The sequence below is a fragment of the Eriocheir sinensis genome, chromosome 47 (genome assembly GCF_024679095.1).
Source record: "Eriocheir sinensis breed Jianghai 21 chromosome 47, ASM2467909v1, whole genome shotgun sequence".
In the NCBI taxonomy this organism is placed as follows: domain Eukaryota; kingdom Metazoa; phylum Arthropoda; class Malacostraca; order Decapoda; family Varunidae; genus Eriocheir; species Eriocheir sinensis.
The window spans coordinates 6,759,025-6,870,529 of record NC_066555.1 but is presented as its reverse complement, the minus strand read 5'-3'; the positions used below and the strand labels follow the sequence as shown (position 1 = coordinate 6,870,529).

The 111,505-nt window shown below is 39.5% G+C and overlaps 7 protein-coding genes across 12 annotated transcripts in view; 4 read left to right on the top strand and 3 right to left on the bottom strand.

Annotated features, from left to right (window-relative positions):
* The window catches only part of LOC126981313 (uncharacterized), a 34,688-nt gene extending 33,819 nt beyond the window's left edge, over positions 1 to 869 (bottom strand). Inside the window, exon 1 of the mRNA XM_050832249.1 lies at positions 425 to 869. Within this exon, the coding sequence (XP_050688206.1) occupies positions 425 to 775 (351 nt within the window). The 5' untranslated portion in view covers positions 776 to 869. The remainder of the gene's footprint in view (positions 1 to 424) is intronic.
* Positions 870 to 6,992: 6,123 nt separating this feature from the next.
* Positions 6,993 to 19,329, bottom strand: LOC126981312 (uncharacterized). The gene is made up of 9 exons (XM_050832247.1): positions 18,602 to 19,329; positions 16,948 to 17,020; positions 16,337 to 16,584; positions 15,636 to 15,797; positions 15,200 to 15,390; positions 12,726 to 12,866; positions 11,628 to 11,793; positions 10,880 to 10,972; positions 6,993 to 10,635 (listed from the first exon to the last, which is right to left on the bottom strand). Exons 1-9 carry the CDS (start codon positions 18,683 to 18,685, stop codon positions 9,499 to 9,501), a joined length of 2,295 nt encoding a protein of 764 aa, XP_050688204.1. The 5' UTR covers positions 18,686 to 19,329; the 3' UTR covers positions 6,993 to 9,498.
* A 1,664-nt stretch (positions 19,330 to 20,993) lies between these two features.
* Positions 20,994 to 25,415, bottom strand: LOC126981311 (isobutyryl-CoA dehydrogenase, mitochondrial-like). Its single transcript, XM_050832246.1, has 9 exons — positions 24,979 to 25,415; positions 24,210 to 24,310; positions 23,721 to 23,890; positions 23,085 to 23,271; positions 22,810 to 22,918; positions 22,536 to 22,700; positions 21,931 to 22,028; positions 21,632 to 21,784; positions 20,994 to 21,419 (listed from the first exon to the last, which is right to left on the bottom strand). Exons 1-9 carry the CDS (start codon positions 25,118 to 25,120, stop codon positions 21,258 to 21,260), a joined length of 1,287 nt encoding a protein of 428 aa, XP_050688203.1. The 5' UTR covers positions 25,121 to 25,415; the 3' UTR covers positions 20,994 to 21,257.
* Positions 25,416 to 28,855: 3,440 nt separating this feature from the next.
* On the top strand, positions 28,856 to 32,235 carry LOC126981310 (40S ribosomal protein S12-like). Its single transcript, XM_050832245.1, has 5 exons — positions 28,856 to 28,900; positions 29,133 to 29,261; positions 30,097 to 30,301; positions 31,824 to 31,911; positions 32,137 to 32,235. The coding sequence occupies exons 1-4, from the start codon at positions 28,884 to 28,886 to the stop codon at positions 31,887 to 31,889; spliced, it is 417 nt and encodes a 138-aa protein (XP_050688202.1). The 5' UTR covers positions 28,856 to 28,883; the 3' UTR covers positions 31,890 to 31,911; positions 32,137 to 32,235.
* A 3,324-nt stretch (positions 32,236 to 35,559) lies between these two features.
* On the top strand, positions 35,560 to 50,206 carry LOC126981309 (adenylosuccinate synthetase isozyme 1 A-like). Of its 2 annotated transcripts, none has more exons than XM_050832244.1 (11): positions 35,560 to 36,065; positions 39,040 to 39,142; positions 41,375 to 41,505; positions 42,647 to 42,851; positions 44,841 to 45,005; positions 45,573 to 45,727; positions 46,410 to 46,575; positions 46,719 to 46,807; positions 47,919 to 48,039; positions 48,886 to 48,982; positions 49,540 to 50,206. In XM_050832244.1, the coding sequence occupies exons 1-10, from the start codon at positions 35,901 to 35,903 to the stop codon at positions 48,936 to 48,938; spliced, it is 1,353 nt and encodes a 450-aa protein (XP_050688201.1). In that variant the 5' UTR covers positions 35,560 to 35,900; the 3' UTR covers positions 48,939 to 48,982; positions 49,540 to 50,206. The 2 variants fall into 2 exon arrangements, with proteins under 2 accessions (XP_050688201.1, XP_050688200.1); XM_050832243.1 differs by having other exon boundaries at positions 35,561 to 36,065; positions 49,537 to 50,206.
* Positions 50,207 to 52,591: 2,385 nt separating this feature from the next.
* LOC126981308 (acylphosphatase-2-like) lies at positions 52,592 to 63,870 on the top strand. Of its 3 annotated transcripts, XR_007733884.1 has the most exons (5): positions 52,604 to 52,692; positions 53,989 to 54,005; positions 55,706 to 55,815; positions 59,255 to 59,364; positions 61,333 to 61,370. XR_007733884.1 is itself a non-coding variant. In XM_050832242.1 (4 exons), exons 1-4 carry the CDS (start codon positions 52,638 to 52,640, stop codon positions 61,445 to 61,447), a joined length of 297 nt encoding a protein of 98 aa, XP_050688199.1. In that variant the 5' UTR covers positions 52,592 to 52,637; the 3' UTR covers positions 61,448 to 63,870. The 3 variants fall into 3 exon arrangements, 2 of the variants coding, with proteins under 2 accessions (XP_050688199.1, XP_050688198.1); XM_050832242.1 differs by lacking the exon at positions 55,706 to 55,815 and having other exon boundaries at positions 52,592 to 52,692; positions 61,333 to 63,870; XM_050832241.1 differs by lacking the exon at positions 59,255 to 59,364 and having other exon boundaries at positions 52,606 to 52,692; positions 61,333 to 63,870.
* Positions 63,871 to 64,585: 715 nt separating this feature from the next.
* LOC126981307 (proteasome activator complex subunit 4-like) lies at positions 64,586 to 110,322 on the top strand. Of its 3 annotated transcripts, XM_050832237.1 has the most exons (34): positions 64,586 to 65,099; positions 66,532 to 66,672; positions 68,696 to 68,812; positions 73,317 to 73,370; positions 77,695 to 77,912; positions 80,354 to 80,487; positions 81,383 to 81,487; positions 81,720 to 81,868; positions 82,119 to 82,325; positions 83,165 to 83,351; positions 83,656 to 83,745; positions 85,471 to 85,689; positions 86,037 to 86,135; positions 87,014 to 87,151; positions 87,833 to 88,048; positions 88,226 to 88,383; positions 89,437 to 89,529; positions 90,758 to 90,947; positions 91,236 to 91,493; positions 92,259 to 92,388; positions 93,470 to 93,660; positions 94,788 to 94,978; positions 95,960 to 96,089; positions 97,243 to 97,382; positions 98,793 to 98,894; positions 99,959 to 100,154; positions 101,606 to 101,720; positions 101,935 to 102,169; positions 103,005 to 103,136; positions 104,322 to 105,011; positions 105,874 to 106,029; positions 107,025 to 107,241; positions 108,462 to 108,668; positions 109,444 to 110,322. In XM_050832237.1, the coding sequence occupies exons 1-34, from the start codon at positions 64,909 to 64,911 to the stop codon at positions 109,576 to 109,578; spliced, it is 5,931 nt and encodes a 1,976-aa protein (XP_050688194.1). In that variant the 5' UTR covers positions 64,586 to 64,908; the 3' UTR covers positions 109,579 to 110,322. The 3 variants fall into 3 exon arrangements, with proteins under 3 accessions (XP_050688194.1, XP_050688195.1, XP_050688196.1); XM_050832238.1 differs by lacking the exon at positions 73,317 to 73,370; XM_050832239.1 differs by lacking the exons at positions 64,586 to 65,099; positions 66,532 to 66,672; positions 68,696 to 68,812; positions 73,317 to 73,370; positions 80,354 to 80,487 and having other exon boundaries at positions 77,754 to 77,912.
* The last annotated feature ends 1,183 nt before the right edge of the window (positions 110,323 to 111,505 follow it).

Sequence of the window (111,505 nt, the reverse complement as noted above, 5' to 3'; positions counted from 1 at the left end):
CAAATTTGTGGCTTTACCGTGTAGCAGCGACGGGCCAAATTTGTGGCTTTACCGTGTAGCAGCGACGGGCCAAATTTGTGGCTTTACCGTGTAGCAGCGACGGGCCAAATTTGGGGCTTTACCGTGTAGCAGCGACGGGCCAAATTTGTGGCTTTACCGTGTAGCAGCGACGGGCCAAATTTGTGGCTTTACCGTGTAGCAGCGACGGGCCAAATTAGTGCCATGATATAAACCCCCCAAAATAGATGATACATAAACTGATCACAAATGCTTCGCTATATATTATGAACTGGTTTGTGTGAGGGGTGATTTTTTTCTCATTTTTCTCGCTTAGAGGGACCATTAAGAAACATGATCCCCGCTGCTACCGGGTTTAGAAATACCAAATAAAAGTTGAACAAAACATCACATCAGCCATACTCACCGCCACCAGGGAGGACGGGATGTGATGGAAGTAGAAGGTGACGTTGAAGGCGCCGCGGAAGGAGACTAGGCAGGTGAAGGGGGCGTGGTGCAAAGCCTCGCCCTTCAAGCAGACGAACCCCACGTAGGGCAGCGTGAGGTTGTCCACTTCCACCGTGCTGTTACAGGGAGTGCACGCCGCCCCCCCTGCTCCTCCTCCGCCCCCTCCATCACCACCACCAGCCCACGCCCCCACCACACACACGCACAGCACGACACATGCCAGCACCCACGCCCTGCAGTAGTGGTGGGGGTTTGTAGCATTTTCGGTCACATGGTTTTGTTTCATATACGTAAACTTGCCGCCGTCCATCTTTCTTGGCACAACAGAGGGAAGAAAAATATTGCATTGGTGTTTAGTGTTGAATATCGCACCTTCAGAGTGATGTTATACGTAAAAAACACATTTTCTGCGTCACTGATTGTCTTTTGTTTATTTGTTTTTTTTTCCAGTCACTACCTATAGCCTACTCTTTCTCCCCCACAGTTGTACACTCAAAAAAATCTACTTTGTCTCTTTTATTGTGTCACTATTTAGGTTATTCCTTTTTTTCCATTGTCGTACACTCAAAAATCACTATCGCACTTCACATTTCAACCAGTAATCTTCTATACCAATTCAATTCAATTCTCTTGCAGCGAGTCACATTGCTTTTTTTTTCATCCTTCCCACCATAACCACAGGTCTTCCCTTTCCCCTACACAGGTTTTCAATACACACACACACACACACACACACACACACACACACACACACACACACACACCATCCAAGGTTCACTAGGCGGAGGTAACAACATACATAATATATCTTGGCCACACTTATTCCACCCCAGACGGATCAGAGCAACGCCCCGTGTTCAGACTAAAGGGGCTTTTACACTGGGCAAATTTTCCGTGTATCTTCAATCAAACCACGATTTCCGCTGGCGTGGTTCTCCTATTTCCGTGGTTTTCTGACGTGTCCACGATCTTCCAAAGCTACGGTAGCACAAAATACTACGAAAATGACTTATATACTATTTGGCGTTTATATAAACAGAAGGAAACTATAGAAAACCAACACAGGAAATATATTTAGTATCTGGTATTGAGTAGACATAACAGATCATTGTGGAAAATATACTCTGATTTAGGCGTTTACAATGACTGGGTTGGACTGTCGAGCTGACCCAGAATCTCGCCTATTGGCAAAAAGTTTCGCCGTCTCTACTTAACCCGGTAGCAGCGACGGGCCAAATTTGCGGCTTTACCGTGTACCAGCGATGGGCCAAATTTCTGCCATGATATAAACCTCCCAAAATAGATGATGCATAAACTGATCACACATGCGTTGATATATATTATGAAATGGTTTGCGTGAGTGATGATTCTTTCTCATTATTTTACTTAGAGGGGCCTTTAACCTAACCTAACCTAACCTAACCTAAGAAACATGACCCCCGCAGCTACCGGGTTAATATCTCCTTCATTGTGCATTCTTCACCGTACATGAAGCAAAGAGATGTATGCGTGGTTCATCACAACAAAGCCAAACAGTAAAACAATACGGTTACTGTGTATCAATCTAAGCCCAGCGAGTGCCCATGCAACCGAGGTCCGAGGGTGTCCTATTCTGCCCCGTCAACAAACCACATCCCAGCCAGCCACTCACCCACCCACGCCACCCACCCACACCCAAACGCAGAGCAGGGGGAAAAAAAGTGTTCACATGTGTTCGGTGTCCTCTCAACAACAAGTCCACACACAAGAAAAGATCAACACACACAAACTACCACCATGATCACACAATTATCCCTGGAAATGCCCATAACCTCTACGAAAGCGTTGTCACATGTGTGTACTGAGATGCCGAGATTAAGAATATAGCCCCAAGTAGGCACTCCTCAAACTCTTTACACTGCGACCAATTACCATCTTAAGTATTTTACATTGACGACCTGTTACGAAGCCCCTTGATGTTACCGAAAGAGTTAGTCTAGTGTCTTTTTTACAGTAAAGGAGGCAGCTCAATGACAAATAATAATAGAATAAATTAAAATGAAGAAGCCCGATAAGCACTCCTTCTATAAAAGAAAGTACAGATTAGTGGCCGAAAGGGATGTTAATTTATTCACATATTTATGCAGTGTCGAGGCAATAAGTCTAATCTATCGCGAACTAGTGCCGGAGTGTGGTTCGTGCGCTGAAGAACACTGTGAACTCGTATTCTCAAACGTATCGGCGCCTCTGTTCGCCTGTTTGAAAAGCCTCTCGCCGAAGTTGTTGAGATATCCATGGACTAGTTTGTGATGCCTCTGATAGTTTTACACGACTTACACTGCACCTTAAACGGCAAAAAACATCCATAAAAACACTGTTGATCTTTTCTGTGGCCTTGAGAAGTAATCGTAATGGAACCCCGATACGTTTAAGAACTTGAACCCTGACCCACACCACCAACAACAACTTTTTTTTATAGTTCCAACTCCCTAATTATCAGACGCTACCCCCCTCTTCCCCCTTCATCCCCTCCCCTCCTTAACCCCTGACTAAACTGTAATGCCTCCACCACCATCCTCGGCGCCACCACCAATAACAACAACCACTACCACCTTCTCCGGCACTACCAACACTAGTTCCAGCACCCTAACTATCAGACGCTTCCCACCCTCTCCCCTTCCCCTCCTCAACCTTTGAATATACTGTAATACCTCCGCCATCATCATCATCGACACACACACACACACACAGGTCACGTAATCAGACATATGAATGGCGGTGACAAACAAAGCAGAGATCACGATAAAAAAACAATAAAAAAAAAGGGGAGAAAACTCGTAGGTCAAGGATGCAGGAGAGACAAAGACAGACAAAAATGTACGTGTGTGTGTGTGTGTGTGTGTGTGTGTGTGTGTGTGTGTGTGCTTACCTACTCGTTTCGCCACCTGCTTGAAAACCTCTGAGTCAGTCAAATCACTAATTAAAGACAAACTAAGGACACGGACACAGACACACGGACACTAGACATAAAGACTTGGAGCTGGGTGACATGATTTGGGTAACACGAACTGGGTAACAAACTGGGTAACATGGGTAACATGAACTGGGTAACACGAACTGGGTAACACACATTGACAATACTAGAAAAAAAATAAAGGAACGGAGATAACAAAGGAAAGACAAGTTAATAAAGTGAAAGGAAAGGAGAGGAAGGAGAGGAAGGGAAACGAAATGGAGAGGAAGGGAGAGGAGAGGAAAGGAAAGGAATGGAAAAGAAGAGGAGGGGAGAGTAAAGCGAGGAAAAATAAAGGTAAGAAAAAAAAAGTAAACAGGGGAGGAGAGGAAAGTAAAGCGAGGAAATAGGAAATGAAAGGGAAAGAAATAAAAGGAGAGGAGAGGAAAGCGAGCAAAGCAGAAAGGAAGGGAAAAGGAAAGGAAAGGAAAGGAAAAAGGGAAGGGAAAAGAGAGAAGAGGAAAGGATAGAAAAGTAAAAGAGGAAATGGTAAGAAGATAAAGCGCTCAGGAAAGGAAAGGAAAGGAAAGCGAAGATGAAAGGAAATAAACCAGAAAAAAATGACAAGACAAGGACGAGGCTGGACGGGACAAAGACCTAAGGAAAAAAAATACACCAACTGGCGATTAGAAAAGAAGTCGAGTCGAGATGAAATACAAGATGATTGAAAATATAAAAAAAAGCATTCAGAAAGTAGTGAGTATAGAGTAGCAGTGAAGGATGAACTGTTTGTATTTTATTTATTTATTTATTTATATTTTTTGCCGCCAGATGAGATAGGAATGCTTAACTGTTTTATTACTGCTGGATGGTTGTTGTTGTTGATGATGATGATGATGATAGTGGTCGTTGTTATTGTTGTTGTTGTTGTTGTTGTTGTATTGCTGCCGTTGTTGTTGCTCTTGTTATGTAGGGAAAGTTACAAATCACATGTGCGTCTTTAGTGCTTGTTAACCTTGCTATTGAAACGTAAACGAGAACAAAAGACGCTCATTTGATTCGTATACGTAACTTACAATGCGACGATCGGAGATGAACGCCGAGGCCATGCGCAGCTTTAGCCTACCTTGACCGAACATACAAAACTAGGCTATTGCGAAGAAACTAACCTTTCTTACGGCCATATCAATTATTTTTATTTTATTTATTTATTTATGTATTTATCAATTCATTTCTTTTTCTTTTTTGTGTCTTTCGGAGCAGCAAGTAGATAATCATTTATATTTTCAACTTCTAGATATGTTTTTTTTTCTGGGAGCAACAATCTTAACCAATATTTCTAACACATTTTTCATTTACTTTTATCAACTCATTTCTTTTTATTTTTTGTGTCTTTCGGAGCATCAAGTAGATAATCATTTATATTTTCAACTTCTAGACTTTACTTTTTAAATATCTGCTTTTTTTCTGGGAGCAACAAGTTGATAGATATTTCAAACACTTTTTACATTTACTTTTATCAACTCATTTATTTTTTGTGTCTTTCGGAGCAGCAAGTAGATAATCATTTATATTTTGAACTTCTAGACTACTTTTTAAATATCTGCTTTTTTTCTGAGAGCAACAAGTTGATATTTCTTACACTTTTTTCTCCTTATACCATGGGGGAAAAAAATCGCAAAACAAGGCACTTAAGGAGTGAGATTGATCGTTTCAGTATGACTATGTAATTAAGCTTTTAACGATGGTAGAAATATGGTCGTTAAAGAAGAAATTACTTTTAATACTCACTGATCTTTCCAAGCAGCAGTAGTAGTAGTAGTAGCAGTAGTAGTAGTAGTAATAGTAGTAACACGTATCCGTTATTAGCTACTTATAAATCACAACACAACATTATTTAGCTAGCATATCAACAGAAGTAGTAGTAGTAGTAGTAGTAGTAGTTATACATATGTTATTAATTATTATATATCACAACACAACATCCAGCTAGCAAACGCAATAAGTCAACAATTAAACATATACAAAAATACATCAATAAATAACTAAACACTGAACTAGCAAACAGTTTGATACACAAATACATAAATAAAATATAACTAACATAACCAGCACTTAAAAAATGAGTGTGTGTGTGTGTGTGTGTGTGTGTGTACGCCAGCCAGCAGCGCCACGCCCCCACCTCCTCGCCACACCCAGCCACGCGCGTGACTAACACACTCCCTCTTCCAGACCTCTCACACGCCTTGTCTCACACTCACTCACTCCAGCGCACCCTTACCAAATTATCGTACTCAGAGCATCACCTGTATCAGTTCCAGACTCAAAAATCTCGTACCCACACAAATAATGATACTGAATTAAAGTTATTGCCAGAAACGTTATATATTGATGTTGTTTTGTAATAGTTATGGATCAGAAACCGGAAAATATAGTATGCTGAGTACAACAACCTGATGACTGGGTTCAATGTTCCCAAATTATCGTACTCATTACATTGCCATCATCAGTTTTTGCCTAATTGCTGTCACTCTCCCACAAATTACGGTCTTCAATGAAACTCGTCAGGCAAAACTTATCAATATATTCTACTAGGGTGGAAAGTATACACCAATGTGAGTTTTAAGCCAATTTGACTGTCGTGTTTAGGAATCATTGTCGTACATTTGGGAACACAGCCCCTCACACCCCGCTCTCCCCTTCCCCACCCTCCCTTCCCACCCCACCCCTTCCACCCCGCCCACATCTTCGCCCCTCCCTTTCACTCCTATCCTCCCATCCCTTCCATTAGCCTACCAATCCTCTCCCTCCCCTCCCCTCCCCTTCCACCCCACCCCTTCCATTACCAATCCTCTCCCTCCCCTCCACATCCCCCCCCTCCCCAGCCCTTTCACTCCCACCCCACCCATTCCCTTCCACCCCGCCCCTTCCCTTACCAAAAGTCTCCCTCCCGCCCACAACTTCGCCCCGCCCACATAACCAGACCTGCGCCCTTCCACTCATTTATAATCTGCTCCACCCATATTTCTTCTCCCTATCCACCCACTGTTCCACCCATTTCTATCTATCCTTCCACTCTTAATATTGTTTCATTATTCTTTATTCTCTTTTCCATTCTTCCTTCCCACCTTTCAAACCCGCCCTTCCATATTTTTGTCCGTTTTCCACATTTTTAATTTTCCAATTCCCTCTTTTATCTTCTCCTTCTCCCCTTTCTTCTCTTCTTTCCTTCCCTTTTCTGTTTCCCGGTTTCCCCGTACGTTTTATTCCTTTCTGAACCCTTTTTCATCCTTGTTCTCTTTCCCCATGGAGTCGAAAGAGAGAGAGAGAGAGAGAGAGAGAGAGAGAGAGGCAACATTTGGTAAAGTTGTGAGGCATGTGTTGTGTTGCTGTGTGATTTGGTGACAAGCCTTGGAAACGAGCAGCCGGGGCGAGGAGAGTCGAACCACAGTGATGTCAGGAAGAGCACCCAGTCTTATACCCCGAGCCACAACTTCTAAACAGTGACCCCTCGTGAACTTACGTTAAGACTGTCCAGAAAAGGGGGCTCAGTAGAGGCACACAAGGAGGGTTCCACACCACCAGACAGGATACAATGCGATATTTATTATATATGTGTACACTGATGCAAGTAATAAAAACTAAGTCATTCAAACAAAAAGTAAACAACATCCATCCCACAATCACACGTGTACGTACAGGGTAATAATCAATAATTAACTAATCTTATGAGGTACGGCGAGTTACTCTCTCTCTCTCTCTCTCTCTCTCTCTCTCTCTCTCTCTCTCTCTCTCTCTCTCTCTCTCTCTCTCTCTCTCTCTCTTAAAAAATACATAACTTACAAATTATAGATAAAACATAACATGGAATTAGACATAAATAAAGTTAAATAAAAAAATAAATATAGATAGATAAGTATAGTAATAATAATAGTAATAATAATAATAATAATAATAATAATAATAATAATAATAATAATAATAATAATAATAATAATAATAATTACAATGTTTTCATGCACAAACAACAAGAACACCACCACCAAAAACAACAACAACTCTAACCAACGTTTGTGTGGAGTGACTTGCAAAACGTTACTTCCGGAATGAGGGGAACGTATGCAGGCCGTGACGTCACCCTGACCTAAAGGATGTCCTCTCTCTCTCTCTCTCTCTCTCTCTCTCTCTCTCTCTCTCTCTCTCTCTCTCTCGTCTAAACAATGGAGAAGTAGGCTATATTATGCTACTTTGATTATTTCCACACAGACTTCCCTTACCACACTCTACATCCCTGTATTTAAACTGAACATTAAAGTAGTGTACAACTTCATATCCTATTGCCTTACTTCAGAAACATTAATTACACCAAGCAGGGCAGAGTCTGGGAATTGGTAGTGGTGGGAGATTCAAGACGTTGCTAGTTCATTGTATGTATATTGGAACGAGATTCATGTCGGCATTATATCAGACGCTTTCGACTCTATACGTCAACTACTTTCAAAAGCCAAAAAGGAGGTTAATCGGGTTCTAATGAGTGTTATTTTAGGCTTATGGTACAGAAGAATGATTGAACTACAACCAGTGGCTTAAAACTACTCATGGAAATCCCACAAACTCCTTTTAAAGTCTTGTTTGGTGGTAGTTTGGTGTTTTGAAGAGGTTCAGACTTCGTTAGTTTAGTACTGTGGTGGCAGGTTCAGACTTCCTTGGTTTAATGTACTTTAGAGGGAGCTGCAATATATTTTAGAGAGGGAGGTTCAGACTTTGGTAGTTCGGTGTGCTTTCGACAGTGGATTGACTGATTGGTTAGGGTATGCGGTCATGGCGCCGCATAGACTGCCCTCAATGACTGATAACACAAATGAAATGCAATTATTAGAGACCACTATCAAATTGTACCAAAATCTCTTTCAGAACAAGTATTGCAGGGAGGAGGCAAGGGGTTCAACATCCTACATGCCGATCTCCCCCCGACCTCCCTTCAATAATCCTACGGCCCCGAAACCATGGAACTTAGACGATACATTTTACTTATACGACTCAAATGAAAACGATGAAAACGTCTAAAAAATGAACAGTTAAAATTGTCACTCCGCCTTAAATACCATCTTGAAACCGTATACAATTTATCCTACCCTAATTAAAAACGCTAAAAATGCCGCTTACCTTCAATACGACCCTAGAGACAGCCTACCATTCAACCTGCTCTCATGAAAGTTGGAAAGTTTCGTTTAGCCGGCGCAACATCTGTGGTTATATGCCGGAGAGAGACAGGAGGGGGAAGGAATTATAGGAGAAGGGAACGGACCCCAGGAGACTGGACACAACCCCCGATTAATACCTCGTACCCATTCACTGCTGGGTGGACAGGGGCGTAGGGTATCGGAAAAGCCGCCCAAATTTTTCCACTCCGCCCGGGACCTGCTCTCATGAAAACGTCTCGAAATTGAAATGTTAAAAATGTCACCCAACATTAAATACGACTCTGAAATCATGTCATTTATCTTACTAATATAGTTAAAAGCATGTCTCAGAATCCGTAGACAATGAACAAGTAAATAGACAAATCAACAATGCCGGAGCGTGCTGGTAACAAGCGGACACGAACTGACGAGACAATATGTAACAGTTATCCTTGACCTGTCGTGTATGGCGTGTGTGTGACTGTGTGTGTGTGTGTGTGTGTGTGTGTGTGTGTCGCTGTTTTGTACTTTCACCGGCGGCCGCAGAATGAATTAATATATTACATCACAGCACAAGATAGAGTTGGAATGACCTAAATCCTGACACTCACTTAGGAATGCGCTAAATTCTGTAGAGCTAATTTCTGAGTTGGAATAAGCGAAGTTATATAGAGCAAAGTAATGTGTTATTATTAGTGAGTGAAATTTAAGCAGCTGATGATGGAGAGAGAGGTAGAGAAATTAAATGAATGTCATGTTAGTATTAGTAGGTCACACACACACACACACATACACATCTTAAACAGACAAACATAATTATGGACACACACGTACAGACAGACGGACGGACAGAATCAGAACGGACATCAAAATCAGAAATAGCCTATCATCTCTTCTTGTCATCCACCTCATTATATTTTACTCGATGACGGGCTCTGTTGTCGCATTACTTGGTCTCAGGCAGTCACTGGATACCTTAACTAACCATCCTTTTCCCGTGGTGTATTTAATCCTACGCGGCCGACAAGGATCTTCAGCTAATGTTCCTTCACTCCTGATTATCGTTGGGGTGTGACGGTCCTCTTGTAAGGCATCGAGTGTCTTTGTTTTCTTCGCGGGTTTCCGATTCGAGTTTTTAATATTGATTCTTCTGTTTTGTATTTTCTTACCTTTTCGAGACTTTGCCTTTGGGCCCAACATTCGTACTTTATTCTTCGTTTGTCTCTTCGCTATTCTGCAGTTTGATCGGTTCTCGTCGCATTTGACCGTGTACTTTTTCACGTTGACTCTTCTATTCGACAATTTCTTGGTTTTCTGTATCTTGAGAATGTGCATCTTCCATCCCTTGCCCTTGACGTAATTCATCCTTTCCTTAATAATGAGGTGGGTCGGGGATTCGAACTTGCTTACGTTGGGCAGAGGGTTTCGCCATCCGGACCTCCCCAATACCCTGCGAGGTCTCTTCAAGTCCTTTTTGCTTCCTTTTACTTGTTTCCGTCTTTCCTTTTTATCCCTCTTATCGTCGTTTTCTCTTGCGTCTCTGGATAAGTTGTTTCTCCTATCTTCATCTCCTTCCATGGGTTGCTTTTGTGTTTTCGTCTTTATTTCTTTCTCTCGTTTTCCTTTTCCTCCCATCCACCACAAGGGATCCATTTTGTTCTCCCTTTCGCTGCTCTTCTTCCAGTTCGTCTTCCCTTCGGTCTCCTGCACTGACTTCTGCATCTCCTCCAACAATGCTCTAAGTAAGTCCATGTACTCATTTACGCCCTGCTTATTTTCAGCCTTTTCCACTTCCTTATCCTCCATTCCCTTCTCTCTTCCTGCAGTTCCAATTGTATCCTCGTTCTCTTCCGAAGTCTGTTTTGTCAGCTCTGTCTCTGATCCATTTTTCACTTCTTCCTTTTCGTCCCCTTCCCCAGAGCGGCTCTTTGTTAGTTTCTTCACGATCTTCTTCAGCTTCTTCATCATATTTTCCTTCCTCCCCTTCGGCTGCTCTTTTCTGCTCGCGATCTTGAGGGCGGTTCTAAACGATTTGCAGCGTCCTTTCAAGCACATCTGAGGAGCATATGAATTGGCTAGCATAGCAAATATTTTCAATGCCACGAATAACTAGAGACACACATTCATAGATGGGTAGGTAGATAGATAGATATAGATAGACAGAAAAAAAGAAAGAAAGAGCAATAAGACAGAAAATAAAAGTTGCATGTGTTGATATGAAGTAAGAGCAAGGGGAGGTGGCATACACGGAGCTGGGTGACGTGACAATATTATAAGCAAATCCGCGAAGGGGACTCACCCTGTTACTCCCGCAGCTGGTGCCGTCCAGAGCCGACACCCCGGGACTCCGCAGCCTCAGCCCGTTGACGCACCAGATCTCCGCGCACACGTCCTGGGGGTCAAAGGTCAAAGGTCAAACAAGGTCACATGGGTAAAACGTATTATATGGTGACTAGGTGTTTACTTCGATGCGCATTTGTTTTTTTTTCCTCATTTTAATGTTTACATATTTTTTTTTTTATGTCCAATTGTTCCTCGATCTGTTTTTGTTTTTTTTGTTATCAGTTATTTTATAGATGATTTATTTTCTAATTTTCTCTATCTGTCTATCTATCAATCTATCTATCTACCTACCTACCTTTCTGTCCATCGATCTGTCTGTCTATCTATCAATCAATCTATCTGTCTATCAATCAATCAGTCATTCAACCTATCTATCAATCTATCTATCTAATTCCCTATGTCTATCAATCAATCAATCAATCAGTTAGTCTATCTATCTATCTATCTATCTATTTAACTCCCTATTTGTCTATCAAGCTAACGTTTACCTATCAAGCAATCAATCGACCGATCAATCTATCTATCCATCTATCTATCTATAAGTCAATCTGTCTATCTACATAACTATCTAACTAACTATCTACATATCAATCTCTACCGGCCTCTTGCAGACTCCTTACGTTCTTATGTTCTTATGTTCTATCTCTCACTCTCATCTACAATCTACATATCTATCTCTCTATCTCTCACTCTCATCTACTCACGGGGTACTGGTCGGCGGCGTACATCCAGCCCTCGCCGTACATATAGTGGCATTGCTGGTCCGCGCCGTATGTCCTGCCGGGGAGGTCGGCGTGCAGGAAGGCATTGTTGGCGTCGATGTTCCCTCCACCACCACCACCAGAACTCATCTCCGTCAGACACGTGCCGCTATGTAAAGAAAGGGAGATGGGGGGCTTCTGGTCTCTCTTTCTCTCTTTATATGGTTAGTTAGTACGTTAGTTCGGCCATTGGTAAGTTAGTTCGTTAGGCATTAAGTTGGACAGTTACTAGAATAGCTTGTTAGTTAGTTAGTTAGTTGGGTAGGTAGTTAAGTAGTTAGGCAGTTAGTGAGTGAGTGAGTGAGTGAGTTGGGCAGGCAGTTAGGCAGTTAGTTAATTAGTTAAGCAATTAGATAGACATTCAGTAAGTTAGATATCTTGTTAGGCAGTTAGTTAGACAATTAGATAGACAGCTATTTGGTTAGTTAGTTAGGCAGTAAGTTAGTCATCCAGTTAGACAGATAGGGAGGTTATTAAGATGTACAGTTATGTAATCAATGAGTTGGTCTACTATTTAGTTAAGTAATAGGTTTGTTAGTTTGTTAATTAGTCAGTTTTGTTTATCTCGACTCGTTCCTTTATTCCCTGAAGTCCTTCGGGGGCTTCGTGGTGCAGTGGTTAGCACACTCGACTCACAACCGAGAGAGCCCGGGTTCGATTTCCGGGCAGAGTGGAAAAATTGGGGCGGCTTTTCCGATACCCTACGCCCCTGTCCACCCAGCAGTGAATGAGTACCAGGTATTAATCGGGGATTGTGTCCCGTCTCCTGGGGTCTGTTCCCTTCTCCTATAATTCCTTCCCCCTCCTGTCTCTCTCCGGCATATGACCACAGATGTTGCGCCGACTAAACGAAACTTTTTTCCCTCAAGTCCTTGGCTAGGCAGAGTTGACTCCTTCGGAAACTGACCCCTCTTTCGGCCATCTCTTTGGATTCTTTTTGTGAGCAGCGAGTAGCGGGCTTTTTTTTTATTAGCGTTTACTTTTTATTGTGCCCTTGAGCTGTCTCCTTTGTTCTAAAAAGAATGATGCAAACCGACTCACTGCGTGTCGAGGAAGGCCTTGAGCTGCTCCCTGGAACACGAGGACCACGTGTGACCGCCGTCGTTGAGGGACTCGGCCATGAGGTGTCCCGTGGCGCTGCATGCCTCGGCCGGCGGGTCCCCGTCATGCACCACGTTCAAGCTAGGCGGAAGACAGGAAGGGTACTCGTCACAGATTTACACTGGCGAATGGCAAGGTGGAAGGTGTACTTGTTACCATGGCGATGCAAACACCATGATCATGTTCTAAGGGCCGCTTTCACAGTCACATCGTTTGTTTTGATCGTTACCAATGGCGGCGATCGACGCTATAGTTTTCCACGTGAAACTGGGTTATGGGGTAGTGGCGGCTGCAGAGGAAGCGAGAGGTGTTGAGAGTGTGTGGCAAGGTGCGGTGCTAGGCTAACCCCGCAGCCGCCACTACCCCATCGGCCAGTTTTATGTGGAAATACTATAGCAGCGATAACAGCCATTGGTAACGATCAAAACAAACAAAACGACTGTGAAAACGTCCCTAAGTCTTCACAGGTAAAAGTGTGTGTAGGGCTCGTTTCTCTGACCATTAAGTGCAATGTGTCTTTTCAAATCTTAGCTCTAGTGGAAAGTGACGTAGGATTCGTTTAATTAATGTGACAACGTGGACAAAACACTCAGTTAAACAAAGATGATCAAACTGTAATAATAATGTCTTACAAGTTCTTACTATGACTTAATTTCGATAACACCTGTGGCCCAGTGTTACATTCTCACCTGTGGCCCAGTGTTACATTCTCCCCTGTGGCCCAGTGTTACATTCTCACCTGTGGCCCAGTGTTACATTCTCACCTGTGGCCCAGTGTTACATTCTCACCTGTGGCCCAGTGTTACATTCTCCCCTGTGGCCCAGTATTACATTCTCCCCTGTGGCCCAGTATTACATTCTCACCTGTGGGCCAGTATTACATTCTCCCCTGTGGCCCAGTATTACATTCTCCCCTGTGGCCCAGTATTACATTCTCCCCTGTGGCCCAGTATTACATTCTCCCCTGTGGCCCAGTATTACATTCTCCCCTGTGGCCCAGTATTACATTCTCCCCTGTGGCCCAGTATTACATTCTCACCTGTGGCCCAGTATTACATTCTCACCTGTGGCCCAGTATTACATTCTCACCTGTGGCCCAGTATTACATTCTCCCCTGTGGCCCAGTATTACATTCTCACCTGTGGCCCAGTATTACATTCTCACCTGTGGCCCAGTATAACATTCTCACCTGTGGCCCAGTGTTACATTCTCACCTGTGGCCCAGTATTACATTCTCACCTGTGGCCCAGTATTACATTCTCCCCTGTGGCCCAGTATAACATTCTCACCTGTGGCCCAGTATTACATTCTCACCTGTGGCCCAGTATTACATTCTCACCTGTGGCCCAGTATTACATTCTCACCTGTGGCCCAGTATTACATTCTCACCTGTGGCCCAGTATTACATTCTCACCTGTGGCCCAGTATAACATTCTCACCTGTGGCCCAGTATAACATTCTTACCTGTGGCCCAGTATAACATTCTCACCTGTGGCCCAGTATTACATTCTCACCTGTGGCCCAGTATTACATTCTCACCTGTGGCCCAGTATTACATTCTCACCTGTGGCCCAGTATTACATTCTCACCTGTGGCCCAGTATAACATTCTCACCTGTGGCCCAGTATTACATTCTCACCTGTGGCCCAGTATTACATTCTCACCTGTGGCCCAGTATTACATTCTCACCTGTGGCCCAGTATTACATTCTCACCTGTGGCCCAGTATTACATTCTCACCTGTGGCCCAGTATTACATTCTCACCTGTGGCCCAGTATTACATTCTCACCTGTGGCCCAGTATTACATTCTCACCTGTGGCCCAGTATTACATTCTCACCTGTGGCCCAGTATTACATTCTCACCTGTGGCCCAGTATTACATTCTCCCCTGTGGCCCAGTATTACATTCTCACCTGTGGCCCAGTATTACATTCTCACCTGTGGCCCAGTATTACATTCTCACCTGTGGCCCAGTATTACATTCTCACCTGTGGCCCAGTATTACATTCTCACCTGTGGCCCAGTATAACATTCTCACCTGTGGCCCAGTATTACATTCTCACCTGTGGCCCAGTATTACATTCTCACCTGTGGCCCAGTATTACATTCTCACCTGTGGCCCAGTATAACATTCTCACCTGTGGCCCAGTATTACATTCTCACCTGTGGCCCAGTATTACATTCTCACCTGTGGCCCAGTATTACATTCTCACCTGTGGCCCAGTATTACATTCTCACCTGTGGCCCAGTATTACATTCTCACCTGTGGCCCAGTATAACATTCTCACCTGTGGCCCAGTATCACATTCTCACCTGTGGCCCAGTATTACATTCTCACCTGTGGCCCAGTATCACATTCTCACCTGTGGCCCAGTATTACATTCTCACCTGTGGCCCAGTATTACATTCTTACCTGTGGCCCAGTTCGTGCGCGATTGTGTAGGCGCAGGTGAACTTGGTGGCCTCGATGAGAGAGCAGGAGTGGTCGGCGGTGCACATGCCCCCCACGAAGGCCATGCCCATGGTCTTGTTTGCGTAGGGCTGCTCGGAGTAGAGGTCCAGCCCCGTTAGCAGCAAGGAGTGGTCCCAGCGCCTCGCACCCCGCTGTGAGGAGGAGGGGGCGAGGTGTGAGGTGCGTGACTATGGAAATGTTTACGAACGAACTAACATCTCTTTTTTCTTCTTCTTTTTTTTACGTTTACACCTATATCGCCGGCAGGCTTTCTTGAGGGGCCTGGATGGTAGTTGGCCCCAGCCCGTCATGGCGCAGGCAAGTGTTTATAGTGGCGCCATCTTCTCTTCTCTCTATATAGTACCTATGATTTTAACCCTCGACTCCCCGTGCTTACCTTGGTGCTCTTAGGGGTTTGCCAGGCGCAGAAGTTGTTGAGGTAAAGGCCGGCCTCCCCGCCCCCATTGCTGACCGCGCTGCGACCCAGGAACTTGAGGCGTACCACACGGAGACTCAGAGCCGCGTCCTTCAGGCTGGGATCCGACAACACCTGGTTCGCCTGGGGAGGTTGAGAACGAGGAGGAGGAGGAGGAGGAGGAGGAGGAGGAGGAAAAGAAGGAGGAGAAGGAGAAAGACGAGGAGGAAGATGAGGAGGAGAAGGAGAAAAAACGAGAAGGAGAAAAAACGAGAAGGAGGAGGAGGAGGAAGAGGAGGAGGAGGAGGATGAGGATGAGGAGAAGGAGGAGAAGGAGGAAGAGGAGAAAAAGAAGAAAGAGAAGGTGAAGAAGAAGAAGAAGAAGAAGAAAAAGAAGAAGAAGAAGAAGAAGAAACATTAAGGCGTTAGTTAAAGTAATAATCATAACGACAAATAAGATAGTTTTACACGTAACTATGTGTAAGAAAAAAATTGTAAGCCTTCATTCCTTTCCTTTCTTTGTTATTTTATTATTTTTTCAACGGAAGGGTTTCAACGTGAACATTCACCTGCAGAAGATGGAGAAGAAACTCGTATATATAAGTTGCTTTTACGGAAGATTTTATGAAGGAAAAATTTATGAGTTCGAGTGTCGCATGTCTGCCACTTATCCCGAGACTTACTACGGCGAGGAGAGTCATAACGATCTCTTTGGTCTTCTTCCTGGCGTTGGCGGACGGGTATCGCTTCCTGACGTAGGACACAAGGGAGTCATCAAGGAACACCGCCAGCTCAATAGTGTAGCGCGTCTTCATTGCCGCCCTGGTCGTGATGTGGTGACCCCCGACGCCTTTCCCCCCCTGTAGCTCTCCTGGACCCACGGCCTCCTCGGTGGGTGAGTCGGCCCCCACATGAGTAAGATTTCTGGCGTCTAAGTAAAGAGGAAAGAGATGAAGCAAGGTGATTGGGAGCCGAATTTTATCTGTTCACAGGTCTTTAACGGTAATGGCAATAGCTCAAGGGCAATTAACAACGATAAAAAGAAAACTATTAATAGCTATTCCTACAAGGGCAATCAGGGGTGACCAGAAGAGAGGTCATAAAGTTTCGGAGGGTATAGCTTCGCATGCATTTTTATTTTTATTTTTATTTTTTATCCATGGTATAGGAGGCAGGTCAAATACTTAACTACAAATGCCCATAACACCAGCAAAACCCTTGTCAATTGTGTGTGCCTGGGCGTCGATAAGTTTAGGAACATGACCCACTATAGATGTCGAGCCGCGGAACTCACCTTCAGGATGGCGGGACAGGAGAGCGGCTTCCTCTTGCGGTGACAACTCGACCCCTGCGTCAGCCAGCCGGACCTGCAACGAGAGGCGAGGATACATATTAACAAAATCTTCGAAGGCTTACCCCATCTGTTTCAAAAGGCTAGAAGTTGTCGGGGTTTCCGTGTGTGGTTTCATTACCCCGGCAGTAGTTTTGCAAGACTTCTGCGCCGTGAACGGGAAAAACACTCAAGACACCTCGATGCAGCTTCTCTCTGGCCTTGTAAAACGTTCGTGTCAACAGCCCCAAACGTTTGATAATATGAGTGAAGGCATCGATCGCTCAAGCCCTGTCAATACAGAAGGGTAACAGCTGAGCACCGAGGAGACCGACACTTGCCCGATAATTATTAATCTTGATACTAATAACGCCTGATTTTGTAAGCGTCGCATTTTAAAAGTCTTCATCGACAATAATGTGGTTCATTTGTCTTGTTTGACCCGTTTTCCAAGGCACATTTTATAGCCTCAGCCCTACCTTACGACAAAGCCTCATCATCAAATCACTGGTAACTCATAACTGTTACTCAAACGCTTCTCAATGTGACGTAGTGTGTAGCCTCTTGGAAGCAGCTCAAGGGGACAAAAAATGCCCCACTTGGCGCCTCCTGTGAAGACAACAGAACGAAAGCCCAAAAAAGAGAGGATCAGTTTTGGATGAAGAAGTGTTTTGATGCAACTATAGAGAGTGAGTGACGGTGTATTGTTAGAGTTACACAACAAAGGAGAAGGGAGGAACCTGCCATCCCAACCCCCAGGCAGTAGGCTACATAGTGTGAGTGTACAACTATTGACTAAAGAGCGTGGCATGCACCGCCTTCCTCCCTTGGGGTATATCCCCAACGAAACAATAAAAAAAGAGATAGGCCTACGTGTATAATGCCGTTTTTTTTAACAACAAAGGAGGCAGCTCAAGGGCACAAAAAAAGGAAACAATAATAAAAAAAGCCCGCTACTCGCTGCTCCTAAAAAAGAATCATAAGAGGTGCCCGAAAGAGAGGTCAATTTCGGGATATCTTGACATTTGACATTTAATTATTTACTTGTGAAGTGGCGACCCAGTGTACGTGTAATTTCGAGACACAGTATAATGAACCCAGACCTAAAAGAGAGTTCCCGGAGTCACAGAGGCCACGGGACAAGGACGCTCATCCCTCACACAACGCTTTCACCCGTGTAAACAATGCGGCCCATAATTATTACACAATAGCCTGCTCGCTCCTCCCCACCCCCACCCCATGCACACACTCAGTTCCATACACGATCGCTCTCGTAAGCTGCCGTGCTATTAAAAACCCAACCCCCTCAGCTGTTTTATCTCTAAATAATAAACAATAATGAAAGTTTTTTTTCCATTAAGACTAAAGATATGCTGTACCTTCTAGTGACAGCCAGGGCCTTTACGAACACGGAGAATGGTGCGAAAACGAAAAAAGCTTGATTCATTGTTTGATAAATTTATATACCAGTCTTTCGAACACTCTAGTGATGGTATGATAATATGGTACTCAAAATTATGTGTTTCTTGAAAACAAGTGTGTGGACTGACCTGCAGCGGCGAGGCCTGCGTCAGAATCACGTTTCTCATGAGAACAAGTGTGTGGAGTGTGGACTGACCTGCAGCGACGAGGCCTGCGTGAAAGGGAGCAGCGTCAGCAGCCACAGCAGCGGGCAGCAGGGGGACAGGCCGAGGACGCGCATCACAGCGGCCGGCGGCGGGGCGGCAGTGGACACGTGCAAACAGAAGGGATATCCTGCACCATGCACCTGACCACCGGACTGTGGACCACCTACACGAGCTTGACTGAAATAATTGCCAGTTGCCACCGGCTTTGTCGGGGACAAATGTGTGTCAGTGGTGAGTGGTTTTATTTACTATTCAGCAGGTGAAGGCGTGAGTCATCCGCCCTTTCATATTTTTTCCTTTATTTATCTATAGCTACCCAGGGGAGGAGGACGGTTCATATTGTCAAAAAGATATAGCAGCGCGGAGAGACAACCCAGAGAGGAGGAGGCAGGAGACATCCCATAAAGCTATGGGCTTTAGCAAGTCGATGAATACCTACTGGTTGACTACATTAAAGGCGCCTGAATGGAAGCCCGCTCGGAGGAACCTCCGGGGATGGCGCCATTGTAGAGTGAGCGAGGCAACGACCCCCAGCGTGTAGTACCCCCATTAATTCATTGACTGACTGAAAAAAGTCAGCCCATTCACTCAAGCCCTGTATAAGTAGGTACTTGTCAGGATTTGAAAGCAACCATCAATGTCCCCTCGACTGACAGTTCTTTCGATTGTGGAAACATCGCGGCCTCCTATTGCTCCTAAATGTTTGTTTTTTTTTTTGTTTTTTTTACACTATCAGCAGGGGTGAGCAAATGAAATTTTCCTCAACAACATTGGATAACCTCACAGACAGCAGCACCAAGCGTGTCCCGAAAAACAAAATGAAGCTCTCAGCTGAAGAACGGCTCCCGTCTATAGCTTGCCTCCTTGGTCACATCTTCGTTGTAATGGGTATTGCCCATTGACCCCTTAAATATTTAAGGGGTCTATAGTATTGCCAATCATCTTAATGGTATATGTGCTTCGCATTACTACTCAGCCACATACCTCGATGCCCCAAGTCCCGCCTCTCATTCCTCAGCTGACTGTCTGCGCCACACGTGTAAGTCTTGTTACCACCTGTTTGATTTCAGGTATTTGAGTTGGGAAAAATGTCAGGTGATCTTTTGTAACTATAGCTGATGAACACAAGAGGCTCACCGCGTCTCCACCCTTCTATGCGTATAAATGCGTAAGCTTCCATTAGTTCCTTATATAATTGTTATACATTAACGGCTCGATTCTTTACACGCCCTGTGACCTACAACTGGAAGATAGCAGGAAACTGAGAGCCGATTTCACAGTCCAACACAGTCTTCGTAACAGCCCGAACCAAACTATAGAATCCCATACAATCCAAAATGGGGAGGGCTTCGATGCCACACTAAATACACAAGACTTTTCCTGTATAGTTTCATCAAATTTGTGAACTTAAATATAAACACCAGACACTATACAAGGGAATTTCGAAGGCTCTGGTATTGGTTTGGGAGCTTACTAACCCATCATGGGGAACTGTGAAACTGGCCCCCCGAGTCCTGTTATCGGAATATCTCACCGTCACCAAAATCCGGGAGGTTATGATTGTGTGACCGATTGACCCTATTACTACTTGCCGCGAATCCGTTGTAACCTTCATCCTCCCTCGTCCCTCTCCCTCCCTGCCTTCGCCCCTCCCAACAGCAGCAGCACCACAGCTATAGGGGTCACGAAAGGCCTCATACAGATAAACGTTGGAGGCGACACCACAAGGAAATTTATGTGGCGGAAGCTGTGGGGACTGAGGAGGTTGTGGGGTTTAAGGAAGAGGTTATGGGGATTGAGGAAGAGGTTAAGGGGGTTTAAGAGGTTATGAGGGATGAGGAGGAGGTTGTGGGGGTTGAGGAGAAGGTTGTGGGGGTTAAGGTTATGGAGGTTGAGGAAGAGGTTGTGGGGGATGAAAAGGAGGTTGTGGGGGTTGAGGAGAAGGTTGTGGGGGTTGAGGAGAAGGTTGTGGGGGTTGAGGAGGAGGTTGTGGGGGTTGAGGGAGAGGTTATGGAGGTTGTGGGGGTTGAGGAGGAGGTTGTGGGGGTTGAGGAGGTTGCGGGGGTTGAGGAGGTTGAGGAGGAGGTTGTGGGAGTCGAGGAGAAGATTGTGGGATTGAGGAGGGGGTTGTTGGTGTTGAGATTGTGGGGGTTGAGATTGTGGGGGTTGAGGAGGTTGTGGGGGTTGAGATGGAGGTTGTGTTGGTTGAGGAGGAGGTTGAAGCTGAAGTAATGGTTAATCATGTTTGTTTTCCCCTCATTTTATTTATTATTTCATTTCAGACTCTGTATCACCCTTTCCCATAGGCATGTTTTCATAACACTCGGAGAAGGTTTTTCATTTGGACAGACCAGATGTACACCTTGGAAAAAAACAAAGCTCTCCTAATCAGTGTATATTGAAGAGTCAGTAATACACAGAACCAGCTTGTTGCTTGTTGCATCAGGTAACAATCATGGGAAGGCCTCACATAATGTACAGGGGTGATTCTCCAATACTAAACATGGAATCTGGGCAATGCTATAATTAAATTGCTTGTTATTAAATGTGTGCTCGGTACATTGTATTTCTGTAGACAATGGATAAATTAACTTTACAATACAATCACAACACGACTATGTCACAGCTACAAAAATAAAAATATATTCACTTCCATTCTGAGAGGATGTGTCTAGCGATGAGCAGCCGCATGACTTCATTGGTCCCCTCAAGGATCATGTGGACGCGGGAGTCCCTCAGGTACTGCTGCACCGGGTAGTCTTTGAGGTAACCGTAGCCACCATGCAGCTGCAGCGCCTCGTTGATCACCTTCGTGAGGAGTGAAGGAAGGCACAAATTCAGGGGCAGCCATTGCAGGCTTTCTCTCTAGGCTTTAAATGTCTGCAGCAATATTTCCCTTCATGATTACAAGTTTACACAGAGGTTTCTCAACACAAACTCAAATGGAGGAAACAAAACTTAAATGTCAGATATGCAACGAAAGATTTTTACTTTCAAATATATATGAAAATTACTCTCACCTGAAAGCATTTTTCAGTGACAAAATATTTTGCCATAGAGCATAGAGGAACAGTGTCGGGATGGTTGTCCTGCAGCGCACGGGCAGCATTACGCACCAGCAGCCGCGAAGCCACCACCTCAGTGGCCATCTCAGCCAGACGAAACTGAGTGTTCTGAAGTAAAGAACATTACAACACATTTAGGTAGAACATTCGAGAGGCAAGTACTGGATAATCAGAGAATTTACAAGAAATTTCCAGAATACATCAAAGCAGCATCACATAACAATATAAATCATAGGTGAAGCATTATACAGTACCTGGAAACTTGCTAGTGGCTTTGAGAACTGCTTTCGAACCTTGACATGATCAACAGCTGCCTCTATGCTAGCCTGTGCAGCGCCTAGTGAGCAAGAAGCTGAAAAATAAAAGTTATATAACTAAAAACATTTAAGTAGCGCTTCTCTCGAATTACTGATAACATTATGCTGATCATGGGGAAAAAAGGCTCTTAATTTAATTGAATACTATTTAATGTGATTACGTCATCAAGTGAAGATAAAGGCAGAGTAGAGAGGAACAGGGCACCCTATATTCTACATGTCTTAAGTCCTGCACATAGGATTCAATATTCATTTATGCCTTACATTAATGTAAGTATAAGACCCCACCTGTACCAAAACAGAATAATGTATTGATGTGATGAGGCCATGTCATAAAGACAAGTTGAGGCTACATCAGTCATGGCAGCAGGACAACAACTGGTAAGTAAACCGAGACAAGTTTGATACAGTAGATAACTATCTCTTCTATATGTGTCATGCTTCAACTGTCAAAGATCAGACGGCAAAATCTGAAAAGGTACAAAATGTAAGCCCTAACACCCTATGATAGCACACACTCATATCATTAAGTTTGGACTCACCTATATTAATACGTCCCCCGTTGAGTCCCTTCATTGCTATGGTAAACCCCTGGCCCTCACTTCCAAGAATGTTTGAAGCAGGAATTCGGCAGTCTTCAAATATCACCATTCGCGTAGGCTGAGAATTCCAACCAACTTTCTTTTCCTTTTTGCCAAAATTTAGTCCTGCAAAACTGATTATTATCACTCATCATTAAAAACATGTAGAAAAGTTTAACATCTTAAAACTGACATTAAATAAGCACTGATTACAAATACAAGAAAACAGTCACACCTGGAGTTCCTTTCTCAACAAGAACGCATGTTATGCCCTTTGGTCCCTTGTCTCCTGTCCGACACATGACAAGGTAAAGGTCTGTGTCGCCTCCACCACTGATGAAAGCCTGTTAGGACACAAGGCTCTTGTTTTATACAATATTTTAATGTAATACACTTTCTCAGTTTTGGTTTTAGTATGCTCATAAGTAGTACAGTAACTAATTTCTATGGTCATGAAGTTAAGTGAGAAAAGTATATTTTTACATCAACGAGAGCTAACAAATATCTCACCTTTGACCCATTAAGGATCAGATCAGATCCGTCCCTTTTTGCCGATGTGGAGAGGGAGGCTGCGTCTGAGCCGGCCCCAGGCTCTGTCAAACAGTAGGAAGCAAACTTTTCCATAGAAGCAAGTTGAGGGATCCATTGGTCTTTTTGTGATGAGTTTCCAAATTGGTCAATCATCCATGCACACATGCTGAAAGTTATTATCAAGAAAGCCAAGTGAATGCAAACATAGGGGATAATTATATGAGTAGGGAAAATTCACAATAAGGTGAAGTGAAACTAGGCATCTGTGTAATAAGGTTCAGTCCCTGGAGGGGGTTCTGATTTAACTGAGATGTTTTGACAAATCACACGCAGAGGTATAGGAGGCAACCTACCCTTACAGTGAGAAGATGAAGTAAAGAATACACACACACACAGAGAGAGAGAGAGAGAGAGAGAGAGAGAGAGAGAGAGAGAGAGAGAGAGAGAGAGAGAGAGAGAGAGAGAGAGAGAGAGAGAGAGAGAGAGAGAGAGAGAAGAGAGAGAGAGAGAGAGAGAGAGAGAGAGAGAGAGAGAGAGAGAGAGAGAGAGAGAGAGAGAGAGAGAGAGAGAGAGAGAGAGAGAGAGAGAGAGAGAAACACAAACCCACTCTCTTACTTGTGAATACTGATGTAGGCTGTGGTTGAGGTGCAGCCTTTTGATAGTGCTTCAAATATAATAGAAGCATCAAGTCTGGTCAGTCCTGTTCCTCCAAACTCCTCGCTGGCATATATTGCACCAAACCCTAAAGCTGCTGCAGCTCTCATGGTATCTACTGGAAACAATTCCTGAAAGTATAATGACTTTTAATATCAACATACAGCAAAATTTCACAAAAACTTCTAAGCCATTAATTGCATTAATGTTTTTTTAATGTAAGAGTAGTTGACCACTTTTAACAGCACTTCAGAAATCTGATTTACTTATTTGAAAACAACCTATAAATATATACATAAGAAGTGATATATTTTACATGAATATAGAGCAAAGCAGACATAGAAGATAATCTGGATCCTTGAAATGCTTTTCAACTTAGATCAACTTCATTCCTTTTTCAGAATAACACAAAAGAGTATCACCACAGTACTAAAAGTCAATGATTCACACCTTCTCATCCCACAGAGCCATGTTGGGCAGCATCTCCTTTACTGCAAAGTCTGTGGCCAACTCATATATGGCCGTCTGTTCTTCTGTCAGCCCATGTGAAGCTGAAAACAAAGGTAACAACATAAGCACATGCTACTCCATAGGTTCTAGACAGCAACAAAATAGTCATGCATAGAAAAGCTTTTCTCTAAAACATTATATACTGCACTAGGACAATAACAACATGCTGATATGTGTGGTTTGGGCTTATCCTCAAAGTATCTGAGGCAATATCAGTCACTTCTTGGTCAATACTGCTGATACTTTTTTCAGCTCAATTCAATATTTCCATCATAATTAGTTCTTCATCAGATTTTATTAGTATCATGTTTTTAAGCATCAGTATGAGAATTTCCAACTATCAGTCTGATATGAAACATAGAAATCTCGAAAGAATTTCTTTATAGAATTTCATTTTGTAAATACTGAACTTGAAATCCCACACTAAATACATCTTACTAGTTTTCTGGGACTGTGGGCAGTAAATATGTGCATTAGTTTCAGTAATTTGATACGCAGTACAGGTGAATTGCATGATTATTTCAAGGTCAATCCAATCGTGTTGAATAGTTTGTCCGTGCACCGATTTCACCTGATACCGTGTTGAATAACCACTTCAGTTGAGAGTAAATTTACTTCATTTGGTAATGCAGGCTACCCCTGAAAACAGATAGACCTTATCACAGTTGTACCCTAAACCTTACCAAGATCAATATCAATAACTACTTACGGTTAATGGATGTGACATAACGCCTCCTTGATGACGTATTAAGCCCCGTAACACCGAGTTTTGTAACATTGTGCTCATATTTGCGAGCTACTTTTGATACTCCACGGAAACATCTAATTACTCCACGTGATAACGGCAACATTGCTATAGTGTTAGCAGGAGACTTTACTTTCCTAAATGTTAAGGCCGATATTCGTATGCTTATGTCCGGTGTCTTTGCTGTTGCCGTGCCTTTTTTTTCTATGTTTAAAGAGGCTAGTGGGTTTCAGGTCTCCTTCTTCTTCTTCTTCTTCTTCTTTTTTAGTGTTTTTGAGGGTTGGGTGAGTGTTAGGTCTGCTCGTCCTCTCTAGTGGCTCAGGGGACCGAGAGCCTCCAGGGGTTGGGCCAGCAGCTCCTTGGGGCTTGGGCCAGCTGGGAACCGCGCCAGGTAATGGTCGCCGAGCCTAAGTTTATTATTGTTTTAATCATTATTAAGATTATCATTCTTGTTATCACCAATAATACTCTCTCGATATAAATTTATGAGGACTTGTTTTTACTGGATTTTTTTTAAATATTACTACGGAACTTGAGTAATGAGCGATGCACATCACGACTTCTGCAACAGCGCTGCCTCACAAACACGCCCTGGATGACCTTATAATGCAGTGGACAACGAGTGTTCTGTAGAATTCAATGCGGGCTTGTAATAACAGGAATAGGGGGTACACACACACACACACACACACACACACACACCAGCGAAGGATTGATTGATTGATTGTTTATTAAGGATATCTAGAGAAGGGAACATGTCATATCCCGACCCCCAAGCCATATATTATACTGTGATAGAGGACCTTGTATTTCAACGGCCTTGGTTCATGCAGTCTATATAGAGATATACACTTAAATATTGGATTAATGGAGCTTATATTTCGCCTGAGCATCGGCATCAGTTATTAGGCTACATGGGTGACTTCTCTGTGATCTCTAATAGCAGTGACATCTCAAGTAATGGACGGCTTTTACTCTTTTGATTTTGCGGCGCCCTTGTCATTAAAAAGATACATTTACATTGTCTAATATCACCAATAATATGCTGAGTACGACAATGAAGGTTTAGGAGAAGATTTATCAACAGATTACTGTACTCAGAACATTGTATTTTCTCCTCTCTGGCCCATAAATATCACAAAAAACATCAATAAATAAAGTTATCGTCAAAATCGTCAATTATTGGTGCCTGTTTGCCGTAGTTGAGGGTCAGTAACCGGAAAATACGATGTTCTGGGTGGCTGAGTACGATAATCTGGTAACACTGTCGCTACCCCGCTCTCTCTCTCTCTCTCTCTCTCTCTCTCTCTCTCTCTCTCTCTCTCTCTCTCTCTCTCTCTCTCTCTCTCTCTCTCTCTCTCTCCATGTGTTAACGTTGACGAGTGAACGCTTATTGGTGTCTGTTTTCCGTAGCTATGGGTCAGTAACCGGAAAATACGATATTCTGGGTGGCTGTGTACGATAATCTGGTAACGCAGCCGCTGCCCCGCTCTCCCTCTCCCTCTCTCTCTCTCTCTCTCTCTCTCTCTCTCTCTCTCTCTCTCTCTCTCTCTCTCTCTCTCTCTCTCTCTCTCTCTCTCTCTCTCTCTCTCTCTCCTTCCTCGGATCATGACTGCAGGAAGGGGGCGGAGGCACTGGCGAAGGCGCTGGCGAGGGTGGAGGGCCTGAATATTGTGTACTTAAGGAGAAAATAGGTGATGAGTAATGGTGTTGTGATGTGTTCGGCCTGCACCTCCTCCAGCATGTCTCGGGGGTCTTGTTATTATTCCTATTTATGCTCTGACGAAGGCGCTGACGGTGGTGGAGGGCCTGAATATTGTGTACTTTAGGAGGAAATAGATAATGAGTAATGAAAAAAAATTAAAAATGCCCCTCCAGCATGTCTCAGGGGTCTTTTTTTTATTGTGATTTGTATTCTTATTTATATACACTGGCGAAGGCGCTGACGGTGGTGGAGGTTCTGAATATCGTGTACTTAATTAAGGGGAAGTATGATGATTGGAGATAGTGGTGTGATGTGTTCGGCCTGCACCTCCTCCAGCATGCCTCGGGGGTCTTGTTATTATTCCTATTTATGCTCTGACGAAGGCGCTGACGGTGGTGGAGGTTCTGAATATCGTGTACTTAATTAAGGGGAAGTATGGTGATAGGAGATAGTGGTGTGATGTGTTCGGCCTGCACCTCCTCCAGCATGTCTCGGGGAGGTCTTGTTATTATTCTTATTTATGCTCTGACGAAGGCGCTGACGGTGGTGGAGGTTCTGAATATCGTGTACTTAATTAAGGGGAAGTATGGTGATAGGAGATAGTGGTGTGATGTGTTCGGCCTGCACCTCCTCCAGCATGTCTCGGGGAGGTCTTGTTATTCTTATTTATGCTCTGACGAAGGCGCTGACGGTGGTGGAGGGCCTGAATATCATGCACTTTAGGAGAAATGTGGTGATAGATTATGATGTGTAGCATGTCTCCACATTATACCAGCATTGGCAGTTTTTTTATCATTATTAATTACTCACTAACGAAGGCGCTGGCGGGGGTGGCGGTCCTGAATATTGTATACTTTTGGAGAAATTATGATAGATGATGGTGTTGTGTTTATCATGTCTCTGGGATCAACCTTATACCAGCATTGGCATTTTTATTATCATTATTATTTATACACTGACGAAGGCGCTGGTGGGGGCAGTGGTCCTGAATGTCGTGTATCGTAGGAGAAATTTTGACATCCTGTTCATCATATACACATAGATCACTCTTCTTTACGTCCTCCATCTTGAACAAACACAGACAAACTGACAAGTATTCTGTGCACTGCTGTAGACGAACCGCGTGGGAAAAACCGCTTGTGTGAAGACATGCCTCTTAAGACACCCACCCATGCGGGAATAAACCTCTCGTGTGAAGGCAGCCTTAGCACTGCATTTCCGTGTAAAATATGCTTTTTGTTTGGTTAAATTTGAGTTTACCTTTAAGTGGCTATGTTGTGATGAGCAATAAATTTTCTCTAGCACATTTATAACTTGTTAATGAAATTATCATTTGTAAAAGCATCGTTTTACCCAGAAATATTTGGTATCTGAAATAGACTGCTCAGTTATAGAACCCCCAAAAATCAACCTCTATTGCTGATGTCTTTCTTCCTGCACAATCGAGTCTTACCATAGGGAGGCTCAAACCCTTGTGGCTTGTGTTTCCCAAAGGTGGTGTAGGCAGTGCTCAAGGAAGTAGATAAATGGTCGTCCCAAACTGCTCCCACAGGACCTCTTTCCTAATGTCCAGTTGTGGTTGAGCAAAAAGGGATGATACATATTAGTTTTATAGTGACCAATTTTAGCTTTCAGTTGAATGATAGTAATGTGATGAGTTTAAGCTATCAGTAAAATATATTTACCTTCTTATGGCATACAGGTTTTGAGCTACTCATGTTTTGCTGCTGTTTATTTGATTCAGGAGGGAGAGTGTAAAAAAAATGGTGGTTGGTGTACAAAATATTCATGGTACCCCGGTAGTAAGGGAAGATTGGAGAGCAAGAGGTTTGAAGAGGGGATATCACAGGCATAGTTCAAATACTGTTTGCTGCAAGGTACATGGGTAATCAAAGCCTTGGATTCCATAGTAAGGTGCCCATCCCATGTCTTTTTATCTTGGTCACAATAACTTACAGAAAGTGTCCTCTGATAAATTAAGCTTGGGATTGATTAGATGTTGACTAATATTACAATTCAAGTAGTATATCTTTGATACAACATGGTGCTTCAGAAGTATATTATCTGACTATATTTCTTTGCTTGATATAACTTGGTATGAAATGTTACTGTTGGTGGTAAAAATGATTTTCCTTGTTTCAGGAGGACGTCCCAATAATTCAGCATGTCTGATGTGGAAGGGTAAGTTAAATTCACTAAGTTTGAGACCTTGTTCTGTATATGTAACCTTAAATCACTCTTCATTGCTAATCTGTACTTTTGTTATGGGCTTGCTGTCTTGAATGCCCATATTGTGTGATAATGGCTGTTACATTACTAACTTTCCTCTTCTTGATATGAACCATTTCAAGAAACAGGAACTTGTATTATGGTTTTAAAGTAATAAAGCTAATCCCAACCTTGTAATTGACAGAGACGTTAGCGTTCCGGTGGCCGGAGGCCCCATGGACTTGAACACCGCTGTCCAGGAAGTACTCAAGCAGGCCCTCATGGCAGGTGGTCTGGCTCGGGGACTCCACGAGGCTGTTAAGGCTCTTGACAAGTAAGTGTTTGGCTGTGGCTGTGACTTCTTTGTTGAGGATGGTGTTATCCAACTGTGGATAGGCAAGTCTCTTCTTATGAACATATTTTGGTTAGAAAGTTGGTTAAAATTTGCTCTTAACTGGTTTGAGACTAAAAAGTAAGGCATATTTCCGTATTTTGCAATGTATAACGGTAATCCTTTACTAGTTTTGAAAGCCTTCATGTGCACTAAGTTTTAAGAGAGTGCCACACATCCTCTATTCATTTCACATCCCATGATCTTTGAGGGCTCTTTAGTATACTTAAACTTAAAGTAAGAAAAGTGGATAAATAAGTTCAGTATTTGAATACTTATCAAGCAAGATACTGGTAGACTTCCCATGGATATGTTGATAAACAAATTTAAATAAAGGGTCATGGGATGATCTTGACAGCTATTGAATATGGTACCAGTTTTCACAAGCAGGTAGCAGAGCCTATTATACACAAGTGTCTTCACTGGCAGCTCATTAAAGTTTAAATTTACAAAATTAAATCTTGTGAAGGATATTATAGTGACATACTGACCCGTATACCTTCAGAGGAATAAGTCTAACTAAAGATGTCTTTCTTCCTGCACAACCGAGCCTTACCATAGGGAGGCTCAAACCCTTGTGGCTTGTGTTTCCCAAAGGTGGTGTAGGCAGTGCTCAAAGAAGTAGATAAATGATCGTCCCAAACTGCTCCCACAGGACCTCTTTCCTAATGTCCAATTGTGGTTGAGCAAAAAGGGATGATACAGAATCTTATGACTGCACAAAGATATTTTAATTGTAGCATCAGTGATCTTACTTGATAACCTTATGAATCCTCAGGCGCCAGGCATACCTGTGCCTTCTGGCCAACAACTGCGATGAGCCAGGATACTCCAAGCTTGTGGAGGCCCTTTGCCAGGAGCACCAGATCAAGCTCCTCAAGCTGGACTCAAACAAGAAGCTGGGTGAATGGGCTGGCCTCTGCAAGATTGACAGGGAAGGGAAGGCCCGCAAGGTTGTTGGCTGCTCCTGTGTTGTTGTCACAGTAAGTATCTTTGTAAAAAAAATATGCCTTGGGTGTTGTCAAATGTTCCATTGAGTGTGACGACTAGTTTTGTGAGAATATGTGTTTTACAGAATTAAGTCATGTTTGTATTCTCCCTCCTTTTGAGATTATTTAAACAGTTTTCTGTAAATCATTGTTTTTGCCCCAAGCAATTTCTTATGGCAGTATGTTTCATCAATCTTTTGCTTTGTCTGAAAAGGTGATTATTCTCACATCTTCAATTTTTTTCATATGATTTTCTGCTGTGCTTTAGAAAATGGGAACCTACTATCCATATCAGACCCTATGACATACCGTTTTTCGCAAATATCTTTCAAACGAAGACTTGGATCAGCATGGGACTTTGGCACAGATTGCTTCACACACTCCGCTAATTTTTGACACTATTGTGCAATGCCAGATGCGGTTAATTATGGCGTTTACTCTTGACTGTGATGGCAAAACCTGCGTGAGCCACTTACACATTCGAACAGGTGAGGCGTGACGTGTATCCACCACCTACCTCCACCCCAAATACATCATGCCTCACCTGTTTGAATGTGTAAGTGGCTCACGCAGGTTTTGCCATAATTAACCGCATCTGGCAATGCACAATAGCGTCAAAAATTAGCGGAGTGTGTGAAACAATCTGTGCCAAAGTCCCATGCTGATCCGAGTCTTCGTTTGAAAGATATTTGCGAAAAACGGTATGTCATAGGGTCTGATATGGATAGTAGGTATAATATATTCATTAGTAACTTTCTCTTTGATGTATGTATATAACATGATGTAGCTCCTCTCTTTCTCCTCATTACATGCAATTTTTTCCAATGGATTCCATCTGCCCTTTATGACTTCATTTACGTGGTCTGGTATTTCCCTTCATGGTTCATCACATGAATCCTCATTTTCTATTGCTACTCATTTTTTTATCATATACAAAATTATCTAACTTTTACCAATGTTATTAAGTATATACTGTCCCCCTATCTCTCAGTCCTGCATTATTTTTTGCTACTATCATAGAAACAAATTTATTACGAATGATTTTCCTTTTCTAAACTCAAATGGCCATTTTGATGAAATTTATACTTTTCTTAGTCTTCTGCCCGTCTTTTTAACTATTCTATTTTGTTTACTACACCAGTAAGTGAAGCTGGTCTGTAATGCATTGGGCATGCATACTGCCCTTATTTACATTACCTATTAGTAAAAAGGGACTGTGTTAGCCTTTTTCAGTGTTTCTGGTACCTAATCTTTGTTCAATGACTACATTGCAGTGACTCAGTTATCCTACATATTCATTTACCATCAAATTGGATGTTTCATCTGGCCTGTTTGCTTTCCATTTGTCTTTTTTATTCCAGTATTATCAAGATAATGTATGTAATTATCAAGTTGTGTATAGCATTTGAGTTAACTAGCATTGTACTCTATTAATGCTTTTATTCATCCTTACTTCATATTCTTGAATGTGTGAATTTCAGATGCTTCTATTAATTTTCTGCTTCAAAACTTTCAGGATTATGGCAAGGAGACCCAGGCTCATGATGTTGTGAATGATTACTTCAAGAGCAAGGGGCAATAATGAAAGGCTACACAACTTTCAGGTATTGGATGAAGCATTCGTTTAAGAGCTTTGAGTTGTTTCCCAAGCAAATGTGCCTTTGTTCTGATTCTAAAGTATGAATATGAGCCAATTTAGCATGATGATTCTTATTTACCAGATTACCCGTGGTGGTAAAATTTGCTGATTTAATGAGTCTGACGTTCTCATGCTTGATGCACCACCACTTCCTTCACTTCTGTCACTGAGGAAAGCATTGTTTTGACAGATGCACAGCTGAGGAATCACCCAGTGCTCAAGACCAGCCATGAGGTCCTGCTGTGCTTCAAAGGCCCCAAATAAATAAAAAGTACAAAAAAACTGACAAGTTGTTTCCATTACCTGATTACTTTTAGGGAGCACTGACCCAAGGTAACATGTATTTGTGGAAACAATGAACCCTCAATACCATATGTTTCAGGAATAAGTTTAGCTCCTTGGTAGTAGTACTAGTAATATTAACCTGGTTGCAGCAGCGGGCCAAATTTGTTGCTTTGCCATGTAGCAGCGACAGGCCAAATTTTTGCCTTGATATAAACCGCCCAAAATAGAGGATGCATAAACTGATCACAAATGCGTTGGTATTTATTATAAAATGGATTGTGTGAAAGATGATTTTTTTTCTCATTATTTCGCTAGAGGAGCCTTTAGGAAACATGATCCTGCAGCTACTGGGAGAGTGCTATCCATGGAAAAAGTGACCCTTAACCATTCTTTTAAGTTATAAAAAGTTGCATGAATTTAACTCGCTAGTATGATCATAAGTAGTATTTTGTCATGAAACTGGGTGATTGAATTTTAAATAAACTTTTTTAAAGCAATTTTACCTCCTCCTTTGTTGTTTTACTTGCAACAATAAACTATCAATCAATCGATCCTTTATATAAACAACGTTATTTCTCATAGGTATGAAAAGTAATTTAGCAAGCTTTAAATTTTTATGTATTTGAGGAAAAAGTGAAATGTACACCCTAGATGTTTCAAGTGTTAATAAGTTGAAATTATTGAATATTTAATTATGTACATAGAGAGCTGATGAGGGGCAGGCCGCGGTCATTAACTTGATTGATTGATTGATAGTTTATTGTTGCAGGTAAACAACAAGGGAGAAGGGAGGAACATGCCATCCCAACCCCCAGGCAGGACAGAGTGTGATTATAACCTTTCCTCATTCTACCAGCACAATACAAACTAATGGAAGAGGCTGTTACTCTGCACTTATTGACTGGCATCTCCAAGGAGTAAAATGCTGTAAACTCTAGGCGGGCATATCTTCTATTGCTGCAAGCAATAAAATAAATAAATATAAAAATAATGTTTTGCATATACAAGTCCCTTACATTACTGGAAATGGTGTTGAAAAAAATGCATTTCAGTATTTAATTACTGCTACAAAAGCATATTCTTTCGGGTAATTTTGTTGACTGCCAAAAGAAAAGTCAGTTTTCTGAGTAGCTTCAATAAGCTCAACCTGTTTGGTTTGCTCGTCGGTGATTGGATAGTGGCCTTGAGGCAACTTGTCTCCCACTCATCTGTGGCCACTACACAACTTCTATTGTTTGTAATTTCACTATCACAAAATAGTTGAAAATACTTTGTTTCTTCATCACTACTGTAGAATGATAAAAAATTACTATTGTTACAAACTGTTTAAAAAATAATATATATAAATAAATATACGAGAATAAGAGTTGCTGTGAACATTGGGACTTTAGATGATTGTACCGCATTTCATCATACTAATTTTTCATGAAATTATGAATACTGTGAACACTAATAGTTCCATGCAATAGAGAAAGTTCTCTTAAAGAAAAGTTGAAAAGGAAGCGAAGCTGTATAGGCGCTGTTCGAAGTGCAGAGAAAATTGCGGGTTGAGTCAGGCCGGGGTCATTAGGGGTTTATACAATAATTATACAGTGTCCCACATAGCTGGACCATGATCAGACTATGAATGGAGGAGGAGTCAGAATAGTATGAATAACTTGCAAAAGACCCTCCTAAATATTAACTTACTTTTTATTCTTGACACCTTTATATAATTTTTTTTTGGGGGGGGATATACCCCAAGGAAGGAAGGTGGTGCACGCCGCCAACCACCCAGACGTTTATAATTACATCATATAGGTATAAACGCCTCTGGTTTAGTGGTACAAATTTAAGATGTTAAGATCTGTTGTTTCGGAGTCCGTGGCGTGAATCTTTAATGAATGACTCACCCGATCACAATTTTGTCTCGTGATTTCGTGAGACTTACACCTACCACTGAAGTCTTCTTTCTTTAATAATAAAAAAAACCCGGCTTATATTAGAAAGTTATGCTACACATAGAGATTAATTCACTCGATCAGTGACCTCTTTGAAGATTAACTGTCACTGTTTTATTATTATATTAGTGCTATAGTCGCATATCTCTCTGAATTCTCGTACATGCCATAGAACAATTTCTTCCGGAGCAAAGGATATAATATTAGCTCTCATGTACGGTGAGGATCGATGAGCTACGATTGATTGATAGTTTATTGTTGCAAGTAAAACAACAAAGGAGAAGAGATCCAGGAGCATGCCGTCCCAAGCTACGTAGAAAGTATAACATACCCTCTTCATGGATTTTTAGATGGAAAGGTTTTACGATCATCAGTGTGTCACAACACTTAAAGAAGCTTTATGAGTAGAGATGCTAATTAAAACTGGAAAAAAAAGTCTTATTTCTTTTCTTACGTTTAAACCCAAGGTCAATGGTGTTCTTTTAGAGGTGACCGTTTCATACGTGTAGAAGATATGAGCGCCGCGCACCCAAGGATCGAGCTCGGCCACATCTAATAGGAATTAAAATGTCGTAAAGGAGATAAATAACCGAGATGCTCCATGTGACGCATGTCGCTGAAGGTACGCCTAAAAAGTAGTCAGGTGGGTTCATAATTAGCATTCTCTGTACGGGACGCGAATGGTTATGCAACGAGTATGTAGCGTAACCGATGAAGTGCAAGGCAGCTTTCGGCAACAGCTCGTGTAGCAGCGTCCTCCAATAGCAAGGAAGGAGGTCACAGCGTTATATTCATGTGTTATAATCTCATATTCACTTGGTGACTAGGTAGAGCAAAATGAATAAAATATCAGTTGCATTTTAACGTGAGCATTGCATTTTAGTCTTTCATTTCAGGTTGCCTACACAATGCGGTCTCCAACAATATCGCCGTGACTGATACAGGCTTTGTTAGTTTAGGTGAGAATGTCAAAGAAGAAGAAAAAAAGCCAACAAAAGGTGAAATAAGGTGTGCTCGGGTGGACGCCAGGAGAGTTGCCAAGCACTGAATAGAAGAGCCGCGCGCCCAGCCAATATCGCCGTGACTGATACAGGCTTTGTTAGTTTATATGAGAATGTCAAAGAAGAAGAAGAAGAAAAAAATTAACAATAGGCGAAAAAAGGTGTGCTCGGGTGGGCGCGAGGAGAGTTGCCAAGCACTGAATAGAAGAGCCGCGCGCCCAGGCAATGTCGCCGTGACTGATACACGCTTTGTTAGTTTATATGAGAATGTCAAAGAAGAAGAAAAAAAATTAACAAAAGGCGAAAAAAGGTGTGCTCGGGTGGGCGCGAGGAGAGTTGCCAAGCACTGAATAGAAGAGCCGCGCGCCCAGCCAATGTCGCCGTGACTGATGCACGCTTTGTTAGTTTATATGAGAATGTCAAAGAAGAAGAAGAAGAAAAAAAATAACAAAAGGCGAAAAAAGGTATGCTCGGGCGGCCGCGAGGAGAGTTGCCAAGCACTGAATAGAAGCCCGCGCCCAGCACACGCCCGCCAACCCAGGATGAAAGTGATGTAATACTGAAAAGTGTGTATAAGTGAAAAAGAAGAAAAGAGGAACGAAAGGAGGAGGACTTAAGAAGCGATACACAGCGTCACAGGTCAAGAGAAGAAGAAGAAGAAGAAGAGCAGCCGCCGCTTAGCCCGCCACCAGTGTGCCGCGCCGGGAGCCGGAGAGTGAGTGGTCACCATGTCCGAGCAGAACGGTGTGCAGCATGGCTCGCCCAGTAAACGGCCGAGGAACGACGTCAAGAACAAAGTGACAGTGGTGCTCGGGGCCCAGTGGGGGGATGAAGGCAAGGGCAAGGTGGTGGACATGCTGGCGGGCTCGTCGGACGTGGTGTGCAGGTGCCAGGTGAGTGCCGCAATCTTGACCTGGGTGCCACGGCCAGGTCACGGGCCCACAGGTGTCATGGCACACCGAGCCTGGCCAGGACAGACACACCCACCCTCCCACGTAGCCCTGGCGTGAGGTGTCAGGGTGTAGCTCAGGTGATATTTACCTCGCCGTGCGTGCCAAGGCCTCTGGGGGCCCTCAACGGTACCCGGGCACTGGTGTGTGCTGCCTGGCCTGGGCTGCTTCCTGTGGCCTGGCTGTGTTAGAACCTGTATTCAGAATTACACACAATGCATTCATATTGTTGACACTCCTACTTTATCTAACATGCTAGGTAATCATCATTACAAAAATTTACATTGCAAACTGTTAATATCTGATATTTGAAAAAGCAGTGATAGAGTGAAACTGTAAATTGTCCGAAAAAGGTGTTGTCCTATTACAAATTAAGGGTTTTAGAGTACAGTATTTATAATATTGTTATAGGTAGGTACTTTCAGTTTCTTATTAGCTATTTACGGAGGTGACTCAAATGACATTTAGCCGGAGAATTGAAAACACTTGTGTCAGTCACTAGAATTTTATCTTTCTTGAGAATCAGGCTAACGATGGAACAATTCATGTATGAACAGGGGATGCTTGTCATCTTTTCACCTCGCTCTACTTTATTGTGTCCACTTTTGACCCCATAGAGATGAACCGGTGCTTCTTAGCACCAGCACTGCATGTGTTCAACTCAAATCTAGACAAGCTCATTCAGATTGCACAAAATTCTTCTTTACTAATGCTGTCGTTCGAAATTGGAACAGATTACCACCATCAGTGGTGCAGTGTAACTCAATTGCATCGTTTAAGAATAATCTTGACCGCTATCTCCTCCATCCAAATGTTCACTAGGTCATTTTCAATGCCACGGTGGCTGCATAACAACTGTCACTTGGGTTTAGGACAGACCACCTAGTTTGGGCCTTATAGGGCCTGTGTGATCTGGTTATCTATGTAATTCTCTCTCTCTCTCTCTCTCTCTCTCTCTCTCTCTCTCTCTCTCTCTCTCTCTCTCGTGAAGGCAGTCAGTATATGTGAAAGAACATAAGAACATAAGAGTCTGCAAGAGGCTGGCTGGCCTGTACAAGGCAGCTCCTCTGAACCTAAGCTCCCGTGTAGCTCCCGTGTATCTAACCCCACCTAATATCGCTGTCCATGAATTTATCTAATCTATTTTTGAATGTGACAATTGTATTGGTACTCACCACATGACTGCTAAGCCTATTCCACTCATCCACCACCCTGTTTGTAAACCAATTTTTAACTATGTCCCTGTTGAATCTGAATTTATCCAGTTTAAACCCATTACTTTTGTCCTACCCGGTTCTCTTACATTTCCCCTTCATCACATTATTGCTAGTGTTCACATTTTATGTGAGTCTGGGTTCCATCATGATGCATAAGGAGTGACAAAGGTGGTGGTGGTGGTGGTGGTGGTGGTGATGATGATAGTGACCCCTACTGTCAGCAGTCACGCCATGAAACAGTGTTGTCCAAGGTTATTTAGAGGGAGGGCATGATGCAGAAGATTAGTCAGCATTTAGTCTAATTGGTCTGATGGAGGTACCAGGCAATCAGTGTGTGGGTCATGCAAGAATATTGATTAGGACTGCTCTGTTGTTGCCCTGTGTGGAGGTTTCCTTTGATGTGTGTGAATGGCTTGCCTTTGACATGACCTTATTTTCTTTGAAACTGGGCCAATCACAGTGCCTTATGTGAGTGATTTATGGGCCCCCATCTCAGCTTCATACCTTCATCAGCTATGTTGTTTTGTCACTGACCAAGACAATTGTTTGGAATCAAGGTCAGAGCAGGGTTGGAGGTTAGTTATTAAAGTATTTCAGCAAGATGGCAGTTGCTGTGAAGTAATATGGAGCTGACAAATAGGTTTTATTTAGAAATAATTAAACTATAGATCCTTCTGAACTTGATTATCCTGGACTAGGCAAAGTTTAAAGAACTTATGGAGCATGTGAGGCTTGTTCATGGAACTGAGAGTTTTGAGGCTTGCCAAAACCAGTGTTGAGTGATACCATAAGACTGTCAGTCTCAGTATTCATGTTAATATAGCATGATACCCATAGCAATTTTATATTTTATTTTGGGAGTGAACCATTTAACTATCATTGATTGAATTCACCTAGGTGTGAAGTTAGTGAACAAAGCAAAAAATAGAAAAAAATGTTACACTTGTGAGATGAAGTTCTTGGTAAACAAAGTGCATAGTAACATGTGTAGGAGTTAAATAAACTTGCCCCTTTCATCCATGAGGATATGATAAGCCTGTACTAATAGTCTTAACAGTTGAATCAGAAGTCTCAGAATTGCTTATTGAAAGGAAACAAGAAAGAACTTGTTGGGGAATGGGAAATATATAGCTTAATAAAAGTATGTAAGATATTTTTATCATCTCTTTAAGAAAATGAGTAAGGTGTACATAATTATGTGTAGAGCAGATTGACAACCAGTAGAGACTGGGAGAACTAAACCATCAGGGAGGCAACCTGTAGGTAGGAAATCAACCAGGACAGACAGGGAATGAAACCAAAACGAGATAGTGAAAGTCATTGAATGAATTGGCTTTTCTTTTTGTTTCTGTAGTTATCGTTAAATCATCTGGTGACCTGAGAATTCCATTTAGATCTTTTTCCTACTGCCCTTCAAATCCTATATTGTCATGCAGAGTAATTTATTTTCTTAATTTTTAACTTTTACTTCATAGGGGAGGTTTGGATATATTTTTTCTGCTATTTATGATGTATTATATTTCATTATAAATATTTATTGTATTTTTTCATTTCTTACAATGCCTTTGCTCTGTACTTGCTGTGCGTGTGTGTGGGCGTGCTTGTGTGTATGCGTTGGTGCTTGCGTGCATGCGTGTGGGTCTCTGTATGTATATATTATTTATTTATATATATTTAAATGTATATTCGTTGTGTTGCAGGGAGGAAACAATGCTGGGCATACTGTTGTTGTGGACGAGGCTGAATATGACTTCCACATCCTCCCCTCAGGAATCATCAACTCCACAGCCGTTTCTGTGATTGGTAAGTGTTTATATGTTGTATCCAAGCATCATAGTAAGCCCAGGTTTTTAGTTATGCTATCCCATTAATGATTGGTACTCCTACTGCATTGTCAAAACCCTTCTGAACCACAGGTCACTCAGAACAAAGAAACGGACAATATGCTTAAGCAAAACATCTGAATACCCAAGAGTGGATGCAGTGAGAAAGTAATTATAGAAAGAAGGGTGTTGAAAGATATGGGGTGCCTTTGCAAAGGCAGTACTCTGTAGCATCACTTGGTCTGGGGGCAACACTGTGCCACTTAGCCTCTCAGCCTGAAGGAGACGGAAATGCAGCGCTTCTCATTTACTTCTTTAAAAGGACTGTGAGAGGAGTACTATAATATTTCATTTTATTATTCTGTATGAAAATATAGAAAATATAGCAGAAAATAAACTATTGCTCACTTTTCCTTATTTCTTGCAAACCAGTAATTTTGCTGCAAACCTTAGTCCCAATTACATCTTGCCCTCCTCTTGTAAATATGATGCAGAGTGGAGTGAAATCAGGGCTCCACTGATATGTGATCATTCTATAGTTGCAGTGCACGAGTCTGGGTTATGCATTATTCTGCTCTAGCAACCTGCTGTCACATTTATGTTGGGTTATGCAAGTCAGATATTTGCATTTTTTTGTCAACTCTTTTGGATTTTCTTATTTTATAATTTTTTCCAAACAGCTTTATGCCAGATGCTGAGAGTTTTCAGAAAACGTGGGGGCTTCATAGTTGAGGTTTATTGTGATGATAATGATAATGATAATAATAACAAGTAGGAGTAGGTAGGAAGACACCTACCGAAACGGGTGTAAGCCACTCCCACTGAGGAATATATGGGAAGCGAGGAGGGTGCTGAAGCCCTCCAAAGACCCTTCCCATGTCCTCACTTTCCGTTTCCCTATTGTCTCTTCAACATCAAAGAGTAGTTCGGCATGCTCTCTAAAGATAGATCCTCTCTCTTTCCACACCACGCTACATTCACACAACACACAAGTGTATGCCCCCATTGATTGATTGATATTTTCCTCTTATGTGAGCCCATGTAGTGCCGATTGAGAGGCAGTGTGCTGAACTGTTGAGCGTGCTGATTAATTTCAGTTATGGGTTGTAAAACGTACACATTTTTTTAAGTTAACAAATGGGTAAAAAGGTGGATTGGTAGGTAGACAAATTATGATTTTTTTTTAATTCCTCTTTTTCTTCTTCCTCTCATTATTATTATTATTATTATTATTATTATTATTATTATTTTGATAATTATTATCATTATTATTATTATTATGATAATTATTATCATTATTATCATTATTATTCTTATCATCATCATAATTAAATGCAGCCAGTTGAGCAGAAAGAGGGAGTGCTATATGCTGTTGAGGCAGTCCCTACCTACCTGAAGCATCGAAAAGAAGGAAACGAAGAGATGTGGAAGGCGAGGAGAGGGATAAACAAACACTTAAATAGTTTGAGAAAATCAAACTTTACTAAAGTAATGACTGGATGAAAGGTGCATGCTCTGAAGCCTGGTCATATAATGTCATGTGAGCTATCAACACTTAAAGCTTGATAAACATGCATCAGCAGTAACAATATAAAAGAGCTCTCTGCAACAGCTAACAATGAAAAGTAGTGCTACAGATGATAAAACTTTAGCATTTAAATTAATTGTAACATTTTGAGCCATGAAAGCAATCACTGCCTTGAAGGCTCTAAACCAACCATCCACTTCTCATGCATACTAGTCAAACTGGTTGATTGGTCATTTAACATAATTTCAAAGTGAACCTGATGAGAGCACCATTCTGAGAACGCAAGGAATAGAACATTTATTTTACATGGTTGTCACCTGGTCTATCATACTCAACTTTGACTTGTTCTGTGCTGCCAGCAACTAAGGCAACAATGCATTGTGCATGACGGAAAGGCCTTAAATGCACTGGCTTCAGATCAAAAGAACCCCCAAAATGCTACTTTGCAAGCCCTATCTTTTTTTCAAATATCTCTTGAAAACCGCCTATATTGGTGAAAAGACAGGTTAATTTTTTTCTTTTCATACTTTGTACATTATATGCATGATAGCCTTCTTTTGAATATGAAGTAAATTCTGTAAGATGAATTATCATGAACAGTTCAGGAAGTATTGATAAAATTAATATAGTATGGAGGAGTTATCAAACTTAACATTAAACAAATCATTATGTATATCTTTTCAGGAAATGGCGTGATAGTCCATCTTGGGCAGATGTTTGAAGAGATTGAAAAAAATGAAGCAAAGGGTCTTAAGGACTGGGCAAAGAGACTTATGATTTCTGATAGGTCTCATATTGTCTTTGACTTCCATCAGGTAAGAAATATCAGAGAAGTCCTCTTGTATTTTGTTGTGATATATATCCATTGATTACTGCTGAATTAAGTAGAATAAACTACTGATTTTTTTTGTTTATTTGATCTTTAGATTTGATATTAACCTTTAGTTACTACTACCACATTTTTGTGTAGCCTGGTAAACCTTTGCCAACCACGTGTTCAGCTACAGAATTCACTGATATCCCTACCCAGTCTTATGTACTTCTTCATGTATGTTTGTGTAATTACATAGTAATATTCTAGTATTTTTTTTCCCTAGTGGTTCTAAATATACAGTAAACCCTCAGTTATCCGGGTGCACCGTATCCGACCTTGCCCGTATCCGGGAGTTTTCAGAAACATTTGATTTTCTCCCCAAAAAATTAAAAAATTGTTGTGCGCAGCCAAAAGTCGTTCAAATTGCCCGCGCAATGCCTCTAAGCTCTGCCCGGGCAGCGTACCGCACCTGTAAGGCACGCTCTAGCTTGCACGTAGCAATGATATTGATGTCCTGGTGCGAAGGTTTGCAGGAAAGCTGTGTGTTTCGCAGTACAACTGGCATGTCAATGTTCTTGCCGAGCGCTGCAGACCATATCGAATTGACGAGAGTCAAGGCAGTGCAGGTTTAAATGGCGGGAATGTCAAAGGACTGTTTAAATGAAACACACAGTGCGAACCCTAGCTTAAGCCTTGATGACTACCTAAATCCAGACTGGACTAGGTGAGTAGGGCTCTGTCCCCGTGGAGAAGGCGTGTCAGAGCAAGATGGAGTACATTAAGATCAAATAGAGGTGGAAAACTTAGGGAAATGCCTTTGTCCTGCAGTGTACTAATAATGTCTGAAGATGATGACGCATGTTGAAAAGGCACATTTTTTGTGGTTTTAGCTAAGTTTTGTTTAAACACAATCAAACATTTTGATGAATCATGACATATTTAGGCCTGTGCATTGTGGAGTATTTTTCCGGTATGATAAATCATGATTTTTTTGTCCATAAGAATTTGTGAATGTAACCCATGCATACAGTGAAGGCTGGGTATATCTTTGTATGCAGTTGAGCTGATCATCCTGTTTTCTTCAGTAAGGATCATATCCTGTACTGATGATGCAAAGAATATCAAAGCGTAACTCCTTGCAGAGTGTTGATGGTCTCCAGGAACAGGAGCGATCAAAAGACAACTCTGGCACAAAGACTCTGGGAACCACCAAAAAGGGTATCGGGCCCTGTTATTCCAGTAAAGCAGGGAGGCAAGGACTCCGCATGGCTGACCTTTTGGGAGATTTCAGTGTGTTTGAGCAGCGGCTGCGAAACCTCGTTGATTCACACAAAAGGATGTTTCCAGGTAAACTATGAAAACTTAATTTTATGAGTTAATTAGTGTTCATTGTTATTCATACATATAAATGCATTGTTCCATAGAAGGCATTGTATTCTAGAATTTTAAATGTCAAAATATATCTGTTTATCCATATCTCTGCCATGTGTCCTCAGAAGCTTTCTGGCCTTGGCAAAAGCATCTCCAGCTTTGCCTGCTCTGGCACTCCCTCTCAGCACACTCAATCTCTTGTGCACCATGTCTTTCCAATGCTTTTCCATCATTGCTTTTTCTAGAACATCATTTGTTATGACATTTTTGTTTTAGTACATATTGATATACATGTATTTACAGTTAATCTGCTCCAAGTCTACAGCCATGATTAAACCTTTTGACCTAAATAACCCATGTGGGGTGTTTAAATTGGCCATTTGAAATGCCCACCAATAGTTTTGTAGTGGTCAGCTGGTTGGTTTTCTGTTACCATGTTGAAGAAGAATGCTTTCTCTCTTAAATCTAACCAGTCAGGGTTCAGCAAATTTCCCTGGTTGTGGGCAACTCCGTGGTGAATGAATCAGTCTTCACCAAACACTGAGAGACAAAATTTCATGAAAATTATTCTAATGGTCAATGTTGTCACAGAAGTGCCCACAAAAGTTGAACAATTAAGCCCACAACAGCTCATTCAGGCTCAGCAAAGTGGATCGACTCACCCGCAAGAGCCTGACTAGGATGAACGTGGTTGGTCCAAAGTCACCCTAAAAGCTGGATTAGGACTACATCAAGGTAAAGGGAGAAGGTGGGAGCATACGCTATAGCTGCACATGGAGGCGGTGCTCATTTCTGTCCCGTTGGCACTTTGAACCTGTGGTGGGAGAGAGCCCATAAATCCAACACAGGGGTGTGTACCATCGGGGTAACCACAGTTTACCTTCTGCAGGCTTACCCAGGTACCCATTTATTGACCATCCTGAAAGGAAAGATGAACAGTTGGGTGGGGTTCACATCGCCTTCCCATGCCAGGATTCAAACTGAGACCCATGGATTCGTAGGTAGGCACACTAATCACTATACTGAGATGCACAATAATGCATAAAAATGGAACTTGCACTCAAGGAAAAGTGTCTTGTATTTGCCTCTTGTATAATATTAACTGATTTTTTAATTTCCCAGAGAAACTGAAGGTTAAAGCTACCACATGTTAAAGACTGGTTTTATAAATAGAATATAAAATACCTGAGAATGGTGTTTCACTGTGTGCCGTAGGGTGTTGGAAGAGGCCAGCTGGGATCCATTTGGGGCAGGAAGTGGTGCTTATTTGCCTACAAGGAAACCTATAGGAATGTGGGGAGGGGCAGGAATGGATGGAGGAGGGTGATCTGCTTATCCTATAGGTTCTCCATGCCTCTTCTGTTTTTGCATCTTCCATGTTTTACAATATTGTACATATTGTTGATTTAGCCACACCATACTCAACACTTAGATCTGATACATTCTCCTGGTCATGCTTGGAAATTATTTCTTTCTTAATTCACAAAGTAATCAACGTCATCATTCTATTTTACCAACTCATGACTTAAGTTATATTGCACAATATTTCAAGATAATAAATATTTTCATTGCTGAAGACCTAAATATGCAGAGATGAAACTGCATCAGAAACATTTGAAAACACAACGCTGATGTGTCAATGGCTCAAGGCGTTCCATGGCTGATATTCCTCTTCATTCATTGTAACAACTTTATTCATAGTAGTATCTTAATTTTATCAACAAAAATTGATCAATACAGCATATATTGTAGTACCATCCATTGGTTGTGGCATACCCCACCGTACTCTTCTCACAAAGTCATCCTTATTCATTCTCATCACATGTCCACACCATCTTGAGCATCATGTCTCACCAACCAGATTTTTCTCGTGCTCTACCATAATAGAATGGTTTTGCATAATCCATTCTACTGCAGTTCAGTAACTGAGTTCATGACTAATAGCACTATTATTTGCTTGTACAGAACTGAAGGTTGATATTGAAGAAGAGGTTGCGAAGTACAGGGTGTATGCAGAGCGGATACGACCTTTAGTGGCAAACACAGTAGCTTACATCCACAAATGCCTTCAGGAGGACAAAAAGGTGCTGGTGGAAGGAGCCAATGCTGCCATGCTTGACATAGATTTTGGTGAGTTATTGATAAGTTCATTCATCTTACAGGTAACTTGTTTTTTGTGAAAAATTCATAAGCTGTTTATGACTCAGTTCAAATTCACAATTGAGATGTTTTCCTTTGATAAAACCCATATAATTGAATTATTTTACTTACCAAACTATTTGTCCATCAGGCAATTTTTTTTCTGTAACCTTTTTCATGTTTGACTTGTGTGAGCCACTGATACGCCACTTAATCAGTGTTGCAGTTAAAGTTTGGGGTAGTGAATGACAGGTGGGTGTTGCTCTTCAGTCACTAAAGCAAGGTGTTATCAGTCATTGGCCAGTGGGAGTTCAAGCCATAACTTTGCATCAACCACTTCCATGCCCTAGCAGTTGGCCACTATTTCTTCATCTATTAAAGCCTCAAAGCCTCAGAACTGCACATGAACACTCTCTTTAGTCATGAAGTAATAGTTGAATCTCCCAAAAAGACTAAAAGAAATACTTGAATTATTCTTGAGTGAGGAGGTAAAACACAATGATGGAAATGTTTAATCAGAACTATTATTGAAGCCTAACTAGAGAGTGTCATCCACAGGCACTTACCCTTATGTGACATCAAGTAACTGCAGCATTGGTGGTGTGTGTACTGGCCTTGGCATCCCACCCTTCTACATTGGGGAAGTGTATGGTGTGGTGAAGGCTTACACCACCAGGGTTGGAGTTGGTGCATTCCCCACAGAACTGAATGATGTAAGTAGCTTTTTTCTATTTTGTTATATGCCATGTTTTGACATCCTCATTTTTTATTATTCATAACAGAAGCAGCCATGTATACTTGCTCAATGAGGTGTGGGAGATCAGACAAGTTATTGAAGCTAAGTCAAAGATGTAAAATCGACCTCATTTGGATGTCTGGAGTAACAAGTGTGCATCCTGTTCATGTGGTAGCTGTTGTCCCCCAAATGATGAGTGTTATTGGGAGTAAGGAAGCCAGAAGTCAACATATTTTTATGAAACCTTGTATTATGCAAAAACCTTCAATTTTTTGTTGAGGAAGGCCTGCCAAATTGGTGTGTATTATATGCCTGCACACCTTATTTGCTATCAGATATGGTAGTTATGCTGCATTTACATTTAGTATGTTTTATGACTTTCTGACACTGAAACAAAAATAAAATGCTTCCTGGATTGTGATTGTCAATCAGTGTAGTATTTATAATATGTTTTATCTTTATTTTTAGTGTTTTTTGATGAATACTCTCAAGTTCTTATTTAATTAACTTCTGCACCTGCAGGAGTTGCTACATTCCTCATGTGATGATGTAGTACCTAAATGTCTCAAGTGTGGTAACTGAAGTATGGCCTCTATCAAGATAGTCACTTGATGCTTTGGTTATATAACTGAGGTATAAGCAAGTACTGTTTTCAACAGGACATTGGGAAGTTGCTTCAGTCTCGTGGAGCCGAATTTGGCGTGACCACAGGGAGGCCAAGGAGGTGCGGCTGGCTGGATGTTGTACTGCTGCGGCACACCAATATGGTCAATGGATACACTGCCATTGCTCTTACCAAGCTGGACATCTTGGATGAACTTCCTGGTACTCATCCACTATAGCAATTTTTACTCCCAAGTTGAGCTAAGTTTTTCACTGTTAGGTAATTAATAGATTTCAGCATTTGGCCTGTCCTAGCACTTGAAGATAAAGTTAGAGAACTATATTAACTTTTATGGTCATTTCAGAGATCAAGATTGGTGTTGGCTATTTGAGAAAGAATGGAGAGAAGATTGAGCACTTCCCTGCAAACATGGATGAACTGGCAGACATTAATGTAAGTTGTGATAGCTTGTTGAATTTTGTCTCTTCCTTTGTCACTTACTCATGGGAAAAGTTTGAGTAACTAGGTATAGCACTTTCTTTAGAGAAACATTTTCCATTAATTTACTTTTATGAAATTTTATCAATATGTTTTATAGCCTTTATCCCTTCAAATACTGACATTTCACAACCTCCGAAACATCAAGTGATGGCTCTCCCCTTAGCATGCTTCCACTTTAAAAAAAACTTCCTTGGTACTTTGACCCTTTCACCTCCTCCTCAAGCTTCTTTCTTCTCCATGATAGTTTACTTGATCTATACGAAACACTGAGCACAACCAGGGACCAAGTGCCAGAAGTCAGTCCTATTAACCCCTTCACTACGGCCGGGCGAAAACAGCGCCCCGCCCCGTATCCGGGATGGCCGCGCACGCCAAATTTCAAACGTCGCTTCTGACTATAACAAGTTTTCAGCCATAATCTCAACATAATCATCATGTAGTATACATAATAACATGCAAAATTAAATGGTGCACATTAAGAAACATAAATTATTTGATAATTTTGAGATGTATGCATATATATACTGAGAAATTTGCGAGAGAGATTAGCATATCTCTATCTCTATCTCTCTCTCTCTCTCTCGCTCTCTCTCTTATTATTGTATTTTAAAGTCCTCCAAAGAATAAATCAAGGCCTCAAATTGGACAGAGGTCATTTGAATGATTAACTGTTTCCATGCTATGAACTTCAAACTTTTATTAGTTTGAATTAGTAAGATTAATTATACTTATATTAGCTTCTGCTCAGCTAAAGTATTGTTGTCTTGTTTGTCATTCTATGCTCCCAATATAAATTATATCGCCCCATTTTATATTTAATTTTTACTCTTCTGCTCTTGTGTGCTTCTTGCAATGTAATCTATTACTCTTTGATTAACGTAATTATAAATATTCTACAGGTGCCTACCACATATATTTGACAGACTTGAAGTTAGTGAAACTAAATTTAGCAGAAGCTAGTTGGTCCTCTAACAGTTTCTAAAGTTGATTGAATAGTGGAATTGTGCCCACTGGTATGTATGTAAACATTTATATATTAATTTTCTTGAAATCCTTTCAATAGGTTGAGTACCTGACAATGCCAGGTTGGCAAGAAGACACTTCTCAGTGCCGCACATATCAAGAACTACCTGTAAATGCTCGCAACTATGTAGAAAAGATTGAAGAACTTGTAAATGTACCAGGTATGGTGTACTATATTGTTTTCATCAATTCCCTATTGTCTATGAGTGGTGTCTACCCTTGTTCTTCCTGATTACTCATTCATTCTCCCTAATTCCAAGACCCTGATATTGGCTGTGGACACATCATTGCTGTCTGATGCAAGGGGAGTCCATGAGTCGCATCAGTAATGTAGGAACACATGAGTGGTTTAGGATGTCTAAAATGCAGAAGTTTTAAGGGGAATCTAAGTAGGGGAAGGAAGAGTGCAAGACATAGGCATGGATGGAAAGCAATTGTAGATGGGTAAATGGTGACGCAGGAACAGGGGGTTGCCTTACACTTGAGCCTGCGCAGGTGGGGAGTGAGTGGGGTACGGTGGATGAAGCGAAGGGAGTAAACCAGTTTTCGCTGTTGGGCCTCACTGTGGAAGGTTCCCGGTAACTGTGCTGTATGTGGCCCGCGTGTGGTACAGGAACGGTGAGTACCTTAAAGCCGCTCGGGACTAAGTTGGTATGAATGGTTGTGTGGGTGTGTGAGTGAAAGAGCATCTGCCGAGAGTGGGCCACAGTCTTTAGATAAATAGAGATAGATTCCTTGATTGAACTTTTCTTCAGAGGAGGGAATTTTTAACTCTGTTAACCAGTTAGCAACCACCTTTTAGAAAATTATTGATATCCTGATTTTAGGGGCAGAAAAGATTGTACTCAACCCCAAATAACAGTAGTGTCCAGTTGTTTCAACCAGATTATCAGTTTTGTAGTTATTACAATCTTATTAGACAAATTCATTGTGATATTCATTCTGGTGGTCCCCTCAACAGCAGGAGACAAACTGAAGAGTAAACGGATGCATTTTTATCATTTCAGTTAAATGGATTGGTGTTGGTAAATCAAGAGCCTCCATGATCACTGTATTCTAGAAGGCTGACACCTTCCGTTGACACCTTGGGACACCTTCATATATGTAAGTGATTTGTGCGAGGGGTGATTTTTTCTCAGTTTTCTCGCTTAGAGGGACCATTAAGAAACATGATCCCCGCTGCTACCGGGTTAAATGCTTCTTTTTATTGAGACCTTAGAATAAGTAGTGTAAAGTCTGCATTTGGTGGGGAAAAAAAAAAAAAAAAAATATATATATATATATATATATATATATATATATATATATATATATATATATATATATATATATATATATATATATATATATATATATATATATATATATATATATATATATATATATATATATATATATATATATATATATATATATATATATATATATATATATATATATATATATATATATATATATATATATATATATATATATATATATATATATATATATATATATATATATATATATATATATATATATATATATATATATATATATATATATAAATAATTTTCATGAAAGAAATCATATCTCTAAGAAAAAACTTCAAAGACAAATTGTAGCATTGTCATTGTAACACTGAGCTCTTTAATATCCAACATTTTCTTTCACAGCAGAAGAGCCCTCCTCCCGTCCATTATGAGACCATATGATGTTCGACACACAACTTGGAATGTACCTGGAACATGTCTTGGACATATTTGAAATATAGTGTTGTGTTCTCTGATGTACAATATGATTGTTGAGAGATTAATCAGTTATTGCTGTTTGAGCATCATATAATGATGTTGGGTAAGGAAGAGACCTGTAACACTACCCATCAAGTAGTCTTTATGGGTATGTACTATTTTGCATGTATAGACATTTTTAAATAATGTTGCAGTCTGCTTATATACAACATGAAAATTAAAGATGCACATCAGGTGCAACTACTTAAGCATCATGCAGCCGTGTATGGAAAGAGAGCTGTGACAGCACCCAAGTAACCTGTATAGTTATGTATCATTTTGTATCAAGAGATAGGAAAACGATTTACTGTTGTGTGGGTGTTCCTGTTAACATGAAACAGTATTCACAAAGGACAGCCATATTATGTTAGCTAAAGTATTGCACTAACTTATGTATAAACTATTAGTCTGGGGAATGGTAATTTAAACATTTGCCTTATATTGAAGAATTCTCTTGTTTTTGGTATTGGTTAGAATACTTCAATAGCATTTGCATTTTCTTTGTACTGGGTTATATATGAAGTGTTTTCTGTGTGAGAATAAATGAATAATCTTTTGCCTTTCTAGTTATTGTTTCTTCCATGTTGTTATGAGTTAGATTTGAATATCCCATTTGTGGTTGTGCATTATGATTATTGGATAGAAATATTTCAAATCTTTAACCCCGACAGTGTCACCGTATGGAAAGGGTTAGTCCTCTTCTAAACCTCTTAATCATTTCCATTTCCTCTTAATCCTTTTCTAAACCTCTAAGGTGGGAGGGTGATCGAGAGGTTATTATAGCTGTGTCTCAGGATATTCCAGATGCAAAATACGCCGATGATCAACTAAAGTTCCCGATTTCACCGCAGTACAGCTTGTTCAGTTACGTTCAGTAGTTATGGGGATAAAAAGAAAAAGTTAAAAGTTGATGTGATATTTTTTCTCCGCAGACTTCAACGTTTTCACATGACTTTTTTACATATATATACGAGTATATCTCAACAGCTGCCGTAAGACTGACTGACTCATAGGAAGAGGTTAATAGCAGAAGCATACATGACCCATTTTTGCTACATTAGAAAATATCTTATTTTACCCGATAGCAGCGACGGGCCAAATTTGTGGCTTCACCGTGTAGCAGCGATGGGCCAAATTTGTGCCATGATAATTACCCCCCAAAATAGATGATACATAATCTGATCAGAAATGCTTTGATATATATTATGAAATGGTTTGTGTGAGGGGTGATTTTTTCTCATTTTTCTCACTTGGAGGGACCATTAAGAAACATGATCCCCACCGCTACCGGGTTAATTGTGTTTTATAACTATATAAAGGCATACCCGTAGCTATGACCGTAAAGCTGCTGATGTGTTATGTAACGACACCCGTAGTCAATATAGGGTTAATGTAGGCAGGGAAATAAATTAAAGAGAAGCAGTGACGGAGAAATATTGATTGATTGTTTATATTGTTGCAGTTAAAGGAGAAGGATCGAGTAGGAAAAAACAATTAAGGCAAGTGCAATATATAGCAAATAGAAAACAAGTATAGAGACTGAACCCCTCCACTGCGATTGGCACGCATTTGGCCTTCACTAGTAGCCTGGTAACACAGTCCCAGGTCTTTCTCTGCCTCTGTGGTGGATAGTGGAGAGTTTCCCATGTGGTATTGGTATGCTGGATATCCCCTCCCAAGGTGCAGGATTTTACATTTTTTTCCTGCACCTTGATGTCTTGTAGGAAATCCGCAGTCAAGAGGTTAAATAGGGATGCGTAAAGATGAAAGTAGGAAACAATGGAGAGGAAAATAGGATAATGAAAGGCGTGTGCAAGGAAAGCGTATGGAAAACTTGAGGTAAGTGCATGGATGGCGAAGTATCAAATAAAGGTGTGAACTGTACATACGCGAAGAAGACTCAAGAGGACCAAAAAAGAAGCGATGCAAATGCCAGTTCCTTAATTAATTTATTACTTCCCTTCCCTTCCATTTTCTCCTTTTCCCTACTGCTCCCTTTCCTTTCCCTTCCCTTTGATCCCCCTCCCTTCCTATTCCTTTGATTTTCTTCTTTTCCCTTCCTGTCCTTTAAATTCGATCCCTTCCCCTTCCCTTTCATTTTTGTCTTTCCTACCTCTCCCTTCGAGCCTTTCCCTTTCCTTTTTTTCCCTTCCCTTCCCCTCTCCTCCCGTCCTTTCCCTTCCTTTCTCCTCCTGTTCTTTCCCTTCCCCTCCTGTCCTTTCCCTTCCCCTCCTGTCTTTTCCCTTTCCCTTCCCTTTCTTTCATTTTAGTCTTTTCCCATCCCTTTCACTTCTTTTCCCTTCCCCTCCTGTCCTTTCTCTTCCCTTTAATTTTCTTCTTTTCCCTTCCCTTTCCTTCCCCTCCCGTCTTTTCCCTTCCCTTCCCTTTCTTTCATTTTAGTCTTTTCCCATCCCTTTCACTTCTTTTCCCTTCCCCTCCTGTCCTTTCTCTTCCCTTCCCTTTCATTTTCTTCTTTTCCCTTCCCTTCCCTTCCCCTCCTGTCTTTTCCCTTCCCTTCCCCTCCTGTCTTTTCCCTTCCCTTCTGGCATGTGGGCGGCGCCGGTTTGGCGAGAAATACCTCCTTGAAGAAATAACTCGCTCTGCTGTCCACTACGCATGCGCAATGGGGAAATACACAGCAGAAAACACATTAATCTGCTTGATATTGTTCTAGTTTGTCCACTTGTGATCTTTGTGATGGTTAATATTGCCGCCAAGACAAACAAGCAAGAACTGATTGAACACCAACGAGGGGGTAATTCTCTCTAAAAAAAAATCCCCTTATTCGTCTGTTTTAAAGCCTTCTCTTGATTGGAGGTAGTGCCCTGATATTTGTGCCGTGTATTGGAGCCGAAACTGAAGTAAACGAGAGTGATGAGTTATATATAGAATTAAAAAACAAAATAAGCAAGTTAGCCCTCCTACTGCGAGCTATTTTTCAGCTGCGAGATGACTCCTACAACACCGCGGCCACAGCGACCCTCAGCATGGCGACCCCAAAGCTGCTGGCCGTGGACTTTGAGGTGTTTGGGCGCGTGCAAGGTACTGTCAGCTCGTCACCTCTTGATCACATAAACCTACAGTAGTCCAGGCAGCTGTTGTAAGGCTTAGCGGGGTGTTGCTGTGTTGTTATCCGGGCGTACAGTGTCAAAAGGAACCACGTACCATCATCCCTTTGTTGTACTGTCCGTCTTATAAGTATTCGTTTTATCCTTAATTATCTGTGTGGTAGGTGTGATTCTTTTTACCTATCCTTAATTATCTGTGCCTTGGGTTTGAGACAGTGACATTATTATCCATCCTTAATTATCCCTATCTTGGGTGTGTTTGGGTTTGAGACAGTGACATTATTATCCATCCTTAATTATCCCTATCTTGGGTGTGTTTGGGTTTGAGACAGTGACATTGATATCCATCCTTAATTATCCCTATCTTGGGTGTGTTTGGATTTGAGACAGTGACATTGATATCCATCCTTAATTATCCCTATCTTGGGTGTGTTTGGATTTGAGACTGTGACTATTATTATTATCCATCCTTAATTATCCCTATCTTGGGTGTGTTTGGGTTTGAGACAGTGACATTAATATCCATCCTTAATTATCCGTATCTTGGGTGTGTTTGGGTTTGAGACAGTGACATTATTATCCATCCTTAATTATCCCTATCTTGGGTGTGTTTGGATTTGAGACAGTGACATTATTATCCATCCTTAATTATCCCTATCTTGGGTGTGTTTGGATTTGAGACAGTGACATTAATATCCATCCTTAATTATCCCTATCTTGGGTGTGTTTGGATTTGAGACAGTGACATTATTATCTATCCTTAATTATCCCTATCTTGGGTGTGTTTGGATTTGAGACAGTGACATTATTATCCATCCTTAATTATCCCTATCTTGGGTGTGTTTGGGTTTGAGACAGTGACATTATTATCCATCCTTAATTATCCCTATCTTGGGTGTGTTTGGATTTGAGACAGTGACATTATTATCCATCCTTAATTATCAGTGTCTTGGGTGTGTTTGGGTTTGAGACAGTGACATTATTATCCATCCTTAATTATCCCTATCTTGGGTGTGTTTGGATTTGAGACAGTGACATTATTATCCATCCTTAATTATCCCTATCTTGGGTGTGTTTGGATTTGAGACAGTGACATTATTATCCATCCTTAATTATCAGTGCCTTGGGTGTGTTTGGGTTTGAGACATTGTGACTATTATTATTATCCATCCTTAATTATCAGTGTCTTGGGTGTGACAAAATATGCCATCATAATTGCACTATATAAAAACTACAAACTGTGTAATTTAATTGTTTCATTTCTTTGCAGGTGTCTTCTTTCGTAAGGTAAGATATCTTGATGCAACGAAAGTTCTGGAGGTGTCTTTAAAATATGTGAATATGTTTGAACCTCATACTTTAGATAGTTATATCTTTAATATAGTAATCATTGCACTGAAGCACCCAGTAATGATAAAAATAAGCTTGATTGTATAGCCAAGAACATAAGCTAGCTGCAAGGAATATTGTGTTATACAAAGTTTCATTACATAAGCATGAATTATTATGGAAGGAAAAGATTGTAGGGAAGATACTTCTTTAAAATTGTTTTTCTACCTGTTTGTTATAAAGAAACAATAAATATAAGTTGTATGTAAGTGTAAAACCATATTGCATAACTATGAGTTTGAAACTATTTTTTCTCTGTGTATTGTAGTCTAATAGCTAATACTGATTGCATCTGCCATCCCAGCTCATGTATGAATATGGAAATGTCAGCATGAGCTGGCATGGCAAGGAACTTTTTTTATGAAGTTATGAGCACATCGATTCATTTGAATGATGCTGGTTTTATTATTGTATTAACCAAATGGATTAGGTACATTGCATAATCTCTTGGAGTCAGGAAATTCTTAATGTGTAGGCCTATCAGTTGTAAAGGGCCTTTTGATTGCACATCAATCTTATTCACTGAGCACTACTTGGTAAATAGTCTTACTGTTTGTGTATTCAGGTGTGGACTGACTATGGTCTGTTTCATTTCATCTGTCCACCAACAAAGCGGGAATTTTGATGGATGTGGCACCTGCGCATTTCTAGTTCATGAATACGTGAAAATCAACTGTTGTGATAGACATTCAGTTTTTTTTATTTTCAATAATATATTTGAAGGTTTATGTACAAAAAACAACTCAGTCATTTGCATCGATGATCTAACACATAAAAACACGAAGAGACAAGCTTATATCAAACAACATAGTCACATCATGCTCGAACGATCCATGGTTTTTCAAATTCATTGATTGATAGCTCATTTCAGGTACATTGTAAGACATCTGGCTCTGCAAGTGCATATAAAGTTTAACTTAATAATTCACTGCATGTAAATAATGATTAATAATCGAAATAATATGAAATAGTAAATTACAACTATTGAATGCAATGCTAGGCTATTTAGAATATCAGGCTACCCATGCTGTTTACCTGCAAAAGTGAAAGGAGTAAATTGTGGAGTGATTGAATGGGTGAAGCGTGGTACACTGAGATGGGTTGGACACGTGATGAGAATGGGGGAGAATGAATTTGTGACGAGAGTATGAGGGAAGGATTGAGGGAGGGGTGTCAGAGGAAGACCACCTGTGAAGTGGATCAATAGGGTGAGGGAGTATTGGAGCGAGAGAATTGAAAGTAGCAGAATTGAGTGTGCTGAGAGGGAGTGCCAGAACAGGGAGAGATGGAGACACTGCCATGGCCATCCCCTGGAGGGAAGTTCCTGTTAGGGAGCAGGGCATTGGAGATATAGATAGATAGATAGTCATTAGTTACCAATATTGACATGGACCATCAGTCTTATGATATATTAAATTCAGCACTCTCACCCCACTCTTAGGACTACATTACAGTACATTTGGGTAACTTTTTCCCACGGTTGCCACTGACCACAGGAGTTCAGCTGGATAACAACCTTTTCTTGAAATGGGTGAGGGAGTGATACTATTGTTTTAAAGAAATCGAGAATAATACTTAAAACTTTTTTCCCTGCTAAGTACACAAAGAAGAAAGCAGTTGAGCTTGGTATACGAGGCTGGTGTAAGAACACAGAAGAGAAGACTGTTGCCGGCCAGCTGGAGGGGTCCCACCGCGAGTTATCCCTCATGTATGCTTCATCTTTACACTTGTACAAGGGTAGCCATAGCATGCTAACTTCCATCATTTGACAAATGCTGCCCGTATATGTCTGTTTTTTGAATAAAATTAGCAGCATTAAATGGGATGGCACAGGCACTTCACCTTTCCTTGAAGGATGCCATGATAGTAAAACTTGAGATAGTAAGAAAATGAAGTGATGATAGGAAACCACTTGGCAAACACTTGGTGATGTCACTATATTTGGCACTCTCTGTAGTTCTTATACATAAATATTTATCCATCCTTCTCCTGAATGTCTTTTGTGGCATACTCTTTAAAAGATATTTTTCTCTTGGGAAATATTTAAAATATAATCACCAGCAGGCTGTAAACCACTTTTTTTTTAACTTGCTCTCATCACACACACATGCACGCACGCACACAAATATACACACACCTACATGCATGCACGCACACGCTCACACATGTATACACATGCACATACACAAACACACAACTAGATAAATACAACTAGGTCAATACACACACACACACACACACACACACACACACACACACACACACACACACACACACACACACACACACACACACACACACATACACACACACACACACACCAAAGCTTGAATATGCTGCAGTTGTGTGGTCGCCTCACAAAAAGAAGGAAATCAGAAAGCTGGAAAGGAAACAGAGAATTGCAACTAAAATGGTCCCAGAACTCTCGAATATGATGTATGAAGACAAATTGAAGGAGAAAGGAGATCTGATCATGCTGTATAAGTTGGTAAATAAGTTTGATGAGGTGGATAGAGATGATTTCTTAACTGCGAGAACACAGGGGCTGAGAGGACATACGAAAATAACAAAAATGTAAAGGAAGAAATTTAAAGAAACCTGTTTGAGTGACTTAAAAAGTATAGTTTTTCACATAGAAGTGTTAACACATGGAACAGCTTGTGGGAAGAGGTGGTGGAGGCGAACAGTGTCCAACAAATGAAGGAAAGGCTGGATAAGTGTAGATATGGAGACAGGACTATTAGAGCTTAGCATGGGCCTGGTAGACTACAAATAGGTAAATACACACACACACACACACACACAGGTAATGAGAATAGTGTTTGAGGATGGGGACTTTTTAAGGCTGCAGGAAGACATTGATATAATTTTATAGTTAAGCCATGAGTGGGATGTGGAATTTAGCATTAAATAAAAATATAAAGTTCTTGAATAATGAAAAGTAACCAAGAGACCCAACTGGAATTATGAAGAAGGAGCGATCAAATTAAGAAGGCTTAAGAGGAAAAAAATTTAAATGTTACATTCAAAAACAACTTGTCCCCAGAGAAACATATAGGAAAGATTACAAGAGAAACATAAAAGCTCCAAATCAACATTTAGGTGGTGTTCCACTATGTGGATGAGGGTATGATGAAGCTGATTGTGTCGGTGATTCGACCAAGATTGGAATGTGCAGTGATGGTGTGATCTCCACACCAGAAGACAATAGGAGTATAGAAAGAATTCAGAGAGCAGCGACAAAAGTGGTGCCAAGCTTGAGAGACATGTCATATGATGAGAGATTAGAAATATTGGGTTTGCCTGCCATGGAGGAGAGGAGAGAGGGATCTGATTGCAGTGCACAGGGCGATGTAGGAACTGAAAATGATCGGCAGGGATGATCTGATTGTATGGGACACTACAAATACAAGAGATCGTGGTAAGAAATTGATGAAAGACGAAGTGCCTGAGAGATATCAGAGACAGCTTTCCTCAGATGCATTACCAGCTGGAATGACCTTGAAAAGAAAATAGTTCAAGCCAAAACTATTTATGAATTTAAAGTTTAACTTGATAAATTGATATTTAGAGATTGGAGCCCAGTAGTGTTGCTCACTTCCTGTATATCACAACGAGGTAAATCCACACCACCACTCCCAGCTCTCTCTTATCTTTTGCTCTTCTAAGGACCTTTTCCCCAACATGATGTTTCCATCTGGGTCTTTTTTTCACTCTCCTATTTCCAAATATTTCATATTTCTTAGCATTAAATTCCATTTTCCAAGATATACTCCATTTGTGCAATTTATCCTTGGCCTTTTGTAATTCTTTGCAACTCGCAGTGGCTGTTATTGGCTTCATCAGACTCACCTCACCTGTAAACACATTGGCATAGCTTGTCAACCTGTCTGTGATGTCACTGACGTACTCCAGGATTATTATTGGTGCCAATACCAAACCTTACGGCACTCCACTTGTTACAGTTCTCCATGAGGAAGCCATGTCCATTATGATCACTTTCATCTGTCTCTCTCTGAAGTAGCTCTCCATCTACTTACACATCTTCTCCTGCACTCCTTCATTTGTCTTCAGTGTCCAAAGGACATAATATTCACAGTCCTACTATAGAAACTTAATAAGTAGGAAACGTATGATAACTGAGCCCAGCTATTCTTTATAGCTTACATATCACACTTGTTAGTGATACTGGCCTGTAGTTTCATGTTTTTTATCACTGCTTTTGTAGATGGGTACTATGTATGCTCTCTTCCACACTTCCAGCACCTCTTCATTCCAAGATCTGTACAGTTTAGCATATTGGTCCATCCATTTGCTCTGCACATTCCCTCGAAACCCATCCAACTACCTCATCTGGTCCTGTTGCTATTACATCAATGCTTTTCATCAAACTCAACATCTGATCAGCATTTACCTTTCCCTCGTCTAGTGGGTGCTAGTTTGTGCTTGGCTTTGTAAAATTTTCTTCTGTTGTGAAGACTTTGTAATCACTCATACATGGCTTCACAGATATCTTTCTCTTTCTCAGATATTGCACCACCCATCCTTAGTCCTTATAAGCAGTCCCTTACTCTCATTTTGCTGGTTACGGATCTGTAGAATAATCTGAGTTCATCTTTGCATTTAGTTATAATTCTGTGTGTGTGTGTGTGTGTGTGTGTGTGTGTGTGTGTGTGTGTGTGTGTGTGTGTGTGTGTGTTCATTAAAGAATGCTTGCTTGTGTGGTCTGGTGGACAGAGTTCAGACTTGTGGTTGATGAAGATGTTAAAGAGTAAAAGTCAATTTTTTAGTTGATGCTAAAACAGGAATTGAATCAGATTTATTTTGAAATGGGAATTTGACTGAACTATAGGTTCATATTTGGTTACATTTTTAGTGTCCATTTATATATATATATATATATATATATATATATATATATATATATATATATATATATATATATATATATATATATATATATATATATATATATATATATATATATATATATACTGTGAATTATTGATTGCAGATTTGAAGCAAAACCATTTGAATTTGTTAATGTCATTACTTAATTTCTTGGTTTACATAATGCTTATAGTGCTTGAAGGTAGGTGAGTTTCCTTGGTTCAGATAATTACAAGAATAGTTTCCTGCCTTGGCAGTACACCCAGGACGAAGCAAAGGAGTTAGGTGTGCGTGGCTGGTGCATGAACACTTACCACGGGACTGTTGCAGGACAGTTGGAAGGACCTCGGGATAAAATCAAAGCAATGTATGTTTCCACAGTATTGTGTATACTGTGTAGCATACTACTTTAACTTTATTTTTGGTTAGGCTTGATTATGATAGCATCTTTGATTAGTTAGTATGCATTGTGCAGGTGCTTAATTTTGATAACCTCTTTCATGCTTTGTGGCTTTTTCTATAATGTAATTTTTTGTGGCATGCAACTATAATTGAGTTACTATCTAAGCAAAGTAAACTGACTCTGTCGGCTTACGTCAGCCTAGCCGACCAAGTTGGTCTTTCGACGAGGACTGGCGTGTCTCAACGTACAAGTTGAAGACATGAGCATGGGCTCCCTTTGTTCGCTGCAAGACGAGAGTGCTCAGAGCAGCAGAAAATAATGGGAATAGAGTCTCAGTTAGGGCTGCCACCTTGATCTAAAATAAATAAGGAATGCAAGATCCCATCCTCCAATACAGAACGAATCCATATTTTAAGGAACGGATGGCAACCCTAAAATTTCTCTGGCCTGCCCTACCTGTCAGCCACTGACCGCTACTGGTGAAGACAGGAGGAAGGGGGGAGAGATGTTATGATGCGTATTTTACATGTATTTCAGGATGACCATGGACAAACACTTTTAAGGACTGGTTTTGTGGTTCACCGAAAAATGCGCTCACTACATTTTTAAAATACTGAATTTTATCTGCTTAACCATTCAGACAGGCAAAGGCCATGCCGCCGACACTCATCGCCACCATCGCCATCATCAGGGATGGGTGGTCAAGTGCAAGATGTTAACGGTTTTCAATTTTCCCATAAGAATAATGGTTCAAAGTTTGTGATTTCAAGGTTTGCGACCCACAACGTCCATCTATTTATAGCAAACTTGGAGACAGTTTTATATATATATATATATATATATATATATATATATATATATATATATATATATATATATATATATATATATATATATATATATATATATATATATATATATATATATATATATATGGATATATATATATATATATATATGGATTGGTGTATGAACAGTAATAAATAGTGCCTATCATGGCCAACTTCAAAAAATTCAAGGCAAGAAAAAATACATTCAGCAAGTGGTTTTCCCAGAGGTGTCACCTCATTTTATAAAGAGAGAAGAAATTTTACCAAAATATGATATGTTTTCTCAGTTCCTCAAGTTTACTGTTCGGCACTATAAATACAAGTAAATTACTAATGCCTGTACATATGTGAATATGTTTGGTTTCATCCCATTTTCTGTACTAATGACTAAGAATTACTTTGCACTCAATATTTTTCCATTTGTAGTCTAAAAAGATGTTTGATATCCTTTATTTATGGTAGTTATATAATTTCCCAATTTGAAATGAAATAACATCAAATAGTTGGAGGTTTTGAAGGACAAATTTAATAAAATATACTATTGCTGTAATTGCTCACTTTAAATTTTCCTCTCACTATTTTTTTCACTTATGATTTAGTGTTTATTTATTGTTTTGATCGGGGATTATTACATTATTTCTGGACGTTACAAATCTTGGAAACTCCAGTTACATTTTTAGAAGCATGTTTGCAGTTTTATCCCTTAATTTCTTTTAACCTTTTGTCTGATTCCCAATCCCATTTATAGTTTGAAACTTACCTTTATTTGTTGATATGTAAGTTATTATTTATTGTAGATAAAGCTGTTTAGACATGGATGTTTGTATATCTCTATCACAGAAATAGAAAATAAGTTTTAATCTTGATTATTCATTTATTTGCATAAACTCATAAAAAAGTAACCAATTAAATTATGTATGTTGTGTACACTTGAATCCACAATTAGATAATCAAATGATACTTTTCTTGTATAACTTCTTCATTTTTTGTATTTTTGTAAGTGTCACTGACAAAGAAATTTACATTTACAAAGTATTTTGTCTAGGTATTTCAAGTTAATGAATTAGTACATACATCAACATGAATGTTCCATATTTTCCAGGAAAGATTGGCTGCAGAGGACTGGGAGCCCAAGTTCACGAATTGAAAAAGCAGAATTCAAAAATGAAAAAGAAATTGATGATTATTCTTTCAAGAACTTTTCAATTAAACATTAAACTCACTATGGCTGGTTCTGTTGAACCACGTCATTGAAAATTTTATTGAAAACAAAAAAAAAAAATTATCTTCAGTAGAAAGAACTTTTGTTATTGGTATTATAAATGCAAGTCTCATATTGGTCATGATCCTGTTATGGACTCTTTATTTATATTTATTTTTTGTTTTAAGCATTTCATAGAAATGTATTATGCTACAGGATCCAAAACGTTAGCGCTCTGTTATCTGGAGTTAGAGGTCATATGTGAGTTAATACATCCATAAGGTGATGGTGCCCTTATCAGGAATTGAGGCTGAATTATCGGGTAAACTATTTATTGTTCAGTAATGTAACTTGTTTCTCAGATAAACACAAAAGCACTGCATACACACACACACACACACACACACACACACACACACACACACACACTAGGTAAATCTTCTGTCACAAACCAACTATGTTTTTACTTAAGAGTAATAGCTATAGTGCAGGAGAAAGACGGTTGGGTGGACTGCATATTTTTGGACCTAAAAAAGGGATATGATAAAGTTCCACACAAGAGATTACTATGGAGTCAGTGTCATGATGTGCAGAGGTTGGTCGCTGACTACCCCTGGAGGCCAACTTGTGCAGTCCATAAGGCTGGAATCTGGAGGAGAACCCCCTGTGTGAGGTCTTTCCCAAAAAAACTCTTGTCCTTCCTTCAGCGTATCTCCACGTAGCGGGTGGTTTCTTGGCTGTGATTTTGTGCTTCAGTTTCTCTGACTCTTCAATGTGCTTAGCAGGCTGTGAGACGTCATCCCCAAACAGAAATCGGGTCTGAACAGAGGTGCGAGTACTTCTGCTTCATAACAAAGCGTCTCGCCAAGTTGTTTTTGTGGTTAGCATTGCCTAGCAAGGCTAGGGCACCGTTAATCATGCCAACTTCTTGTGCCACCACAGAGTGCCCTTCATCCTGTGTCACTTTATTTTCTGTAAGTAACAAAAGTCAATTAAATTGCACTGTGAGGGATGTTTATTGGTAGGTATGTTTATATTGCTTTGGATTCCTACCCAGGATTTCAAACTACCGATAACTCAGATGTTCGGTTATCTCGGATCGGTCAGGTTTTAAAGAGTGCATCTAGTCTTGGTAAATATGTCAACTGAATGCCAAATGTAGGCAGGCCAATATCTACCTCATGAACAGCAAAAGGCAACATGAGATTTCGTCTCCTGAATATTTTGCTCATGGATGTATATTTGGCTTTCTAGCATCTCTAATATCATTTACTTTGATGGTAAATGGGTATTATTTCTAAAGGTGTGGTTATTTTGACTTTGGTCTTAAAATAAGTACTGCCGTGGTAGGCAAGACTGAAGCTGTAAAAGAGTTAGTAAACAAAAAGTAAAGCATTGCTGTTTCCATGGAAATGTATGCGAGGGGCCTCAAGCAGCCAAGAGGAGAACTGATAGCCAGTATGGTGTATTTATGCTAATGTGATGAAGAATTTTTTCAGGAATCCTGGGTAGGAGTGAGGTGTGTGAAGTCTTCAGTTTTGTATGAACTGGGCACAGTAACATGGCCACCACGTTAGATTGCTGGCAGGATATAGAATGCACTCTAGGTATATAACTCTCTAGGCAACATGTTCCGAATTTAAAATGATACTACCATACTGACCATACATGGTCTTCAAAACTTTTTTATCACAGTGAGCAGTAACATAAATAAAATGTACGTGCTGAGTACCAATGAACCTTGCTGATAGATGTACTGACGGCACCAGTTTCAGTACGCGATGAAAAACTAGTGTCACTACTTTCATTGATACTTTTGTACCTCGTTACTGCCCACCTACACACACACACACACACACACACACACACACACACACATTCTTAATTGTGTTGAGTGTTGTATTATTCATATACAGTAATGTAGTTCATTCTTGATAGTTTTATTTCACTGCCTTATTAATGTTCAGGTATATTAATATTTATTTCCAATAATCTTAACTTTGTTTTAAGGTATTATTGTTTAATCAGGTATGTAATATACATTGAAAGCACGTATATTGATTATGAAAAATTACAACCATAGTACGTAGTAGTTAAGATGTTATTGGTGTATCTATTCTACTTTAGTATCAATATCAGAAACTTCAAGAAAGTGATTTACTAAATATTTTGATGTATTGATGTAAGTTTCACCAGATGCATTCACACTGGTGAATGAGTGAGATTTCCTTTCTTGAACATGTAGTTCTGGTTTACATGCCTTTTTGTGCAATGTTGCTCAAGAGATCCAAAAGTACCTGTGAAAAACTCACTTCTTCAGTTAACAATAAGGATTTAATCCCGAACTGTGATAACTTGTGCTTGGGAATGTCATTATATTTTCATCCCTGTTATTTTTTAAATACATGTTTTATTGGAAAAAATACACTGATCATCAGCTTTCTTGTTTGGTTTTACATTTGAAATATTTAAATGTCACATCTTACGAGCTGTGGAGGGAACATATGTGGCCTTTACCCAGCTAATCTTATATGTGTGTGTGTGTGTGTGTATGACCAATATGTCCTCACCCCTGTGACCTTTGACCTGTCCTGACCTGCTTGGGTTTGTCCTGCGAGCCGTGCTTCATGTCTGCCTTGCCTTGCTGGAGGGCTGGGTCTTGGTCACGGTGACAGGTTGCTTGAAGATGCTGGCGGTCTGGCCGATGGGGGGAACCAGGGAGGCATCATTGTGCATACCACGGAAGAGTCTGCGTGTATCGAAACACATGAGAAATTAATGCAGACCAGGAGGGTATTCGGCTGGGTGATGATTATAGTAGGAAAGCTAAGCTTTGTGCTTGAAGTATACGTGTCGTGAGCTACGGTAAAGCTTCGAAGCTTCAACACGTGACGTCACATCTGGCACGTCAGCCAATACACCAGCTTCGAATCGCTGGTATAAAAGTTAATTATTCCATTCATTGGTTCAACCGTCTCGAATTCGAATCATAATTGTCTTATTCAAATAATAATCCAAGTGCAAATTACCCTAATAGCGCATAATTTCTCCCTATTGAAAATAAGATTTAAGGGGAGGTAATTTTATATAGAAATTTCCGACAACAGGTTCAGCACGCCCGCAACCTGACCACTCGGCCACCGCCTCTCCCAAGGGTTCTAGAGTGTATCTTCTGTACACTCCTTGGCTCCCTCCGCCGAGCAGCGGTGCAGCAAGATGGCCGCGGCGGCGCCGGCCTCAGGCGCGGCACACGGCGGGGCTCTAGGCGCCGCCGGCTGAGAGGCGGCCTGTCATTGGCGTGGCAGGGCGCCGCGCAGCCAACCAGCGGCGCGCTAGTTCCCGGTGCACCCAACATGGCAGAAATCATTGTGAAAACATCATTGTGAAAGTGCTACGTTTCAGATCCCCCCCAGGCCGTGACGCAGCGACATGTGCGGCGTGTGAGCCCGGCAGACGACAGCTGCGCCGCGACCCGCCATGGAGGAGTGCCCCGCGCTGGGCTTCAGGCCCCAGAAGCAGGTCGTCTACAACAAGCTTCTGCCATACAGGGAAGGTCTCGACGCGGAAATTCTGGAACAGATCCGTGAGATTAAGGAAAATTTGTGCAAGGCTGCCATCCTGCGTGACATCAGGCCAGGATGCGTCCACTGGGTGGCCAAGCTGTCCAGGTGAGCCTGGGGTGCTTCTTCCCTGTACCCCCGGAAGGGAAGAGAAGGGCCGGGGGGACATGCAGCGGGGCGAACTGGGGTCATTCCTATACTGTAATTGTTTTCATGGGAACCATTAGGTTTTTTTCATTCTTGCACCCCTACATTTAGAAAGTCCTAGGAAAAATAATAATCAGAATGCATCAAAACCTATCAGAAAAAAAACAGTTTATCCCTGGTAAATAATGTGAGAAGACACATAGGCAATATGGTATTATTCCAGTGTTTGCCCATACTCACCCCTCGCAACCAAAATTGGCTAGGGGTCCTTTGGGACTGCTGGGAATGCAGCTGTAAACATGAAATGCATCGCAAACACAGTTTTTGAGTTATGGGGGGTTTAAAAATACCCTAAATGTAAGGAAATTTCTTACATCTACCTAAATGTAGGGAAATTCCATACATTCAGGGATTTTTTTTTACCATGTATGGAAACCATGCAATTTTACCCTCTCCTAAGCAGAGAGGGGGGGGGTCGAGGGGGGTGCCCCCCATTAGAAGGTTATGTAAAGTTAGGTTGAAGTAGTACGGAAATGTTAGATTAGGTACTTTATGCTTTCCCCTACATGTACATATTAGTGTTGCTACATTGGGCAAAGATCATAGCGTATTGGGCTATTTTTCGAGGCTGCATGCGACTTTTTGGGCTACTTCCCATTAATTTGCCCTGCTTGTTTAACATGATTTGCCCACCTTGTCTTGAAAGTCACTATTAAGGTACTTATGAAGCTTCTAGATGGTAAGTAATTTTCATCAATGGTAAAGGTCCAGTATAACTCCAGCGCCTTAATTTTGGTCTATTTTCTTTCAAACCTTCACAAAACCCTTTGTATACATATAATACATTAGTAAAAAGTGATGGACAAATGCCACCTACCCTCTACCCCCAACAAGCAGGATTGTCACTTCTATTGTAGATGAAAACAGTTTGTCATAGGAAGGATGAAATACAAACAGTGGAAGTTGTTAGGAGTTTACAAGTGAAAAGGATGAAAGAATTAAGTTATTGGTTAGCTCTTGGATTAGGAAAATGGGCAGCATAGCCATGAGTTTGTGCAGAGAATTTTGTGTAGCAAGGTCATGTAAGGAGGAAGGAAAAATTCTGTTTTGACCTGAACTCAAAGGTAAAGTACATTATAATATAGATAAACTTGAGAGTTTGTAAAATCAACTCATATCTGTAGCTATATCTGTGATGCACCTTAACTTAAACAGTAAAATGGTGTTTAATATATATTCCTTTCAAAAGTAATGAACTTGATGTGGTTTTCACAAACAAATAACTTCACTGTTGCTGAAAATTATAGAATTTACATTCAGAAAATTGTTTTATGTGATAATCCTGAAGTTAATCATCAGAGGTAAGATCTGTTCATTGGTAATTCTTTTTCAGATTTGTGAAACTTTATGGAATATGTTTCTCCAAAGAGGACCATGTGAAGCTGGTGAAGTTGCTATACGAGTTGGCTGTCACTCTGAACCAGGAATTCTGGGTCATGGCAAAATTTGCTCAAATGCTGACAATCCTTCTCAAGTAAGAATTATGCTATTCATTGCATATATTTAATCAATATTTTCTCTCTAACTGCTCTTCTGAACCTGCTTACTGCATGCATCCACCCCTCTCATGGCCCTGCTGCACATAATTTTCTACTAAAGCTCATCCCACTGCAATCTAAATCCCTTATGCAAAAATTAACCGGCATCATTTTTTCATCCCTTTTGCTGATAAACGATGGAACAACCTTCATCTTTTTCCTCCTGCCTACAACTTGGAAACTTTCAAAAAGGGGGGTATCAAAATACCTTTCCAACCATTTAGGAATTTTGTATTTGTATCTTCTTCCATGTTTTGCTTTTGGATGTGATATAGCAGGCTTCTTGTATATTTTTTGAGGGCCTTTGAGCTGCCTCCTTTTTTTATTTTTTTATTTATTTATTTATTATTTTTTTTTTGTTCCACCTATGGCACTGGTAGACTTTCTTGGTGAGGCCTGATGGTCGGGCCCAACCTGTTACGGTGCAGGCAAATGTTTACAGTGGTGCCTTCTTGCCTGGCTCATGCTGCTCCCCAGTAATGATAGTGATCAAAAAGCTAAAGAGAGGCTGCAGTAATACAACTCGAGTCAGAATGGGTTGGAGAACATTAGAAAAATACTTATACCAATTTGTAGTATAATACCGTAGATTTTTACAGCAACCATCAAGTCAAATAAAAAATGAAATAATGATTCTCTTACAGAAAGTTGTCTTGATTACTATGGTTCAAAATTTATGCAAAGTTTTGCAAAGCCGTGGTAGAAAAAATTCTTTTGGAAAGATTTTTAAACAGACGGACTTGTATTTTTGCATGGCGTGTTGTACCACTTCTTCCCTTGTCTAATGTACTGCAGTTCTCCCGGTGGCTGAGTCGTCAAAGTAACGGCCTCGTGTTCAGGAGGACGCGAGTTCAATCCCCGCCCGGTGCCACCAAGCTGGGATTTTTCAGCCGCCAGTGGGACTCTAGATTCTAGGATCAAAGATGAGCTCTGGGAGGCAGCATGAGCCAATGCAAGATGGCGCCACTATAAACACTCCCATGCCCCAGGCGGGCTGGGCCGACCATCAGGACCGCCGGAATGAAGCCTGACCGACCATCAGAGACCATCTCCCTTCAAGAAGCGCATTGATCGCCACTTTGCTGCAACAGGAGTGATAATGAGCCAACAGGCTTTCTGCTGCCTGCTAGTCCATGTTTCATCAACGACCATCATCTTCCATTTGTAACGTCTAGTGGTTACAGTGCATGGCAAAATGTAGGTAATGAATGCTTTTTGGTTTATGATGAGTCAAGTGCCTGATCATGGATGTTTATTAGAGGATATATACATTCGTCCCTCAAATAGTACAGTTTCCAATAGTTCAGTTTCAGTTTTATGTGGATTTTCATAGAAGATTTTTTTAGAATTTTCAAATTTCTCGACGATCTATGACAATCCGTATGAAACCGAAACCGAACTATTGGAAACAGTACTGTTTGAGGGATGATTGTATATGAAAATTTGTGAAATTTTTTTTTTTTTAACATTTCCTTAACTTTCACTGGCAATTCCATGGTAATTTTTATTTATGTGCATATTTTACTGACATACCCAATTTAGAAGGGTGTTGCAAACAAAACAAAGATATGTTGATTTTGTCAAACTATACAGTCAGCCCACCTTATCTGTAGGTTTAACATCTACGGTGTTAATTGTGGTTGAAAAAAAAAAAAATTCCAGAATATTCTCAAAAAAGAAAAATTGAAATACAATCAGTCTTCAAAATCACAGCACACCCAACCAAGTCTAGTAAGTTCTCAGTCTGCTGTGTTAGTGGACACTAGTTTAGTCATTCCATGGACTACCACTGTCCCATATGCACCAATAACTTCCTTTCAGTAAAGAAATGAAAAAAATAGAAAGAATCTTAAGCATTATTGTTGAAAACATTAATTTGGAAATCATCATTGGTGAGATCCTACATGTGGAAGCAGAGTTGATAGTAAATTATAACTGTGAATCTTCTTGTGCTTTTAGGAAGAAAGAGCTGCTGAGCCCGGATGACCTGGTGCTGGAGTGGCGTCCTCTATATGACTTGTATAACAGTCTCTTCTACAATTCCTATAATACCATTGGGATGCTGATGCTGCCATCGTAAGTAATTTACTCTGTTTTTCATTTGAACATTGAAGGTTTGTTTATGTTTATGATACTTGGCATCTTTCTGTGTGGTGCTATACACTGATTGTGGAACACTTTAGATTGGAGAACTGGTAGGAATGTTTTTCTATAGTTTTGATAATAACTGGCATTGCCAATTTCATCATCGGTCACCCCAAGTAGAATTAGGGGCCCCACACTTGAGAAACAGATATTCAAATTAATGGAGAAAGGACAAAAATAAATTTAATGGGCCACGTAACTTTTCACTCATGCAACACAAAACACACACACGCACACACACACACACACACACACACACACACACACACACACACAGAGCATCACCAGAGGCAGATGTGTGGCGCGGACAGCCCTCACCCAACTACCTGTGCTGAAATCAGCTGATTCGTTGGCTACCTGTTGTTGTGTTTTGCGGGCCTGGGTGATGTTTACTGGGTTGGGCCCATCTCCTATTTTGACCGGTTTGTAGGATGAGTGGGAGGGATGATGATTTGGAGTGGATAACACCAGGAAGATGAGGAAATGGAGCATGAAGGAAGGGACGACGGCCAGATGAGTGGATTAGCGACGAGAGTGGAGATGAAAGATACGACCCTAGTTTCTCGGGATTTGCCAGTAAGGAATCGGCTATAAACAAAAGAATTCTGCTTATGGAAAGGAAACTAGACAAATGGATTGGAATAGTGAAGAGCAGAGACGAGGAGGACTTGCAAGATAGGGAACCACTAAGGGATCTCCGGTCACGAGTACGTAATTTAGAAGGCTGAAAGAGAAGTTGGCAATATATGAATAAAACAGTGCAGGAAGGCCTAGGAGTAGCAAGAAAGGAAAATGAAGACCTGAAAGCAATAGTGAGCAAAGAGGAGCAGAGAGTCGGAGAGGAAGTGTTGGGTGAAGTGAAGACCTGGAAAGTTGAACATGAAAAAGCTAATGTAATCCTCAAGGAAGTAATTGAAAAGCAACTGAAAGAAGAGAAGGAAAATGTGGAGAAAGGTGGTCAAGGCTTTAAAAAAACAGTTAGTAAGATAAGAAGTTAGTAAGATAAGAAGTTAGTAAGATAAGAAGTTAGTAAGATAAGAAGTTAGGCAGATAAGAAGTTGGGCAGATAAGAAGTTAGGCAGATAAGAAGTTAGGCAGATAAGAAGTTAGGCAGATAAGAAGTTAGGCAGATAAGTTAGGCAGATAAGAAGTTGGGCAGATAAGAAGTTGGGCAGATAAGAAGTTGGGCAGATAAGAAGTTGGGCAGATAAGAAGTTAGGCAGATAAGAAGTTAGGCAGATAAGAAGTTGAGCAGATAAGAAGTTGGGCAGATAAGAAGTTAGGCAGATAAGAAGTTGGGCAGATAAGAAGTTAGGCAGATAAGAAGTTAGGCAGATAAGAAGTTAGGCAGATAAGAAGTTGGGCAGATAAGAAGTTGGGCAGATAAGAAGTTAGGCAGATAAGAAGTTAGGCAGATAAGAAGTTAGGCAGATAAGAAGTTAGGCAGATAAGAAGTTAGGCAGATAAGAAGTTGGGCAGATAAGAAGTTGGGCAGATAAGAAGTTGGGCAGATAAGAAGTTGGGCAGATAAGAAGTTGGGCAGATAAGAAGTTGGGCAGATAAGAAGTTGGGCAGATAAGAAGTTAGGCAGATAAGAAGTTAGGCAGATAAGAAGTTAGGCAGATAAGAAGAAGTGTTATATTTGGAATGAAGGAGAAGAATATAACGTATAAACCAAAAAGGGAAAAGAAAGAACTGAAATTAGAGAAGGACTTACTTAAGAAATTGTATGATGAAGAATTACAAAACCTTGAGGAGAAGGTAGAAGAGATCGTTAGGCTGGGTCCTTATATAGAAGAGAAAACGAGACCAATGAAATTAAGACTAAAATCCTAGCAGGTAACAGAGAAAATATTGTATAGAACAACTTAACAAAAAGAAGTAGATGATGTAAGGAAATATATATATAAAGAAGAATAGAAATGAGGAAGAAAGGAAAAAATGGAATGAATTGCAAGCAGCGGTAAAGGAGAAGAATAGTGCAAGAACAGAAGAGTGGTTAGCGTGCCGGCGCCGCGTCTAGGAGGATGCAGGTTTGAGTCCTGTCTGCTGCCACAAGTAGGATTTTTCAGTCACCGTCAAGTGGCCTAAGACTATCCACATGCTGTCCTGAAGACCACCTATCAACCTGAACTCTTGATTCTCTCTAAAGAGAGGCTCAAAGATGAGCTCTTGGGGGGCAGCATGAGCCAAGCAAGATGGCTCCACTATAAACACTTGCCTGTGCCATAACAGGCTGGGGCCAACCATCAGGCTCCACCAAGAAAGCCCACTGACGTCATGGGCCGAAACGTTAAAAAATAAAAAATAACTTTAATTTTGTAATTTGTATACACCTGAATGTAAGAAAAACTGAGATGCTTGTATTTTGCTGCTCCCGACTGTAACACCTGCTTACCCATCTGAATAGCAACAAATAGGTTTCATGTTAAGCAAATGCAGCAGAGGGTTGTGGATAACTCTCTGAGCAGCTTGGATAGTATCATGCAGCTTTATGATTGGCTTCTATTGTCATTTGTCCCTTGATCAGGTTGGTTGGTAAAATAAGGTTATAAAAGGTCATAGGGTATCTGCAACAGAAGACTTTGAATGTATATGACAAAAAAAAATTTGCTCGGTGTTGACATGCTTTTACTTTACCACAAAGGGGCATCCATATGCAACATGTTTGCTGCTCATTTCCTTAGGTTCATCCATACGGTATATATTCTTTTATATGTGCTTTGTTTGGACTTCATTATGCATTAGACAACACCTTTCATTCTTTGCCAAATTAATGTTTTATTCATTATGAATCATTTATTTGATTCAGATTTGACCATTGAATCTTGTTCACAAGTTTTTGTGTCATGGATCATTATGTTCTTCAGTATTCTCAGAAACAACTTGGTGTTGTGAAGAATATAGCTGTTTTCCTAGTAAGCTCTGCAGTTTTTATAATACCCTGTTGACACAGGTGTAAGAAATATTAAGTTCAAAGGTACTGACTTTGGTTTGTGGTTCATCAACATTTTTTTTTTACTTCTCTGTTCATATAGGATTAGTTCATCTCTAGTGCTCATACAACAAAAATACAAAAATAGTTTTTAATGAGTTTTACCTAATGTATATCTCAGTTAATTTTGTGGGAGTTACTGTTACTGTGCATATTATGTTATCACTTGTAGAAGTCACACACATTTTCACTATAACATGTGATCTTAGTTTGAAGAAATTGTATAATCATTTATGAAAAATTAAATTAGGATTTTTCTTCAACCAATCATTGCTGGGAGGGAAATGATCAGTGATAGATCTTCTTTGAAATTATGCAATTTGGGTTTAGTTGTGCATCTTGCATTTTGTGTGAATAATAATACTAGATGAACTTGTTGTCCTTCAACATTTAGTTACCATCTGTTGTATGGGGACATGCAGCTTTAGTTCTTGTGTTTCAGTGGAGTACAATTATGAAATAATGTAGGGAAATAATAATGGGTAAATAATTTACAAAGAGAATGGCTGCTGGTGCAGTTGTCTCTTAATTGATTGTTTAAGAAAATATCACATGGCAAGGTAAACCTATAATCGTGAACCCTATGGAAGGTCAACTATTTCATTTGAATAAGCAAGTTGAAATCATTGCAGTATGGGTAAGTGATATGCTGATAACATGCTGAGTTAATCTGCATGCCTACAGTACCCAGCTCCTACATAATAAAGTGCCCACCTAATTTGGTGACTAAGTCACAGAAGTTTTTTTTTTTTTTTTCTGTACATTTGCTTTCATCCCCCACTAGTGCTGAGTTGCTGCTGTAAATATCCTCCAGTTGCTTCTGCTGCAGTTTTCTTCCTCCTTACTTTGATATACTTACATGATTACTTTTTGTGTTGCAAGTCCCATCTTTGCCTGATGACTAGTTGACTACCTCTGCTTTGGGTTTTGTCCTGAGTCAGAATTTTCAAATAAGTGATCTGTCCCATCCTCAAGCCATTATTGTTATAGTATTATGAATTTTTATTGTTAGTGTGTAATATATCTACCATTATTATGCAATATACTCTTATTTTCATATTATTTATATATATGATTTAAATTATGTTGTTTAAGCAAATTTCTTTGGTGATGGATATGATTGAATTTAATTTATTTTTCAAAATTTAAAAAATTAAGCCATGATCTCTGCTTTAAGTTTCTTTAAAAGTTCAGAACAAGAGATGTTTTATTTTTAGGTTCCAATAATGGCTTGCTTGAAAAGTAGTTCATGACAGTGATTTAAATAATACAAATGATTACTTTTAAATAAAAATGTTAAAGTTCACTACTGGCAGTGATGGAGCAAGATGAATCACTTGCCACTTGTTATCCATCCGACCAAGGTTAAGTGCAGACAGTATTTATGTGTGAGATGAGATGCGCTCCTTCCCTTAGAGCCACCGTCATGACTCCTTTCAGGCGCACCCGGAGGGACACCAGTCGTATGTTTAGCCGTAGGAGGGGATTTACATCGTAAGTTAAGCTCAACAGTCTTACTTACGTTGTTTTTAATATGCCTCTAGGCTCTTAATCTCACCCTTAGTTGACTCACAGTAATTGATTCTGTTCTGTATATATTTCTCTCTTATTCACATTAGCTTTATAAATTTCTCTCTCTCTCTCTCTCTCTCTCTCTCTCTCTCTCTCTCTCTCTCTCTCTCTCTCTCTCTCTCTCTCTCTCTCTCTCTCTCAGCTTTTTAAATACTAGTACTGTTTCTACTAAATCAAGTCTGATCAGATAAATATTTTTGAGGATTTACTTCCATGCATCATGTAGGACATGTTAACATATTTTGCTCTTTTCAGTATAACACCATTCTCATTTTATCTATGTTTTAGGTGATCTACATGCTAAATCTTTACTCTTCAATAGACACACTTTGTATTTTTCAGATTTTCTTAGGGTTTTAGAGTTTTAATTTTAGTTATTGCAGTGTGTAGTTTTTTTGTAGTCAATCCATTGTTGCTCATAAATAAATGGCATTTTGCCTGTGCATTAATTTTTAAAAATTTACTGATTGGTAATTTTGTGCTGCTAATCATATTTGCTTACCTACAATTGATATCTCTTTATAAGAAAATGGAAACAAATCGGTTTGTAAATTTGGAAATATAATTTTGAAGTAATTTTGGTCACACGTTACCAGTTCCTTTCTGTTTACATTAAATTAATTATTTACAGTATTATCTACTGAAGGAAATAGGGATGAAATAGTTCACCTTGGAGCTATAATGCATTTCTCTCTCAGAAAAGAAAATTGCTTCATCTAAGTGGGAAAATTTAAGACTTTATAGCCGTTACCTCTCTGAATGTTGCCATCTCCGCCATATTTGTTTAGATCTCAAAGCAGTACCCTCGAATCTATAAGAAGGACCAATTCTGGTAGGTACCAGCAAATATTAAGGGCTTTAAATGTAAAGTATTGGGATTTGATAATGATCTGAATACATGTGAAACTTTAATAATGACCTAATAGAGGGGAGTGCTACGAATGTCGGGCGAAAAATTTTCACCTGATACTCGTGTTTCAGACCTGTTCATTATATTTTTTTTCAAATGCCTGCCGAAATTGGGGACGTGTCTTAAAAGCCCATTGGTCTTATAAGCCATCAAATACGGTATTTGCCATCATTTGTAATTACTCTTTACTTTAAGTATGAAGAAAGACTCCTAGTTCTCATAAAAGCTTTCCCTTAGCATATAAAGTCAAGTGGGTAATCATTATCATAACTTGTTTATTTTGGCGTTTCTTCAGAACTCTTTAAAGTGGGTGGCCACAAGATATATATTTTCTTTTATGCTCCAGTTCTCCTCCCTCCAGTCTTCTCTAAGAAATATTATACAACTGTCCTTCCAGTTTACAGTGGACTATAATCTCATACCCATATTATTCACTCCACTGCTAGACACATTCTTAGTCATCTCATTTTGTTGCATTTTCTTCATCTCATGTTTAGTTACAATCATTTTCTTTGCAGTGTCAGAATTTTTAGAAGCATTGGTCTTACCATTCATTTTGCCATCATCACAGCACACGTTAAAAACATGTCTCCACATTGAATCATTATCCTTTGCTTCCTGTTCCACATCAGTGCCTCCGGTGAATACATCAGTATTGGTTGTACTGCGGTAAAATTCCTACACTGAATGATGAAGGAAGCAAGAGAGCAAGGAGTCAAACTAATTGCGCTTTGCTCCCTTCATCTTTAAACGTATGGATTCTACTAATTTACTCTTTACCCACAGTTCCACGTTTCAATGGATCAAACCAAGAAACTCATTCATCCTGGCCACAAACTAATTACCCCATACCCTATTTTTGTTCTTAATCCTACTGGTAATCAATGTTTTGAAGAGATTCCTCCCAGACTGCAAATTTTGGTAATTTTTCAACTCCTTCAGATGTTAAAAGTTTTATTCCCAAGTTTTAGATCTTTAATTTACACTTGGTGTACCTCAAATCAGATCATTCTAGATCAAATAGTTCCTGAATTATGGCCCATCAATATTGAAAAAAGACAGTGGAGGTGAGAGATTACCCTCATTGCCTGGGTATGGGCCGAGATCTTCCCTCTAGCCAATCTAGCACTTAAATCTAACAGGTTGGAAGGAACCTGTGTCACTCTCAGGAAGGAGCATGTGGCCACCAGTTTTTAGTAGGATGTTTGTGACCATTGTTCCGTGCGATTGTAACTAATCCTGAAACGTCAAAGACTGTCATGATGCCACTGTTATGGTGTAATAGTTTTGGAAGTTATTAACATGATTAAGGAACTACGTGGAAGATGTGTAAATGAGTCGATAGAATTGCCAGAACTAACAAGCTTATCGACAACAGGAAAGTTAGTGATATCAGCTTTGAAAGGGATGAGTAGGGATGAAGCAGATGACCTAATGATAATCTAATCAGAGATCCATGTGATTCATACTGAAAAATACTAGCCCAAAGAAAAACAGTGTTTGCATTATCGCAGTCACTAGAGCCTGAAACGATGCCATTATCATATTGATTCATAAAAAAGCAACATAATACCAACTAATTGCTCACCCCATGGAACAGACAAAATAAATGCATCACTAGACTCCAACCAGTCAAGAGAACAAGCTGCAGTTTGTAGTGAATACTCAACAACTGATCACACTTCTGTCGTTATCCAAATCGTTGAAAAGTCTCTCGAGTACAATAAAATAGTAGTATGCAAAATGTCTAGAGATATTTATGATCTGCTTAGAGAAGTATTTAAGAAATTAGAGCAAGATAACATTATTGAAAGACGGTGAATACCTTAACAACCTTTGATTCACAGGTTACATAGTCTTACTAAGTGAGTCTGAGGAAAACTTAGAAAATTATCAAGGAACTTCACAGTGAGTGTGAACGTAGTTGTGAAGATGAATATGAATGAACCAAAGGTAATGTTTAATGATCAGTTGGCAGGACAACAAATAATGATCAGAACAAAGCACGTAGGAGAGTACAAAGGACAAAAATTACTGCAATCTCAGCTCACGATAACGAAATCGGGGAGAAAATAGGAATGGGGTAGATCATTTTGATAAAAGCAGTAATATCACGAATAGCAACCTGCCACTCCTGGAAGAGGAAGGTGTGCACAATCAGTGTATTCTGCTCGTCTTAACATGCGTATGAAAATCTTGGTGCCTCAAAAGATTTAGAAATCTAAGAAGTGCACAAAGAGAAATGGAGAGAAAAATGCTGAGTATAACATGGAGAGACAGGGAGTAACCATAATGGATTAGTGGAAAGATTGAAGGTATTTTAATGACTATCAACAATTATAAATGGACTTGGGCGCCTCTCCCATTAGTCTGGAAAGTTGAGGGTCTCAGTGTACGTATTGTATGTGCGGCCACCTAGCAGGTTGCAGACATTGACCGAGGGATGGAATCTAATGTATGGCCAGACTTTTGTAACAATACTCAGACTTGGCCAGGTATATGTCTGGCATCCACCAGACATGGCCAGTCCACAGGTATTTGACTTGAACTTCTATTTTGATTCCCAGACTTGACTGGCATATGTCCAGCAATTGCCAGACCCCAGATTTGGACCAGAAAATCCATTATCCAGGAAATAGAGGGTTGAGTGTAATTATAATCATATACCAGAACATGCAAGTAGACTTGGAGTGAAGTATATAAAGAATAAAAAATTATTTGGAAAATTTTTTGGGGGGCAGCAAAATTATGTACCACAGAATGTCTGTGGTCAACCATCAGTGACCCTGAGTATAGCCTACCAGCACAAGGGGCCTGCACATAGTTAAAGAGTTAAAGAAAAGTCATAGGTGCTTGGCATGGCATTTGTGGGGACTGCTTGTTTAATCTAGATTGAATTTATTTAATAATAAAATTAAACTAGCATTAAACCACCTCTATCTGGACATATTTGTCTTTGTACTACTGTGGGCTGGTGCAGGCTAATCATTTGAACCAGTGTTGACGGTTGTGGAAATAGTATGTGATCAGTATATTTTGTTTATCACATTTTTTACCTTAATTATGGTATGTAAATTAGGAGTGCTGCAAAGGGTTGGAGAGCATGGTATTGATCACTACATAGAGCAACAAAGGGCATTGAAAATTTGGGTATGGTTTGGATACAACCAACAAAATGTGTACTGGTAGATTGATGATTACATATTAATAGAAAGGAAAACACAGAAAAATGGGGAAACTATATAAAAATAGCAGCACTGAAGAGAAATACAGAAAGGCAAAAAAATTACTTTCCACATTAGTTTTAAGGTTTCGCCTTTAACATTCCTTTGATAGAAATGCGGAAGGAGCCGTGGAAAACATGATTCGAGTCTGCCGCTTCTACTTTCCACCAAATGCTACAAAGGAGATTTTAGAAGAGGTGCGGCCATTGCTGTGCCCCTTTGACATGATCATGCAGCGTGCCATGGTCTACTTGGAGCTCTTCCTGCCTACTGCCCTCAACCCAGACCAAGAAGATATTGGCTGGAGACTTTGGAAGGATGAGATGCTGGGTGAGCATATCCAATACTATTACAAATATTTACTTCCTGCTTTAGATGATGAATGTTACACTCAACTTAAAAGCATTTTTTTGGCATTACAAGAATAAAACATCCATTGCTTTATCATAACCATAAATGATAATATATTGGATTAATATGGAGTGCGAGTATATAACTTTCATATAACTTTCATATAACTTTGGTTTGAAAAATGCACCTAAGCTTCTGTCACCACTGTCCCTGGTGTGAATCAAGGCTTTAACTGTGCTGAAAAATACTGCTTTGTTTTGTCCTTTCAGTATATAAAACTTAAAAACTTAGAACTAATGAAACTGACTACTTAGAGTACAATTTTTCTGTATTGAATTTCAGAAGGTCAAAAAGTACAGTAGTGTCTCTTAATATGTGAGAATATGAGCGATAGAAATCCTCACATAAAAAAAATCATATTAGGTTCCATTGAAGCCAATGTTATAATCGATATATGGTTGGACTCCTGCAGTTCAACGCAAAGTTAAACATGCACATGGCATACTTCTAGCCTATATAAACATAATACAGTACAAAAAATTAGCAAACTACAAGAAATCGATAAATAAATTAACTCAAATAAGCTGTTTACCTTCAGTAATTTGGAGGATGTACATTCGGGGGATGAGAAAGGGGGTTTTGAGGCTCATGGCAAGGCTACAGGCTCAGGGAAATTCAAGCCAATCACAGCTCATGCTTGACGATGATTCAGTTAGAGGTAGATGGAGCTCAACTTTCAGCGCACACATGGGCTACACAGACATGCGTACACACACACACACACACACACACAACTGATGGGATCTCACTGCTACATGGTCTTGAAATAATCTTTAATAATATGTAACAAACTTATGCAGACATACATCAGTTTCCTTACTAAATATTACTTCCTTAGTTTTATTTATTTATTTATTTATTTTTTGCATTTATTTATGGTTTCCTTATTGTTCATATATAATATTTGCCGGTGTTAAAGACTTACTGTTGTCATAGATGCACCTTTCTCAAGTGATGTATTTGGTGAAAATAACAACTAATACTAATATCCTGACCTTTAAACAATTTTTCTGCTATGTTTTGCTGGTTGTTTCTTGACTTTAGTTCAGGTCTACCATATGCTACTGGAGCAGCATCCTGTTGTAATTATATACCGTACAACACACATGTATACCATACTGTATTAACAACACCATGAGGAAAGTGGTCTGTTCACTCGGAAAGTGTGTTTATCACTGGCATGTCTTCATATGACTAGCAGTGCCCAGCCAATGAGCAAGACGGTAGAGGGAGTGTGTGGTTAAACTTCATAGTACAATTGGAATGTACTTTATGGATTACTGGTTTACTGCAGTAGACTCTCCCTTAAGTGAATTTCCTTTTAGGATTTCCTTCTAATACAAGACCTAACTTTAGAACACATTTTTCCATATAGCATGGTTTCACTTCATATAGTGCAAATTAAATTAGGGACATAATAATGGAAAACACTATGGTTGTGAAGCCAGTCAGTTAAACAAACCAAAAAATAGAGAAACAAGCAATGAAAATTTATTATAAATACAATAATATCTGGAAGGCCAGTGACAAGTATGTGTCAGGCAGGAGAGTAGAGACCGAGTTCCTCTTGAACCCTTGTTGGTAAAGGGCAAGAGGAACGCGGCCGCTCACAGGACACAGGAAATCGTTAAATTAGTTTTTAAATTCAACAATAGTTTATATTTGTGTGCACAAGATGTACCTTGTAATTTTTCACATGAAACTAGTTTTTTTGAGACACATGGCTCTGTCACCACCTCAGTCTTGCTGCTCTGTTGCACAAGACTACTCCAAAGTCATATAGGTTCATATTTATATGGCTCTGCTTTACTTCAGCTTCCCTGTGGTGTATTGAACTTTCATGCAAATATTGATCAGAATTGGTGGTAAACTCTGGACAGCCTTGCTTCATCTGTTTCTCTTTCAGCCAATGATATGTATGCTGTCAGGGGAGTATGTTGACACTTAAATGAAACTGACATTCTTTTTCTGCTATTTTTACTGTCTTCTGCTTGTAGGAATAGCACTATTGCAGTATATTTCTGAATCTTTAATTTCCCCACTAAAAAAAGATTGACTAGATAAAATGTCCCTTCAGCCCCAAATTGATAAATCCCATTGAAACATTTCCATTTAGCGCCAATTTCATTTAATACCTTGATGGTATATGAATAAATGTTTTTTTACAAATTGATTGATTCAACAGTTTTCAGATTGCTGTGCTTGCTACACAGGAAAGCACTTGAAGCAATTGAGTATCTAATTAGAATTTTCTGTTATGGTTTAAAGAAAGTAACAAGCAGTGAGTCATGGATGCTTAAAATTAGAACACATTTAGTTAGGGAGGGGCACCTGATAACACATGTATTTATTTTTTTCAGGCATCTGGAATGCTTGCCACAATGGCAACTCATTGTTTTGGGAGAACACAATGTTTTGGCTGTTCTCAAGACTAGCATGGCACAACATAGGCTACATTGATTGGGAGGAGCATCTACCCATGGTGTTTACAAAGGTAAACATCATACTACTCTACTCTTGCCAGATGGCCTAAGATTTTTAATTAAGACTTTAAAGCAGAACTTGAATATTTATAGCAGAATAATGAAATGCAATACACCTGTCGCTAATATATTGCGCCTGATTGGGGCCGTGAAACCCCTGTGATTTAGAAAATTGCAATAGCTAAACAATATCAAGATCAATGGGATTTATTCTAATGGGTTCGTAGACCTCCCCAGTTTACCACATCTTCCCCATTCTTCCCCCTTTTCTCTCACTTTTAGATGCAATAGTAACATACAAGCAGCTAAACATTTAAATAATAAAACAGCATACAGTAAAACCTCAACCCTTCAGAAGCCCCAAGTCTCTGACAAAAATCTGGCTGGCCAAAGATTGAAATTTTAGTGAGGATTCTTATGGTATCCTTAAAATCCTCATACGCATATTAGTTCCCGAGTTACACCAAGAAAACTGTATTTTTTTCCTCTCCCGTCAGAGTAGGGTAACAACTAAAAAGCGCTCCGTGCTCCTCATCTACGCTCCTTAGAAAGGTTGGCACATGTTACCATTAAGAAACTTATCCCAACAAATGACGCTCGCAAATTTTACGCACTTTCACTGAAAACTGAATTTTTAATCAATTTGTGTCATCGTGTGTGAGAGGGTTAAGAGCAGCATGATCCATAGGTTGTACACCTTTCTCTTCAGGGAGAGTGGCAGTTGCTATTCATGACATAACCATGTTTACCAAAATCACTCCATCATAATCCTATTCTCTTCTTGATTTCTTTTTCATGGTCTGAGTCTACTCTACTTTTTTTGTCTCCAATATATGTATTTCTTTACTTTCATGTGTTTTGTATATGAGATTTGAAAATTTATCATGTTTTCTCTTATTTGTGCAGGTATTACGCTCATTCCGCCTCCCAGTATCTTACAAGAAAACCCATGTTGGCAAAGGAGATGGCCTCTCACAGTTTGCCTCAGCTATGTTCATTGTTGCAAATTTGGTAGGTATTTGTTTTCTTCAGTAATAATAGAGTGAAGATAACTTCTAAGCTGTACAATCTTGTTATGTAAAATTCTCTTTTTTAATAGTTATTTGATTGATTAAACTATATTTGCTTTCATGTTAATATGTGAAGTAGTAATTATTATATGGTGACTAAATATACTTGTAGATTTTCCAGAATTTTTTTCATTCTTTTATTATCCAAAGTGGTCATGTGATTCTCTTCCCAGGGTGGAAACAGCAAGACTCAGGAGAATCTGAGTCGTCTCTTCAAGTCTCTGGAGTCGTATTATCATCCTTCCAACTCAGGCCAATGGAGCAGACACCTGCATGACTTCCTCAACAAACTCTCCCTCCTCTTTATTAGGAGATTACATCGGTAAGATGTTGGCATTCTTCCTTTTATTTTGTAACATGTAAATTTTCAGCTGAAAGGCTACCAAGCTCTAAGTATATAAGGCTGAATAAGTTCAGTATACCAAAAGACCATTCATCTGAATATCAAAACCTATGAAATGAACCATTCTTGTGATTTTTATTAAATAGACTATACTGAAAACTTAAAGCACTTTCTTGCAATTCACTCACCCTGACAGTGAAATAATTAACATTTGGTGTGTCTTCTAAAGGGAAAGATATAAGAAGCCATCATGGGAAGTAGAAGTGCCAGCTCACAAGAAGCTGACTGAGGAAGACATCACAGCCTTTGTGCAGTGTGTTCAAACACCCACAATGCTCACTATGTACTCACACACTGGCACCCATGATGCTGGCATAGTCTTCCACAGGTTGTCTCTCCTTCGACCAGAATTGGTTATACCACCTCTTCTTGAGCAGTAAGTATATTTTTTTTATGTAAATGATAAGAGCAAAAAAATCAGTATTTTTTTTTCTTTTTTTTTCTTCAAAATTGTTAACAGTGGGATCATATAACAGTGGCTTACACCATGAAATTACTAATTGTGCCATTCGTGTTTTTCCTCATCATGTCTACCCTCACTCTTCTATTAAATAAATTAAGCATTAGCGACCAATGAAATTCAGCATCACTGTGATCACAAGGTTTTCCTGAAGTGTACTAACAGTGTATATTTTTAGGTCTTGATACCTCACTCCATCTTGCATTGAGGATATAATAATATAATTATGATATAGATGGAACTTGTTATTACTTGTCTTGTTTTGTTTTCTATTCAATTTACATTAGAAGCTAAAAATTATATTGCAGATAACCAAAAGCTCATGAGCTCTCATCCTCCATTTTCCCTGTGCAGTGTTATTCTTATTATAGGAAAGGGTATCAGGTCAGAAATAATTGGACTATCAGTACCAAGAATATTAGGGTGTTTTAACATAGCTTCTGTAGTTTCATGTCTTAGGAAATAAAATGCATAAAGCTTTCTAGATTTTTTAAAGTAATCATTACAGTCCTAAAATTGTCACTCTACAACATTTAAGGAGTCCTATGGTGTAGTAAGGACACTATAAAATGTGAGCATCAATTGAGCATTTGTGTGACTTGTTTAGTACAGAAAGCAGAGGCAGTAGCTTTTTGTGTAATGAATTGCACACTCCTCTAAACTTGCTTTCTTGCAGGTCTGTAGGTATGTAATTTTTTTTTCATGCTCCTAGTTTTTTTCCTTATGTACTGAAATACTTGGCTTCTTTTGTGTAGGCTCTATTCATCTCTAGAAACCACCACTGAGCCTCACCGTTTGACTGCCTCCCTTGAGTGTGTGGTGTGTGTGGCACGAGCCCTTGTACGTGGAGGGAAGCACTACCCAGAGGGACAGAGTCATGTTATTCCTCTACTCATCCAAACACTCCCAGGCATTGACCCTAATGATATAAAGAAATGCATGGTAAGAATCTGTGCCTTGCACTCATTTTTTCACATTGTCACTGTTGCTTTTCTTATTAGAGCAGTTTTGTGTCTTGGATACTCAACTGTAAATTATTACAGATAAGTGCCAAGGGTTAGACTCAGGCAAGATATTACATGTTAAGAAATTTGTGGTTATCCAGAGTAACATGCTATTTGCCAGAAACAGAAGAGTAAAGGGACAGCTCGTGGAAGGGAAAGTGCTGAACACTGTCATGATTAAGTATCAAATATTTGTGTAAAGAAATCTGAAATAAAGAAAGTAATAAAAATATTTGTTTCAGGTAACATTCCAGTTCATCTATACTCTGGTAACACTTGTGCCTTTTGTTGACTGTTCGTCAGCAGCAGAAGAATTTACTGACCTGACAGAGGTATGCATTGAGGGAGCTCACACTACTTATATATTTCAGTAGTCCTGCACACAATTTTTGTGATAAACAGGGCATGGTAGCTGAATGTTTATGGTTCTGGTATTTCATAGATCTGTGGTCAGGTCTTGCTAGTGCCTAGATGTTTTACACAAGGCATTAGGTGGTGCAATGTGCTATTTGTTGGCCATCAGTACTGCCTTAGATTGCAAGTGAGAGCTGGAGGTGTGTGGTCCTTGAAAGGGCAAACATACCATCAGGCCACACCATTGGTGCACACATTAATGTGAAGTAATACCATAAGTCTACTGTTAACTAATATTATGGAATGTATAGTTGAGACGACTTAGTAATTAAAGTTGTCAAGAGCCCAACACTTGCTTCACACCAAAGCCTCTGGTTCTTTTCTGTCTCAGTTGGCAGTGAGGCACCTTATAAAATGTCAGAGGGGGCTTCTCATGTGTCATTGTGATGCATTTACATATTGTGACAGAATGATTTTAATCCAAGCTCACCAATACTTGAAATACCTAAGTAGAGCAAAAAAGGGTAAAAAATAATGGGGGAATAAGCTTTAAAGATACATTAACATAACTCTATGAGCACTGGAATAACAAAGAATAAATGTTCAAGAGGGAAACCAATGCTAAATAAAAACAAGCCTCAGGTCATTTCGGATACATTCTTGAACAAGCCTGAGCTCATGAGGAAAGGGTAGATCTAAATGATTGGAGCTTTGGATCAAATGGAACTCCACAGGTGGAGAGGCATAGGCAGGAAGAGACTTGCTAAAGTAACCAAACAGCTGAGTAGGATGAAAACAAACATACAAAAGCTACGTGAAACAAGAACTCGATAGTCTACTGTGAAAAATATGCAATATCTCTGATAAAAAGTGTCCTCCAGTCACACAAACCAAGGAATCAATAAGGCATGGCACACAAAAAAGTAGACAAAGTAGAAACTTGAGGTTAGGCAAAGGCTGGCAGACGAACACATGAAAAAATAAATTATATACTATAAGTTATGTACTAGCTTAGGTATTAAAACTCCACCACAGGACCTAAATCTAGCCTAGAGGCACTTACCTATGTACAGGTGTTTAGCTACTAATTAGGTCAGGGAAGGCCATGACAATTTATGTGCAAAAAAGGTGGGGGGGAGGCATTGGCACCTCAGGGTGCACTGAATTCACCTTCCTTACCCTTGAATTGCACACAAGGCAAGGGTTGCAACACAGTGGGGGGATGTGGTAGGTATCTCATTAAGTGACTCCTGTGCAAACAGGTGGTGACAGACAAGAAATCTTTTCTTACAGTTTGGTTACTTCAGCAGTCAAATGGTTTATAGCATATATGATTTTAAGGAAGTCTTCACTTCTATGAATATAAATAAAAAATAGTGACATCAGTAGACACCACACAAATACATACACATAAACTTTGCACACAATACATAAAGAGAGAAACTTGTCACCTATACATAAAATATATGAAACACAAACATAAATTGCTTATAAGGCACAATAAAAAATAAGATGATTGAAATATATGTTTACATCACAGTACTTTTAAGTTTGATGCAGGCACAGCATTCTGTTATGGAAGTGAGAAATTTATTTTATACACAAACTGAGATACAACATTCTTTAATAGATAGTCACAGACTTTGATGTAAAAAAATTATCCTAATCCATTTATATCCTCAAATAAATGTATTTGTTTACAGTTGGAGCAAGAAGTGTGCCTGCAGACTGCAAGTTTTGAAGATTTTGTTCTGCAATTTATGGACCGATGCTTTGCTCTCATAGAGAATTCAACCCTTGAGCAAATCACTCAACAAGACAGGGAAACTGAAAAGATGAATAGGGAGGAAAACATGCTAGAAATGGGCCTCTCATCCACATTTTCTGCTATTATAACTCAGGCCCATCCAAAGATTTATGACGTAAGTTATCCAAAATCTATCGAAGTTTATTTTAATCTTGCCTCTTTTAGAATACAGTTTCAGTGCTAAATGCTTTGTGAATTTTGAAATTATTAGTTTACAAATTGTTGCTCAAGTTGGTGAAGATGTTATACATTTTGTAAATTTTTGTTTTATTTTGATGAACAACTATAAACATTCAGGATAATTTTTTGAGGTACATCAAGTAGTGAATAATGAAGTTTCAAGTAATTATGTAAATTAATTTGATGTGTACATGGATGACTCCCTTACTGTGAAATTAAATAAGCCTTGAAGATGATGTATAACCTTGGGTTTTGTTTCTAATCCTTTTAATATTCTTTCAGGCTGCCTTGCAACGATTACAGACATTTATTAAGGGCAAAATGATAGAAATTCATGTTGCTGGGAAGTTTGCAGCCAACATGTGTCGGTCTGCAGTCAAGGTAATTTCTGATGAAGAGGTTTAACTAAATTAATCTTTAGTTTATTCAACCAGAGGGGTTACGTGGTACTGGATGAGGAAGAGATAAGCCTCCCTGTCAATCAACTGTATCTATTATCATCATTATCACTATTATTGTTATTAATATTGTTATTATTATTATTATTATTATTATTATTATTATTATTATTATTATTATTATTATTATTTTCATCATAATTTGTGAAAAATTATTGTTTTCACAGTACGATAATTATGAATTGGTTAGATATTGTAAGTAATGACACGCAGAGAAACAGAGTAAAGATTGCTGTCAGTAGCTGCCGAGACCTGTGTTTCGGTAAGGAAGAGAAAGTGAGGTTTAGAGGAGGAGAGATGATGCTCCACAGAATGGAATTTGGAACGAAGATTGTGAATGTTGCAGAAGTTGACAAGAAAAAGGTCTGAGGAGTTATCAAGACACCTCTCAAGTCGGCAGTGAAAAGGGGAGTCCTCCCTGGGTGAATTTGTGGTTCCCTCCCAGGTGGGGACTCCAAGGCAATGCTATGTTTACCCATTTTGAATTTGTAAAATTTTGGGAAATGGTGTTTATGTTGTGTGAATGTAGTGTGGTGTGGAAGGAGAGAGGATTTGTCTTTAGAGAGCATGCTGAACTACTCTCTGGTGTTGATGAGACAATAGGGAAATGGACAGTGATGACATGGGAAGGGTCTTTGGAGGGGTTCAGCATCCTCCTCGCTTCCCATATATACCTCACTGGGAGTGGCTTACGCCCGTTTTGGTAGGTGTCTTCCTACCTACTCCCTGGTATTATTATTATTATTATTATTATTATTATTATTATTATGTTATTGTGTTTATTTATCATTATTGTTATAGGTAAATCCTCATGAGGCACTGAAGGTGTTTGTCCCTGGAGTCTGCCGACTGCTGCTGACACTCACAGACAATGAAGAAGTGCAAAATGAAGAACACTTGGATGATGAGCTTCTTTTCAATCTCCTGCTCCTGTCAGAGGTGATCTTATTCATTTTGTGTATGGTTTATAGATCCATTTCTTGTCAGTTTCTTAGTTTTCATATCTCACTTAAATGGATTTAAGCTGAAGCATAGATATTTATTAGTGTTTGAGTGTAGTGGAATTTAGTTATGGGATTGTTTTCATATCCTTATTGAGGGTATTTATGGGTCCTATTTTGAATGAGAACAAAACTGTTGCTGTTTTTCAATGTCATTATCGTTTATGGTGCTGTTTAGATATAATAATCCATTGTGACCACCACATTCCAGCACCCTATTGGCCCAAAAACCATTGCATCAAAATTAGAGCTTCCTTCAGATTTGCTTTCTCTATGTTTAATCAAAGGGTATCACTCACAGTATCAGGTCAACATCAACCAACATACATACTAACCTTTAAGCCCTCACTCCACATCATCCCAACAATAGTTCATCAAAAAAGTCCATCAAAGGTTAATTCTTAATAGCTGTTTATATAGCAGCAGCTCATTTTGCTATTAATTCAGCAGCACCTGGTTTGACAACTTTTATCAAGTTCTCAGTAGGGGTTGGTTAGAAATCAAAAACATTTTATTATGAATATGACATAGTTGTCAGTTTTTTTGAGCCTGCTGTCTTGATGAAATTCAGTGAGGGAATTTGAGATAGTTATGAATTGATATATTTTCTTTCTTTCAGTTGGTAAGATGCAGTGGTTGCCATCTGCTGCAGTACATACCACAGATAACACAAGTATTATCTCAAACGCTGCACCTCAAGAGTCGAGAAGGTTACCACCTAGCAGGATCTGTGCTGCGGTACCTGCTCAAATATTTAAGCATATCAATGCCCTCAGAATACCGTTCATTGCCCTACAGTTGGGATGAACCATTCTCCACCTGTTTGCCTATAAGAGTAAGTTGTAGTAATTAACTGTGATCAGATTTCACTTTCTAGCTGATGACAATTGTAGGCATGACAGCTTGGTGGACTGTTATGAGTAAATTGTATTCAGCCAATATATTAGATCACCATAAATTGAAATATAGATTTAGTACTAATCCTTGCCTGTCTTCATATGCTTGAACACAGCACTGGGGAGAGGCTGGGGATGTGCATAACTTGGGGCTGACCTGGGTGGAGCCAACAGAAGCTGAGGAAGCAGCTATGCAAGCATTAGTACGCACCTTCCTCACACCAGAACTCATGCTACTGCATAAAGTTGCCACTGGAGAAAAGGAGGTGTCCAGGTTAATATCTATTTGATATCTGCATGTGTTAATAGCACATATTCAGCCCTTCGTGTGTATTTATCTGTCTTCCCTTTCTGCTGGAAATATGCTCACATACATGTGCCTTAGAAGGATGTCTGCTGTAACTCATAAAGTACTGCCTGGAGCTTTACTTACTTGTCCTAAAGCTTTTTAAAACAATCCTTAAGAAGAAATTTCTGAAGTATTCACCAGCATGGTTTTCACTTCTATGGATTTTCTTCCCTTCTCTGTACTTTCATCTCGAGTTTCCTTTCAGGCTGATGTATTTCCTATGTGGTAGATGGTCATGGTTCTTTCCATGAACCTATAAACAGTGGTGTTCTGCAGGGCTGTGTTTTATCTCCCACTTTTTATTGTTCGTTAATTATCATTTAAAAAAATAACGGTTCTAATAATTTTATTCAATTTTGCATTACTCCACATTTTTTAACAGATCATCATCTCAGTAGGAGTTCTACAACTCTGGTTGGCTAGATGCTGCAGAATGCTAAACTTCTGACCTTGCTATTATTTCAGACTGGGACCAAAGGAACTTTGTGTGCTTCAATGCCTCAAAAACTCAATTCTCCTAATAACACAACCTTTGAGACTTTTATCCCGTATTCTTTGAAAACACACAGCTGTCCCCTTCTACTTGAAATGTTCACAGTGCTACTCAAAATTTCATCTGAAAATTTCTTATCTTATCTCTTCCTGATTCAGCTTCCTTGAGGTCAGGCATTTTGCATGTATAAACCAGGGCCTTCACTTCAAAGAGGCTGCTTGCTTCATGCAACATTCTCATTGCTACTTTAACTCAAAATTTCAACTGAAAATTTCTTCTTCCTGAATCAGCTTCCTCAAGGTCGGGAATTCTGTACACATAAACCAATGTCTTCACTTCCAAGAAGCTGGCTCCTACCTTTTACTCCAAAATTATGACTTTGAATTCTTCTTTTTGTTATAAGAAAAATTTCGACATACCTTATCTAAGAAATATAACAAAATCATATCTATTGAATAGGAAGTAACTGTGAATAATAATTTCAGGGAGCACCTTCAGCAGAGCTTGAGTATCACCCTTGACATCCTGCTTGGTGCTGGTGCTGCTCTGCCTCACTGGGAGGAAGAACCCATTTCGTTGTAAGTACTGTATATTCCGGCCTATGAGGCGAGTAGCATTAGACTACCCCAAATGTTTCTGTTGAAAATATGGACTTCAGAGCAATGTTCATTTTATAAGACAGCAACCCCCCAAATCTGGAGTCATTGTAAGCTTGCTGCTCTAGTATCCCCAACCCTTTAACACTTTTCCCACTGATCAGAAAATTGGTGTAATTAACACCTTGCTAAATAACACAGTCATTGGTAAAGTTTTCATTCATCCTCTGTTGTAGGCTTCATGGGCAGTAATTGTGTTGTCACCCCCTTTTTCCTTTGTCTCATACTGATATATACCATGCTAAAATCTCACACTGATTTATAAAAGAACACAATGAGTTAAGTTCCTAGAATATAGCTACCAGCAGTTGGTCAGCTGATATTAGTAAACAAAAGGAGATAGATTTGGGTAGTAGTGATGCAGTGGCTGCTGTTTTCATTCTCAATATATCATACTATTGCAAATTACTTACTAATTAATGGTTTTCCATATAGAAATAGGGTAATGAAAATATCAAACCAGTAATGAAAACTCAGACATAACTATTAGCAGTTGGTCAACTGGTATTAGTAAACAAAGGATTCATGCTTCTTCTATTTTCTTCTATGATAGCCTGACTATGATGGCTTTCCTGTCTGTGTTAAGATACCTCTTCAAAGTTTGTGACATGTCTGTATATGCTCTCTTCTGATTCTGCTATAATTGTCTCATCATCTTTTTAGATTAGAGCTTCATTTAACTCCCCTCCTTAACTCTAATACCTCTCTTTTAGTTACTTCTTAAAACACATGTTGGAATAAGGAGACATACATTCTTTATCCCTGTGTATCAGTAGTTGACAGTAATGATTGACTTGCCTTGAAAATGAGGTTAAGATTTGTAGCAATTGGTAAAAGTTATATAAATTTATGCTCCAAGATGATACACTAGAATTGATCTACAATAAGGTAGTGGATGATAGGGATGGGAGATGGTAAATAATAAGTCTTAAGGGGCTATCTTATGTAGGGTGATGGTCATTTTACATACTCATGTTTATGTAATCATGATGATTTAGGTTGCTTTACACGCCTTGGGAGCTCCATCAAATCACCAAACTCAAACCATTGTAACCTAAGTTTGTTTTGTACTGTTTTCACATGAAAATCGGTTCATTCCTAATTATTGACATATATTGTATAAAGTTGTATTTTTTTTCTATGCCTTCAGGGTTGACATGGCAGTAAAGAAAGATACTTCCAAGTTCATTGTCAGAAATCGAGAATTATGTGCCACTCTTGACTCTGAACACTTCCCAACAAATGTGCGCAAAGCTGCTTCCGATGTCATTCTGGAACTGGTGGACCGACTGCTCACTCAGGGATCTGATGATGCAAAGTCTCTTTGCAGAGCTGTCAATGTCAGTATTGAATATTTCTGTTAAAACAAGTGAAACTTTTTGTTTAGTCTTAAATATGATGGGTAGGTGTAGTCAGTTCACATAAAGGGAGACTGACATCACAAATTTGTATATATAGATATAATTTTATCATGATCTGGGTCATTCACTAAGTTCATATTTATTGTAACAAAGTATGACAAAATGAAAGTTTAAATTACTTTTACTGGTGTGTTCTTATGCAGAATGGAACATTTTACATACTAGGGGCTGTACGCTAATGGTATAATACATTTCTTATTTCTACAGATTTATCATGGGCTGATATTCTTTCATGGAGTTTCAAAAGATGACTTTGATGCAAGATGGAAGAGCTTCCAGTTCATCAAAGATGCATTGGCCAACAAACTCACAAGAAACAAGCAGCACATAAGGTCTCTACTTATTGAGAGGACAGTCCTTCACCAAGAGAGTCGTATCTTGGAGAACAGTGTCACTCACCTAACACCAACTCACAGTGCCATTATGACCAGTCTTCTACAACTCTCAACTAGTCAATATAGTGAAGTGAGTAGTACCTTTAAGGACTATTTTTTGTTATATTGAATGAAAAAGGAAAGTTGATTACAGGTGCTTCCGGCGGTACCTCAATTTTTATGAAATTCCGGTTCTGGCTGGAACTATCATCAAATAACCAGCTGCAACCAGAATTTTCATTTCACATCAAAGCAGTTATTGTACTGCTTATATTTCTTAACTATAACTTCTTGCATTCAGTTTTAACCTTGATATTTCTTAACTCTTCATTTATATTATTCTATTAACCCCTTCTTTACCAAGCGCCACCGCGCATGTAAACATTGCATTCCCCCGACATTCCGACGTGACAGCTACACTTCCCACGGTGTGGGGGGTTGTGTATATTTTATTGTAGCGACCAAACTATTTGCTCCTTACGATCTTTTTATATACTGTGGGGTTCTCTCTAAAAAAACATGGTGCACGAGTGTTTGTCCATGCACACAGCGAGTTCACTACATCCCTTGTAATAAACAACTGAAAACAGTCAGTGCAGTCATTGGATGTGGTCCATGATGTGGGGGAGAACAGTAGAAGCGGAAGTAAAAGAATCATATAAATTGTAAAAGGGAAACGGCTTTCTACTGGGGAAAACTTTTGATGAAAAGTAGGGTTACCAATTATTATTATCATCAATATATAAAGAAAAGGGATCTTGATTGAGCTAAACTGTGAAATGCAATGAAAATTAAAGAATCAATAAGTGATAGTTTTGCTCTGCTATCCAATTGATGATATTATTTTTATTTCCAGGTCAGAAGTAAGAGCCAGCAAACTCTCAACCAAGTTTTCCAGTCATTTCCTTACTCCTACAAGTTGATCCTGCCAGACCTCATCACCTGCCTTCAAGTTAATCCAACAGAACAACATGAGCAGTTCAAAGGTAAATTGAAAGTGGCTCATGTGTTTAATGATAAACTCATAACCAATACTTAACAGTTAATTCTGAGCTGATCCATTTAATCACACTGTGTATATGTTTTCTAAGATTTAAAAGTAGAGTGTCCATGAATAATTATTTCAGTGTGTTGCCACCTTTCATAAAACACTGCACTGCTACCTGGAGGTTGTAGCCGAGGTTGCAAATTATGTGTACTAGGTCATGCAACCCTTCCTTGCCTCGTTAACTGGCACGTTGACTCAAAACACTGCAAGGCATAAGCAAGACAACCCTGAACATCAGCATGTCGGAGAAGCTTGAGCTTGGAGCTGCAGCAGCTACTGCTGCTACAAAACTAACAAGTAACTCCATTTTGCCTCAATTTTTGTCTCCATCAATCACCTTTTGGCATGAAAACAACTGCTGCTTGGAAGACTTACATGGCCAGAGTTGTAAACAGTAAATATACCATGAAATGGAAATTTATTTTACAAAACAAGTGGCAGTCATAGGTGACATATCTGTGGTGTCAGCTGACATGAAGGTTCCTACATTGCAACTGCAGCTGCATGCTGCCTGAACTAAGGAGACAATATGAAAGTAGATTGACTCAGACAATGCACTGCAACTCCTCTAAACTTGACATTGACTCCAATGGCAAGATATTGAGTCTAGTGTTCAGTGGAAGTATATTTAGTATGGGAACTCATTGATATCAGTGTTATGAGAAAAATTTATATCTTTAATAGATATTGTGTACAAGATAAAAACTTCCATCAATTCAGCAAAAAACAAAGCTTATATACACACTCCCTTGACCTTGGTCCATTAACGTAAATAGCTTTTTTTTGTTTGTTTTGACTGGTGAGATCATCCATCGACTAAGTGGAGACTGTGCTTCAGTCACCTAGGAAAAGTCTACCTTCTCACTTAAAATACAATTATTATTACCATATTATTCCCCATCTATTGTGAGATATCATCAGCAAGATTTAAAAGCAGCGTCCAGAGAAAATATAGATGCATGAATGTTTAAATCCTACCTAATCCAAGTTTTGATTATAAATGAACATCAAATTTACAGGAAGCCTCTACCTGTTGTTGGGAAGACAAGGGAAGTCTCTCATGGTGCGGCGAGACTGGGAGTCCCTGAATATGGTATGGCCAGCGCTGATTTCATCCCAGCACTCTGAAAAGCCTTCCATAATCAGGCTCATGAATGCTTTATCTGATGCTGTCTACTACTACATGGAACTCATCGCAATATACCATCACGTATGTTAAAAGATATTTTGTATATTCTTAGGAACCTAGTGTCATAAAAGATGTTTAATAATAATAGCAATGTCATGGCATGCACAAGCAATGTTTGAGTAACTCCTTGAAAAAACAATTGCTCCAATGATAGGGAGTCAGTTGTTACTTGCGAAATACAGTATTTGTAAACAACCATGACTTAGCTTTCACTATATTTTTAGATTAAAAGTTAAAGTAAGAAAGGTAGGATTAATGTTGAACATCAGGAATAAGACACATTTCCTCATCTTTCTACCACTCCTTAATCCTGAGAACCCTACACCCATCTCATCGATCTTTAAAGCTGAACTTTTCTCTCAAACATTCTCTGAATATTCCACTTGATAATTGAGAATATGTTCAATCTATCATCCCTCTCAGACAAACTCTTTCATCTCTGCTGGAAGTACACTTACATAAAGCATGTGCCTAAAAAGGGTGACCACTCTATCCCTTCAAACTAGTACTGTTCTATAGCTTTACTTTCTTTACTTTTTTGTATGTGTCAAAGCTTTTGAAACAATCCTTAACAGGAAATTTCTTGAGCATCTATTTATTAACTTCCAACCTTCTTTCCGATTGGCAGTACAAATTCCGTAAGGGGGGTTCTAGTGGTGATCTTGTTGCTTTTCTAAATCTTATTGAGGTATAGAGGATATGATCTTGATAGATTAGATTCATGGACAGGTAAATACCACAGTGGCTATGAGAGGGTGGGTTTAGGCTGTATCTGGTCACATGGTTGTGGTGTGCATGTTGTGGCATTTCATACTTATGCCACAAAAGGAAGTTTAGAAATAAAAATAGCAACACCTACACTAGATCATTAGCTATTGAACCTCACAAATTAGATCACTGCTTTGCTTTTAGAATGGCATATAATATCCTTTAGAGACTTTTTTAAATGATTAGTGTTTCAACTTTTAATGTTTTCAGTTTTGAAATTTATCTTGATTTCTATCATCCCGGGTAAGAGAAATGGAAGTGATAATGTTGATAGTAATGATCATGGCAATGATGATATCATCATCATCTATTTAATGTCCGATTTTCCCATAATTTCACAAGATGATAATGATGTTGAAAATGATGTGATATATTTCCAGACACCAGATGAGATTGTAAGGGCAGCAGAAGCCCTCCTGCAAACTGATAACCCAAAGGTGAAGGATAATGTTGTTACTGAGGCTGTTGTGTCTTCTGCTTGTGAAAATGTTTTGAAAAAAGGCAGAACCAATCATGAACTCTACACCAAACTGGTCATGAGCCTGGTGGAGCATCTTGAATCCGGGGCATTGTAAGTTGTGATGATGTTTTAGCTTTGGTATCTCTTGTCTTTCAGCTTGCCTATGAAAGTTATTGTAAACATGCTTGTCAATTTTATGTCTTGGTTCTGCAGGTTGAAGATTAGTTTTATTTATTTTGCTTTTGATGTGTATATTAGTAAGAATAACTTAGGACATTTGCTTCCCAGAACCTGACAAAATCTTAGTTCAATGTAGTTTCCATGTTGTAAGAGTCATGTCTTAACCCCTTTGTTTCCAAATTTCTGAAATGTTGTACTTGAGTACAACACGACTGAATGTCTGCTGTGGGACCACTGTTGTACAAACATACAACATAATTATAATAGGGTGTATGGAGCCTTTCTGAAAGTTGGTTTGGTATGTATTGGTGAGCACCCAGTTTGTACCTTATGGCATCTGTGCAGTGACGACATGCCACCCTCTATGGCACTGTTAGAAGGCATGAATATATGCCAAGTACTTACATTCGTTTTTTATGGCCATAATAACTTTTGTTATTTTCTACATACATGCTTTGATCTGTATCATATATCATCGAGGAAATATTGCCACTCATGCCCTGATGTTGGTTTTTGTTCTGAGGAACACTTCCGGGCCTGGCACACCCAGTAGCACCCTAGTGTACGCCGGTGCACCTGCCTCGGAGTGCACCACCCTTGGATGTACACCACCCAAATATGGAAGGAAGTCAACACAGCTTACAAGGAAAATAAAACTATTTTCATAGTATAATTTTTCGGTTTCCTCTCTTACTATTACATTTACATGTATAATGAACATTGAGTAAAATATTTGATTATGGATATAAGATGGCTTCAAATGTTATGTGTAGGAACTCCTATATCATCCATGAAATCAGACACACTGTGTGACTGTAGGTTGCCAGGGCACAATAATACACGCCTCAGACTTGGGTGAACCGACTATAGTAATACAGTGAACTAGTAACCTTAACACATAATTTTCTTCAGGCACTGGCGGACACACAACATGGCACTCAACCTTCTTGGCTGTTTAGTTCGTCCTGATGTGGTATTCCCAGCTCCAGGGGTCAGGGCCTTCACCTCCAATCTGATCCATGATAATATACGCATTCGGGAGGTAAGGAAGTTGTGTAATCTGTTGTTAGTTTTATAATGATCAAGTGGCTGTATGGGGAAATGTTTAAATTGTAATGTCACTAATTATTTTTATGAATATTAGCTTATGGCTGAGATTATCCTATGTCAGCTGCATCTTGATTTTACCGAACTGGATTTGCATGCACATTGTAGAATGATGCAAATTCATTGGAATCAGCAGGGAAAATTATGCTATACATGGCTTGGAAAAAACATTGTTATTTTCATTCCGTAAAAAGATGATGGGTTTGCATTGAAGAGGCTTAAGTTTTTCAGTAGATAAAGTAATATAAACTGAGCACCATATCTGGATACATAGAGGTTACTTTTTTTCTGTATTCCTCTGTGTTATATTAAATAAAGTTATGCAGCTCCTGCACTACATTATGCTGCCATGAGTTTGGCCAAACCATTTCTAAAACTAGCCACATGTTTGTGTTTCCCATACTTTATCTATAGGAAATAAGTTCCTCAATAATAATGATGGTTCTAGAGACAGTTTGTAATGTGAAAAGAAAAATAAGGTTCATGGCAATAAATATACTTTAGATAACATTCGGTTCATAAAGAAGGTAGGACCGAATTGATTCAGAAACAGGTTAATAAATTACTTAAAGAGCCCAGGAAACCACTTAGTATGTGTGAGTACAATAGAATGACTCAACTGAAGATACACTTCCTCACTGAACACCACTCTTTTGAGCTTTAAACATGATTGGGTCAGTCACCGCCGAGTGGCTTAAAACTACCCACATGCTGTCCTGAAGACCACCCATCAACCCGGACTCTAGAGGAAGCCGTCCAAGTGAATCAAGAACGAGTTCCGGGGGGCAGCATGAGCCAATGCAAGATGGCGCCACTATAAACACTCGCCTGCGCCAGAACGGGCTGGGCCGACCATCAGGCCCCACCAGGAAGATGCCTACCGGCGCAACAGGCAGCGACGTAAAAAAAAAAAAAAAAAAAAAAAAAAAAAAAAAATTGTTTAGGAGAAAAGAACTGGGGAGTATCTCAGTAACACTATCATACTGCATGTTGCTGTGGTAGTGAAAAAAAAAATAAATAAATAAATAAATAAATAAATCATTATGCCCTGTGAAAACATTTTGGTCTTATATGGCTTAAATTTACAGACATCAGTCTTCTACATGCCATGGATTTTGAAAAATCAAAAGAGAAAGCACAAGAAAGTTGAGATTGACCCTTACTCAGTGTGTGGCAAACATGATGTTCCTGCAAGTACATCTCCTGGAGACCACAGACCTGATAATCAGTGAGTATCTTATCTTCAGTTTTTGCAAGTATTTGCATTCCTTATACTTGTGATTAACTACATCAAACTTCCAACTTGTTCATGCACCTATTTTACTCATCTGAGAAAGGACGCAGTCAATATTTTAACTTCTAATTTCTCTGGTAATATAGTGTAGGGACTTCCATTAATAGAATTATTTATCTGATAGGATCACAAGTTTACCACTTACTCTTGAGATTGGAAAATTTCTTTCCTTTAAGATTTATGTAGACTTTTGAATGTGCATTTATAGGACCTACAAGGGTGTTGCAGTGGAACCTCGCATCTGGCAAATACGTTGGTCTGAAAATATCATGCCAAATGCGAAATCGTCAGATCTGGGGCAAACTTTAAATGGGGAAAAATTAACGAGAGACTTTTATCACCCGAAAGTTACTGTAATTTTCCCATATTTCCGTACTCTTTTCCCAAGGAAGTTAATTATAACTACACAAAGCATCAACATAAGTAAAGGGGTTTATTTCGCGAGATAGTACCGCATCTAGCGATCGCTCTGTGCGCATCCAGCTTCTCATTTGGCGGTGGCCATTTTTAATTGGTACCATTGTGTACACTGCAGTGCCACCATACACAGCCAACACCACAGCCCATGTATCTGTAATCTTATTCCAAGGAAGTTAATCATAACTACACAAAGCATCAACATAAGTAAAGGGGTATATTTCGTGAGATAGTATTGTATCTAGTATGTGAGACCTTGGAAAGGTTATTATTCTCATGGGGGCAATATTGGCGGCGCGTAGTGACACTCCATATTTACCCAAAGTAAATGGAGAAGGATTATGATTTACAAGGGAGATTAGATTTACAAGTAGAGATTCTGCAGAGATGTATGATCATACTGAAAGAATTGAGAGTGGGGCAGCAAGAGTATCAGTAATGTTGGCAGGGATAGGAGAGAGGGGTAACCTAAAAGATGTTTCAGTAGCAGGAAGAACAGGGAATGATGGTTAGTATATACCGAGAGGGGAGGGGCAGAGAGGGAGGAGGGAGGCAGAGAGGAGGGAAGAGGAGGAGGAGGAGGGGAGGGGGAGGAGGGAGGCAAGGGAGGGAGGAGGAGGAGGGAGGAGGGAGGGAGAGGAGGAGGGAGGAGGAGAGAGGAGGGAGGGAGAGGGAGGCAGAGAGGAGGGGGGAGGAGAGGAGGAGGAGGGAGGGAGGGAGAGAGAGGGAGGGGAGGGGTGGGAGAGGAGGAGGGAGAGAGGGAGGGAGGAGGAGGAGGGGGGAGGGAGAGAGGAGGAGGAGGGAGGAGAGGAGAGGAGGAGGTTTTCATTCTAAGAAAGGGAGAAGGCTTTATGAAATGTTAAAAAAAAATGTGTTGAGCATATCAAAATATAGGCATGTATACTTCATGTTAGTTTTGTTTTACAGGTGGATGCAGTACAGTAGTAATAAAAGAATTACTTCTGAAGAAGAATGGGAACAGCTCAAATATGTTGAGAAAACATACTATGGGTGGTATACCTGGCCAAAGTAAGTTATAATATTTATTTGTTTCATAAAATCCTTATCGTCAACTGTCCAGTAAATATGTGAACAGTGAGTGCAAAACATTAAGTGAAGAAGGAAATTGTATAAGTATAATATATCATGATATATACAAAGTGGGTGAAAGTCTGGGGGTAGCAGCCTTGCAGGGCCAGCTAATCCTTTAGATATGTATTTCAGTGTCACACAAATAATGTTATTTTCAATCATGGCATTTTTCTAGTACCAATGAGACATTATTGGCAAGATCCTATCTTACATATATGAGGTTTAATAAGTGTGTAGCAATGAAGAGTGGATTATTTAGTGGGTCATGAGTGCAGTGAGGTGCTGGGAGAAAAGTGATGTGTGGTGCTTTGAGATGGTTTCGACATATGATGAGAATGAATGAGGATGACTTTATGAAAAGAGCATATGAGGGCAGGACTGAGGTAGAGAGTGTCATTGAGAGACCACCAGTAAAATATACCAGTACAGTGGACGAGGATTAAAGTGAGTTGGTAGACAAGAGGTTGAGTGCATTGTGAGGAAGTTCCAGAACATGGAATGTTGGAGACGCTTCTGCCATGGTCACTCTCTCAAGGGAATATGGCTTTGGAGATATAGATAGATAGATAGATAGATGAATATATTTTTTGCCATCCCATCCTGTCTATTGTTTACCATCCTTTAGCCATAGCAAAGATTTATCAGGCTTAGATCATTGGCTAGTGAGAGATATATTTTACCAGTTTTCATGGATATAATCAGCCTTTTTCACTTAGCATAGAATAGGATGTTAGTCAGGTTGTTACCTCACTTATCAGCAGAATGTAGTACATTGTTATTAATTGAAATCTGTTTGCTGGAAGATAATGATCCAGGCCTCATGAAGTACTCTGCAGGTACACAACTCATGTAACCACATCTCTTGAAATTTGTCTATATGCTCCTCCAGGACTGTACATATATGCCTCTTGAAAAGGACTGAGTGCTCATTGATATTTTTTTCTATTATAAACATATTTCATTTGCAGTAACTTAATTTTGTTGTTAATTTGGGTTTGCAGAACTATGATGGTGTATGCTCCTCCATCACAGCAGCCAACACTTGATAGAACAAGAGAGATGCTAAAAGAAGAAGAGCGTGAATTGTATGACTTTTTTATAGTTCAAGAAAATGTTGACAAGCTGGTATCATTCTTGTCACTTGAAGAAAATAAAGAGAGGGACAGCTTCAACACGCGCCGGTTCTGGATGATAAAGGTTAATATGTTCTTCACTTTGGCTGTATAGAATGCATATTTTGTTGTTTTCATACAATGCATTGTAAAATTTCATTCTATAAAGGGACATTTACTATTTTTAAATGTTTTATAGTGCTGTTGTACAGTTACAATGTTCAGGCTCTGACCAGCTTATTGTGTGATTTGTAAAACCTAAGAATGGCGTCCTTCACTGAGCTCAACCTGCCATCTGGTGGCCCTCTTATAACCTCTGCCAGATCCAAACCTGCTGACTTCTGGAGTCCAGCAAGGCTTAAGTGGCATTTTGCTGTACCAAACTAATAACATATCAGAGTTGTAATGGTCACTATTGTGTTTACACCAAAAAATCTGAGTGCTGTACATTATTCCATTATAATGAACGTTGTTGGCAAAATACAAGCATTCAATAATATATCCTACAACATTCCATCCAGTGATTCATAGGAATGCAGACTCATGGGTAAGTATTTTCTTCTTGCAAGAAAAGAGAAGGCAAACAAGTCAGACAATGGTGTCATGCTTTCAATTTCTTACAAGTATTGGTGGAAGGTGTTGAAAATTTCGCCACTCGGCATTCCTGCGGCTGGTATGCCGCTGCCTCATGCACAATGCATTCCTCTATCTCTTTAATCAGGAGCTCATGAGCTTGTTTACACTGCTGCTAAATATATTGTATGCTCTCAACAGCAAGTGTTAACTTATTTCATATTTCTAACTTAAATCATAATACATACATCTTTAGCATCTTATAATATTACATTCACCATACTGAACTTCAACATATAGCATCTGACGATTGTTTCCGTGGAAAAAAATATATATATTGTAATTCTTTTTCTTCTGTATCCCATTTCTTAAATACTACTTCTAAGTCAAGTGTATATATTGTAACTATGAGAAAAATGTGATTTCTAAATACTAATGATAAACTTGTAAGAAAAATTAATTGACAAAGTCCGCATGCATAATTTTTGTTGTTCCAAGACAGCCACAAGATGGCAGGTTGAGCTCAGTGAAAGACCCCAGTGCAAACAGTGCCATAAAAGGTGTGTGTGTGTGTGTGTGTGTGTGTGTGTGTGTGTGTGTGTGTGTGTGTGTGTGTTTCATCTCAGCCTGACCACTAGGACTTACAATTGCTGGCAACTACCCTCATGATTTAAGCAAGGCTCTTTAGTCGATCTCCGGGTACTTGCCGTTGCTCAAGGGGGTACAGTAACTGCTGCTCCTCAGCAGGAAAATCCCGGCCTAAGCTGGATTTGAACTGTTGCCTTACGCGCTGCGCAGCCTGGCGGTGCAGTGTTTTTACTAACTGAGCTATCAGAGTGGTGTGTGTGTGCTTATGTGTGTGTGTACACAAGTATATATAGATTATTCACTTTATAGAATAACTGCTTTAAGTATGAGATAATATGTTCTTTTTCTAATGAAGCTTATATAATTACTTTCCAGGGTCTTTTCCGGAACTTTGGTGACACATTTTTTCCCATGTTTTCTGGTCATCTGGAGAGACTTGTTAAAGAAACTCAGAAAAGCAGTCAAAGATGTGCTGCAGAAATTATTACTGGTAAGCTTGTCTTTTTCAAATGTTATGAATATTTCCAACAACTACTTGGTACTCTGGTACACAAACATATGTTGCATCATTAAGTGCCTGGTTCCCAACATTAGTTGTCATTTCACATCATATATTTTGGTATATGTAATAAATGCTTTGCACAGTCTCTTTATTCAAAAGTTACCTATGTTGTTGAACAGTTCATGCTTCATCCTCCTTACAGGTATTATCAGGGGAAGCAAGCACTGGACTTTTTCAAAACACGAAGCCCTGTGGGAGAAACTGAAGCCTATTTTGAAAACTGGAATGGCAAGAGTTACTGTTGAAACAGTTGAAGACTGGGGCACCTGCATGGCCACTGCCAGTGCTGACAGAGATCCCAACAGGCTGTGTCCACTAATGGAAGTCTTGATGGATGACCCACTGCGAGCAAGTGAAGGAGCTTTTAATGGATCAAGGTATTACGTATAGCATTTAGAAATACACACACACACACACACACACACACACACACACACACACACACACACACACACACACACACACACATGAACGAGAGAGAAACGAGAGGACATGGAAAGAAATTGATGGCGACCACGTGTAGGAGAGATGTGAAAAAGTTTAGCTTCCCAAACAGAAGCACTGAGCTATGGAATAGACTGGAGGAGGAGGTGGTTTGTGCGAGAAACATTCATGATTTTAAGGAAAAATTGGATAAGAGTGCATATGGAGATGGGACAGCGTGAGCGTAGCTCTTTTCCTGTATGTCACAACTAGGTAAACACACATACACACAGATACATACATTAAAGCCTCATTATGTCAATGCAATTGGGGGAGGCCTTGCTGACTCAACTAAATTGCAGATTTGTGAGAATGCCTCCCCCCCCTGTAAAAAAAGAAAAAGGAAAAAAGGCTGCATACAGGAATAAATTGCAGTCCAAGCACAGGGCAGGCCTTTTGGTGGGATATAAGGGCATTACTGTTGTACAGCACTTATTGAGTTGACATGGTGACACAATCTTCACTTGAAAAGTTAGCAACACATATAACAACCAAGTGCAACTGAAGGTTTATTTGCTTTAAGTAACCTAATCAAACACTGAATAGTATCCTCAATCATCGTCTGTGTGTGTGTGTGTGTGTGTGTGTGTGTGTGTGTGTGTGTGTGTGTGTGTGTAGAGAGAGAGAGAGAGAGAGAGAGAGAGAGAGAGAGAGAGTATGTCTGTGTGTGTGTGTTGTCTAATGTCTTGGAAGCCAGTATGTGTGAGTAACGAACTGAAACTTTTGCAGCCGCTTGTACATGTTGATGGGAGGGTTGGGCCAACAGCAGTGGAGAGTATCAGAACTGAGTCATCAGCTTCTGGAGTACCTGAGGCCTTCAATCTCTCATGCATATAAGAGCATCAGGGACAGGATGGGAAGGTAAGAGATATTGTCTATTTTAATTTGCAAAGTATTGGCCTTATGACTCATTACTCATAAACAAGAATTTCATAGCTATTTATCTACTATTTAATTTGTTGTCTGTATTTAAAGTAAAACTATTCTTTCAGTTATCGTAAATTACCTGTTTCTCTGGGATTTGTAACAAGTACACTTCAATACAATAAGTGATACTATTATACACATATATGTAGTTGTGTTTATAAACAAAGGAAATGTCATAGTTATATGTGTAGTCAGTGTCACTTCTGCTGCATCTTCTTACCTTCTACAAATGTTTTGTTCAACTATGATTGTTGTTTCTGGGAAATGGTCACCTGTAAGAGCTGCTGCTGGAATATTGGGACAAACAGCCAGTGGGTGACTATATCCCTCTCTTGCTAGACTACTGGGCACCAACTATGGAACTGTGTAGCATACAGGAGTTATTTCTTATGTATTCTTGTATGATATATTCAGTAATGCCTTGGATATGTAATCCTTATCAGTAATGTTCTCAACCCTTTCATTGCTAATCGGTCGCAATGAGACTATCCCCCAGGCGCACTCAGGCAGCCCAGCAGGGGGAGGGGGGGGGTCTCTTTTAACTGCTGTATCTCAAAAACTATTCATCACAGCTAAAAATACAAAAACACCATTGGAAAGAGGAGGCCATGATCTCTAAGACTCGGTTATGTAGGCCTCCCCTGCAAACGTACAGGCACGGTCAGGGGGTGTTGCCTGTGATTGCGATTGGCATTTGCAGTGAGCTTTTACCACCACCAGGAAGTGACGCTAGTGCTCGCTCTTTTAACCTCTGTATTTCAAAAACTATTCATCACCACTAAAAACAAAAACACCATTGGAAAGAGGAGGCCAAGATCTATAAGATTCAGTTATGTAAGCCTCTCCTGCGAACGTGCCTGTGACACTAGTGCTCGCTGTTTTAACCGCTGTATCTCAAAAACTTTTCATCACAGCTAAAAAACCAAAAACACCATTGGAAAGAGGAGGCCAAGATCTATAAGATTCGGTTATATAAGCCTCTCCTGTGCACGTTCAGCAAGTGACGCTTAAATCATTCACTGCATATACATGGGTGGAAGTGATTTTGGAAATTAAGAATTGTGGTGAGATTGCGTCAGGGATTTTACACCACATCATATGTATCTGTTTTATTTTCAGTGTGCTCACTGGGATCTTCATGTATGACCTGATCCTCCCAGGAGGTGGAAATTCACAATACCCTGTCTGCTCAAAATTCATTGAGGAAATACTTCCTCAGTTAGCACCACTTATACAGGAACCCAATTTAAGTGCAGCAAATGACTCGGACTCAGACAGTACCAAATATGGTCCATCAGTGTCATTTGCTCATGAAGAAAGTTCCCTCTCTCACTCGGAGAACAAGTTGTTTAGTGATGGTGTAATTCCCTCTATGAGGGACATAGAGGCACTCTCAGAGACACTCTCAGAGAGTGGTAGCTTTACCAAAGTTTTAGACAATGTCCATTCAGTAAATTCTGATGTACCAATGATTAGTCCATTAGTAAGTCATGTATCTGGTCTTGAGGCAGGGAGTTTACTTGCTGGAAGAGACAGCAAAGACTTGATCAGACTTGGAAAAATCAAAGTTAAAGAAAATTGTGACTTATCCTCAGATGTATTATACAGTTCTGTAAGTGTAATGCGATCAGATGTTGTTAATTTTGAAAAGAACAGTATTCATGAAAATCATGAAAAGAATCAGGTTAATGGATATATTGGAGCCAGTGAAGAAAGAAAAACGGCCGTGCGCCTCATGAACACTGTGTGTCGGTGGCTTGTGGGTCAGATTGGACGCTGCTACAATGGTGTCACTCCAGAAATATACAGGTTAGTAATTTAATACTGTTACTTTTATTCCAGTTGATAATTCTTTTTGACAGTTGTTCAGCAGTCAAATATTTATTGGTTGCTAGGTACTGTCATGGACAGAAGTGAAGAGATTTCAGAACAGCTCAGTCAGCTTTAGAGAACGGGCAAGTGACAACTGGGACAGACACTGTATAGCTACATTTCGTTCAACCTCATGAGAGATAGATAGATAAATAGATAGACAAACATTTGTTTATTTTTAATATATATATATATATATATATATATATATATATATATATATAGATATATATATATATATATATATATATATATATATATATATATATATATATATATATATATATATATATATATATATATACAGTTGTCCCTCAAATAGTACGGGGGTTAGGGACCCAGGACCCCCGTACTATTAAAAAATCTGTATAAAATTAGTGCCCCCCTAGAAACTCCTTGCCACTCCTACGGTATCTGGGTCCTGCCTGGCTCAGCTGTTACCCGCGGGCCCAAGTTGCCAGATATGCATTTTCTGCTGCAGTCACAGTGCAGTGTCTATATAATATGGAGGCGTAAAGTCGTATTTTTGAGGCGCGCAGTCAATCTCAACAATTACTGTTTCTTATCTTATTTCAAGTATGATTTAGAGAGCACTAGAAACTGTGGTAGAGAGTAAGAGAGAGTGTGAGTGTATGACATGGCTTGCTCGCTAACCCCTGCAACAATAAACTAGCAATCAATCAGGGAGTTCTGCCAGGATGGTTTGAAGTTTGAAAAGCATTATATTTGACCACCTCTCATTAGAATTAGATGATCAATATTCTATTACTCAGTATTGATATGTTTTTATTTTTTTCAGGTTTCTTCCTTATTTGTGTCAGTTGGAAAGTGTTGACAATGACCCTGAGCTGCGGGGAAATTGTGTGGCAACACTGGCAGTGCTCAGTCAGGCCTTGGTTCTTCCATCCCGCATTCCAGCTCTCATAACCACCATTGCTCAGATAGCACAGAGCAGGTAAGTGAAGATTTTAGTGAAACATTTATCAATGTTTTTTGTTTATGGGTAGCCACACCATGACTAGAGGAAGAAAGGGGAAAAGGGTTGTCAGATGATGATTCACTTGTTGCCCATACTGCTTAGAATCATACTAAAATTGGTGGAAATAGCCGTAAAAGGAGATGAGGCTCCCCTATATGCTAATAAATTTGCCTACAGTGGCAATAATTTTTAGTGAGACATGTTTGAACATTGTACAGCCTGATCTGCTGATGTATTACCAAAATAGTTGCCAGCACAACGTTTCCACTGTAGTTCTACAGCTTATTTTGGCAGATGAGCTTGCAGGTGACTGTTGGAAATGGTCGCAATTAAAATTGAATGAGAGGCTGTTCTTTACCTTTATCTCCAGTTTCCTTTCTGGCCTTTCTATCTCTGATGTGGTAGATGGTCTTTGTTCTTCCCCTAAACCTATTAACCCTATTGCTGCGCATGGCGAGGAAGCGACTTATTCCCTCAGGCACACACTGGCAGCCCAGTGGGGGGAAGGAGCTCTTTTAACCTATGCATCTCAAAAACTATTCATCACAGCTAAAAACCAAAAACACCATTGGAAAGAGGAGGCCAAGATCTATAGGATTCGGTTATGTATGCCTCTCCTGTGAATGTACATGCACATTCAGGGGGTGTTACCTGTGAACACTTACGTCAGTGTGTCCACAACGGTCAGCCATATTGAGGCAACTGCAGACATCTCTAGTGGAGGGGAGACCAGTCCCATTAACAGGCAATTTGGTTGTCAATAAGGTCTCCTCCCCAATGGTACTGACTTAGAGAGGTTTTACTGTACATAGGCAGATATTAAAAAGGATCCTTCCATTCCCATGTTTGAAATAGGCTTGCTCATAAATAAATTTTTGAACAAACATATGATGTTTGGCAAGTGATAACAGAGTCCATGTATTGTACTGGGCATGAATGTATTTGTTTGTGAAAAAAATCATTCTTTATAGTTGGTGGCGTGCTCGAGCAGCTGTGTTATCTCTGCTCCAAGTGGCTGTGTTCACCAACATGTTCACCATTCTGAGTGACGAGAGAGCACCTCAGCAAGTACAAGACCTTGTGGTGGGATTGCTTTCTGACTCAAGACTAGAAGTGCAACAGATGGCATCTACGGTGCTCAGTGGACTTGTTCACTGTAAATTTATCCAGGCAGAAGATAAGCTTTTGGTAAGACATCATTTTTGTATTGATAATGTTTATTTTATTTTTATTTATTTATTTATTTATTTATTTTTTACATCTAAGGAGACAGTTCAAGGGCTCAAAAAAAAAAAAAAAAAAAAAAAAAAAAAAAAAACCAGCTACTCACTGCTCCCGAACAGAGGTCAAAGGAGTGTCCAAAAAGAGAGGTCAATTTTGGGAGGAGAGGTGTCCTAATTGAATTTCATGCTCTCCTACTCCCATGCTAGGATGATGACAGAATCCTAATTTAAAACAAAATATTTAGTGAGGTGTGCAGCAGTGTTGATGGGTAAAGACAGCAGTACAAGTCATGCAGTAACCTGGCTAAAATTACAGTCATCCCTCAAATAGTACGGTTTCCAATAGTTCGGTTTCGTTTTTATGTGGATTTTCATAGAAGATTTTTTTAGGATTTTTGAATTTCCTGACGAGCAGGAAATTTAAAAATCCTAAAAAGATCTTCTATGACAATCCATATAAAACTGAAACCGAACTGTTGGAAACCGTACTATTTGAGGGATGACTGTACCTCCTTATTTTTCCACTGTAGGTTATATCTGATTTCCCTGAAGTGACATGTAACTGCTCATCATTTTCTTCTTTAATGACCTTATTTTTTGTAATATTGCTATATTTTATTATTATCTTGGGTTTTCATAGGCAGTGACATGTCATATCTTTCATTTGTAATGTAATTACCTATTCTCTCTCTCTCTCTCTCTCTCTCTCTCTCTCTCTCTCTCTCTCTCTCTCTCTCTCTCTCTCTCTCTCTCTCTCTCTCTCTCTCTCTCTCTCTCTCTCTCTCTCTCTCTCTCTCTCTCTCTCTCTCTCTCTCTCTCTCTCTCTCTCTCTCTCTCTCTCTCTCTCTCTCTCTCTCTCTCTCTCTCTCTCTCTCTCTCTCTCTCTCTCTCTCTCTCTCTCTCTCTCTCTCTCTCTCTCTCTCTCTCTCTCTCTCTCTCTCTCTCTCTCTCTCTCTCTCTCTCTCTCTCTCTCTCTCTCTCTCTCTCTCTCTCTCTCTCTCTCTCTCTCTCTCTCTCTCTCTCTCTCTCTCTCTCTCTCTCTCTCTCTCTCTCTCTCTCTCTCTCTCTCTCTCTCTCTCTCTCTCTCTCTCTCTCTCTCTCTCTCTCTCTCTCTCTCTCTCTCTCTCTCTCTCTCTCTCTCTCTCTCTCTCTCTCTCTCTCTCTTTTTTCCCCCCCCCTCCCCAGAATGAGTTTACGGGCAAGCTCCAGAAGAGTCATGACCAGAATAGAAGAAAAAAGAAACCATTGCAGCCACATGAAGTAACTGAACTGCATGCCAGTGTGTTGGGGCTTTGTGCTTATGTCAGTGCCTTCCCTTATGATGTACCCGACATGCTGCCCCAGGTGTTGGTCACCCTTAGTGATCACCTCAACGATCCTCATCCCATACCAGTAAGTGATATGAATTTAGGTAGTAAAATTAGTGACGTTGTTACTGAAATGGATTTGCAATGTAATGTTTATTATTAGGATTACTTTCAGTTACATTTCATTTAACAATTTTTTTTTTTTTCAATTTCCTCATTTCAGTAAGTAAAACTGTTATTTAAATTATATCATCAGCCTACACATACAGATTTCATTATAAAATAATATCAAACTATTACAATTTCATCTTTTTTTATCCTAAATTTTTAGGGGTACACGGGAACCTATAAAAATGCCCAAGGGGTACAGAGGAACAAAAAGGTTGGGAACCCTTGTGTAGACTATAGCCTAGCACTTTGTAGTATAGTAGGAAAAGTAGGGAAAAAAAGTCCAGCCTAAACAGGCCTTCAAAATATCAAGCTTGCCTCTTCAGTTCCTGGATATTGTCCATCCACGTGCAGTTCCAACCTACTTATTTTTATTATGAATGTCATTCAGATGTATTTCAATAATTTGACATTACATAATAAGGATGTCATTGAATTAATTGTTATCAATATAATCTGATATCTTAGAACTCTATAACGGTTTTGCTAGTAATACAAAGTCAGTTAACCGCACTTTAGAACAAGTTAACAACAGGCCAATGAGCACGTGAGACCATCACCCGAGCAATGATGCCAAGTCCGCAAGTCCCTCCCTAAAAGATTTTCCGTGCCAGGTAACATGACACTAACTATAGTCACCTCTTCACTGACATTGTCTGTTCTTTCTAAAATGGATATTATTTTCCCTTCAGGCCACAATCAAGAAAACACTAAGCAACTTCCGGCGCACCCACCATGACAACTGGCGCGACCACAAGCAGAAGTTCACTGAGGACCAGCTAGTAGTGCTCACTGACCTTCTACTCTCCCCATCATACTATGCTTAATTTTTATGCTTTTAGAGTTTTTAATAAATATATTTACATATAGAAAATACAGGTATTGTAGGTGAAAAAGGCAGACTATGCTGTCATGATATTTTTACAAATATTTCAAATATTCTCATAAATGAGAGTTTCTTTTGGTCTTTCTTGACCTCCTATGGTACTGTATTATTTAAGATAAGCAAGTCTATGGGCTTCTGATAATGATTTTTTGGAGTTATTTATGTACATAGTTTTCTAATTGAAATACCAACATTTTTTATTATGCATTTCTTAGTCAATGATTTTCAAAGGCTTTCTCCTTAATTTTTCTTAAATGTTGTGGAGTCATCAGTTATAGCAAAATGTATTAGTAAATTATTTTTATTTCTACTTTCCAATAGGGGATGTAATATTTTTCAAATATGCAACCATTGTATATTTTGTAATGTGCTACAATTTAGGTATTTCATATAATTACATAATATATCAAAATAAAGTAACTTATCTTTTTAATTTCAAGTATTTAATAAATCAAACTAGTTTTACATGCAAAGATTGATTCTTACAAATGAAGCATGCTAAAGGATTGAGTTTTCACAGGGAGAGCAAAGATACAAGCAGCTGGTGTCATAGCAAGTCCTCCTTGGTAAAAAAAATGCAGATTATTAATTCCAGCAATTTTTAATATGGCTTGTATTTTTTTTTTCAACTTAAGGAGGAAGCTGTTAATATACTGTGTGATGAATATATTATGATGAATTTAAACATTTTCATTTAATGATAAACAGAGTGTGAAGTGAAGTCTATGGACTACTGAGTGGTGGGTACACATATATAACTTAGTTGATAGCAAGCTTGGCATGCTTCCCTCCTTCCAACAAAATAGATGCAACCCTGAATTATATATATATATATATATATATATATATATATATATATATATATATATATATATATATATATATATATATATATATATATATATATATATATATATATATATATATATATATATATATATATATATATATATATATATATATATATATATATATATATATATATATATATATATATATATATATATATATATATGATATATATATATGATATATATATTATATATATATATATATATATATATATATATATATATATATATATATATATATATATATATATAGATATATCTATATATATATATATATATATATATATATATATATATATATATATTATACCAAAGTAATTTACAAAGAAATATACTTTCTGAGAGTTGTCCTGCACTTTGTTTTTTGCAATTTATACAAACTTGTAGCTGTTTGTAACTATGCATCCCTCCTGACAAGAGAATGAAAGAAATATAAAGGTAAGGAATTGTAACATCTTAGCTGTACCAAAATTTATCACAGTCTTTGGGTATTGTATTTTCACTGCAAATTTGTCTCAACTATGACAGCTATGAATCAGTGCATTAAAATATGCAATCTGAACTTCATTTTCCATAGCCATTTATATATCCTAAAATGATGTCAGTCTAGATAAGGCTTGTCACTTTCAGTTAGTGATCATCCAGTCAAATTCAGCTTTCCCACGGGAGCCGCTGTTAACAGTTGCAGTTGATGTGTTTTGTCTAAATATGTTGGACAGTTTGAATAATGTTTCACTCTTCCTGTCATGACTTTCCTATATTAGTAATCTTTCGTTTTCGCTCAAACGCTGGAGAGTATTCCTTCCCTCCTCCCCTTCGCTCCCCCATATCCCTGCAGCTGCACCACCCTTCCTTCCTTCCTTCCCCACACTTCCTCCTCTCTCACATGACGCTGATCTCCTCCTGCCCCTTCCCTGTCCCCTCCCTCCTCCCTTGGAAAGCTGCATTTCCTTCCCTTCCCTCTTCTCCTTCCCGTCCTCTACTCCTCCTCACTTACCTCTCTCTCTCCCTCCCCCA

Coding starts and splice junctions, on each gene's coding strand:
- LOC126981312 (XM_050832247.1), bottom strand. CDS start 18,685: ATGCGCGTCCTCGGCCTGTCCCCCTGCTGCCCGCTGCTGTGGCTGCTG. Junction 17,021..18,601: donor CGCAGGCCTCGTCGCTGCAG/GTCAGTCCACAC, acceptor CTCTCGTTGCAG/GTCCGGCTGGCTGACGCAGG. Junction 10,636..10,879: donor CCAGCTGCGGGAGTAACAGG/GTGAGTCCCCTT, acceptor TATGCTCCTCAG/ATGTGCTTGAAAGGACGCTG.
- LOC126981311 (XM_050832246.1), bottom strand. CDS start 25,120: ATGTTGCCGTTATCACGTGGAGTAATTAGATGTTTCCGTGGAGTATCA. Junction 22,919..23,084: donor TGATCCTTAATGGGTCAAAG/GTGAGATATTTG, acceptor GTGTCCTAACAG/GCTTTCATCAGTGGTGGAGG. Junction 22,701..22,809: donor TGTTGAGAAAGGAACTCCAG/GTGTGACTGTTT, acceptor TCAGTTTTGCAG/GACTAAATTTTGGCAAAAAG.
- LOC126981310 (XM_050832245.1), top strand. Junction 29,262..30,096: donor GCTGTTAAGGCTCTTGACAA/GTAAGTGTTTGG, acceptor ATGAATCCTCAG/GCGCCAGGCATACCTGTGCC. Junction 30,302..31,823: donor GCTCCTGTGTTGTTGTCACA/GTAAGTATCTTT, acceptor CAAAACTTTCAG/GATTATGGCAAGGAGACCCA.
- LOC126981309 (XM_050832244.1), top strand. CDS start 35,901: ATGTCCGAGCAGAACGGTGTGCAGCATGGCTCGCCCAGTAAACGGCCG. Junction 36,066..39,039: donor ACGTGGTGTGCAGGTGCCAG/GTGAGTGCCGCA, acceptor GTTGTGTTGCAG/GGAGGAAACAATGCTGGGCA. Junction 42,852..44,840: donor ACACAAAAGGATGTTTCCAG/GTAAACTATGAA, acceptor TTGCTTGTACAG/AACTGAAGGTTGATATTGAA.
- LOC126981308 (XM_050832242.1), top strand. CDS start 52,638: ATGGCGACCCCAAAGCTGCTGGCCGTGGACTTTGAGGTGTTTGGGCGC. Junction 59,365..61,332: donor CGGGATAAAATCAAAGCAAT/GTATGTTTCCAC, acceptor CATATTTTCCAG/GAAAGATTGGCTGCAGAGGA.
- LOC126981307 (XM_050832237.1), top strand. CDS start 64,909: ATGGAGGAGTGCCCCGCGCTGGGCTTCAGGCCCCAGAAGCAGGTCGTC. Junction 83,746..85,470: donor AATTTACTGACCTGACAGAG/GTATGCATTGAG, acceptor ATTTGTTTACAG/TTGGAGCAAGAAGTGTGCCT. Junction 87,152..87,832: donor ATCTCCTGCTCCTGTCAGAG/GTGATCTTATTC, acceptor TCTTTCTTTCAG/TTGGTAAGATGCAGTGGTTG.